Consider the following 144,179-nt stretch of genomic DNA (forward strand, 5'->3'; position numbering starts at 1 on the left):
GAGGTTCAAGCTACCATCAACTCAGGAAAAAGGCAAATATTAAATCAATTGATCTTGGGATTTTATAAATCAATCCTGAATCACCCAAATGAAGGTTGATTTAAACTGAAAAAACAGTTTTTAAAACCCTAATGATGATTATTCCTGTGTGAAAAGAGTCCTTAAAGCATCCTACATTTGTAACCTTTGGTTATTAGTGTCAGACTGAGCCCTAAAGCAAATGTTGATATTTCATTCATCTGGGATCAAGATCATATCTGTCTTTACATGTAAAGGATATTTAGAGGCAACGTCTCGGCAGGTTTTTTCCTTTGTCTAAATTCCCCGTAAAGTGTGAGCTGTAAGAAGCACATCTTTTCTGTGTGTGAAACAGAAAAAAAGAGTGGACTTTTAATTTGTTTGTTATCGCCGAGAGAGACAGTGTCTGACTGAGCAACAGTAGTCAACAGAAAACTGCATGTGTGAGTGTGTAGCCAGTGGAGTGAAGTCTTCATCAGGGAACCAGAGGTGGAGGGAGAAGAGGGCTGAATCCCAAAAACCAAACAAAAAAAAAGAAAGGAAAGAAATCCTTGAAGGGGACAACACTGATCATTTTTTTGTGACTCAACCCGCCCTGTTTTGATTCAATTTCATGACAGCTTTAAATTAATCATCCATCACATTGTTCACTTTGTTAGGAATTTCTATTACTAAAGCCTCTACTTAAATGTCATTATATAGGAACAATACCCAAAAAGCGCCTCGTTTGCTGCGATTCGGCGTGCGACGTCGGATGCGGCTGAGTACCGTTAACATCTCAAGAGGTCGCGTGATCGCAGCAAAGACCGCGGTATCATTAAGCTTTCTTTTATACAATGGTTACAAATACAATGTACTGTCTGAGAGGTTTTCTTGAAAGTATTGTACATACATAAGAATAAAAAAAGAGGAGATAGCGAGAAAAGATGGCTAACCTACGGAGGGCCCGTGAGAAAAACACATTCTAGAGATCCATTAAAAAAAAAAGATAGAGTGATAAAAAAAACTGAATTCTCTTCTTTGTTTATGACTTTAGAACAGGTGACGGGTGAAAAAATGTTATGCCAGGATAATCTTTTTAAGTGCCTTCATTCCCCTCCCCCACCTGCTGGGGCTAATATAAAAAATCAGAAAATTAAAAACTTTTGGCAGTTGACTATCTAAAATATATTTTTGGTCATGATCAGTCTTTCAATTTTTTTTTAAGTGCTTGCACTCTTTAACACAACATACGTATATTATGTTTAAGTGCTGAGAGAAGTTTTCCTGGCAAAATAATAATGATACTAACTCCACCCCCAACTACGACAAATTATCAACACAAAACCTTTTCCTTTTTTTCACCGGTTCACAAGTCAAAACCACAAAAGAGAAAACAATTTATATCAGACTTAGAAAATGGATGACCAGAATTTCTTTTTGTTATTTGGCTCTCGGGGCTTCCGTACTAACTAGCTCCCTGGTTACAAGAGAAAGCAGAGAAATCAAACCCATTTTTTTTTCCATAAAGTGTAGCACTGTGAACGGGATGCCGTAGGGAGCAAAATCTAGCTATACTTTAGAATTTCTTTTCACATTTCAGAAGACGGAATAACTTCCTCCTCTACTGCAACATGTAGCCGTATTACAATATCATGATGCCAAAAATAATCTCAAAAATTAGAATTTAACAAAAAAAAAGAAAGAAAGACACCTGGATCGAATCACATTATACATAGTTTTGCTGTTCTGAGTCATCAATGAGTTACACTTTTTTTTCTTTTAAAGGAAAGCAGTTACAAGAGAAGAGCGAGCTCATCCCCAAGTCCTTCTGTACTGTACAATACTACCCGCCTGCATGGTGCACATGGCAAACAACACTGATAGGCCGAGAGAGATAGCATGAAAGATACAGAGAGAGAGAGAGAGAGAGAGAGACAGAGAGAGAGAGAGAGAGACAGAGAGAGAGAGAGAGAGAGAGAGAGAACCCGACTGGGCTCTGTATTCACAGCTGCTGAGGTGAGGGGTAAAATGTGACGGACAGACAGTTAAATAATCATAACAGTCTTTTTTTTATACTTTGAAAAATAATAAAAATAAAACCTCCTCCCGGGGGAGAAAGACACGTAAGTTCCAAACTGAGCAGCATCCCGTCTGTCTCCCATCCATCCATCAATCCCTCCATCCATCCATCCAGTCTGGCTGTTGTCAAAGCTTGTTCTGATGATCATGAAGATGTTGATGATGATGATGACGGTGAGAGCAGAAGATTTTTTTTAAACAAAACAACTCAAAAAAATAAACCAGAAGACGTAATAGAATATTATGTAGAAGAAGAAGCAGAGCTTGGGAAAAACTCAAACTTCCACCAGGCACTGTAGCTGATAGAGAGAGACAGTCACAGAACCAGCTGATACTGAGCTTCTATCCCACAATGCCACAGAGGTCTGAAACCTTAAACATTCCCACATCGCTGAGAGACAGGTAGAGGAAAACAAAAAACAAACAAAAATAAAAGCCAGAGGTGCTGCCGTGTGGGATACTCCCACACATTAAAACGCAGAGCTACAGCTGTATGCTGCAGCTCACGCTCCCAAGATGCACTGCTGCTGCTGCTGCTGCTGCTGCTGCTGCTGCTGCTGCTGCGACGGCCCGACTGAAACCGCGATCAGAGAAACAAAAAAGGAGGCCGGCCCTGATTTGACAGTGACGACAACTTGGCAAATCTACAATGGTGTCGCAGTTGTTTTCTTGGGTCAGGAAGCAGGAAGTAGGTCACCAAGGAATGAGCAGCAAGACAACACTGCCTTTAATAGGCTGAGGCAGACAGACAGGTTGTCAGACAGATTAGACAGGCAGGTTTAAATACACTGCTGCTCCTTCTGACATGAGTCTTTTCTTAAAGTACTGGGCGGTAAAACAACCAGCCCCAGATCCCCCCCAACCCCGCAGAGAAGTGGTTCGGCTGTGTAACTCCACCTGACAGACAGCCAAACCCCTCCGAGCCTACACACACACTGTGGCCTTCCAAACATCCATCCTTCCATCCATCCATCCAAAAGGTGAGACAGAGACAGCAATGGGTCTGGTGCACCGACCTCCGAGGAGGAGGCGTAGAAGTGAGAAGTAGAGGGAGTAGGAGAGCTGAAGGGGTGGGGTTGTCACTCAGTGAGCAGCTGCTGGAGGAGGCTCTTCTGCTGGGCCTGGTTGTTCTGGGAGCCCTGCGGCCCGGGGCCCTTCTGGGGGGCCGTGGCTCCAATGGTGCCCTGGTTCAGGTAGGAGTCACTGCCGACCAGGTTCACTGTACACTGGACGTCCGCAAACACCTGAACCTGCTGCACCTGCAGGGACAACAGCGATATAAAATCCAAATTGCACTGTTCATATTGGAGCCTCGTCTTTAGCCCGACAGACTCTGGATGTTTGAGACCAATATTTGTTTGAATTAGATTTTTTCATTTAATTGATTTTTTTTTCTCATAAGGGTTCTTCAAACTGAGTTGTGATTTATGTAATGTCTAGGACATCAGTGTTGTTGGGTGAACAGACTAAGTAATATTTCAATCTAGTTTAGGGGTTTTCCCACCAACTAGCAAACTTGTGACGACGCTAGTACACACCTGGCACACCAGGCTTTTTAGAAGAAAAGACACTCACTATCTGTAGAGCGCTGTGTTCATTTACTGCTAATTCAAAACAAACTTTTCCTTCAGAAATTAAAAGCATCAAACCAATCCTCCACCATCATCTTGTTGGTTAACTCTCCTTACTCCTGTCACGTGATAAGTGAAATCCCCATTACTCTGTTGCTGGCGCTGCTGCTGCTGTTCATGGCGGAGTATTGTAACGGTATGCCCGAACACCATGAAACACAGACTACCGTGGCAAGGCCAGTCTGGTCGGGAATTAGTTCAGAACAGTTTGAAATTATGAATCATATATGGATATGAGGATATAATATATTATGCATAATATGTGTGATCCAAGGAGCTCGGATTAATATTTTGTCCAGACAGAGAGAACAAGAAGACATCATCTAGTATGCAGCAAACCCAGTCATTCCAAGCTGTATGGGCGGCTGTAGCTCAGGGGGTGGAGCCAGCGTCTTGTTATCGGAAGGTTGTTGGATCGGTTCCCCTGGTCTGCATGTCAAAGTGTCCTTGGGCAAGATACTCAACAATATACTGAAAAAATATCAAAGACATCTACCTATGCACCTATCACTGATGAAGGAGTAATTTCTGCAATGAACATGAACACTATGATATTAAAAAAGTTTTGAGGAAATTAATTTAAATCGTTTTTGGGTCAAGTTAGTCAAGTTATTTTTTCAGCTCTGAAGCTATATTTAACAAGATCTATGGTGCTAAATCCTTCACGAAGAACCAAAGAACCAAATAACTTCTAGATACAGATTATGAATAAAAATGTGATTGCAAGAGAGTGAAAAGTAATGAAATATTCATTTATGGAATATAGGGGTTTTATGCTCAAGGAGAAAAAAATATTTTCATTAATATTAATTACTGTAAAACCTTCTGCAGCAGCTATTTACATGAATAAATGTTGCAAAACAACACTGAATGTTCAGTGCACATGTCAACACAATCCAGTTTTAACAGGAATTCTTCAAGAAATCCATGACACTAAGGTCCAAGGTGTGTTAATATGTAATGAACCACCGATTTCTGTCAATTTCTTATTAGATATCAGCTGACAGATATGCAGAGACCAATATATCTGTCCTATGGTAATAATATAGGTCAAGCTGGTGTACTGGTTGTACATGAAACAGTGTATCTGGAGGTTTCAGAAACAAACTTATAAAACGTATAAAAAGGCTGCTTGTATTTAAGACAAATTAAACCACCACATTCAATAAGCAATTCTGATAAAAATCAGTAAGTCCATGATAAACACATTGAGTCATGACACTAGGAACAGAAAAAGCCTCAAGACTTGTGACTGAAATCCCGTATAGAACTGACAGAAACTGAGAAATCACTTCGACAATCTCAATTTGTAAAATACAGAACAGTACGTGATGTTCAAGGGTAGAGGGATATAATAATGCAAGGTTAATGGTATTTATACAACATGGCAAAAGAGAGATGAAGGTTAGTGGTCAGAAAACAGAGTCCTGAAGGTTCTCGGTCACTAACCTGCTGGTCGCTGCACACTGAGCCCACACTGCTGAGGTTACTGTTGCTCATACCAACGGGCTGCCCAATGGGAGGTAACGAGCCGACACCACCCGAACCTCCAGCCATGGAGACGGTGATGCTCATGTTGTTGTACACCCCCTGCTGGCCAAAGGGCTGCGTTGCACTCTGTCCTGACTGACTGAACAGGCTGTAGACAACACACAATTACACTGTTACATTGAAGGCTGTTAAAAGGGTCTCTTTAATATATACGAATGTAATTTACTGATACATGATGGGATAAACTGTGTAGACTTCCTCACCTGTTGCTGCTCATGCCTGTCTGTTGCCAGCTCTTCATGTCTGGTGACTGGTAGCCAGGAGGTGGGGCTTGCTGAAGCAGAGGACTCTGGGAGGTTGAGTTCTGAGGTGACAACAACGGGCTGGTCGGGCTCATCTCAGGAGGGAAAGGTGGATCTGGCTGGACCAAAGCTGTGAAAGAGGAGAAGTGCAGAAGTGAGGTCACTGTAGATAAATAACAGAAGTTTTTGACAAAAAGTCCAACACAGGACCGAAATACGACACAACAGGTAATCTGGGTTCATTTTTTGTCAAATTTCTCTAAACCATTGCTCATCCACTATAGCTGGAAAACGTCATTAAATGTGCTGCTTTTGTTCTAAGCAGCTAATGCAGAACTTCGGAAGTGTTCCACTTTCAAAGTTCACGTAAACCAAGAATTGCCATTCACTGGAAGCCTCACTTGATACGATGTGGCCTTTAGCCTTCTTAAAGAAGAACTTGAAATGGTAAATGACAGCTGTCAGGGCACGAAACTAATGATCTGTTTGTCTTTACAAATCAAAACATGATGGCTGAAATAAAAATGTCTACATCGAAAATTGAACTGAATCGTGACCTTTAAATGGAAACTAAAATTGAATTATGCTGTTGGAGAACTGTGGCATTATTTCATTATTGATATTTTTTACTCCAGTAAACAATAAGCAAATATGACAAAGGGATTGTTTCAAATTGTTTTGATTTACATGACTGATACAGAGATAGAGATAAAACACACAATTGTGTTGAAAATTATCTACAAAAAGCAGTAGCAAAACAAACATTTTGATTTAATAGGAAAAGGTAGGATATTATCAGTCTGGTCCAGTAAATAACTGTGGTTGAGGTCGTTTCCTTGAACTTACCAGACCCTGCAAACTGCTGAAACAGGCCCGGCTGCAAAGAGGAGTTCACTGTGCTGCTGAACTGGCCCTGCACGCCGCCCATCAGCGTCTGGCTGTTCAGGGGAACTCTGACGGACTGCTTGCTGTCCAGAGGGCCCCCGGTCATAGGGCTGAAGTGACTCGGTGAGGTAGGGGGTTTTCCCGTCATCGGGTTGTACCCTGGTGGGAAGTTAAACTGCTGCTGCTGTTGTGGTTGCTGCTGTTGTGGCGTCGTTGGGGGACCTTTGGGGACCCTGGCAGTTCCAATGGATGCCACTGCTCCGGTTGGAGCTCCTGCCATGTTCTGTCTCATCAGCAGGACCTTCTGCTGGAAAAGCTGGCGCTGGCGGTGCTGGATGCTGTAGAGTTCCCTCTGACGCTGGGCCAGCATCTGGGCATTCAGTGGAGGCTGCTGAGGGAAAAAAAGAGCTTATTACTGAGAACTTACTGTCTATTTTCAAAGTAAATACACAACAAACCTTATTATTCATTGATTACAGCAGCTTAAAATGAATACTATAGACAGAGTAATTAGATCTATGTAAACAAATCATTTTGTAGTCTCCCAGGCTCTGTGGAAAACAGCAGTGGGTGGTTATAGGTGAGGCGAGCGTCATTTGCTGCCACTGTGACTCACTTGTGAGGGCATCTGAGGCTGTTGAACGCCCGGACGAATCCCGATGTTCACATGCTGGGCTCCTCCTGGAAACGGATTCATGCCCGCCATCCTGTTCTGGAGCTGAGAGGGAAATAATTAGAGGTCAGACAGGTGCAGAAGGGTGAAAGGACGGTAGGAAGGGCAGGATTTAATGAGACACAAAAATAGATACAGATATATATAAAGAGAGGCAGCGAGGAACAGGAGCTAAGTATTAGTGGTAATGGAGGACAAGGAAGTGGAGCGTACTTTTAAGAGCATTTCAATCAAAATCTGCAACAAGTAAAGGGTGTAGTGCACATGAAAGCACTGAAGGCACAGAGAGTGTGAAAATAACTCAGTTCTTTTCTTTCACTTGTATCAGTAACTTTTGAATCCAGTGAATACATTTCACCTTGCAAGGTTTCTGCACATATTTCTCACCACACAGCTGTGGCCGTACACTACAACAGTATACTGGGGCCATTATAGATATATAAAAAAACTAAAATAAAGGAAGAAATTAAAGACAGAGGGGAGGGGTTGAATATAAATCACACATTTATGAATACAACCCTTGAATATTATTTGTGATTATGAAGTCTCATAATAATCATAAAGCCAGATTTGTAAGCACTGTGGTTCCTTGACCAAAAATAACACTTTTTTACCCATATTTTGTTAAAATTCTATAATCTCAGAGAATATCAAACACTTTTTTCCTGTAAATATACGACTTTAACTTTAGAAATTCTGTCTTTTTTCACGCACATTTATGATAATATAATCTCAGATAGTATCACAGATTTCTTTGGTGCAAATTTAGGACTTTAGGACTAAAAAAGGTCTGAGTTAATCCTTCCAAATGTATGACTTCATGATCTCAGAATACCCAAGTTTTGTCCTACAAATCTGTGATTTAAATTTCAGCAATTCTGCCCTTTTCCTCAAATATTCTAGACATTTTAGTCTTTAGAGAATATCCAAGCATTATCCAGGAGTTTTTCCTGGCACATTTATGAGTGAACAATCTCAAAGGATGACCAAGTTTATTCTTACAAATCATAAACTTAAATCTTTCGTAAATGTATGACTTTATAATGTCAAAGAATACCCATCCAATATTAAACACATTTGGGCCTTTGCAGTAATCCTCAAAGTGTGTTGTAATAGCAGAACAAGCAGCAACCTCTTCCACCCCAAATGAAAAACCACCGCCTCTGTGTTCTCACCTGCTGTGGGCCTTGAAGCCTCTGCTGCAGCTGTAGGCGCAGTTGGTTGGGAGGCAGCCTAAGCTGAGTTCCCATCCCCTGTGGTCGCGCCATACCTGGCCTCAGCCCGATGCCTGTTGTCCCGCCTGGGAAGGCACCTCTAGGGGCCCCGAACCCCAGGCCCTGTGACCCCACCGTTGCCAGCTCTGGAGGAAACTGAGCTTGAGAGGCTGGTGTAAATTGGGAAGGGTAGGTGGGGAGTTTAGGGTCCATGGAAACTGGGCTGGCAGTGGGTTGCTGGGCTGGGAAGTTTTGGGCCAAAGGGTCAAAACAGCCACCCTGGAAAGAGACATAACCATATCATTAAAAAAACAAGATATAAAACTGACATTTAGAGGGATTCAATTTTAATTTTATATTTTATTTTGAAATATTTTTCTTCCATAAATTGCAATTTGCATAACATTACATTTCTGATTTCTACAGAACTTTCTGACTCTCACCTCTTCAATGGCATCACTCTATTTATTATAGTGAATAAAATAAGGCTTAAAAGCTGGTGAAAACCCTTTAACAAACTGACTTCTGAAGCTCAAATTATGGAGGACCAAATCTGCCCAAATCAAAAATAAAAACAACTTGATAAATAAATCAATATGCCATTAATGCACAGGAATAAATTAATGTAAACAATTAATTTCCGCCCCTTTTATTTCCGCATTTTTCAAACACATTTATTCCTATACATTCTTTTGATGTTTCTTTATGCATTTCTACTTCATTATGCACAAGAGCCTATGTACTAACTATAAACAACATTGGAAGTATGCAGTTTGGTGGCAGAACTGGAGTAAAGTTGGGGATTACTCGCAGCTCAAACACCTTCTGTTTTACTTGAAAGAAGTCCAGCAGGGTTTTTGCTAAATCCAGCTGGGTGGCACTAATCAGCCAGCTAAGGCTCTTAAAAATTCAATTCTGCAACAGCTTTGTTTGTTGTAATTAATCACAATACCCCAGTACAATTAATGGTCTTAAAATTATATATTTGGGGCACTTTTGCTCACTAGACCCCTTTGTACATCCACTGCTCGGCTCTCGTAGGTACTCCATGCTCACCTGTACAATTTTATCGATACCCAGAGCTTTATCGAGCTCGGCCAGTTCACTCTCATCAGTCCCACTCAGGAAGGAGACGAGCTGCTCTAACAGAGCTTTCTCATCGCTTCGGCCTTCGGGTGTAGTCGGTGGGCCCAGCACTTCATCCAGCGTACAGGGCACGCACTGCCTGCTCGCACAGAGAAACACAACGTCTTATGGCACAGGTACACATTATCAAATTAATGTCACTGGATTAGATCAACTTTTCTTGTTGATGGGTTTTCTCCTACAATTTCTACACAGAATACAGTGTCGTTCAAACTCATGCAAAATTCCTTATTTTTTTGTAAGAAAGATAAATGTTCCTTCATGGGAGACCCTCAAACTCCTCTGTAGAATAGGTACACTTAAGTCATCCACAAACCTCTGGAAAACACAGAAATATTAAAAAGAAATTGACAAAGGAAGTGAGTATTGAGGGTACGGTAATATTTACTCTTGTGGTGATGCCAAGGGAGCTTGTAAAGGTGTTCCAAGACCATCAAATGACAAGGTGTCAGACAGTGCCAGAGGCTGGAACTGGGAGTCTCCAACGTCCATCTTGGTTAGGCCTGAAACAGATTAAAAGGAAGTAAATCCACAAGTAACACCTTATAAAGGAACTATCAACACTGAATGTGTGACTAATCGGATTCATGTACAGAATATGTAGCACCTTGCAGTAAGTTAACAGCGACTGAAAACCTTAAAAACCATGCTCTAATGATGTAGCATTGTGCTGCTCTTGTCTACATTAAAGTAAAGCTATGGCACTTGTGGAGTCATAAAGGGAACAGAATACAGTCTGACCACACCCTATAGTGATTCTGGTCACTTATGTAGGAAAACTGAAACTTTCAACCTATAGAGGTCGGCTCAACAAAGATCAAGTGCAACTGAAGATTTAGCATCAAGTTACAAACAAACAGGGTTCCCACGGCTGTCATGAGATCACTTTCAAGGACAATTTTAGTACATTTAAAAAAAATAAAATAAAAAAAAAAAAAAGATTAACTGCTATACTTTGACTGCATTACAGCATTTTTTTTAGATATATCACCACATGCACAGTTATCCTGAGGATATAACATCAATCCTTTAATACACAGTCTTGTTATATACACTACTTTTTTCAGGACAACCTCAGATATCAGAATATGTATGCTGCAGCGATGTCACACACATGAATGTCATGAAATAGTTATATGAGCATAAAGCCAAAGGAAACAACTAAGCAGAAATTGAATCTCACTGAAACTGATTCAAATCCGTACTGGAGCCCTCGTTGGACCTGCACGGCTGCTAGCATCCAAACATTTGCAAATCATTTACTAAATTCTAAATGATGCAAACTAAAGTCTTATACAACTATGTAGGCACAAGATAACCCATGCCACCCCAGGAGGAGGTAAGAGTCTGTTTTTTGAAACAGAGGTAAACAATTTTTGTTTTGGTGTCCCGTGAGGACATAAGGGACACACATGTTGTTGATCATATTTTTGTGCAATGATCCTCATTGATGTTGATTTCTTTTGGATGGATAATTAAGAAAAACTTAACTTGTGCATCAGGAGTGGAACCATTTTTGTGTGGGAGAGGTGGCTGAACATTTTGTTTAAATAAACTGTAATTTTGTAATGAAATAAAATGTCTGACCACTGTAGCTGTTCTTTTGATGTCTTGTAAACCCACGAGGGGAGGGTACTCTGCGTGCGTGACACAAAAATAAAAGAAATCACATTAAATCATGTGTACCAGTGCTTGAACTGAATGCGTTGATAACTTCTGCCTCTGGGAAAGGGCTGCTGTCTCCCTGTCCCTGCGCCTGTGTCTGGCTTGGAGTGGGGGGATTGCAGAAGTCAAAGGATGACTGACTCTGGAGGCTGCAGCCAGAGGGAGGACCGCCATCACTGAGGCCTGGAAAACAAACACAGGCGCATAGAAAATTAGGAAAAACAAGAAAATATAATGATGCATCCACCATTGGTATATAAAATGGACAATTTGAGGCTTATTAGAGACATTATAAATTCTCTTCTGTTCTGAAATATTGCAAAAAGGTAAATTATTCTGGTTACATATGTTGTCTTGTTACACTGCAATGCCTCCTAATAGCCACAAGGTGGCACACAGACTAACAATTTTTAGGTAAATGAATTAATAAATATAGAGACCTGTCTGAACCTCACTACTATACTGGATACAACTACTACTACTGGATGAAAATAATACAAACAAACAAATATAAATAATACACACACACACACATATATATAAGAAATTACAAAACAAGTAAATAACTATTATTTTTTAAATACATATACATATAATATATATATATATATATATATATATATATATATATATATATATATATATATATATATATATATATATACACACACACACACACACACACACACACATATATATATATATACACATATATATATAATTTCTTGACATGAAATTATAAAATATGCAAATAATAAATATTTCTACTGTACTTTAAAACCCCAGTAAACATCCTTTAAAAGTCCACTGGCAGTATACCATTCTCTACTCCTTACTCGTCTCTGCTAAGTTGAACATGTACCTCTGTTCGGAGTGCCGGGCGGCTCTCTCTTCACATTTACGTTGCGGGGAGTGCTGGCCTCGCCGGGCTGGAGTTGAGTGGGTGACTGCAGTTTGAGCTGCGGGGAAGGCGAATGAAGCTGAGGTGACGGCGACTGCAACTGGGGATGAGACTGGGGCTGGGACAGGGGGGACTGGAGCTGAGGCACAGGAGACTGGAGCTGAGCTGGGGGCTGGGGGGCCGGAGAGTGGAGTTGGGGGCCTCCTCCAGGGGTTGTTATTGAATCCTCGCTGCCCTGCTTGGCCCCACTCGGGCCTCTGAGACCAGGCAGCAGCTGGGTGAGAGGGTCCATGTCAACAGGGCCACCAGACATCTAAGGGCGGGAAACAGAGAGCAGAGCAGAAATAAATGAGAAGGGATGGACATGAGGAAGATGGGGGGAAAGACGGGATGAAGGAATGAATGGTGTAATGGCGTGAAAGTAAAGAATTAAAGAAGAATGGGTGGGCGAGGAGGGGGGGGGGGGGCAGAGGATCAGTGACAGAGAGATGGAGAGAGACAAAAGGTCAAAGGCCAGTGAGCTTCAAAGGCTGCAGCTGGTAGCTGAGCCTACAGCAGAGACAAAGTCCAAGAAAATAAACATTCAACATGATTTACAACGGCTGTCAGGCAACTGCCAATGCAGGAGCGAAGCTCAATGGAGGAAAATTTCAACGCTTAATTGTGAAGTAATCTTTCTCACAGAGTGTAAATTTGGAAGCAATAGTGGCAAACATAAATGAGTGCCACCCCTGAAGGAGGATGTACATTTCAATTATCAGGGCGTTTCTGTGGTGATTTGGCTGTTATGACTGTTGGAATCAGGGGTTCTATTGGAAGAATTTGGTGCCACTCCAGGTGTCCTGGACAATTTCAATGTCCTGGACCTTTCGGAGAAGTTCTGGTCAAATATTACCTGTGTTTATTGAACTTAAAAACAGTTCATGGAGACCATTCACAGCATGCATCACCAACCCAGAGCATCGCTATTTGACTACCAGATATCTTTCTCCAGATTCCATTACTACACCTATGATACAGTAGACATTGTACTTAAGGGAAATTATTTTCTCTAGACAAATATGGACAATATGAACATATCAGACTTCAACTGATTTTCCTGGTTAAAAAAAAATGCTAATTTCCAGATAACAGAAACCCTGGTCTGTCTGGCCCGAGCTGGACAGAGTCTGGAGTAGCTGAGATCAGCTGAATGCATGTTCAACCTGTTATGATTAATAAAAGACTGCTGTCATGGGTTAATTTGCTTGTCGTGTAGCTCTGCATGAGGTACTGGTTAAACTGGCTAAAGGTCTTTCAGCTCTGTCACGCCAATCCGACCGCAGTTCTGAGCAGCTCTGCTGCTGTAGTGCATGTCCCTTAAAATGGAACAGTTCCCAAGTCAGTGTTGTATCACTTGCGTTTAAGTGGTTGTGAAGATAAGAAAGGCCTCTTGAGTACCCTAGGTGAAGCTTTTAAATATTAGATGTGAGATTTTGAACACCCAATAGCAACATACAATTATTTGCTACTCAAAGATTCAATAGAAAAATGGTGTCCTGTTTTTTGCTTTTATAGCAGGGTGGCCATGCATACACATTAGTAGTTTTCAACATGGCAGCCTGGTAGCTCTGATATTACAGCTAAACAGTACACTAAAATAAGTTTCCAAAACATTGGTGATAAACAAAATGTGAGAAACAAGCTATGCAGAAACTTGATGCATACCTGATCATCACTGCCAAACTTTACAGTTTTTCTTGAGCAGTGTGTGTTCAAATATGGGTTTCCTCATATTCCTCCCCCCCAGTTTCATTGAATGAACGGCACATTTGTTTTGGTCTGAGATGCTGGTGCTCTAGTGTGATATCTAGGGGCTGTGAATGACATGTCTATCATCTTCAGATTCAGTCTGAACTTCTGCTCAATAGCCTCACCAAGGCAGTTACTGATACAGAAGCTTAAGACATTCAAATTATTTAAAATTCTGGCGATTACGATTATGATCCATTACCATCATGCTGGGACAGGAGAGGAGAGTCAAATGCTGTTTGTAACCACCCACGCATATTACTGAAAAGAGAACTTTACAGGCATAATAATTAACATGTTAATCAGGTTGATCGGGGACATGCAGGATCTTCAAAAGTATTTTTACTTTTTGAGATTTATAACCAAGTTACGTACCAAGTGAGATGTTAAACAGCTTTAAAAGAAACAATGAGGATGAATTACCTAAAACATCAAGCACATTTTTTAACAGCAAGCTCATGGGACTTCTGTTATCTCTTACTTAACTTTTCCGTAGTAGTAAGAAGATCAAATCTTTGTCATATTACAGATCACCAAGACATTGACAATAACCATACCGAGTCTCGGCTGTCCCTGCGGCTGTCTCGCCGGTTCTCTCCAATGGGACTCGATTTGGGACTGATGCAAGCGGTGCTACTGGAGACTCCTGCAGGTTTTGACCCCCCTCCTACAGCAACAGTCATCCCCGAGCAGGTCCCTCCGTCCACACTGGCTCTCTTCTCCACTTTTACTCGAACCGTCTGCAGGCTTAGAGCTGATGGAGGCGGAAGGTCGCCCAAGTCCTGTGAAAACAAATTACACTTCAGTTAGTTAAAAATATGGATTTTACAGGGTGGATGCCAATGCTGACATATAATTTAGTAGGGATGTACGTAATTGATACATTTGGGGATTTTCTGGAGAATGAAATTAGTCTTAAATACTTGTCAAAAAACAATGAAAACAAAGAAAATCTGAACATTGTCAGTACAGAACGAGATGTAAAGGTTATACTTAATGGTCACCTTCTCATCTGTATCAAGGAGAAAGCGGAGCAGTTGATGGTCCTGCGGCTCTCTGGAGCTGGACTTGGCAGCTGCTGCGGTCAGAGCAGGACTGGCAGGCGGCTCCCTCTTGATCTCGACTTGGTTTTTGTTTATTCCGTCCTCGATGGTTGTGGAGGAGTCATTGGGGCTGCTGTCCTGGAGCAGCCGGTGCAGAATCTTGTGTCGTTCTGTTAGAGTACTGTGGGAGGCGGGGCACTGAGGGGCAGCAGGAGGAGGGTTTGGAGGATGAGGTGATGAGTTGCAGTGGATGCTATTGTTGTTGTTGATGTTAGATTCAGCTCTTGTTCCATTGCTATCCAGGAGCTGATTGGGTCTGGGGTTCCCTAGCTGTGAGGCAGAAGGAAGGGGGGCTTTTACAGAGTCCTCACCCCCTCCTTCTCCTCCCTCTGGTGGTTTTGTTGATGGCGGCCGATTAGAGAATCCAGAGGGTGTACTGGCTTGTCTCTGAGGGACAGGAGAGGATAGGGAGAAGGATCCCGTCGACGCGCCGCTGGCACTGCTACTACCGTCGCCGCCAGACTGCTGCCTGTTGAGGCTGCCTCCGCTGCTTGGTGCCCCGGCTGGGGAATGGAGGCCCGGTGTGGAAGGAGAGAAGGGGTTCCCCGGTACCCGAGGACTTCCCCCTAACCCAGGACTGGCCCGTGGCATCCTGGGTGACACAAAAGAGGTAGGGGTGGCTGTGAGTGGGCTGCTCAAAGGAGAGGGGCTGTTGACCTGGGAGCAGGTTCGATTGGGTGTAAGGTAGCCTGCGGGTGTGGCTGGGTTGTGTCCGTGGGAGGAGGCGTTGCTGTTGTTGGGGTGAAGGCCCGAGGTGGCAGCACCTGAGCCTTGGGTCCAGTTGCTGCCGGTAAGAAGGGAGGGGGAGCGGGAGGGAGTTTGGGCAAGACTGCCAAGGTTGGGTGGAAGGCTGGGGTTAGTGTTTTCCTGAGAGCTAGCAGTGTTGTGTTCCCTGGAAGAAAGAAGAGAAAGAAAAGATGACTGTAACCTGAGGAGACCAAGTGGCAGAACACCGAGATTTTCATTAAGTTTTCTGTGCTACAAAACAACTTTTGGAATTAAAAAGGATCATAATGTACAGCTGAAATACATGGAAGTGTGTTTATTAGTGTGTGTAACGTGTCCTGCACAATACCTGTCAATAGTGTGAATGCCCATGATGAAGGGCTGTACGTCAGGGTTGGGGGGGCAGCAGAACTTGCAGCGTGTCTGAGCGCTGAGCGGAGTGCCATCGCTTAATGTGAAATGGTACAGCGGGCTGATAGCGGTACCGTGGGTCATCACTGAATACCAAAACACACATAAACAGACCCGAAGGCAAGAGAAAGAAACAAAAACAAAGTTAAGTTTTTTGGTCTCACCTCTTGTTGCTTTCATGCTTTAATTCCCCCAAAGGCCCAAATGAAAATAGTGTTTCCAGTGTTGGTATAATCCAAGTTTGGTCTATCTAATCTTTATCCTCTTATTAATGTGTATTCACTTTATATCTATGGATGAAAAGATGGTTTGCACTTGAAACAGCAGCCTGACCTGGATGGGGAAAAGCTCAATTTTCTGTGCTGGAAAAGAAGATGGTCTTGGACGCTTCTCCTGGGCTCAACCACATTACATAACTTTGGTTTGGATTTACTGGATCCACATCTGACCTGATGTCAACATGTAATAAGAGTTTCTACCACATGTGTTCAACAGACATAAGAGCACAGGATTTTAATATTAACTGGTCGTCCCTCTCTGCACTTAAAACGCTATAAATAAAGTTGAAGTTAAGAGAAGAATCTTGATTTATTAGCACACTAACTAGTGTTGACACAATACTGGAATTTCTAACTTCGAGACCTTAAAAAACTAATCGATATTCAATAGCATCTTTGATACCACGAAAAAAGAATCCAGAGGATGTCAACTTGCTGTTGGAGAGGAAAGCGATTGGTAATTATCAGTATTTCGATACTTTGACAGTAATTTGAAAACGCTGTTTGGTTTTGGAGAGAGCATGCAAGCCAATCAGTACGTTAACATGCACAGCTTAGTCAGATTACAGCCATAGTTCGACCATGCTATTCAGTAAGACAACTGCAATTGTCCGAGTATACATGCCGGTGAGAAAATCGGATTATTGGCCAAAGCATGTAATACTAGGGGTGGTGAAAAAAATCGATTATTGATTAATCGCGATTATAATATTGACGATTATGATTCGATTATTACATTTCCAAAAAACGATAAAAAAGCTTCCGCTACATGTTCCACAGTCTGGAGCCAAGATATGTTATTCCATCCCGGAGCTTTTTCACACTTAAATCGATTCCAAATCTTTACAAGGAGACAAACCTTTCCATGCAAGAGTCCCTCAACTCTGCTCACAGTGTAGCAATAACCTGCGATGCCTGGACATCCAGAGCTACAGTCTCATATGTGACGTTACAGCTCATTATGTCAGCAGTTAATGGAAGCTAATGTCCTGCGTACTTCAGACGAAAGCTATGGATGATAGCCACACAAGCGCAAATATGTGTGAGTTTCTCAAAGCAATGGCACGCCCTGGTTCTCGTCACCAACAATGCTTCTAACATGAGTCCGGCTGCTGAGCTTGGCAGCTTTCTTTTAACAGTGAAACACTACATTTAAAACAAATTAAAAAATAATAATTTTGATATTACAGTTACACTATATAATATTGAAGGTGCTGAGAGGTGTTACTCAAAAGAAAAGTAAAATAATTCAGCAGCTGACTGATGTTAAATGGAAGATCAATAATCGTTAATAATTGAAAATCTAATCGATAATCGTTAATAATCGAAAATCGATTTGTAATCGAATCGAGACTTCAATAATCGGAATCGAATCGAATCGGGAAATTGGGCCGATTAACCACCCCTATGTCATACCCCGGTACGATAGGTGGCGCTGTAACCGTTTCAACGAGTGGTTATAGAGCCAACTCCGGCTGACCTCTTTATGTCACCAGCAACAACAAACTCGAGATCGAGAAAGATGGTGTACGAAGAGCAAGGCGAAGCTACATCTTTGTACATTTTGTATATGGTGTACATGATAATTACACAAACTAGATGCACAATGGCACTCTTGGCAATCTTTCTGTTTATTTGCAACCAAAGCGCGCTAAAATATTTTTACTAGTCCGACTACAAATGGAAACCAGAATGCTTCCGATACCAGAATCTTGTCCCTGAAAGATGATTAAACAAATCAGTATTACGGAACTTCTCCCCCCGGCCTGGTTGTCTCAAGGACTCCCATCTGAGAGGCATATATGAGGCTCCAAACACATCAGAGGAGACATAGTGCCAAACAGCAGAATTTTGTTTTCAAAGCAATATTTCAAAACAAAGCCTTTGATGGTTTGCCGGGGATGTTTGTGCTTGTTTTTGTCTGTTGTTAAATAACAACATATCAAGTGTATCTTTGTGTTTTGGTATGTTGGTCTGCCAAAAGTAAAAACTATTTTAAAAATGGTTGTCTCTAACTTTTCTCACTTTTTCCAAGGTTTCATGAATAAAACAATCAGTCAATTCATTAGTATCTGCAGCCCTCGACTGGAGCCATCTAATCCGATCCCTCTTATTCCGATTGCCTTTAAAAACTTTCTTGTGCTTTTTTATAGAAACATCTGCATATACAGTACAGTTACTCCAAAGCTATGCAGAATTTGAATAGATGAACTCTGGTAACCATGATGAAGCCTGCAGAGAGGGTGTCAATGATTTCTGGGAGTAAAGCTGGACGATCAATCGTGGCTACTCACCCTCGTGCAGCAGCTTCTTGGCGTGGGAGGGCTCTTTGCCCTGCGGCTGAAAGAATGCGTAGATGCACTTCCTGACCAGGTCCTCCCAGCCAGGCCGCCCTGTTGCTCGCAAAGCACTCGTTTCTATGGAGATGATCTTCCCTGGAGCGGAGCATCACACACACGCACACACACACACACAGAAAAGATCAGTATACACAGAGCTTAACATCTGCAGTAGCCTCCACACATTCAGGAGTCAAACTGTGAACCACCATGAAGAATTCTACGGTTTGGAGTTGGAACATTTCTTAAAAAGTATCATATTTTTAAAATAAGAAAACAAATGTGGGACATGTTTAGAGTGTCTGTATATTCGGATGCTTTCCTGTAGTGATCACTGTCTCTGACTGTGGTGATGTGGAGCACATCTCCAATCTTCTGACTATAAATATCTGGAGTTTACAGCAGTTGATAAAAAACTGTCATGGGATATAAACACAACTGTCAGGATTACGATTGTACTTCATGCCAAAGATTTGGCAAGTTTGGAGGCAGACAGACAAATACTGGTTCTGTTTTTATCAATCATCTGTATGGAATACTTTAACAAGGGCTCGATCAATACGGCTGTTTCAGGGCTGATACCCATTTATTAGAAATCAAGGAGAGTGAAAATTGATATTTGGGAAGGATGGTCATTTGCAGTAGAAATGAAAATCTCTGTGTCAAAATTTCAAACGACCAGTGATGAAAAAAAAAACCTCAGTTTAATTCACTTAAACACTGTTCTTAAGTGCAATTTTGAGGTACTTAACTTGAGTGTTTCCATTTTGTGCTACTTTAAACTTGCTCTCCAATACATTTATTTGAAAATGTACCTACTGTGTGAGAGGATGCTGCATTGGAGCCGAAAGGTAGCACGTTTTTAAATTAGATTATGTTATGGGCAATCTGACAGTAAAATCCCAGATACTGAGAAAAATGCTGAATATCAGCCTTCTACCCCTAATTTTAACTTTCAGCTTCAAAGCCTGGTAATTTTCACCATCTGCAGTCAACTACAACAAACTCAGTGAGATTGTTTATATGTTCAGCAAGATTGCAGGTCAGTAACTACACAGTCTATCACTGCTTTGAGTAAATATGAGTCATACCATGAGGAAGGAGGTTCAGGGTGCCTCCTTTTACGGGCTTAAACAAACAAATCCTTGTGGTATGAAGCGTGTGTCAATTGCATTTTGGTGTATTTACATTCTTTATTGTTGGTGATGTTGTGAAGCTCCTTGTTGTTAACTGTCTGTCTTTGATTGTAATTGTTATGGCTGTGTTTGTTTGACAGTTTCCACAGATGAATGATCTTCCAAAAGGATAATAAACTAAATGAAGTAACTATGTGACTATGGCATCATATCCATGTGTGCATGTGTGTGTGTGTGTGTTACCTGTGGGGTCCTGCCTCGTGATGAAAGACTCAGTGCTGAAAGCCTGGGAGCGAGGTATCCGACAGGCAATACAGATCAGGCAGCTCTGCAGGTCTGAAGACAGAAAGGACACAAGTGGTGAAGTTTGTGCATTAGTGTGTGTCTCATTCTGTCAGCCAAAGAAAAACAGAAAACCAAAACAAAATAATTGTTTTTATTAAAAGAACAGATAAACTTCTGGGTCAACACGTTTCTAAATTGCCACTGAAAAGATGCAACAGGATCCAGGTTCACATTACCACCTAATTAACAAACTAGAAATACTAGATTTATATTTATTTTTATATTCGTTGTATGACAGCCCATGAAAACTGGTTCTTCTGTATGACTATTAAACAAACAACCAATTAAAGGTAGAAATGTGTGAGGAGTGAGCTGTCAATCATATCTGAGATGCAAACAGACGTTGGAACTCTGACACAAAAGCAGAGCGAAGCAAGATACTGCAAGTACAATTCTATGATCCACAAGGACAGATTTTTTATCAAATTTATAGCACATTTAATAAATCATACAATTTCATGAAGGCCGTGATAACAAAGAATAACAAAAAAAATGAAATGTTGACATTCTGTTCTGAACATTGCTTTAACACCAATTAAAACCCTCACTTGGGGGTTAAAAACGAAAATAGATGTGTTAAAAAAAAAAGAATTGATCAACAACGTGCTAAACCGATCTGTCAAGCTGGATTCATTCCTGACGCAGCCCGCACTCCGTACACAGGCAAAATAGGAGATAATAGCATCATAAAAATACCCAAACTGTGTTTTTCAATGAGTTTTACGTTTGTTGAGTTTTTAGTATAAATATAGAGTACATTGAAAAACTGAAATAAACAGCTAAAACTATTCGATATTGTAATGTTTATCTCCGCTCACCAAAGGAGAGAATTTCAATGAGTCATGTGTGGAACATTTCAATGACTGGGTTTCATGATCCCGTATTGCAATTTTCCACATGAACAAACAATGTTAACTGGGATTTACCAGCATATATTGGAGCCACCACGGCTCAATTTAGAAGCAGGAGATGGTTAAAGCAGTAATATTGATTTCAGCATTTAAAAAAAAATGTTTTAACCAAATGCAGTAAACACAGAGGTTTCAGTTCCCGGATTTCAGGGACTTTTAGCTTTTGTTGAATCGGGAAGGAAAATTAGACCTCACAAAAATGCTTAATACTTAGAAAAATAAAAGAATCTTGTGACAGCTAACTGCCGGTTTTAAAACTGTTTTTTTTTTCTGATGAGGTTCAATCAAATGGTCACATTGGGTGGGGAAAATAAAAGAGTTGTCAATACAATAAATACATTTCATATAACAGTGTACAAGATAATGGGAATACAAGTCTTGAAGGAAATAAAGACAAAATACATGTACAATACATTGGGATATGCTCCCTATTACCCATAACAGGAGGATTTTGTGATAGGAGAAGACTTATTCTCATCACTGACTGCGAGCAGCTTTTTCTTTAACGACACAGAGAAGAAAAATGCATCTGTTTATCTTTTTATTATCAATGACCAAAAGTAGCCACGTTTTAGTATGAGAGCTGATACATAGGTCCATAATGTGTTGAAATTTCAAGTTGAAATGCAAGCTGCATTGATTATTGTACTGAAAGCTTTTTTTATGTTTATAGAGGCTACAGTATACTGTTTTTCTCTCAGGGATATGCTCATTGCCTGTAGCAGGAGGATTCTGTGTTCATAAAAATTAAAATCTATTTGTGACAAAGAAAAGCCTTTTCTTTAATAAAATATTATAGAAGATCATTAAACTGTTGATTTTCTTTAATGATCATCACAAAAGTAGAAGGGGGTTGGTAAACTCTGAGCAGCAAACTCAGATTTGATTTGATATTATTATTTGAAATCATGCATGGAAATGTACACAAAAATATTGTTGCATCAAGATGCATTGATAATCGGTTTAGAATCGAATCGTTGACCTCTGAATCGAATCATGAAGTGCCAAGGGATTCCCACCCCTAATGTGTGTGTGTTTATGTGTTTGTTCTTACCGTCTCCCTCCTCCTGCATGGTCCGTGGTTGTGACACGGTGAAACACTGCATGATCTCGTATTGCTGCCGAGCCTCCGGATTTTCTGAATCCACTTCGTCCGGTGGCCTCTTGAGCATGCGACAGTTAAAGGTGTGGCTGTTCCTTCGGGCAGGTTCCTGTGGCCACGGCACACCATTAACTGGACAAAAGGGGGAAAAAACAGAGTTTACTATGAAGAGTAAACTAAAATTTCAAGGTATCAACACAAAGGAAAGAAATACCTCCCCCGGGAGTATCTTAGAGGTAACCAGTGGAGTTTTTGTTTTGATGAGTGGGTCACAGTTTTGTTTGCTCTTGTGTGATGCCATACAAAATGCTGCCAATGTTTTCACACTATTTCAAGGACTTATCGGTGACTGCGGTTATTGCCACAGTCACCGCTGGATAGAAAATGGATCAACAAACACAGAAATGCGCCAGCAAAAGCAGGAAAGAAGACAACTAATTTCAAATACAATTCTAAAATTGCCTTACAAAAATGGTTTTGTAATATTTTATGAGGAAAGGAACACACTTAACATGCTTTTGAGGGTAACAACATGGTCAACACAACTGATATCTAAATGCTGGATGCAATTAAATTAGATTAAATTATTGTTACCTCTGTTACATTTTCTTGTTCCCTTGATTTAATCACACAGCATTCAGTATTTTCTGCCACTAGGGGACTCTACATCAAAACAATAATAAAAGTCGGAGTTTGATGCCATCATGAAGTTGAGCGGGCACATGCGAGTTGTCTCTATTATGCGACTGCTGAACTGAACTGCTTCTGCAGATGAAAATTATGAATCGTGCTGCATCACAAGTGAGCAAACAAACAACAGTAAACAATAGAGTGACTAGCTAGCTGGCTGAACAACTTTCTTCTGGTGGCTCCCTTGTTTCCACAACATTAGCACAAGTAGACGGGGCAACGATATTTAACACACATTACCTAAAACAAAATTACAGATAACTGAGTTTGAACTTTGTTGAGAATATTTGGGATAATATAACAATGAGTTCATTGTTATGAGTCCAACAGAAAATCCAACTGTTGAACTTTGTCGTCTTCTGCATTATGTTATCTTTTGTCCTTACCCCCCCCCCCCCCCCCCCCCCCCCCTTTATAATCTCTTCTCAAGGTTGTAGCTAAAAAATAAAATAAGGTTTGTGCAGATAGTCATTGATTCACTCCTCCCTCACTCCTTTAACCCGCCCACTCATGCTCTTTACTCTCTTTACCAATTCCCCCCTCTACCAGCACATATGCAGCTTTGTGTGGAGCACTTACAGCTGTGTTCATTTATAATTTGGACAGTTTGTCACCCACCTTTCTTCAAAGCTCTTCAAGTTAGTGTTCTATACAGTGTATTTCATCAATTATCCCAGATAATTGAGGACAGTAAACTTACTTTTCAGTCAAACCTTTACTGCCTTTTCAGTGGGTTTATTGGCATGAAATGTGACGAAATGTGTAAACGAAATTCTCTAGTAGCTTCTAAAACATAATTCCCACTGGCACCTTAAATCTAGGATTTAAAACATTTGACAGATAGACGGTTTTCTGAGCTCACTCACCGAGGCTTTTGGGCAGCAGATTGCGGACAAATTCATTATGGTCTCCCACATGGAGGATACTGTAGACACTCGAGGTCATCAGCTCCTCCTGGGCGTATCCAAGGTAACTCGTCACGTTCTCGGAAACGAAGACTATGCGGCCCTCTCGGTTGACAACGAAGAAAAACCCATCGAGGGCCTGAGGGAGAAGGACAAAGAAGAAAATATTATTTTTTGTTGTGTCATAAGTAAAAATCCCAGCAATGGTAGTATTTGGTAATGGTAGAACGTCATTGTCTAACCACAAGCCGTCTTGTCCCACCGTGTGTGTGTGTGTGTGTGTGTGTGTGTGTGTGTGTGTGTGTGTGTGACTGTTCACCTCTAGCAGCATGGGCCCCAGTGCCTCTTTTTCCACCAGCCCCTGGCTACTGGAGGAGATGTCACTCTTCTGCACCTCATCATCTGGAGACAGAAGAGCTGCTTTCTCTGTCCGGAGGAAACAAAAAAACTGAATTAAAAAAAACTGAATACAGAAGACATAAACAGTGTTTCCACTGCAGGAACTTTCCCCAGGAACTAGGAACTTTTGCAGGAATCAGTGTGTTTCCTCCACAGGGACCAGCATCTAAATTAGGTTCAGTGTACATTATATTACTACCCAAAAAGTCCCTGCTCGTGGGGTCGTACTTTCCAAAAGTACAAGAATGTTGGGAATGGGACTTGCAGTGTTGAACAATTCTGATTGGCTGAATACTTACAGCAGCCATTTTTAAACATCTGCAGCCATGAACCAGTTTGTTTTTCATACATCAAGCTTCGACACATCGACAGGAAGCGACTGACGAAAGCCTGTGACATATCGTCATTATTATTGTTGAAAAGTCACACATAAAAATGTTGAGTAATAACAACATTGTTTTAATCACTTTATCATATATCAGTGGAGAAATTAGCCTCATCTTTGCTTGTCTTCAGACCTCGATGAAAAGGCAGACAACAACTGGCTAAAGAAAGAAGCTTTTTGTTCCTTGAAAAAGAAAGTTTTCTGGTGCTTTTGCATGGAAATGTGGCCACAGAAATGCCCCCTAAGTTAACATGCTGTATTCCAAAGAATTCCTTTCATAACCTGTAATTCATCTAGTCACTTCTTGACCTGAACCTGAAAGCCATTAGTAAGTGATTCTCAATATTCCACACATGCCATATTTTATTCATTATAAATTCACAGAGAATAAATAAAGAACTGTTGTACGCTGTTGTTTGTTAGAACGTGTGAGATTCATTTTAGATTAAAAGAACTTTCAGTTTGAGATGAGAATAGCGATGTCCCAAACGATTATTTTTCAAACGATTAATCTAGTGATTATTTTTTCGATTAGTCGACTAATCTAACGATTAATTTAACGTTACATGACCAAACAAAAGTAACGTAGTAACTGTAACTGTCGTTGGTAACTTATATGAGGAAAAAAATACCACAGTTGTAGGCGGAGCAGCTTCTGTCCTCCCGCCTGTCCTACCAACTCTTCGTCACATTTCTGCCGGAAAAACAGCGTCTGTCACTGGCAAAAACCTTTAACTCACTCTAGTGGTTGTGTTGATAGAAATCACCGCCATGGTCAGCCCTCCCAACCGACTTCAGTGAACTTTCCCCAGAAAACAGCCTCCGTCCCCGCAAGTGAGAATCAGGAAGCGACCTGTTTACTGATGGCGATTATGTAATAATGTAATTTAGCACAAACTCTTTCACTTTCCAGGATGTTTAGGGGGCCGGGTTCTCAATCACTACACATTATAAACGGTCAGCGGGTTTAGAGTGACAGGGGGGACACCTGGGAAACACCCCGAAGTCATCATCATGGCGTGTACCGTCACGTCTCTTTAGGAGCGGCAGCGCAGCTTTCTGTGTTAATTACATGGCGGTTCGTCTTTATTCCAGCGGTGCTTCGCTCTGTGTGAATGACCAACGGCGGAGAATTGACGAACCACCGCTGTGGCGTTAATGCAGCGTCTCTGTGTGAGAGAGGCTATTCTCAGCCCCCGCAGGTACTACCACTTCCTGTTTGGGATGACGATTATTCATGTCAACGAATTTATGTCGTCGATTACGTTGACGCGTCGTCCCATCCCTAGATGACAATTATGCCAATACAAATAAACTCTTGAAGTGTCTGTGTGTGTGTGTGTCTCTCACCCTGCTCACGCCGTTTCATCTGCTGGATTTGGTCCACAGTGCTCTTGAGAATGTGGCACTTGTCGGGCTTGACACTGAGACTTGCGATGTCGCCCATGTTCGACGAGAGCAGCTCAGCCAGCTCCTCGATGTAGCGGCACTCCAGCTCCCGTCTCCGCTTCTCCAGACTGCAGGGGGACAAAAGGACACGTACGTAGACAACCATGAGTTTCAAACATGTAAACCCTGGCCTATGGCTGTTTTGAAAATACAGTCACACAAGATTGAAAATGTTAGAGGTACAACTAATGATTTTTCTCCAATATCAATTGATCTTCTGTTCATTTTCTTAATTAGTCAACTGCACTTTTGGTCTATGCAAAGCAAAGAAAAAAGTTCCTGGGTTGATTTTGGCCTTCATTCTCCATTTTTTGTCCAACCAACAGTCCAAAAACCAAAGATATTCAGTTTACACTATGTAGGACAGAGAGAGGCAGCAAAACTTCACATCAGAGAAGCTGGAAATGATAAAAATGTATTAATTATTAGAACAATTGCATTCATTGATTTCCTGTCAATCAACATAGTCTGCTATTTAAACCTTGACAACACTACCTTGACCATGAGAAATAGAAACTACGTTGCTGTGGCACATTACAAAAGTAACACTGTGGCCTTGAGTATTATCCATATTACATTAGTCATAAAACAAATTTCAGAATCTGTATCAAACAGCGGTAAAAAAAAAAAACGAGTTAATCAAACAAAACAACATCTGAATACAAAAATTAAGATTAACACTTTGTAAATTAGTTTGGACAAAATCATCTTATCTCATATCTAAAATCCATTTCCTCCACAAAACGCATTTACACTGCATGAAAAGTTTTAAAATAATCTTTATTGGAACAAGTCAGTAATTTTATTTGTGTAGCGCTTTTCAACCGACTTAAAGACACTTTTACGAAACACGCTGTTATCATCATTATGTCAAACTGTTGAGTTGCTGTGAGTGACAGGGCAGTGAGGAAGTACGTGGAGAAAAATAGGAAGCTGGTGAGAGAGCGGAGGATGTGCTGAGACAAGAAGAACGTTTATAATTGTCGTTTTACAGGCTCTCCTGCTGAGAGAACGACGAGGGGCCACGGCGGGAAATCCCCAGAAGGAAGACAGAGGCATGGAGGGAAAGTGGAGCTGAGTTTATTGTTGGCATGGCTGAGAGGGGCACTAATGGTATAATACATCTTTAATAAAGATGAAATGATAAGTAATGAATTGATTCGTGGATCCACAAAATTGATCAATAAGTTTTCTATTTGATGAATTTCACAGGTTCCAGCTACTTAAATGTAAATATTTAATTGTCTTCAATGAGAGTAAAGTTAATGTTTATTTTTTGGATTGTTTGTAATAAAGCTTCATTAATACTGGATTTTAGAGGCAGATACCAATAAGGTTGAGGGCTTTAAGTGCATAGAACGAAACATCTGCTAACAGCTGTTATTTACATAACAACAAAAACATAAAATATAAATACATTTATAAATAACATTATCAACAAGGATACCTTTAATTTGTTTGATAAGAATTGTTACAGAATTGTTACAATATATACCTGATACATATTTTCAGGTAACAATCTATGTCATGGAGATTAAATATTTCAATGACCTCTGACAAATATTTTAGTCTCTAGGGTGACATTTTTTTAGTATCGGTCTACGCACTTTGGTTTTGTACACTCTGTTCAACGCACCTTATATTTTATCTCGCACTACAGTTACTCTGCTTATTTATACACTCTTTTTATACATTTTTGTATATTGCTATTTAATATGTCTAGGTTGTTCCTCTTATTTCACTGTGTTGTTATTGTCTCTGTGTGTAATGCTGCTGCTACACCATAATTTCCCAGGAAGTGCAGCGCCCGGACAGTTGACGGCGTGCACACAACAAAAAACATGGGATGTGTCGTGAATGTCTGTACTAACAAACAACTCATGGGTGGAACGTCTGAGGAATTTGTTCACGCCGAGTGGCTCGAGAGCAGCGTGGAGACCGCTGTTAGCTGTTGGCTGATAGCTGTTAGCTGTGGTGTTGAGTGCGCACCGTCCAGGTTAACTTGCGACACCTGTAACTAACTATTGGGTATTTCTGTCATTCCGCCGTGCGTTCAAATGGTTACTTAAAGCCATCGTTCCCAGCCGCATACATCGTTATTAAGCTGAATCCAAGTCGATGTGAAAACTGTACACTGTCAAACAGCCCGCACAGTATGTTGAAATCCAGCCCGAACTCAGCGTGAGGTCAGTCAGCTGTGGCAAAGTGTGAGACGTCCAGATCAACCTGTGACACAAACACCTGTATCGACCGTCGACCAGCTGCAGCTGTATTAATGTACTACATGTATGCTGCTACAGGAACACTTTTCTTTTCCTTTTGGTTCTTTGCAAAGCTGGATGTTTGCTAGCAAATGTAACCTTCCAGTTGACTTGCCACATTTCTTTCATTTGTTTTATTAATTAAATATACTGGAAGTAAATTAAGTATGGATCATTACAAATACTTTGCTTTGAAAGTACCAAGTAGTCACACGGTGAGAAAAAAGTAGGAAGTGATTAGCAAACTCAGATTTAATGTATTGATTTTTTTAAAATCGTGCATGGAAATGTACATAAAAGACTTGCTGCATCGAGATGCATCGAGAATCAATTTAGAATCAAATCGTTGACCTCTGAATCAGAATCGAATTGAATCGTGAGGTGCCAAGAGATTCCCACCCCTACTAGCTATCTATCTATCTATACGGTGATAAATCTTAAGTAAGCTAATTTCAACTGATATACTGGCCAAGCAGATTGATCCGTCAAGCCCTAGCTTTAATTTTTCCTAATTACTGATATTGAGATCAGAAAATAATCAGTGGATTACTTAATTATCATTAGCTGCAGACTTGATCTTTAGTTAAATTCACTACCTCGGATAAAGTGTAGTTCACTGGAGCATTCAACCTTCTGTTCATTAGACTCACAACATCACAAAAGTGAATAACTGGAACTGGTTTCTTGTCAAAAAAGAGAAACAAAACAAAACAAAAGAACAGGTGGTTTAAATAACACCACAGTCTGCTGTTTAAGTTCACAGGTTTCTCATCTAACTGCCTGTTAAGTTTCTGTAACATGTAAACATGAAAGATGCCATGAATGAGTGAGCTCGACATCGACACAAAATATTTAGAAACAGGCTCAAATCTGCCTTTAACTCCGCTCTCTTCTGTCTCTACACTCAGCCTCGAGCTTCACTTTATTCTCCAGTTTCAATAACATACGTCCAACCCGACGAGTTACAGCAAGGTATGTGGTAAACATGAAAAAAGGAATGTGTGTATATGTAAGTGTGAGTGTGAGTGAGTGTGTGTGTGTGTGTGTGTGTGTGTGTGTGTGTGAGACGACAACAGCAAAAGTAGGTCAGTGCATTGGCCAGCCAGAACACACAGGCGTGGTGGCCGAGGGAGGGAGGGGTGAGGAGGGGGCGGACGCTGCTCTGTGAATGCGCAGGTCAGTGGCTGCTGCGTGTAGTTGCTGTAGAAATGCTAGCAGGGCTCTTACATCAGCTTACATCAGCTATCAGGCCTTATAGACTTTCTCTCTCACACAACACACCGAGAACATTCATTCTTCAACTGCTACAGGACCGACTTTAAACCTACAGCTCCATCTAACCCAAACCTTAAAATCAAGGCCCTAAACTGAGACAGGATTTCCTTTTTCTCAACCTGCAGATACTAAACACTTCACCCATAACACAGCACTGAAAAAAGGCCTCTCAGAGTCCCCACTCTGCTCCAAGTACTAGTGACTGATAGGCCTCTGTGAGCCACGGGTCCTCCAACAACACATCGTCACTCATCAAGCCACTCTTGAGCTCTCTAGAGGGAGTAAGTGGGTTTTTATGAGGCCAAATTACTGCGAAGAGCATGAGAAGTGAAGGGAGATGAGATGAGGCTTTATTTAGATCCACAGAAAATGGTTTGATTACAAGGAGTCGTTTGTCATGATCATGTTTCGAAGTTTTCATTCAATAATCTGACATTTGTCATCGCGCAGTGGCCTTGCGTTATCCAGGATTTACACAGCTTTTTAGGAGTAACTTTCAAGCTCTTTTCAAGCACTCATAAGGTATTTAAACAAAAACTTCCAGACTCTTAAAGCCTTTATCATCATCTTAACGTGCCTAGCCTCATAAAAAGTACCCAAAACTCATACTTGAGTAAGAGTAAAGAGATAATGTAACAAAACCTATACAGTACATATATACCTACCTAAACAGTACTTGAGGAAAGGTTCTAAGGTATTTGATTATACCTCTAAAATGTAGTGATCAGAAGCATTAAGTAACAGAAAATGGAAACACTTCAGCACAATTTTGAGGTACTTGTTTACTTCAGAACTGTTCTTCAGCAAATGAACTTAGTTACATTCCAACACTGTTAGAATACATTTTTCTGTATCTTTATATCTGCTCATCTTAATGTTGTTTGTATGTTGGGATTCACCAATGTTTCGGCACCGAATATTTTTGGCCAAAAATAGCAAAAACATAACATATTCAGCCGATGAGTGAGGAGGCTGACGTTTTCGACTGAATGTTTATGAGAACTTAATGTGCCCGTGGTGTATTATAATACGTCCATGAATGCGCCTACTGATCAAAAACAGAGCAGCAACTCAAACTGTGGGCTTTAGAAAATAACGGGTGGATGGATCATTCCAAAAATATCCATACTACCAATACTACATACTCCTTTTGTAGATCAATTCAAGCATCAATTGGATCGGTACAATGGGATCACTTTCAGTCTCACTTTTCTACGATGTATATTTGGTCATCAAATAGTCTAAAACCACTGCCACCGCTCTGCTGTCGTCATGTTGTGTACGCGCTGCTCGCCCCCGTGCGCACCCTGACCACCGGCTTCAACCGACATGCAGTGATGGCTGAATGCAAGAGGAGCGTTGTCTGGAGCTGCTTCACAGCTGTATATGAAAACGTTGCGAACTGTGATGTGTGCAGGAAAAGCTGTTCACTGCTGTGGCAACACCACAAACTTATTTAAACACATAAAACTTAATAAAAGAAACACGAGACAGAGAACACGGAGCCACAGCAAAGAAGAAAGCATTAGGAGGAGAGAAATGCCTCATCAGCACAAAGACTCTGACACCAAGTCTTTTCACAGAGGCAGGAAATATCCAATATATACAGTTAAATAAATGTTTTAGTGTAACTGATAAATCAGGACATACAAATAAGATACTAAGTGCATTGGATTTTTTTTTACCCCCATCCCCATCCGAGTCCTTTAATATTTAGTATCTGCCGATACCGAGTCCCGATCCGATACTTGGCCTTAGCTAATATTTTCCTGGATAATACAGCTACATTAAGAAAAAAAAATGCCTGCATCCGAGCTGTTCCTGTTTTATTTTGTTGAAACAAAGTATATACTTTCATATGGCTCTTTCTTATTCTGCATGAGATTGCAACATTGGACTCCACCTTCCTTGTGTTAGCAGGTGAGTGTGTGACGCTGCACTGTGATAGCAGACCCTCGAATACAGCCAGCTGAAGTGTGTGAGCCCACACTTGGTACCTCCATATCATCCTTTGCTTTTTACATATTCCTTATGTTGTCACATAAATGGATGTGGACACATTGCTTGTCTATTTCACACGTGATCAGCATCTCCTCGATTGCCTGTTTTACATGCTCTGCTGTATGTGACCCACGCAACTAGTGTGCATACCAGCACGCTGTAACTCGAAAGTGGAGTCAATGTAATGTAATGCAGAGATGGTAGGGCATACCGGGGATTCAAAAACTCCAGATGACGAAGAAAGCCCTGATCCTCTGCCACGGAGATGAGCTGGTTATCAAGAGCGATTGATTTAATTACCTTCTCTGTAATATTTCAATATTCCAAATGAGTAGTATAAAATGCAGCTCTTTTGTTAACCCCGCGCTTAACGGTCGTATGGCAGATGTTCCATGTCGCCGTTGGGCTGCTTTTGTTTTCTAGTTTAAGTTATTTCCACACTGCAGATATTTTATCCACAGGATTGCCAGAGTGACGTTACACACGCATCTGAGTCCTGCCACCAATTGCGCTCTGACGGAAAAAAAAAAACGGCCTTGGGTCTGCGTTCATAATTGCAGATCCCTGATCAGTGGCAAAATGCCCATATCGGCCCCGATCCCAATCCTGCAGATCGGATCGGGACATCCCTAAAAAGAAGCATTCTATAAACTTTCACAACATTGTATGAACCCAAGTTATCTAACGCTGTAATGTCTGAAGCTTTCCGACATGATTTCAATCATCAGCTCTCTAAAAGATATCTGCATTTATGATGATATCGAACACAACAGCAGGAAATCCTCACAGTTGAGAAAGCGAAACAAGGGAATGAACAATCTGCAATTAATTTTCTGTCCATCAACTAACTGATTTCCAGACTAATGGTATCAGCTCTAATTTCTTTTAAGAAAATTATAAACTGAGTGCGAGGAGACTCGTTGTTTTGTTACTATGCTACAATACTGAGATAAATATGTTTAAGTGACAATTTCAATTACATGATTATCTCCTTAATCAGGTTAATAAATGTCAATTATTTTATTAATTGTTTTCACATCTCTAACTAATTACTGTAGGATTTTATTTGGCAACCCTGTCTGTTTTTGCCTGCTTGTGTAATAACCTATTGTATGTATTGTAATGCTACTGACAAAAAAAACAAAAACACAAGGTTGGATCGTTACCTCTGCCCTGATGTGTCGCATGGTGAGCCCTTCCTCTTGCGTGACTCCGGCGTGGCAGGGTCCAGGGGGTTTTCCCCTACTGCACTCATTTTCAGCTTCAACTGACCTGTAGAGGATAAAGAAAGGAGAAGGTCACTAGAAAATCCCAAAAGCTGGACAACTAAGTCAGATCTTTTATCCATCAGAGTGGAGGACACTGAGGATTTTCCCTTCTTTTTTTACTGGACTGTCACTAACACATTCTAAATGATACCCAGTAATTTTAATAGCTAAGGAGGCACATCGTCAATAATGTAACTGCTGTTACTGTCATACAGTAAATACAATTGCATTTTATTTCGTGCAGTGGTGGAAAGTAGTTACGTACATTCACTCAAGCAAGTGTCCAAGTAGAATTTTAAGGGAAATGCGACTTCAGACATCCACATCAAAACATTTCAGAGAAAATGTTTGTTCCTTCTCATCCACTACATTAATATGACAGCTTTAGTTACAAGTTACGTTCAAGATGGCTTCAAGGCTTTTAAAAAAACAACACATTAGGCAAGATTTCAGCGATGCTTTCCATCCGTTTTGGTTTCCGACATCTTACAAAAAGCAGAATGCAGTCGGGGTGGAATTACAGATCTGAGTTATCAACAGCGCCACTAAATACTTAATAGTGTTTTCCACTCTAAACAGTGACCATTAATTTTACGTTTTGCGGTGAACACTGGACTCTTACTGTGAATATAGTGTTTACATTGAGTGAAGGTCTTGAAAACTTCCTCCACCACTGATTTTAAAATGCCAGGGGTGAGGTTCACAGAATTCAGAGAGTTCACAGAGTTCAGTGTGTCAAAGTGAAATACACAAATAGTTACATATGGTCCAACAAATAAATGTGGCAGTAAAAGGAAGTAAAAAAAACAAGGTTATGTCAGAAATACTACAAAATATTTAAATTCTTCTTTTACTAAGGTAACTCCGCAACAGAGTAAAACAAAGCTGCAGCAGCCAAAAGACAGTATTTACTGTAAATTCATTATATTTTCTATCCATATATTCTGTATATTCTTTACATCAGGGGAAGAAAACATCATGTTTCAAGTGAGTGCATCACAGCCCCTTAAGAGCATCTACTCAAGGACGATGTGTTGTATAAGTTTACGAGGACAAGTGATATAAACCTTAACGGTGTCCTCTTCAGCTTAACTGTGATGTTAACTAGTTTAATTATCTGAGTTACCTGGCCTTCACAAATAAAACAGTTCCTTCATGAAACAGCTCACAACAAATTCTGTGTATTATCTTGAGTAACTGGGTCATGATTTCTGGAAAGACACAGTAACACTTAACCATCATTAAAAAAGGATAAGTTAAGTTAATAGCTATTTCAATGATAACAAACAATAGAGCCTGATATTGGCCTATCACAGATATATCGGTTTCAACATGTATGTTGTACGTTATTTTCAGATTTGAGAAAGATGTTTGGGTTGGAGTGAATTTTTTCTGTTTCAGTGTGTTGACGTCAAAGTTTTTTGTTTAATGGTAAAATATCCTGCCACCATCGAGTACAAATCTGGTTCACAAGTGTTTGATGACCAAGGGATAGCTCTGGTCTTTTGATGTTTGGTTGTATGAGGAACTAATCCTGGCACCAAACATAGAACATAGCATACACTAAAACTGTATATATAAAATATGTCTTGTTGCTGGTTTGGTTTACACCAGCATAAATCCGGCTTCCTGCTGCTATTATTCACTGCTTCTCCACACAGATGGAGAGCTGACAGTCATCTACTGCAGGTAACACACTGACCAGGGATAAGTACCTCATACATCCCCACATCAAAAGACCTGAACTATTACTTTAAGAGATTACTGAAAAAAAAAACTGTGTGTTTATGGATGTACAATGTGTATATAAGCAGATTTTTTTTTAAACTCCCTTATTTCTCTATCGGCACAAAAAAAATCGAAAATCAGTTGGGCTCTATGTAAAATAATAGACTTTCAAAAGTATTTATTAGGCAGTTATTTATTATAAAGTTGCAATCTGTGTGTATAATACTTAAGTGGTTACCAAATACTGTGTGGATCATCTATAAACATAATGTGGATGTTTTTAAACCTTCACAATTGCTTAATAAATGGTTTATAGACCAGTCATTCTTATTTAAGTGTGAAATAACTATTAACTAACTGAAAATGCACCATTTATTAATGATGGTTATTACAAAGTGTGACCATTATTTAGACAGCTCTATGGCAGATGGCACTACAGTTAAGAGAGAAAATACATATTTTTGATTCTGGAGTGAACTGTCCCTTTAAAATTCATATGACATGTATAACACGTGAAGCTGATTTCTAAAACATAAATATTTATTCAGATGTATTCATACACACAACATGTAACTTTTGATTTGTATATGGATGCCAGCAGATGCTCTTAGTCACATGCAGTAAATTCCAGTACAGTGTGTACCTTTACAGCAGCTCTGCAACAAAGACTACCATAACACTGCTGCTGCTTCAACTCTGCAACATATTTTAAACACTGAAGCTTGTGGTGCTATTCTCACTGACTGCATGATACTAACAAGCCTCCCTAACACTTTGTTTTAAGCGTATCCTCGTTAGCCTCCTTTAATAGACTCGTGCCTTTTTCTTTATCTGCAAAGTCTACAGTCTGCATCTCTCCCGCTGCATCAAGAGGGTGACCATGGCAACAGGAAACGCTGCAACGTTTGATGAAGCACACCGTGCACAGAGGATAGTTAACAGGGCTCCTGCACAACCCATTAAGCCAAATATTAAAGATAAAACCCCCCTTTTTTTTATTGACATCAGAAATTGAATTTAAGACACACACAAAGCAGCAAATTAATGATTTCCTGTCATGTTAAGCAACGTTTAAAGACAGACAGGGTTTATCAAAAATCTAGCTTGCAAAATACTTTAATCAGTAATCAGTAACATATACGGACACGGGAGCCAAAAATGCACACATGACAAAGATGGACTCAAGTATTTAAAGCTTGAAAACCCACATCCATGCCTGCGGTACCTAGATAAAATCTGTAAATCACAGCCATACACACCAAACGCTTTAAATCCATGGGCAAACGGCAAAAAACAAGATGCCATTGTCACAGCGAAGGGTGCCGCCGCAGGGCCGTGCTGCTCACAGGACGCTAATCCTTCCTGACTAGCCTCGTTTACATTTCACCTCAAATCACCCCTCTCCTCCTCGGCCCTCCTTGTGTTGCCGACACTCAGCGCTTAAAAAAGATCCATCCGCCACAGTGAGAAATGAGAACACTGCTGCACATTAGCACTCAACAAAAACACAAATTACCCTAGTTTTCGGAGGAGCGGGCTCAGTACAGTATGTGCTCAAGTAACAGCTGAAACTGTAAGTATGAGTCAGTCAATCATCATTAAAGAAAAAAAAAACAGATTTAAGGAAAGCAAGCTCTGCAGCAAACAACTTGCAGCATGAAGTTCAGGAAACAGGGACGAGGCTTACAGTGTGTGTTTGTGTATGTGCTGTAGTGAATTACAGCCTGGACTGTTGAGTCTGGATTTAAGGAAATAGTTAGCCACATTTTCATCAAATCAATGTTTGTTATGCATGTGTATGTGGCGGGTATAGGACGACAGCTCCACAGTGAAGCAATACTTCAGTCAACCCTTGAACAGAGCTGGTTATTGTTGTGTTACAGCTTTCAAAACCACATCTCTCTTGGAGTAACACATTGCTGATTATAAACATGTTACAGGCTGCAACTAACAATTATATTCAACATCATTAATGTCCCGATCCACACCATTTATTGATTAGTCGCTTAGTCTTTGAAATGTCATTATTTATGAAAAGTGCTCACAGCACCCAAAGTGACATTTTCAAATTAACAGTCCACATCCCAAAGACTCTTTTTTTACTATCATAAATGACAAAGGCAAGCAACAAATTATTACATTTAAGCATTTTTGCTTTAAAAAATGATTCTAAAACGTTTGGCAATTCAATTGCTCTCTATCAGCGATTCAATTAGTTGTTGCAGCTCTACACACGTTCAAGCAAAGTGGTACAGCAGTAAACAATTATTTCTGATTTATTTGATTAATCTCTGATTATGTTCCAGATCAATCAGTTGGCTGGTTCACAAAATTATAAAAAATCATACAAAAAAAAAAATGTCAATCACAGTTTCCCAAAGCAAACATCGGCATACCGGTATTTGAATTGAATATCATTGAGCACAATCATACCAGCAATTGTTATCATCAGAGAGACTGCAACAGATCATATTTGGCATTTTTATTTGAAAGAATTACTGAAAATGAAAACATTATTAAGGCTGTGTGATATGACGATGTATATTTACATCGTTTGATAATAGAAATACTTTGATTGTTTCATATTAAGTAGTATTAGATTTTCACAACATCCTCCTCATTATCATGGCAAAACAAATTCACCACAACGATTCTACCAAATCTACCTTTGACTGGGTGTTTTGTCTCTTTTCTGTCAAATAAATTATCGTCGGAATAAGAGTATAAGGGGGTGGAGAGTGTCTGCAGCCGTAACTGTACAAAAAGTGTCCAAAAAGAACAATTCCACTTAGTTACTAACAGCTTCACAAATAATGTGAGTTTTTACCACAATACATCACTATCACTATCTGGATATGAATTGACAGATAGAATTTACAATGTTAGTTATATCATTCCACCTAACCAATAATCAATCAATTTTCTTGTTGATCCACTTACATGTTCAGCTTTAATGTAACTTTCTAGAATGACTTCATCATAATGTGTTAATTTATGGACCTGACAAGTTGAATGTTGTCTCGGTATAACTGGCAATAGGTCAACAATTCACTGATGGATGAACGCATGATATAAAGTAGCTCTATTTCATGACATACCAGCTAAATGTGTCTGCTGCACACTGACCCTGAATTGGGTGATTGTGTTTTTTTTTTTTTTATCACATCAAACATCTAGCTGTGTGTTCATACTGTGAAAACATGTCTAACAATACATTGTTAGGAGGGAAGCCTGACTGAGATGTATATTGTTGATAAGCTCTTCAGCCGTTCACAACAAGCCATCAACAGCCATCATCATATTTCTGGACTTTCCCGTTTCCCTTCCATTGTGAATGTTTCATGAACTACAGCTTCTCCCACCTGTAGACTTTTTATAATTGCTGGTCTTTAGCTGCCCTTTCACCCCATTTGTATTTCATTCTTCTTGGTGGACTGGACAGCTATCACACCACATATAAATGTGCCCAAGAAGCATTTAAGAAATAAGATTGTTTCACACACGTAGAAGCTGTTGGATTCTAGCCAGATGTTGAAAAGGTGTCAATGCGTCTGTCTTTCAAAGATGCATAGATTATCTTTACTCCTCCTGCAGTGTAACTACGTCAGTAAGCTGCCTGTGGAAATAGCCACCCATTGTCTGATTTTCTAAATTTATCCATGATTTGTCTCCTCTCTCCTTGTGATGACAGCAGCTAAAGTTACGGTAAAATTACGCTGAAATGAGCTGTTTGCACTCAGTCTCATTAAAGTAACAAGGAAATCTTAACTCCCGCACCAGTTATCTGATGAATGATCTGTATGGATGAGACAGCATCGATATCAGTGAATTCATGTGCCTGTTAAGTTACACTGTAGATGGTTGTTAGTTAAGGCAAGCTTCATTGGTATTGTTGTAACTCAACTGCTGAATTGCAAAATTCATCTTCTTGGGTTTTATGCGTGCATTAATACCTCCTTCTGGACTGGAGGACGACCAAACCGGATTTGCATTTGGCCATGTAAAACAAAGACAGACTGTAATCAGATTTGTGATCCGGCCAACACGTGTATGTGGCCAAGTTTAAATGAAAGTATCTTAATGCTCATCTGCATTTTGTTTGTTTGCTAGACAAAAAAATCTTAAATTATATAGCTTTTAACTATATCACTCATACTTATTTATACCTTCAACTGCTCCGATTCAGTTAATCCTTGAAAATCCTCGAAAAGGCAGAAAATATGATTCAAGTGGCTCAGCTACCACTGCATTATTGATCCTTGTCAACACTGTCAACACTCCTGCTGAATCGTGCCTGTTACCTTCAGGTGTTGGAGTTTCAATAAAAGCTAAGGTTAAAGAGACTGAGGCAAAAAAATCATTTCCAAGTTACATTTTCAAGGTAGAAAAAATTCTATTCTGTCTTGTACTGCAAATCTACTGTAAACAGAGGGCTTACTGTATATGATATTATCTGTGCATCTCTCAAACAAAAGCCCTGCTGTTTTCTTGACGCTTCATTCATTTGCTGATGTGAGCTAATCTTGACGCACTATAAACGCAAAACACAAAAGTGTCATGTGAAGGCGTCAGGAGTTATAAGGCAAAGTAGCTATTCTGAGTCATGAGGAAAAAGAAATGAAGTAAGATGAAGAGGTCCAAGGACTTTTTTACAGTTTGAGTAAACAATCGTCTTCCATCATGCAACTTAGACTGGCGATGTCTTTTCCAGTGTGTGCTTGTCTTATCAGCATACGGAGCGCAGCACAACAAAAGCAGCTTGGGCCCTGATGTCTGTAAACAATACCAGTGATCTGACATGAGGGACTAAGACTGCTACCAGTACCAAACAAGTTAGACATAATAGTATGTCCATGATGCTAAACTGAAGTCACCCAAAGTTCTCAAGCGACATAATAATGATAGTTTGGAGCAGGAAAAAGCAGACTGGTCAGTCGATACCACCCTCCAGAAAAGGATTTTATTCTTGGCACTTAAAAGAAAACAAGCGTAAGAGCAGGACACGGCCTGTGCAACATTTTTCTGTTCAAACCCAACCGAGTCAAAGGGTATTATCTGAACCTGACCCAAACTCACAACAACTTCACAGTGAGTTGATAGTTGCAACTGCTTGGTATGTGACGTTCTGCAACGTTCAATTTAAACCAATGCGACTTGATGTTGTCTTGGATATAATTTGAAGGGTATTGTGACAGAGAGGCTAATTTCTGCTCTGTTTATGTAAAAAAAGTGGATCTAGAATAGAACAGGTCTGTTTCAAAACAATTAAACTGTTACTGGTCACATACTTCCATGCATCCTTAATGTAGGTATGGATGTTAAGTAATAAAACCAATAGAGGGCGCTGCTCTGAGGTCCCCCTTTACTTTTCCTTCGCCAACGTCCAACTCACATTTCATTCCTGTCCAATCTCCTCCCAGCTGTTTCTTTAGTAACTGTTTGTCTCCGTGCCTGGGCGAAGTAACATCACACAGATGTTTAAAACTCTCCTACATAACCTCTCCTCAGAGAGTTCAGCCATTTTTCAAACTTCTACCTCTTCTTCCTGTGGCCGTGTCTTGCTTGACCCTCAACTACCAGAAGTACTGCTTTGTTGGTCCATATCTGTAAGCTTCACAAAATGCACAGAAACCTGGACCAAGTGCATGCAGAGTACGGACAGAAGGGTTAATCCGTATTCGTATATGTATTTCATGTAGAGAATAATTAAGCCTTAAATTTGAATGCAGGCAGAGCAGAGGAAACGCAGTGTAGTTAAAAATTATAAGGTCACACAGTTACCAGTGCTATAAATTGTCTGTTTTCACTGATCGCAGACAAGTACAGTATAGAATTCTGTGAAATGGCATTGTTCTACGCACGTAGATATAAAACCAAATCAATATACATATGGCCTCTTCATTTTATATCTATGACGTGACCAAACCCGACATGAATCACTTCAAAAATTTTGTCCAAACACGACCCGCTCTGGCACCAACAGGGTCAGGTTTGGCATCCATGCTCTTTTACAAAAAAGCAAACAACAGATGGACCAACCGAATAAATTGTCTCATACACACATTTACGATTCTACATATATTTTCCTATTTTAGTTTCTACAGAAAAAATCCCATACATTCTCTTTTCTCTCAGGATGAAAAATACTAAATAAAACACAGCTCCCAGCATTCATCTACTGCATGCATGCAGCCAATCAGTACAGTAAAACATTAAGCTTAGTAAACAATCTCTGCTGCTACACTGATGTCCTTTCAAACTGCCATTCAAAACACCCGTATTAACCCACTGCAGTATTTAACAGCTATGACAGCTTTCACAGCTTGCTCTCATTAAAGCATCCAGCCCAAAACAATCATAATTAGATCCGTTAGAGCTGCAGTGTAAGCGCAGTCTCGTCACACTTCCACAAACACCTGCCTCACAGTAAAGTAAAAAGAAAGGAGGTAAAAATAAAAAAAAATGTGAGAAAAACAACTAGGAGTCTTAACCCACACACCTGTAGACCAGGTCAGCCTCCCACACCTTCTGACCTCGACCCCTCCCTCTCTATGGCGTGACGTACGGAGCCTTCAGTCGCCAAAGAGGAAGAAGGAAAAGCAGCAGCGGCAGCAACAGCACAGCAGAGTCAGACCGCTGAGAAATACAGTCCTCCATGGGCTCTCCATTGCAGCACGTTTCGCTGGATTTAGGTTCGTCTTTTCTCTCTCAAAGCTTCCTCCTCTTTTGGTTTCTCATTCCAAGAGCTTTACTGATCACTTCACACACTCGCACATACAGTGTACACACACACTCAACAGTGGCAATGTATGGCTTGCAGAGGGGGAGTGAGGGAGAGACCATGAGTGAAGGATGAGAGGTGTAGGGAGGAAGGAGTGACGAAGGGGCTCGCTCAAAGATACATACATTATCTTTATTGGTTTACTGAATGAGCATTGAAGCAATTTCCAGGTCTTTATTTGGGCTTCTTTTAGAGCCCATTTATCACATGTGATGGGTTTCTGCAGATTTAATCAATTTCCACACTGTTCTCAGTCATAAAAATGTCACTCAGAATCTCATAATATTACCGGAATGTCACGACCAGAGGGAACCCCTAAATGTTCCCTGGATAAGTAAAGACAACAGCAACAAGCCACGACATGATAATGCTAAACTTAAACTGATATTTTTGGTGTGCTTGTAAAAAATAAGGTGAGAAGCTTAAAAACTACCATTATTTTTCGCACCACACTGCTCATTCACACCCCCCCCTCTCTGCTGTGCCGACTTGGTACAGCCCATGAGAAGCTGCTCAGTCACTGTTGCTAAGGCCCTCCCTCCTTGAATATAGGACATGACCAGAGAATGTATACCGCCCCATTCGATCGGGGCCACGCTGCACCCCCTGACTCCTGGGTTATATTTCACACGTGTTGACATACAGACAGGTGGAATCTTGTTCGTCATCATTGTTATTGTCCATGTGCAGCTTCACTACAGTGCAGATAGCAGGTTTCACTGAGCGGCCTGTCTTCGGCTGTCTGCATGTGGCCTCCACGTGAGGTCAGATTGAGGGTCGATTTACTCAAAACTCAATTGATGAACAATCTGATTCTGCTATTTCTCGAATAGTGATACACGACTGCCGGCAGGCGCTAGGTCAGCTGCATCACTGAAGTCACTTAATGTGGTTCGACAAGACCTAAAAGCTTCGATTACGATTCACCTGTCAGCATTTCGGCGGCACAACAATTCTCGATAAACTCATGTATGGCATCCTCAGTTTTCCTTTTCATAAATTAATACAAGCTTTAAAATAAATCTAAATTCCCTTGCAGTTCCTGTATCTTTTCAATAACAGTATCTGTGTGACTCATCTCAGTACAGTGTAAAAACAGTGTATTCGGTGAGAACGAATGTAGGAACACAAGGAAGACAGCTAGATAAAAGGGGAAATTGAACCTTATAATCTAGATAACAAGAGCAAAAAAAAAACCCTGCTACAAAACAAATACAGGAAAGACTGTAAACATCACATCAAGCAAGAGATAAATCCATCTGCAGAGCATTACACTGGTGCAGCAATTATATAAGTAGCATTTTACATAGCAGTTTTCACATAGGTCACTTGCTGAATGTGGCAAACGTCACAAACACGAGAAATCAGGACTGCAGAGGTGAGGTTACATTTCCTACTTCTCTGTTTTCTTTACAGTGTGTCTGAAGCACATCAAAGAAAGATTTCAATTGCATTTTCTTAAACTGAATCCAAATGTGCAGTGTTTCACTCCCACAACACCTTCGAACAAAATCCTGCGCTACTGCCTGTACATTTATACAGTAAGGTGCGCCAAAATTCTTGAAACAACAAAAATGATGATACGTAGAACTTTACATATGCAAACTGGAGCCCTGCAAAAGGTAAGGGCTGCTACCTGTTTTACATTCATATTGTTTGCAAACAGGTTTGTACCCACAGTCTGACTGCCTCATCAGTGGCTCAGTTCCATTAAGAACCAGACAAAGCAATTATACAACAATTAGAACACTTTAAATTATCACAATGGTAATGCAAAATGCTGTCAATCACTTAATCTGCTCTACACCTGCCTCACAACAACATGTCAGTGTTAATGTCTTATGTTAATGCTGTCAGAGCACAATGATTAGAAAGTATGCAATAACAAGGCAATCTTCACAAATTCATTATAAATGAATCTGCCAGTTATTCAAGATTACTCTATTGGTATTTAGTATCAGAGAGAGGTGAGAAGAAGGTTCCCATTATAATTGGGGTTCGAAATATTTCAATTATCAATATCTACTTGATTATTTGTTCTAAATGTCAGATATTTACACAGTTCCCTAACTCCTGAGCTGACATTTAAAAATGTAATTCTCAGTCTGTAAAACAACCTAAAACACCTAGATAATCAAATTCTCTAACCGAAACAATTGTCAATATAGCTGCCGATTCAATTTCTCTATTTGACTAATTGTATCTGAATCCAAGGTGTCATCTTCAAATTTCTTGGTTTGTCTGACCACCTGTCAAATCCTTAAATCTATTCAATTTACTAGAATAGAAAAACAAACAAAAAAAACCTGGAACTCATGATTTTCGGACATTTTTGCTTTAAACATGATAAATCAATTATCAAAATTGCCCCGATTCATTTCTGTCAGCTGACGGACTGACAATTTCAGCCAAGCTTCTCTTACTTTCAACAAGTTTTGATGACAAAGTTTTCATACTGTAAGATTAACAGACACAAACAGTGGTCAGGAAAATGGTAAAAGGGTTCAAACATGCAAAAACAGTGGCGTGGTCCTTTAAGAGTCCCTGCTTCTCCACTGAATACCCTGCTAAGTTCCAGTCCATTGTTTCCCACCATCTGTGTACACTAAGATCCAGGATGTTTACCAAGAGTAAGAAATAACCTTGGCCTACACACTGCTCCACATACACTACTACAGTTAGCCAGACTCCTTGGTGTATAGAATACATAATGTAGAGCAGTGAGCAGTGTTGAGTTACAGCTGGTGGACTGCTACCCAGAGTCACTTTTCTTGTCTGTGGAGCAGTGGGAGCACAAGAGGAAGATCCAGAGTAAGTAACATAGGGAAAATTAAAGGGATGTTCCTAACGACTCATCTCTACAGCTGAACAATTAATCGATCAGTTGTCAACTATTAAATCAATTACTAACATTCTGAACATCGATTAATCAATTAGAGTCATTTTTTCAAGAGAAGGGTCAAAATATCTGACCATAATTTAGCTAAGCTTGTCTGAAAATATATTGACAATAGGATAAGAGCCTTTTGAAATGGTTAATCACCTCCTTCAGCAACCGATTTGTACTTTAAATGCAGCTGAAATACAGGGCAACTTTGCATCGTCCATTATGAACATTGCTCTTATCCGACAAAACATAACAACAAATCACTAAATAAATGTTATTAAACAATTAAAGCACACTGCAATCATGATTTCAATCATGACTAGTAGGAGGGATCATTTTTGCATCAAACCTTTTTTTTTACTCAAATAATGTAAACACGTTTTGTCAAACATTTTAGCTTTATTAAAAAATAATGTGCAACTTTTTGCAATTTTGATTTTGCACCTGTGTAGCCCAGAGGCCAGGTTCAGACTATCACCTCCTGACAACCAGAAGAGAAATCTGGGAAGGGAGCTTGGTTAGTTCTGCTGATCTGCCCAGATTATATGTCAATGTGAGGGGTGAACAGATTCAGTCTTAAACCTCCTCAACTAATCCAGACCCATCAGGGCCTCCCAGATCAATATCAAATGTTGCAAAAGCCTTGAAAACTCCAGTCAGGGTTAGGGTTATTCAAAATATGGGGGACTCATAATTACAGGAGAACTTTCCAAAGAGCTAATGAAAGGAATACCCCGGAAAAGATGAATGTGTTGCCAAGCAACAGTAACCAACCCTTGCCCTTGAGGCTAAAGTTAGCTAGCATACTACTGTTGACAGATAATAAAACCGACAGTTAAAATGTCACCTCCTGTTCTCACTGGAGAATAGACAGGTGAGGTGCTGCATCGGCATGATAATCTTAATATCCTGTAGAGTGTGATGCGATGTGTGCTATTTTCAAGTCTTGTAGTGTGTGCAGGTTTTAGATTAGAGGGAGGAATATCTGTCAAGATTCTCCTTGGATGCGTGACGCAAGCCCATTTCAGTCGGTTGGGATTTTAAAAGTCCAGCCTTATTCAACATAACAAAAGATCCTTGGGAAACATGCCTGATTATAGGTCATTCAAATGTACAGAATGTCTATAGATGTATGTATAGAATGTCTAACCGTGCACATTCCTACCTCCACATCATACAATATGTATAGTAAACATACATACATACATACAAGTGTGTGGAGCCATCTCCTTCTGGGATGACAAATACATCCCATTTTAAATCCTTAAAATAGTCACTATATATATCTTTAAGCCTGTCAGTAACATGATGAATATTATTGAAAACAACATGCCTGTATGATTTCATCCGTTTCGACAGGCAGGCCTGCATATCTGCCTCTCTTGGTGCGTGTTACTGCTCACCTAATTTTTCACAGAGCATTTTCAAATCTCTAACACGTTCACTGCCAGACTGATAATTCCACATGAATATTCATCGTTTACTGAACTCCACTGGTCTTTGTGTAATTTGGAGTGCGGGTGTGGGTGTGTGTGCGAGTGTGTCCTCATTTCAACTCGCGGAGCGCTGAGGGAGGGCTACTCAGACATGCTGCGATGTTCAGAGCCATGCAGCCGGTTTGGGGCCACAAATCTCAACGCGCACGGCTCAGGGGAAAAGTAGAGAAAGGCCAGGGAGAGAGAGAGGGGGGTATTATCTTTCTTCTCTCTCTTAACTATTAATTTAGCCTGAACTAACTGGTGCTCTTCAAAATTAAATTGACAGACTATTAAATCTGTGTTGAGACAGTGAAGACTGGAGTCTTTCAAATTCAGCCAATTATTCAGTCTGTTTCTCATATTAAATGGAAAACCTTTCTCACTTCCAGTTATTTGTACCCAGGGGCTTTTTCTTCATAGCTTTCGTTTCATTACAATTGATAGTGTTCAAAGCGTTATCATCTTTTTTACTGTAGATCTTAAAACAAACTCAGTTTGCTCCATAAAACACATAACGTACCCAAAATAATGGCTTATAGTGAAACACAAAAAGGCGATAAATATCCTTTCTAAAAGCAAAACTCACACTGGATTTACACCCTTTAAATGAATACAACTGAAAAGCCAGGGTGACTCCTTGTGGCAATACTGCATTTATCATTTAGTCTTTAAATGAATTATTGCAAAGGCTGATGGTACAGGTGGCCGACATACGCAAAATATGGCAACCCTTGAGTTAAAAACAAAACAGTAAAACATTCTTTCAAAATAAAATCTTCTCCCTCATCCTGCGTTGGTTGGGATGCCTCCTGATCTGTATTTACAATTTTACTGTCATCTGACATGTTGTGACACCAACCCTGGCTGATGGCAAAAAAATCAGCAAAGCAGATATCATACTATATATTCTAGATTATGCAAGATACTAATGTATAGAGATGGCCAGTGAATAGTAATCTGGCTATTAGCAACTGCTAATGCGGATGTCGTCATCAGCTTTAAATAGCTTTAAATAGCCTTAAAACAGGCTCTGTCACAATACACAATATATAACAAGAAAAATCAAATATCACAATGTTTTTGAGCAACTACTTCAATAGTAATATTGCAATAATCTTGTAAGAATGATTACTGGTACTTTTAACAGTGACATGTTTGATAAATAATCACAAGTAATGTGGATATAGGTGACTAAGTTGGTAAAGGAGAGTATTGGAACAAGTTTTAAAACCAGAGAAAAGCCCACACTTGTGCTATATCAAGATAAAGATATATCCAAAATGTAGGCCTGCACGATATGAGGAAAATCTGCGATGTGCGATAACACTGTTCAATATTGCGATGACGATATCACTTGTGATAAACAAACAAATATATGCAATATGCAATGATGGCAAGGTTTTAGATTTGCTGCTACTAGACGTTTGTGGTTTTGTGGTTTGGCTAATGTTAGTTTTGAATTGTTTATGTAGCTCTTAATGGTTGTATTGCAGGTGGTGATGGAGGTTGGTTATGTTTCCTCTAGAAGTTGCAACAACTGCTCGGCATGTAAAACATGCCGAGCAGTCACAATGCCTGTAACACGTCGTCTCTCCCGAATCCAAAATACGTCCATATAGCAGAAGTGCTGTTTCTTTTTACCACCAGTTCTTCATCGACCACATTTTCATCACTTATCTTACCCTGATCCCCCAGAAATTGTGATTGTCGTTTTTCATTATTCACATCCTTTGTTGACAAAACAAAAAAAAAAGAAAGAATAAGAGATGATGAAAATAATCATTAGTTGCAGCCCTTCTACTTACAGACTGAAACTGGCAGAAACGTGTCAGGCACATGCATTTCCGTGACTCATTTTCAGCTCAATACAGCAAAATAATTTTAAATATTGACCTCTCTTCACCTCTATCACTGCCATCCTACAAACATGGCCTTGAGCCTGAGTTAGAATATAAGTTCACTCTAAAATAACAAATAAAGGGTGCATTTTGAGTCAATAAAATCAATAAACAAACATGATTGTATTCTTGGAATATGGAGTGGGTGTTAAATAATACACACTGTTACATATGTTCTACAAGACCCAAAAAAACAAACAGGCTGCAGCAGTGTAATCCCCTGTGGCTAAGCAGTGAGACAAACTGAATTGCAGCACTCAAACAGAGCATACAACGCTAACCAGCCTAACTTCACTTACTTGATCTAGGGCTCCAGTGGGTGAGTCATGTGGTGGCTGTGGTGGCCCTGTCCAGGGCTCAGAGCAAAGATAAAGGGAGGAAGGGGAGACTGACGGTGAGATCAGCGGTGGGCGAGCAGCTTGGAGTCGAGACGAAGGAGCGGTGGTGGTGGTGTTATGGCTCCACGGCCGCTCTGTCACATGGCACCATCCCAGGTGCAGGGAGAAGCCGGCTGGCCTCTGACTGGGAGAAGAGATGGGAACCACTGTTAGTATGCGATGCATCTGAGATCTTTCAAATTATGACGTGCAGACAAGAGCACATTTGTCATAGAAGCTGTCAACAATCATCGCACGTGATCAGCACACCAGAAAACACCTCTTTTTCATTAAGTGAACATGAGTTCTATGATGCGGCACATTAATCGATGCTGTTCTCTCAGCAGTCAAAATTCCCTGTAAAAGTGACAGCGAAGTATGTTTCTATTCACCAGATGTACTTTTGTGGAAAAATGAAATATCACTGGGTTAAATCAAAGGAGGCGGTATCTGAACCATACTTCACCATTATTTACACCTATATGATGGAGGCTGATGTCACCCAAAGGTTGAAGAAGCACTCAGATCGTCTATTTAAGTTAAAGTAGAAACACCACGGTGCAGAAATACTCTGTTACAAGCAGCGTTTTGAATATCTGATAGTGTTGTACTGGTTTTCTGCAGTGTCGATACACTAGCATCAGCTGCATTTTCACACACTCTCTTCTCTCTAGCGAGCAGACACACCCACCATTTTTAAAGGCCTAATCTGAAGATAGACGTTTATGAAAAAGTTTTGTGTTTAATGCTTTCTGATGTTCTTTGCTACTTTGCTATCTCTTTGTCAAGTTATAGCCTCATCATATTTATCCTCTGTTAAAAAATTTCAGGCCTTCAATGTTGTGTCAGGTTTTCCCCATGAGACCGATTGAAGACATCATAATGTATTCTTTATTTTTTGTTATTCAAGTAAACCTGTAAAAGAAATAGCAATCTCAGTTGTTAAATTAATGTAGTAGAGTACAAATACAATAGTTGCCTTTGAATTGCAGTGGAGTATAAGTATGAAGTGGCAGAAAATGGAAAAACTCAAGGAAAGCACAACTGCATCAAAATGATACTTGCAGTGGAGTAAATACTTTAGAACACCATGAAAAGGACAGTGAAAGAATAACTATCATTATCCAAAAGATGCAATTTATCCTAGAGCGATGAACAATTATTCCTGGATGCTTCCACTTAAAAGAGCAGAAATATCCATTTTAATAATCAGTCTCAGCACACACAGAGCGGAAAAGTGTGCACACTGATTCAACTGCTCCTGATGTTTGTGTTTCTTAACGAGACATCAGCTTGATATCTGCAGACAGCTGGCTAGTTAGCTACGCAGCAGGTAGGAACAGACTGAACACCACACTGTTCTGTCAACTTCACCTCTCATAATCCCAGCACCTCATCAACAAACACAAACCGAAAACACACATCAGCGTGCAGGATCTTTTTATCAGCATGTCCAACTCCACCCAATTCTAAGCGAGATAACCAGAGTGAGGACAATCCTGTTAACTGTGGCATATGTACATATAGTGTTACTATTCATGTCACAGTTTTCATGTCATACTGCAAATGCAGCCAGCTATCATGAAAATAACTTTTTTATCTAGATATAACTTTTTGTGGACATTGTGAATACCTCTTTTTTTTAACCATGCAAATATTACAATCAAATATAAACGCTCCTTTTGATTAAAGTGACACCGTTCTCAGAGCTGTTGACACCTGCTGTTTCCCCGATACCTTCGAGGGGGGGGGGAAATGACTGTCGCTCCAGCATGTTCAATAGCAAATGGTGAAGTTCCAACAACAACAAAAAAATAAAAAATAGGGACAAAGAAAAGTTAATTGATTCATAACTGCAGCTCTACTACTGGGTCATGACATTAGCCTGCAACTGACCTAAAGACAAAGGGGTCTGAAGCTCAACTACAGTCTGCTTCACCATCAGGATCATCACAAAGCACAACAATTTCATTTTATAGTCCTTCGCTGTCCCTATAGAGATGACAGTATATAGCAAGAGATTGAAAAACCTCATCTAAAAATACAAATCCATTAACACATACTTCCCTGGTCTCCTTTCAGTCTCCTCACAGTAATCAACTGCATGTTTACAGAGTGTGTAGTTTCATGATTATTATCTGGTTCTACGACTATCTGGATCTACGTCGTCCATGATCATCCTCTTCTGCTTCTGTTTCCATCTGTTCAGCTGACACATGGTTGACCCTTGTCTGGAGAGTGTGTAGCTATGAGAGCTGAGCACCATGGGGATTTTCCTGTTGGTGAAGCAGACTGTGCTCACCCACAGCAGTGCTGAATCAATCAATCAATCAATCATTGCTGCATCACAGATCTACATAAAGAAGGGAAGTGCACTGGCTGACGGTTGGCCGTTGGCCTATGTTCTGTTGTTATTATGTTGGCCCTAATCTGCAGCAGAGCCTGTCAGTGAGAGAAATCATTCTGATTGGCTCTTCAGCTACGCATAAGAAGAGAAAGAGAAAAAGAAAGCCCCTTTTGCAAACTTTTATCAAGAGTCAAGGTGGCGAGACTGATGTGAAAATGGAAACACTGTTTTATCACAACATCAGTTTGTACATCTGGAGTCCTGAGTCTTCAGGTTTACCATTTCGAATGACAAACAGAGACTGCCACCATATTGTTTAACCCACAGTTATTTTCCCTTGCAGGTGCAGAACATACAAACTAGTTGGTCGTCACCTGTAGTCTTTGGCTGAAACACAGGTGACTTGACACAACCCAACAGCTGGCTTTCATCACCACCAGTTCTACACTGATCAGCCAACAATAAAACCACTGACAGCTGAAGTGATTAACACTGATCATTTAGCTACATTGAAATGTTCTCCTGGGAAACCTTTGGTCCTGCCACTTGACACGCACCACCCACCCAAACGCCTATGTAGACCACGTCAACAACCTCCTGGCAAAGGCACCCCCTAATGGCAGTGGCCTCCCAGTAGGAAAAAACACCATGCCCCACCTTAATGCCTGCTCAGGAACAACCCAAGGAACGTAACTAAGAGCACAAGGCATTGATCCGATCCCAAAATGAAAGCAGGTGCTTTAGATGTTGGCTGATCAGTGTATGTCCTTTTGGTCTTGTAGAATTTGCTTCCTTTATGTGAAGGCAGCTACACATCACCACGCACAGACTGCTATACCAGTTGCTTTTAAAATGTCAGGAGTTCTGTCATCCCACCTGTGTTTTGCTGTTGCCTCTAGTTATGAAAACACCAAAAAGTGAGTCACTAAGTGAAAAGCTTTGTGAGAAATGGCGGATTCGGATCGGATTTTTGAATGACTAGCTGATGTTTCATTGGATTTCATCAGATGTTATACTGTTTTTCTCAAGTATAAATTACACCTGAAAGGTATGTTGAAATGATTAATACAGGCTTGTTTGAAAATCATGCACTTTTTGTTCAGTAATGAGCTATTTCCCTTTTTTTCTTGATTTGAGATTTGACAAAAAAGGTTACTTAATACATTTAAAATAGCAGATACAACCTACCTAACACTCTTGTAGCAACACACTGAAGTTTCGGCTAAGGGGGAATGCTGAAATTTCATTGGCCAGAGTAGCGAAATCAGCAAGCCATCCATTGTAAAACTATCTGATAAGGATGATCAGCATGAGATTCACTCCTGATGTGAATAGGTGCTGAGTGTCGACTCAAAGCAGACTTGTGAAGAGACCATGCCAACTTGTGTATTCTGAGTGTACTGTACAACTGGAAAGGGGCCTTGAAGTGGACGTCTACTCTTTTCTTTCAATTATTCTTCACTTTCAACTCTGCTTTTACAACCAAGTAAATCAGCTTAAAAGTGACAAATCTTTGTGTTTGAAGGTGCAGACATAAATAAATAAGAGGACGTTCTTATGAAATCTGCTCTCAAAGTATAATCCATGGAGACGGTGATACATTTTACCATACATTTTATCTTATTTACATGGACTTCAAATATCTGACATTTTCCTTGACAATGGACCATATTCAAACATACAATTTTATTTAAAAAATGACAATAAAGCCTACATTTCACACAATTTTTTATTTCTTTACATTTCACAGGAGGCTCCATCTGTCCTTCACAAATTTGGTCCAGCTGCAGACTCAGCTTCGGTAGACCAGCCAGCACTTACTTGTTGTGGAACAGCATGACAGTCTATATTCAACGACTATCAGTGCTCGTAAATAGGTACAAGGACTACGTGACAAATGGTGCAGATGTGTAAAGGTCAGTTGCCTTGTACAGGCACATATGACAAGGTAGGAGGCCAGCAAGAGAGCACAAACTCAGAGGTCTGCCTGTGTTTTAATCATAATCCAGTAACACTTAAACACTGAATGAGTCAGTCAGTGCGTTTACACTAGACGCGAATACAATCGCTTCAGACGCTTAATTCGCGCCGCGCCAGACGCTCCATTCGCGCCGCGTGATCATTTTGGACTATTCGCCTCATTCGCGTCATTTGCGTCATTCGCGCTTGCCCACTTGCCCGCTCATTTTTGAACCGGTATTTCTCAACCCGCTGTCTTTCCATGTCTATTATGGCTGATATCACCACCGTTGCTGTACTGTACCTGCTGTACAAGTCCCAGAAACGCCGGAAAACCACCCGCCGTCGTGTCTGGGCTCATGAAGTCCTCCGGAGACACACGGAGCTGGGGGAATTTCACCGTCTCCTCCACGAGCTCCGTCTGGATGACGACCGGTTCCAGCGGTACCTCAGGCTGATCAGAGCCCAGTTCGAGGACCTGTTAGCTCGAGTCGGTGCCAGGATCTCCCGCCTGGACACCAACTACAGTCGCTCCATCTCAGCTGCGGAGCGCCTGTCCATCTGTCTGAGGTGAGTTGCGGTGTCGTACAGCACCGGGTGCCCACACACAGCTACAACTAGCTTCTCCTCCATCGTTGCTCTGAGCAACCATAAACAACGGTACGTGAGTGAAGTGACGTCGTCGCTGATTGGATGTCGTGGCGCGATGCCGCCTGAAAAGTTGGATATTTTCAACTTTATTTGCGTCGCTTCAGACGCTTCATTCGCGCCGCGCTAGACGTTCCATTTCCGCCGCCGTTGCCTGAATCGCGTGTCATCGCGCCATTTACATTGATTTTCAATGTGGAGTTGCCACTCCATTCGCGTCTATCGCGTTTGGTCTGAACCATTCTGACTGAGTTAGTCTGACTAAAATTGGACCGGATCGGATTTCTCATAGTCGAATTAAAGCACCCAGATTATTCGATTGATAGTTGCATTACTCCTGCATGTTTCCTAGAGACGTTCTACTATTGTATGTGTTCCAGCGGATCGGATCGGATTTTGCGTTCTGCGCAGGCGCAAGATTTTTCGCCGGGGCCGTGAGCCGGAAGTAGACGGACGACGGCGGCGTCTTTCCTCCGAAATCACCGCAAGAAAGAGCGCCATTGTGCCCCTAGTTTGTGTGATTATCATGTACACCATATATGAAGTGTACAAAGATGTAGCTTCGTCTCGTTCTTCATACGCCATCTTTCTTGAATGCCGAGGCAGCTGGTGACGTAAAGAGGCCAGCCGGAGGTGGCTCTGTTACCACTAGTTGAAATGGGTACCAACCACATGTTGATTGCTGATTGATGAATCCCATTCTTAAGTTAGCTTAGTTGTTTATAAATGTTAGCTATGCCAGGCAAAAACAGTAAAAATCATATCCACATCAGAAGTAGCAATATTAAGAAATCCGATCCTGTTGTAACATAGAAATTCTGATTTGTTTTTGCAGTAGAAGCATGTAAGACTCGATGAAATGATGACGCATGCACTCAATGCACTTTGTCTCTGCAAGTGTCTTCCCTGTGCTTTGCGTTGTACCTTGTGGGAAGCCAAGAAAAATGTCTTGATGTCTGAAGGCAGCCTCAAGCCAAGACTGACCTATTAACATAAATAAAATTTAAGAGGGAGCTCATCCCTTTATCCCAAACACATTGCCCACGGCATTTGTTAGACTTGCCATTATTTTAGCCCTTTTTTTGTTACTGGCATGCAAGCGAGGCTGTCATTGGCAATTCAATTCTTGTTCTCAGCCTCCCTCCAATAATGCTCTAGCAAAATTTACAAGAATATCTTCCAAGACAGATCTAAGTTATCCAGAAAGCAAGTTTATAAAAGAGAGCTGTAGAAGCAGTTATAGGAGCCTTAATTTGCACTTATTTACCATCTGTATGTGAAAACTTTAACGGTCTAAAGGAGGAACTGTAATAAGTCGCACTGTTTAAAAGGTTTGCATGACACTAAAGAGAGGAATATTTACTTTGCTCTGGTAGTCATAATTCCTTGCAATGGTAAAGACTTTTAGGTGAACCTAAAGGAAAAAAAATTAGGAACAATACTTGTAATCATTATTGATACCAAAATATGGCTGCTCCAAACTGATGAGCATTTGATGTACTCATGATCACATCCTGGGAACAAGAACTCTTCTTTGGATGATCAATCATCCATCATCATGTCCAAAGATGTCTTTGATGGTCCTCAGCATAACTTCACATTAGGAACGAGTCAGAGTCAAATCTTTTGCGACTAATATTGCATTACCTGAAAACTGGTAGCAAATGACATGTTTATCATTCTCTAACTTTATAAAATGCAGCCACACTTCAGGTGAAATTTTCCAATCACGACAATAACAAATCATGTCATGGCTCACCATTCGGCTTATTTTAGTTAAGCTGGTCTGTAATTACAGTTATATAAGGCCCGTAATGATGGTGGTTTGCTTTACACAGCACTTTCAATGCACTACAATTCATTCATAATTGCAGGCAGTATTCAAGTAGGAATACTAAACATTTGCAGTTTCTAGCTTCTCAAATGAGAGCATATTATGCTTCTTTGTCATATAAATAGTACACCGAATATCTTTATTTTGGACTGTTAGTCTGAGAGAACAAGCAATTTGAATATTTTACCTTTGACCTCACCTATGTCACCATTTTTTCAAAATGTTTTCACGTTTTATAGACAAATAACAAATAAATTAGTTAAGATCACGTTTTGTGAAGAGTAATCAGCTACTGTTGACTCCAATTTAGGCCTGAATTATACTCCAGAGCTGTGGACACCAAGGACAGGTTCTGCAGTATCTGGCATTCTTTCAGAGGATGCATTACACACATATAGAGATATATTCCATAGGTTGTTGTGGCACAGTGGTCATGATAAATTGGAGGCACAATGACCTTACAGAGCATCACACAGAACCTTGCAGACGCAGAAGGTATAATCAAATTATAATTCTTCAAAAGTCTGTTTCACCTCCATCGACCAATCTAAAGTATGACAGTATATCAACTGCATGCTTTAATGCGGTTTCTCACAAGTGTTCTTTACATATTTACATTTGTAAATACTTGCTATGAAAAAATATTCAATCCACACAAAGACTGAAATTGTTACAGAAAGTTCAAGTACTAAATAAGTTAATGCCCACAGCTGAAAGTTAGGCTATATAAAAAATCAAACACGTGTGTACAAGTCAGGAAAAATTGTGACTAGAACTGTGAATGTTAATCAGCTCCATCACGTCATTAGGCAGATTCTTCATAACATATTCATTTGTAATTCTCTTCAAATTAAGGTCAACTTTAGGTCCAAAGCATGTTAGGAGGAAATAAATTACTCACCAGCTGCAGGTAAACCAGCAGAACAAGTAAACACTGTATATTATCTTAAGCTGATTTCACAGTAAGTTGTTTTCTTGTGTGCAGCCAGTGACATGACTCCCTTTGTGTGGACACAGCTGATGGCAGTCATCACTAGCTTTGTAACAAAACCTGTTTTTCTTTACACATATTTAGCTGTCAAGTGCAGCCAAAAAGTCATGGTACAGGCAACTGATCCTGAAGTGAAAAACCACACCTCAGTGGCCCGTATTTCAGTTGAATGGGACAAGGAGAGGTGGAACAGAGGAAGTAAGGGAAGTTGAATGGACAGTAAGGGATGCTGAATGGACCATTTCAGATATTATCAGAGGGAAGGTGAGCCGCTTTAGCGTATTGAGCCAGGTAAAATATAGGGCTCTAAGTCAAATAACAAACACATGCCTACCAACTATCACTGACCTGTAATATAGACTTAAAATGAAGTTATCTCCCTGCCATATGTAAATCATCCTTGGGTCTCTTGCAAGGCGCTTTATACAACTAAGATATTTTTATGAAAGTAAATGTACTGCATAATTTATACTAACTGCAAAATGTATCAAACAATGCATGACACAAGGAAACTATGCAACAGTTTTACAACACTTGCATAATGGCATATGAAGTTTAAATACGTTTAGTTAAATACACTCAGTTTACTCCATAAGTAAGATGCTTCATTTCGTATTCAGCAGGTAATACTTAACACTTAATTTACAGTAAATAAATATACATGGCCATATGGAACACAAGAGAGCGACTCACTGAGGAAAAGAGGTGACTGAACATATCAGCAAACATGCTCAGAATCGCAGTGCCAACATTCTGATATTAAGCAGGTAAAAGGTTCACCATTCTCTTTATTTATGATGGTTGTAGGCTAACATTGGAAATTAGTAATGGACACAAATTATAGCTGAAGATGTTTGGAGTATGTTACGGACAGGAGTTTGTTTTATTACCAAAGTACTGGAAAATGAAAGGAGAAGACCTCATGATGGAACTGAACAAACCACTTATTATAATTCATCTTGTAGTAAATATGAATGCCTAGGGATGTTACTCATTAATGATTAAACTGTCATTTAAAAGGTGCAAAGGGACCAAGGATTTTCACTTAAATTGGTGTTCCTCACAGGAAACTCTAGGGGTTGCCAACGCCATTAGGATACATCCTGTTGGCCCTACAAAACCATCTGACAGTGGTTGAGATACTTCAGTACCGACCGAAGAACTCAACTGGCTGGGCAACAGTGCCATCCTACAGACTAGGGGTGTTACCGCTGTCCAAATCCACAATATGATTTGACTTTAAACTTCTATCAATTTGATTTTCAATTTAAAGATATGTTCCCAAGCTCTGACTGCTATGCTGCTATCAGACCACCGAACGTGATTTGTGAAGAAAAACTACTCATACATCCTGATGACTGTCATTTCCCTCTTAAAACTATTTTTCTACTTGAAAAAGATACAGCGGGTTTGTGTAACATTATTACCTGTACACTGTAGTTTGGCGTTGACATGACAAAAAATGCTAAATGTTGCCAGACGAAGTGACTTTGGGAAAGCAGGAGGATTTTCTCGTTCTGTTTCTCCATCATCTCTCACTGCTACAGTGGACATGATAGCCAGTTGAAAAGTGCATCTGCAGGCTACTGGTAAGTTACACTACAGGGATGGTGAGAAAAAAAATCTCAGAGATTCTGCAATCTTGCTTTTGATTGACTGAGATTGAAAATCCATTTCCCTACTACACTGTTAGCAAGCTAAAAGCATTTTTATTGTTCCTAAACCAACAACATGGCCTCAGGCATATTTGCTATTCATTGAAAAATCATGTCAACCAAGCAAGTCTGCTTCTTCACAGTAAAAGTCATCGATAATTATCAATGTCTGATCAACCGCTATATTCAAATAGATGTCACATGCTAGTCTCAAGCATGCACATGCTTTGTAAAAACGGTTGCCTGTTATTACAGTTTTCCTGCAGCTCTTTGTGTCTCTGTTGTGTTTTTGGTTTCAGTTCAGAAAAAAACAGTCTGGAAAACCCAAGCTATTTAGACATTAGACATGATCTGGAATCTTATGCATTTCTAAAAACAAAATCCAGAACTGTGTTGTCCGTTTTGCATTCAAAATATAAAAAATGTTTGTTGAGAACTGAGCACAATTCCTGGTTTTGGGATGCTGTAAGTAGGTGAAAGTTGTCACGGACTGAAACAACTGCTGAAACCACTCTCTAAAAAAACAGATGTAAGCTATGTGAATATCAATGTGAAAACACCTGCGGAATAAGCCTGCAGGGAGCATCTGAATATCTAGACCACAGCCAGTAGTGAGAATCACTTTATTACACTTCACACCGAGACCACATCCTTTCCTCTTAGTGCTCTGTTTCCCTCTGTCAATGGCCAGTCTAGACACCATCGACGCAATAGGTATACTGCTCTGCACCCTTTCTGCTGTGCAATAAATAAATCAGGTTGCTTTCCCTCTGACTCCTGAGCAAAGCAAAACCTTACAAGTTGCTCACGATGATAAATAGAAGATGGTTTCAGTCTTCTTAATCTTGCTCTCACTGTACTGTCTCCCTCTCCCACAGCTTTCTACACTTTCACTTTGCATCACATTAGGGATGGCCGATCTAGCCTAAAATCCATATTGCGATATACATTGCAGCCTGCTGGCGAGATAGCGAGAAGATGAGAGAGATGGAGAGAGAGAGAGAGAGAAGAGAGAGAGAGAGAGAGAGATGAGGAGAGAGAGAGAGAGAGAGAGAGAGAGAGAGAGAGAGAGAGAGAGAGAGAGAGAGAGAGAGAGAGAGAGAGAGAGAGAGAGAGAGAGAGAGAGAGAGAGAAGAGGAGATAGAGAGAGAGAGAGGAGAGAGAGAGAGAGAGGAGACACACATCACACAGAGAGGAGAGATGAGAGACACCTAGAGAGAGGACACAGAGAGAGAGAGAGCCACAAGAGAGAGAGACACGAGAGAGAGAGAGAGACACAGAGAGAGAGAGATACAGAGAGAGAGACCAGACAGAGAGAGTACACAGAGAGAGACACATCACAGAGAGAACCACACAGAGAGAGAGAGAGGAGACACACACAGATAGACACACAGGAGATAGAGAGATGAGGAGAGAGAGATCGAGAGAGAGAAAGAGACAGAGAGAACACAGACAGAGAGAGAGAAACAGAAGAGACCAAAGAGAAAAGAGAGACACAAAGGAGACAACAATGACAGAGATAGAATATAGAGATAGAGAGAGAATACAGAGACCATAGAAAGACAGATAGAATAATATACAGAGACATAACAGATAGAACATAACAATAAGAGATAGACAGAGAGAGATAAAGAAATAGATACAGAGACTATACATATAGACAGAACATTACATATAACATATATATATAGATAGATAATAATATATAACATATACATAATATATACATATATATATAGAATCTAGCTATATCATATATATTATATATATATATATATATATTATATATATATATATATATATATTCGAATATATATTCAAATTTAGAATATTCGTGGACAGCCCTACTTGATCACGTTTGTTCCATTATTAGTAGTGATGCACTCTTGGCGTTTTTCTTTAAAACCCCATGACTCGAGCTCTTCCTTGAGCCCTTGTGCTATCTCCTCGGCTGTATGTGCAGCAGGGAAGTACGACGTCTGCAAACACCGGTTGCCAATAATCCAATTGTCCATGATATAGTGAATGTTCAGGCTGATGAAAGGCTCTATGGTACGGCTTGACCACAGTCCGTTGTAGTGGCAAAGTATTTCAAGTCACACAGCTCCTTTTCAACCTTTTTGTGGAGCTCGGCATACAATTTTGGCATCACTGTTTCTGTTAAGTATTTGGGCTAAGCAACTCGTATTATGGATCAATAGATCTGATCATGGCTTTAAAGCCAAGTCTCGCTACCATTTGAAAAGGGACCATTGTCCTTACACAAGTAAACGATTATGGCCCTGGTAATTTCAATCCATCGTGGGCTCTCCTACTGTAAGTAGTACCTTTTGAAAATGACTGTTGGATGGAGGTCTGGATCAGTTCCTGTTTTTTCTGTCCTGCGTTCTTCAGACTGGATCTTGGGGTTGGCTGCATTGCCTGGCAATGCTGGTATTCAGTGACATGTTTCGTTTTGAGATGGTAGAACAGATTAGTTGTGTTACCTCTCTTAGGAACTGTTGCCCGGAACTGTTGTTACTCAAGATGATGATGATGCGTTGCAGCTCGTAGCTCTAGATTACACGGGCAGATTCCATCATGAACATGCATTATCGCGATAGTGCAATAGAATTGAAATCTCTATTGTAGGCCAATTTTGTATCATTTACATCACCCATTACTACGTCACATGGATCCCTCAGTCCTAAGCCACACAAAAGTGAAAATGTTCTCAAAGAAAATGCAGCAAATTTGTGACTAAAACGCAGCCTGCATTGAGCTTGGTATGTCACAGTGTGAGCAGGACTCAAATCAGAGTAAAAGTTAATATATTGCGTTAAAATTGTACTTTGAAAGTAACCGATACAAAATTACATACGAAAGTAGTTCAGTAATAGACCTAAAGTATCTGATATTAAATGTACTTGAGCATCAAAAGAACAAGTAAATGTAATACGTCTATATGTATTGTATACTATGGGTTGAAATGGTTTCAATACTCAAGCTCCACAGTATGGATACACATGTTCCCGAGTTCAGAAAGAAAGAAATTAACTATATTACTGTTCTGATTAAAACACAGTACACATGTCTTGTTAAATTCTAAAAGTCCTCCAGGTGGTGTAAATTTTCACCCATGAATTCAAAAATGTTAAATACCAATATCTAGATCTAGTAATTGTATCCAAGTTAGAAAATTCCAGTATCATATCACTCATTTGAAATGTTATTATTGCCTGGATCTTAACCCCATCAACTGAAATGGAAGAGACAAACATCCAGTTATAGTGAACATACCAGCTTTTGCAACCAATGTTGTATGCAGCGGTCTTTGAAAAAACACAATTTTAATATTGGAGCCCTACGCCGATTCATGTGCTTTACAGATTCTGACAGTGATATGGCAAAAACACACACAAAAAAAGTGAATGTGATGCCAAGTTGGGGCATTCTCACATGCAGAAATGACAAATATGCAAGACAAGTGTTAAGTGCCGACTGCAACTTGCATGGTAACACATTGAGTCAAACTGCCAAGTGTCTCTCCGTCAGAAAATAAAACCCAGGCACAGTGGCACCTTTACACTCCACTTCACACGAGGTGTTTACACTACAAGTTCAATACGCACTGCTGACATCTGAGGTGAGATACCCACAACTGTTAAACTTCCTCTTATTTACCTCACAGTGTCCTCTGGGCTCAGGCACACATCCAATCGCACTAGAAGAGGATTACATACCTGTGAAAAAGTTCTCTCCTTCTTTTTATCACTTTCTCTATTCCAAGTTTCACCATTCTGGCAAACGCATTTTTCATCACACCTTCCAAATCCAAACAGCAAAATGAAACTGTTGTGTGATGCTATGTGCATGTCCTTGCTCTGTTTCCTCGCTTAGCCGATCAATTTCTTCCTGAATGTGATCTTTCTGTTTCTCTCATTCTTTGCCTTTACCTTTTCTCCTTCCCTCCATTTCCTCCCAACCCTCACAGATTCTCACAGTCTGCTGCACAAGCTTTTTTTTCTCCATGCGAGAATATAGGCCATCGTTCTGACAGCAGGAAGGCAGCGAGAAGTCGAAGCAGCGCTGCTCTTCTCTTCTTCCCTGCATTCTGCTCGCTCGCAGCAGCTGAAGACAGTACGCATGTACTGTATGAGTGTGCGTGTGTGTGTGTGTTGCTGCCTTACAGTGACTCAGAGTGCCACAGTCGAGGGACAAACCACAGCATACAGCAGCCTGTCCTGCACAGGTTTCGCTTAGAGCAGATTTTTTTCAGCTTTGCAGAAACTAAACCTCCTGCACGTCCCATTGCATATTATCAAAGATGATTTGAAACACTCTGGGAAACTGTTTGTTTTTTTATCCACATTCTCTGATTTGTGATAACACTGATCTGCCAGGGCTATGTAAACCAATGCACCATGCACTGTATGCTGAATCTAGGCCAGAATGTAGACATCACACCTTGATTAAAGGGTGCTGCATCAAAAGATAGCTTTCATACATATCCCTTAAGTAAACAAACAAGAAACCACAAGCTCTGTCTAGATTAGTCTTTTCCTTTTTTCACCTGCCAAAAAAAATGATACGATTCATCCACTGCTGCTTTCTAGTGCAGACAGATACAGTCAAGCCCGAAATTATTCACACCCATGGCAAATGTTGCCTACTACTACTACTTTTATTCAACCAGCAAGTTTTGTCTTGATTGGAAATGACACATGCATCACCCAGAAGATAAGACAATGTACAAGAGGCATCATTGTGGAAAGAAATATTTCTCAGCTTTTATTAACATTTGAACAAAAAGTGGCTTGTCCAAAATTATTCATACCTTCTCAATAATCAATAGAAACACCTTTATTGGTTATTACAGCAATCATAATTGCCACCGCTTTTTATAATTGCTAATTTGCAAGTCCACACTGGTATTTTTGCCCATTCATATTTAGCGAAGAGCTCCAACTCTTTCAGGTTGGAGGGTCTCCTTGCCATCACCCTGTTCTTTAGCTTCCTCCACAGATTCTCAATTGGATTCACATCAGGACTCCAGCTGGGCCACTGCAAAACATTAATGTTTTCACTAACCATTTCTTCACCACTTTTGCTGTGTGTTTTGGGTCGCTGTCGTGCTGAAATGTCCACTGGTGCCCAAGGCCAAGTTTCTCTGCAGACTGCCTGATGTTGTTGTTGAGAATCTTGATGTATTGCTCTTTTTTTCATGGTGTTATTTACTATGATTAGGTTCCCTGGTCCACTGGTTGAATAACACCCCAAAAGCATTAGGTTCCCACCACCATGTTTGACAGTGGGGATGGTGTTCTTAGGGTTGAAGGATTCTCCTTTTTTACACCAAATGAAGGATACATCATTGTGGCCAAACAATTCAATTTTTGTTTCATCTGACCATAAAACGGAAGAACAGAAGTCTTCTTCTTTGTCCAGATGAGCATCTGCAAAGGCCAAGTTGGCTTTTGTGTGCCTTATCTGGAGAAGTGGTGTCTTACTTGGTCTGCGTCCATGGAACCCAGCAGTGTGCAGTGTCCATTGGACTGTCTGCCTTGAGAGGCTGCCACCAGTAGATCCCAGACTCAACAGGATGGCCTTGGTGGTGATCCTTTGATTCTTTTTCACCTCTCTTACTATCCTCCTGGCCAGCACAGGTGTCACTTTTGTCTTCCAACCCCTTCTTCTGAGATTTTCCACAGTGCAGAATGTCTTATATTTAATACTATAATAACTATAATAATAATAAATATTCAAATATAATACTTTGCACTGTAGCCACTGGACCTTGAAAACATTTAGGTATGGCACTATAGCCCTTTCCTGACTTGTGAGCAGCTCCAATGTGCAGCCGCAGGTCCTCAGTGATCTCCTTTGTTTTAGCCATGACTGTCCACAAACCAGCTGCAGAGTGCTGCTGTTTTTCACCTGTTGAGTTGATTAAAACAGCTGTTCCCAATGAATCAGGGTAATTAGGATGCTTTAGAACAGTGTGGACTATTTTTGACAGTCTGCAAAAGGTATAAATAATTTTGGACATGCCACTTATTGTTCAAATGAAAATAAAAGCTGAGAAATAACTTTTCTCCACAACGATGCCTCTTGAACACCGTCTTATTATCTTTTGGGAGAAGCCTGTGTCATTTCCGGTCAAAAAAAACAAACAAACTTGCTGGTTGAATAAAAGGTACTTTAAGTCAAAATTTGCCAGGGGTTTGAATAATTTTGGGCTTGACTGTATACAAACATTTCTCAAACATGCATAAGCAAGTGTGTTATGTTTGTTATAGTTTATTATTTAAGATTATTATTTTTCAGTGATGTTTTGTAACCATGCGCAGCTTTAATCATGACCTGCCAACAGACTGCAGATTTAAATTAGCTCTAAGCTAACTCTGATACAATGCATCAAATGGCAACTGTACATGGTCACTCTACAAATAAATGTTATTAAATTACATTAAGTATGAAGCCATAACTGAGTCAATTTAATTCAGAAACAGAATAAAGCTGAGGCAATATGGTGGCCAAATTTAGTTGTCATGTCAACCAAAATAAAAAGCAATGTCCGCACAAAAATGCTGCAAATAGTTTATATTTAAGGTCACTTAAAAACAGAGGAGTCTCCGTCACATTCTTCAACATTCTTTCAACCATTATCATTAAACTTTGTTACTTTTTCTCCCGATCATGGCTCATCCCGAGCTAATAAGCTAGCTAGCAACCACACCCCTAATACTAAATAAATCAAACTAATACAATAAGCTTCTTTGTGTGACACTGTTCCCATCAACCTCAAATGCATTAATACCTACAGCAAAATTACAGTGAATTAAAGACTATTTATGAAGTCAATTTCCTTGATTTTATCTTAAAATGCCACAGGAATTCTTATTTCAAACCACTAGGTATAGTATTTGTCAAATGAATGTTAGATTTAAACTTTGGTGCCCCTGAGTGGTAGTAACAAAAAGTCATCACATCACATGAATTGTTTGAAATAAAGTAACATCAAATCTTATTCTGTACATTTCATCTGTTTTGATTAATGTGACTCACGGTGGTAATTTGAGCTAAATGCTAAACTCAGCACTCTAAAATGATCACAATACATGCTAGCACGATGATGTTTAGCAGTTGACCATATTCACCTTCTCTGTTTGGAGAATTAGCATGCTTGGATTTGCTATTTAGTACAAAACACACATAACACCTGAAGCTAATGGGGATGTCATTTGTTTTTAAGTTATTTGATCATTATTTACTGCCCTTATCAAAATGATTATCAGGCAATGGCGCTAGAAAATAAGCAAGGGTATTAACAAAGTTATTATCTGTGGGGAAAATGAAGTTTGTCCCAAAATTCATGGCAAACCGTCCAATAGTTTTGAGACATTCTAACAACCAATAAAGTCAACCTTTAGTTATTTCACAAAAGAATTGAGAACTTTGACCTGAAGGTGGCGCTCCAGAAAAAGCCAGAAGTTCACCAAAGTCATTGGGTTTCGTCCTCTTTGCACCATCAACATCTGTTCCACATTTCATAGAAATCCACCCCCTACTTGTTGAGATATGTTACATTAAAAAAATACTATTGAGGCTATCATAATTTCTTGGGTGCACCTTAAAGGGATAGTTCGGGTTTTTTGAAGTGGGGTCATATAAAGTACATATCTATAGTCGATCTGTTCCCTACCGTAATCACCGATCAGCGCAGCCTCAGTTTGGAGAAGTAGAGAGCTGCTCCAGCCCAGAGGCTCAGCTTTGTACTGCAGTGAACGGGGTTCAGCAAAAAAGCGAAATTAACCACCTAAAACAAGGCTCACTTAAAAAAATCTATATCAGGTCAAGTGTACGTTGTATAGGTAAAATTCACACCACTTTACATCGCTGTCAGACTGCGCTTTCTTTTGGCACTACATTTTCTCAACCGCAGAACCCCCGTATCCCTACGCATGAGCGCTAATGCGGAAGGATATGGAGAGTTAAGTTTCGTTTTTATCGAAAGTAAACCTCTCGTCCAGCCGCCGCTCGCAGATCAGCTGTTGCCCAGTTACGCTAATGCGTAGGGATACGGAGGTTCTGCGGTTGAGAAAATGTAGTGCCAAAAGAAAGCGCGGTCTGACAGTGATGTAAAGCGGTGTGAATTTTACCTATACAACATACACTTGAACTGGTGTAAAAAAATTTATGTGAGCCTTGTTTTAGGTGGTTAATTTTGCTTTTTTGCTGAACCCCGTTCACTGCAGTACAAAGCTGAGCCTCTGGGCTGGAGCGGCTCTCTACTTCTCCAAACTGAGGCTGCGCTGATCGGTGATTACGGTAGGAAACAGATCGACTATAGATATGTACTTTATATGACCCCACTTCAAAAAACTCGAACTATCCCTTTAATTATGTGATCACCTAGATAAAAAGCTAGGTGCACCAGTGCAGCCAGTGTAAGAAGAGTAAAAATACAAAAAATAGTTAAATTGCCAAATTCCTTTATGATGCGTCCTTTTCCCTGTAGCTCTGGGTTTTAATAACCATCAACACCACAGGTAATGCATTTAGGGGTGAAAGGTCTGATCTTTTGTTCCATGAACAGTAGGGGTGTGCATTGGCACTGCCCTCACAATTCGATTCGATTACGATTCACCAGGTAACGATTCGATTCAATTCGATTCTGCGATGCATTGCGATGCATCAAAATTCTACTGCACACAACAAGGCAAACTTTTCATCAGTCATGAGGCAATACAAGCAGTCAGATATTGAACAACAGATTTTATTGGCTGCTATGTGTGTATTATCACGCTCCTGTTTCCCCTCTGTTAATCCAAACCCGCGGACTGTTTCTAATCATATAGATGCTGTTATAATGTGTAGTGATTGAGATCCTGACCCACCAAACATCCTGGAAAGTGACCAAGTTAAGTTTTTCGAGTTAAATTACATAATTATACATTATCACCATCAGTAAACAGGACACTGTCTGACTCTGTCACTCGCGGGGACGGAGGCTGTTTTCTGGGGGAAAGTTCCCTGAAGTCTCGGTCAGGAGAGCTGACGGTCGTGGTGATCTATTTTCGTCACAAACACTCGGTGAGTTAAAGTTTTTTTGCCGGTGACAGATGCTGTTTTTTGAGCAAAAATGTGAGGAAGAGTCGGGAGGACAGGCGGTGGACGGACAGGAGGACGGACGCTTCTCCACGTACAGCTGTGGTATTTGTTTTCCTCATACAAGTTGCCAAAGACAGTTACAGTTACTACGTTACTGTTGTTCGGTCCTGTAACGTTGCTTTGTGGGACATTTCTCTGTATTTAGTTGAGTGAAGGACCTGTGCAGTTATCAGACTGCACGACCGACACGCCCTCGCTCTGCGCCTCCGGATTATCCGTTCACACTGGGACGGCTCACCAATAATGCGGCCCTGATGTTGTTGTTATGCTAGCTAGTGCTGCCACTTAGCATGTAGCTACAGGCTGCGCATGTCATTGCAACGTTGCTCCGGAAATGCCCCCGGAAGTAATTGAAACTTCACAACTTTATTGTCCACTCAAGGCCAGAAAATAAACAGTGACATTATCAATTATGGCACGTTGCCGCATCGATGCTGAATCGTGCATGCCCCGCATTGCGATGCATCACCTACTCGATTATTGTTGACACCACTAATGAACAGTGTACAATGTTTAATAGTGCAACTGTTCATTCATGTTCTTTTCAAAACCACTTGAGTATGATGTAGCTGGCCCCGTAAACGGTTGTTGATATGTGGGTTGTAATATAAGTTAAACTAATCCTGCTCAGAGCTAACAGGTGTGGGGAATATCACACAGGTGAGTTTCAGTTCATAGGAAAATACTTTGACTATGGCCAGAAGTTGATGATGGAAACCAATCACCTCACTGCATATAGAACTCAATCATCTTAAGAGGGTAACATTATTCACAGAATGAGCAAGAGATGACATCATTTCATTTAGAAATATGACAAAAACAAACTTCAAATGTAGAAAAATCAAAAGAAATGTACAAGTGACTAGAAAATACAGACAAAGATGGAGATAAAGAGGAACTGATTCAGATTATGTAAAGTTTTAGTGCTAAAGTGGTTCCACATAAATATCAAATTTCATGCTGCTATTAAAGATAGATTTACAGTTATATGCCAGCACCAAAAAGGCAAACACTGGCAACTGTTTATTCTGAGACATTCACAAGCCATCATCCCCAAAAAGTTACCAGCCAGTGTGGCAGGTAAGCCTCACTGACTCATCTGCCACCACAGATAACATCCATCAGCATTTGCCTGGTAAAAGCATCTGAGTGACATTATCACAGGTTGGCTGCAGGTGTCCGGGGGGGGGGGGGGGGGGGGGGGGGGGGTCAAAACAAACAGCATGAAAATCTACTCAAGCACCAGCAGAAGAATGCCGTGACAGTCGCAGGCAGGCTGCAGCAGTGCTGAGTGCTAAAATGGCTGCTCATTCTCCATACAGACACAGAGTTTAGCTGGGAGGAGGAGGGCTCCCACTCCCAACAATTTGCCTCAAATGTGGCTCATCCTTAGGTAGGCTTAACAGCTCGTGTGAGAAGCTAATAAAGGAAATGCCACTGCTTGGAATAGAATAAATATTAAACACGTATAAGACTTATTTTAGTCTTCTGGAATCATCAAGCAGCAATAATCTCCTCCCTCATCTACCTCGACATCTCCATCAGTGTGCACAAACACTCTCTTTCATCTAGAGAGGTGATGGTAATTAGCACTATAGTGTGTCATCGTGTTGTGACAAGATCTGGTTAAGGATCATCTCTTCTCCACATTCCACGTCAGGGTTCTTACAGTCAGATTCAAGCACTTTTCAAGCTCTTTCAAAGTGCCTTTTCAAGGTTTTTCCGACCAGAAACATCCGTGGTAAAATACATACTTGTAAAAAAACAAAAAAAAAAAATCTGACGTTTTTGTGCTAGATACCACTAAAATTGTTTTGTAGCGAGCTTTAGCATTCTAGGGAGGGGTGATAAATTTAAGGGAAACATAGAAAAGTTGTGTCACCTGCTTAAAAGTAGACTTGAAACCCTTTGTAGCCTAGCTGTGCTGATATTAAACAGCTTTTTAACAAAATAGTGTAGTTTAACCAGTTTCAAGCATTTTGTCCAAGTGTTCTCAAGGGTTTTCTAGCACTTGAATGATTCCTGCATTCTTGTGGAAGAACATCCACCCTTTATACATTTGTTTTCATTGACTATTTGCTCTTTCTTATATGCCAAGACAAGATTCATGAAGACATGGTATTTTGTTCAAAGTTTGAGGAATATATAAAACACTAATGCCTATTCTAACTTCATTGTTTTGATTCCATCGTTTACCGGTTGTACTCTAGCAGTCACAGCAAACCTTGAACTGAATAACTGAGGTCTACATTGAACTCTATACTGGCTCTTATCTGGTCTACATCTTAGCCTGGGGGGCCCCGCTACAATGCTTTAACTCAGAACATGATAAAGTCTGCTACACCAATACTGGTAAATATACTTCCCTGCTATCAGCAAATGTACTCAAGCAAAACAAAAAGTAGATTTACATCAACGCTTTTTAACAAATAGTGTGAGCTAAATGCCACTGACTAAATAGTAGTCTGATAGCAGTGGTGTCAGGATCACATTCAGCTTCAATGGTCAAACATGTTTACATATACAAGGAAATTGAGTGCTGTTTTTAGATTTGCTCTCAGTTTACTTATACAGGAATAGACATACTAAGAAAGTTAAGAATAAGGACAACTAAGCTGAACAAATAAAGGCAAAGAATAGGCAGGACCGATATGTACACAAATATGTGGGAAAAATAGGCATTAATAAATACATATACACATCTCACATATACATGAGTTGTTGTTGCTTTAGATGTTTGACTTGAGCCAAAAGAAGAACTTAAAAGAAACTAACACATTGAAATAAATTATACTGAAATATACTTCCCGTCCACTGGAGATTAAACAGATTGATGTTCAAGAAAACAGTCGCATTTTAGCCTTATTATCAGAGATTATTGTTGACATTTCAAAGACAGTACTCTTCACCAACATGTCCATCATTCACCAAACTGTTCTCTGTTAGCCTACAGCACTTTAAAGTGCACAAAGGCCAAATTCCAAAGTAACTAACGCTCAAATGGCTTTCATAAACAAACTACTGCAGTACTAATAATACTTTTTTTTTGGAACAACACATAGGTTAAAATTATTTGGTCACTCAAGACGACACACTCCAAACAAGCTCAGTGTTTAGATGACAATAAATTATATAATATATATTAAATTAATAATTGTTTAACTAATCAACTGACAGAAGAAGTCAAAATTCTCTGATTCCATCTTCTTAAATGTGAAAATATCTGGTTTGTGAACAATACAAGATATCTAATGATTTCATCTTGGGCTTCAAGGAAAAAATTATCCAACATTTTTCCTCTTTTTCTGACATTATATGGAAAAAAAAACTATTCAATTAACCAAGGAAACAAAGAACAAATCAACTGAGAATGAGAGTAATTGTGAGCAGCCCTGCTCAATTCAGCAATTTGCAAGTTTTGTTTCACACAGAAAAAAAGTTGCAGCCTGACATGTTTGAGTTAAATTGCCTTGACTTGACACTGCATGTCATGCTACATGACTGCTGCACATGTGCACATTGCGATGACCATGCTGAAACAATTTATTGTGCAGCCCTAATTTAGGCATAAACAATCTTTAAGAACATGTCTATAAAAAGCAGCTATTCTAAACTGTCAGTTTGCAGTAAAGTGTTTTAGAAATCAGTGCAACTCAGTGTTTGACATGCAAGTGTGTTTTTCCTAATACATAATAAGCACTGATTTTATTCCTTATTAATTGACTTGGTTGAAGACAATTTTCCACACTGAGATTCACATTTTACACTCAGAAGTGTTGAAAACAAATGCTCTATTTGAAATGTTACACAACAGGCTGCACACACTTAAAGGTGCACTGCGTAGCTTTAATCACGAGAAGAAAAAATCTTCATTGACTGATTTTCATGCTGAAATTAGTAAATAAACAAACGGTCTTTGTTTTCATGACTGAATAAACAAACTTTATTTACGTGTGGCGGACCCTGCCATCTTTCTAGCTTCAAACGATGTCTTGGGACCTTGTTTTCCTCTGAGAACAGCGTGTTTTTTCAGTTATGGCAAAAATAAATATTTCTGAGTTTGTATCAGAAATTATGAATATGACATTTCTGACTACATAGTGCCCCTTTAAATCAGCAGCAGGACTACAATGAGAACAGAAAATTGATTTTGTCCATTAAATAATCGCTTACCCAAGACTAGCATCTTCTTCATCTACTTTGGAGCATCTTCAACACTACACACGAGTTATGTATGTCTGTTATCTAATGATGACCAGAGGTTTTGTTTTTGCCCTACACCAAGAGGTCAGGATGTCCTTTAAGTTTTCGCGTTCAGGACGCAAGTTGCGGGCAAATGAAGTGAATCGCAGCGACGCCTGGAGGCCGTCAACACTGACTTACATAAGGACAGCCTCGTAGGTTTCTTTGCAGGTGGCGAAGGAGCAAAATGTCCCAGCGACCACTGCACGTTATGTATTCAGTCGGAGAAGATGGTGTCGGTGAATTGTAGCGACGTTATGTGGAAAAATCAACAATGAGTCAGGCATGTTAGGAGGCCCTCAGCATTAGCCCCGCTGCAGCGGACAGTAAAATCATGGATGGTCAGGATGACATGTTGTCAGGCTGTGTGTGTGTGTGTGTGTGTCGGATGTCTTACCTGTTTTGTCGCCCGTTGAACTTGTAAATAACAATCCTGGCAGCGGGGTCCTGCTGTACGTTGTCACGTTGGATAATTAATTCCCATGCAAACGGCAGCTCAGGTTGTGCGCAAAAAAAGACCCCAAAAAACAAGCCAGTTAGCTAACTTAGCTAACCAGCTTAACTTACTGCTTGCGACAAGGATAGTCAGATGTCTTGACTTTTTATCCACTCTTACTTTGGATTAAACAATTTGCGACCCGTTGTGGCGAGCATGTTATAAACCCGAGCGGGTTAGCTGGGGAGCCGGGTAAAACTTGCACGCTAGCTGGCTCGCTAGCAATTCAACGCCAGCTTCTGTTGACAAACAAGCCTGCGTAGTTAAAATCACACACGACTTGAGGCTAGCTAACGCCAGGCTGCCAGCACGGCTAGCTTAGCCAGCTAACCAGCTTGCTAAGTCCAAACCTCGTCCCGTAAATCCGTCCTCGCCGTGTCCGACTTGTATCCCATCGGCAGCAGCGGGTCGTAAGTAACTCCCGGGATCACTTGCGGGCGGTTTCTGTGTTTCAATGACGGCGCACTCGCGTTTTCAAACCCAAGTTATCGCTTTGGTCTCTGCTCTCCGCCATTTCCAATCTCTCAACACAAACAAACAGGGCTGCTCGTCCGCACGGAGCGTCGGGGCGCGTTCACGAGGAGGGCAGCGGGCAGAAGCCTCTGTGCACGGTGGTGATAACAGAGGAGCTGACTTCTGATCAATAACAGAGGAGCTGACTCCTGATCTGGAACAGAGAAGATTGTCCATCAACTCAATCCAGAAGGTATTCAGAAATGCTGTGTGTGAAGGGCCCTATAGAGAGTAAGTGGAGTCGCGTGCGCTGGATACAGGTACAGTGTGTAAGCATTGTGTGGTGAGGAACTTTGTTATCTTTGGCTTCAACCAAACACCACCTAAAAATATTAGACTTTAAATTAAACAGACACCGCTAACCTGTCCATCTAATTGACAGAATCGTGTGTGTCGTGTATTTGCTGATGGGGGTCATTCATATTCATCTCAGGGATCAATACAAAGCCTTAAGAATGGCAGGATCAGCCCCAATTCAAATCCTGACTTTATCTGATCGATCACATGTGGGAGCTAAATAACAAGGTTATAAAACAACATGCATGCAGTCAGTGCTGGCGGCCATGTCCTCCTGATTTTCTGGGAGTTTAGGTTTTTAAAGGATGAGTTAACCCCAAAATGAAACATTCAGTCTCTATCTACACTCACCCACATGGTGATGGAAGGTCAGGTGAAGTCTCTGGAGCTTCACCGTCAAACAGCGTTGCGGCATTCTTCTGCACAACTGGAGCAGATGGGGACGATCATACGTTTTCTCAGTGTTTAGCCGTGTGGCACCACTTGGCGACACCTCAACCTGCTGAGGCGTCCTCCTGGACTCTCACTCTTGGCATGTGTTTTATATAATTTACTTGTATCTGACAGTGCGACTTTGTTGTTCTATTCTGTACATATGTTACATCTTTTGAATGTCTTGTCTGTCCCGGGAGAGGGATCCCTCCTCTGTGGCACCTCCCGACATCTTTTCATCGTCAAATACGTTGAAACGTCATCTTTTGGATGTCTTTTTGCTCAATGGGGCATTATCAGAGTCCCGAGATCAGTTCGGAGGCCGAGCAGAGGGGCTCAGTAACGGGGGCATTTAGCATGGATGCATGCTACAGAGGGAACAAGACAGACATTTCTCTGTGTGGCATCATGTTACACTTGGTTTGGGCTTGTGCCTTATAACACGCTGTAATGATAGGCCTGGCAGGACCAGCAGGCTGATATCATGGCAACAAACATAATCATGCAGGGCTCCCAACTCGTCACACACACGGACCACGGACTGACACTCTCATACCAAATCTGTTCTTTTGCTGCATGGATTTGGTCTGTATGCAGCCTTGAGCACACCTAAGTAATTTCTCCCACTAGGGCTCTCTCAATCAAAACAGAACAAATTAGATATTGTTTGATCATGGGAGTTGTAGTCTTTATCGTTGAGGAACTACCATCACTAATGAAAATCTATGTTGACAGATGAGGTGATGCTTTAAAGCGATGGGTGACAAAATGAAATGCACCTCGACCTTTGAACACAATGACTGATTTCTCTGGTAAGATTGTCAAATATTACATCTTTTAAAGCAAAACTATGAGCTGAAAGAACATTTAACGCTCTGCAGAGATGAGAGGACCATCGTAGGTGCATCGCTGCAAGCAACAACCTTCACATTACACTGTCATCTGAGCCACTGTCTATGTGATTTATTGATGAGTGCAGCTTTAATGTTGGTAGGAAACAATGTTTCGGAGACTTGAATGGACTTTCAGATTATATAGATTGTAAACAGTTTATATCTAGTTGTTTACTCTCCCTCATAGCAGCTCTCTTAGAGAAAACTGTTTTGAAGAAATGTAAGTTGAAACAAATCTTCCTCGCTGTATGAGCTTTTGAAGCAGCGCCACTGCAGACTCTTGATCTGCTCCTCCAGGGCTGCCTCTCATGCTCATTTCACTCTGAATATTACGATGAAATTATATGCGAGAATGAGAATAGCGTGTGCATGGGCGTGTCTTCGGGAGGTATTCTGGGAAATACTCTGAGAAGTAATTACATTGTGTGTAATATGTTAATTGGTCACTCGCATTCCTTTACAGTGTGTTGTCTCACTTCAAAGTTCAAGGTCGTGACTCACGAAAGCTGCTGTTTGGATCCGATGGAGCTCCGACCCCCTTTGTTATGACTGTTTTCATGTTTTACTTTTCAAATTCAATGATGGCTGCCTCATGAGGGCCTCATTAAAAGCGCGCCTGAAAAGGGCGATGGAAGTCAAAGATGAGGAACACATGCCGTGTGGCGTACGAGCTAAAAAACATTCCCTAACTTCACACATTTACTAAACAAGGGGATTTTTTAGATATTTCCACAGGTCACAGCTGAGATACCTGACATACAAGGATTCAATACTCATTCTCAGGTATTAATTTTCTTCTCGGTGAAACATTAATTTAAAACATCAGCCCGGAAGCACTTTGGAGTAAGTGGCACCAGCGATTAAGAATAAATTACTTTTTCTTAAATGCAGTCATCCATCATGCAGCGAGGACTGACAGGGTTAGTGGCAGCATGAATAAATCCTGCAGCCTTTTTTGAAGCCACAGTCCACATTTTGTTATTTAAGTACGGTCTGATATGAAGCTGTGTCGCACAGCTTGTCATTTTGTTGTGTTTTTTTTTTTGAACAGATGCTTCTGAGTAGAGCTCAGACGGTGAGTTAATTGACAGAAAATTATTAAACAACTAGTGTGATGATTGATTAATCACTGAAAGTCATTTTTCAAGCATCTTACTTATTGGGATTTGCTGCATCTTTTTTTTGGTAGTCTTACGTTGACACTTAAATTGAAAATATGCCATTTGAAGTGATTAACTTTGGACTCAGACATTTTTCCCGCTATTTTCTGATATTTTATTGAAAAAATAAACATCTAATATATGTAATCTAAACATATTCTGTGTAAGAACATCAGTTATAGTTCCTTCATTGGCCTTTTGTCCACATGTTTGGTATCATTAATGTATTCAAACAGGATTAATGATGTGTATTAAACGTCTGGCACTGAGGTACACACTCAAATAATATTGAAATTAATACATTATTATTAAAGGCCCACTCCACTCAAAAGTAGCAAATGCAATTCTAAGAATTTTAAAAAGGTGATTGAACATCTTTGTGAGCAAAAAAAAAAACATAAGCCGGGTACAATTTGATGTCTAAAAACAAGTCTGAAGACAAACTTAAGATTTATTTAATATCTGAAAATATGAGCAAAAGTCTGACTCATCTTTCCAATGCTTCACTGGCAGCATGGTGAACAATTCTAAAGAACTCCCTGCAAATAAATAATATTTGACCCTTTTACGCTGAGAAACGGAGCCGACAGTGATACCACAAACTGCTGGATAATATGGAAAGAGCACATGAGCATTTCATGGAAAACATCAGACAGATGAACACTGCTGTATTTAATAAAGGACGCAATTATGTGCTGGGTCTCTGCTGGAGAGCCGCAGCTGCCTTTCTATTTAATCCCTAATATGCAGACGCTGTGTAGAGTTTTTGCACTTTGGACACTGATTTATACTGAACTGGTTTTTCCTCTTGAAATAACCATGACAACGCAGGGAGTCATCGTTCATTGTTTATTACAGGGTCGGAAATCAGCTGATATGTGGAGGTCAGCTGTGAAACATGTTGGATCCATAGGAAATATGGCAACAGTGAGTTTCAACCAGATGCTTATATTAATCATTCACTTAAAAGAAATATGTCTTTTTGACAAAGAAGACAGAGACCGTCCCACCTAGTTTGAGCCTCCTTTAAGAGTCCAAAAAGACCAACAGTCATTTAACCTACTTCTTTATACAAACGTTGGCGTGTTAGCGAGGTCACAGCTGCTGTTTCTGAAAAATCATCTAAGTCATCAACAGGGGCAGAGATAAAGAGGTTTGTCTAGTCTGTCATGAAATGTCTACGTGTCAATTGCGGCCAAGGGAAAAATGGTAAGACCCTCATTATATCAGTCACATGAAGGTAATCTTTTCTGTATTCAAAGCATTGAGATTCAAGTAAATGAAGACTATTGGAGGCATTTCATCTTAACAGTCAATAATGGCTGCTGGGAGTCCGATCTTTTGACTGAGGAAAAAGACGGATGAATCCTGGATGGTTTTGGTGGAATATCACATTTTGATCTCTGTCCTGTTGTTCATCGATGACCAAAAAAAACCTGCCATTTCAGGATCTGCTATTATACATACGAGAGCGTCGTGCTTCTTAACTACGAATCAGTGCAGCTACTGTCAGATGGTAATGTTAAGATTTAACATACAACTGACTATTCCAGAGTTCAAGAGCCCAAACTTCTGCTGACTTCAGTACTCAAGACTGTCACAGATCAAAGTCTGTACTTTAAAACATTACATTAGAGCTGCAACGATTAGTGGATCAAAACAAAATTACTTTACCAACTATTTTGATGATCCATTCTCATTTTTCCAGCAATAAAATTTGCTGGTTCCAGCTTCTTAAATGAAAGAATTTGCTGTCATTATTTGTTATTTATGACGGTGAATGAAGAGTCTTTGGGTTTTGGACTGTCGGTTGGAGAGAAAACCGATTTGAAGATGTCACTTTGGGCATTTGTAACAGTTTGTTGACATTTAAAGACAGTAAAGAAATAATCGTGGAAACAACTGGCAGACAAATCAATACTGACAATAATCTCTAGTTTGAGCCCTTAGAAATGATACTAAATAAGTTTGTATCTATAACTTAAGTACAACCAGGCTTCTTTAAGATTATTCCATCTGAGTCCATTCAAACAATCAAAAGGAACACAACTGATAAAAAAAAAGATTGAAGGTAATACAATGTCAGGTACCACATTGTGTATTAATACTGTGTAAATACATACACATACAAAGTAACCCTCTGTAAGACAGATGTACTTTTTAATTTTGTTTAACAATAACATGGCGCAGCAGCATTTAAAAATTATATATGTGTTTTGCGGTCTTGCCATGATGGTTCATAGTGTTGAAATATGGCCTGAGTTTTGTACAACTGGAAAAGAGACTTGATGTAAAGGTAATGAGTTTATCCTTTTAAGGAGGAAGTGTAAATGTTCTGTTCGCGAACATGAGTCAGACTAAAGCACAACATGACAAAGCAGGAAGCTTTCCGTTGTTAAGTCGGGGACTGACAACGTAATAACATAATATTTCAATTAAAATGTATGACACAATTGTTTTTTCATTCTCTGGACTTTATTGCAGTTTTATGTGTGCAAACAAAATAAAATAAAAGATAAAAGTATGATGTATTTACTTTATTTAAACAACAAATCAATTTTTGTCACTATATTATCCGAGTTTACTTCTGATAATATAGTGACATCCTGAACACGTCGACAGTTTTTTATAAAATCTGAATTTTAAGTTTAGTATTTAAATGTTGTATCTTTCAGTATTAACACAAAAAAATAAACATTTATTTTGAACCACCGCAAGAACTTAATCCAGAAAAGACTTTACATTTACCAACTTTAAACTTGATTACAGGATTCACTGAGAAGAGGAGCACAACTTTCAGATGTCGTCCTTTTACAGATGAAGTTAGATACTGAAGCCTCTGTGGCCTCCTCCTCACTGCTGACATGCACTGTAGTTCACATATGAACAATGTCTTTTAATGCCGTCATTTGAAGAGTTTGAACTTGCGGAGCAGCGGCTGGACAGTCTCTTTTGGACATGGCTTTAGAGCCAGGCAGGTGGGGATGTTCTCTGGCTGTTCGATCCAAAGCTTGTGAGCCACACCGGCCTGTGTTAGGTTCTCTGATAGACTAGAGAGGGCGGCCTCGTCCGGAGCCTACAGAGACAAAACAAAATTACACATAGGAATTTAACGTCCAAGACCAGGACACAGATTATCATTACTTCACATTTAACTGGAGCCTCCATTCCAGAGGATATACATATACATATTTGTAGTTGATTTGGCACCAAAACGTCTAGATGATGACTTACATAGGACATTTTCTGATTCGTAGTGAAATTGAAAAACACAGTTTAAGCAGCTGGACTTGATTATATTCTCAATCATTATTAATTAAATAATTAGATCAACAACTAGTAAGAATGACATCGTTATCATTTGGTTGATTACAGTAAAACTACTGATGTGAATCTTGAATAAATACATAACTCCAAACTCCATCTAAAATTCGCTCTTTTCATTATTTCGTTGCTTATCGGCGACAGCTAGACACCATTTAAGATGTTATCATATTCTTGAGGACGTACTTTTAAATTCGGCATTAAGCTTGCATAGACAGAACTCTTCTAAATATATAAAATCGAGGAGTTTTTACGTCACTTTACTTAAGGTGATCACATGTTCTTGCATGAGTTTTTTAAAGCTTAGTTAGCGGATGATATCTAGTAGAAACCAGTTAAAAAATGATATTTTAAATACATTTGAATAACGCCGAAGAATAAAACTAACCACACTAGACTTTAATTAGTTATCAAATGAATTGTGTTCAGTGAAATTACGTCGTTGACGAGCCAAGCAGCGCTTATTTGACCAATATTTGAATGGAGTCTGGCGTGACGTGTCGCGCTCACCCCTAGCACCACTTTATGCATGGAGTCCAACTCTGCCAGGTACCGCTGTGTTTCCGGGTCCCCGTAATGAAGGTGAATGGCGGCGGTAGCAGCATGACAGGCCTGAGTTATAACAGCACCCAGGGGCCAGGATAGCTTGTGAACCAGATCCGAGCGGACAACCACATACTGGACCAGCCGGCTCGGGGACCCGGCTCCTGTAGCCGCCATGTTTATCCTGAACAGGAACGGATTCAGGGTTTGTTTTCTTTCCGGTTCAGCCGCAGTGGAGTTTCTCATTAAACGATATTAAAACGCCACCGCCCTCTGCCGGCCAATGCTGACACTGCACGGTTGAAACACAGTCGACCTACTTGCGGCACAATCAGAGAACAACGTGTTCTCCAGGAGAAACATCCTTTGAGCACCTCACTGCAGAGGGTGTTACTGCACTCATACCTCCACTACAGTTATATGACACCATCGGTTACTGAACTTGACCTGGATCTGACAACAAAACACATGAAGAACTTTTAAAACAAGATGCACTGTAAAATTCTAAAAAATGACAACAGTATCTACAAATTTAGCATATAATTTGCCAATTAATCGCTAAGTTGATTTGTCAATTTTCCGGAAATAATGGGAGCCTGTTTTGGTAACTGAGTAATTGTTCAGATCATTTATAATGCAAACATGTCTAGTAATGTAAGTCATGTGGACAGGTGGATGGGTGACGCAACCTTCAGAGAACCCTCTGGGAATGTTCCCTAAAGGTTAACTATAGGCTATTTTTTCTGTAACCTTTAAAGACCCTCGAGAGGGAAAGTTCCCTGAAGGTTATTTTTGTTTAACATTCCCCCTCAACGTTCCCCCCAAAAACTCAAAACCAAACTGTATGTAAGGAACTTTTAACTGTCTATGAACACATCTCGTTTTAATACTGATGCCTGTATATGACCAACATAAGCAAAATAACCACCTCACCGTCTTGAAGCTGAACTGAGGAGTATCACATCCTGAGGAAAGAAGCTGATCTGTAGTCTGCTGGTACAGCATCGTCACATTACAGTTATTAATCTTGCCTTACCACAAAGAGATATATACGTCATTGTCATGCATCCTGCAAACAGTTGATTTTAATTTTTTCTCAGATATTTTTTTTCTTTCACATGTTTTCATAACGAATGCACAGCTAGACAGGTTAGTCTTAAGATGTTTATTGCAGGAGGATGTGCTGATCATACCACTTCTGTCCACAGGGGCCATGAGAACCAACAGCAAAACAAGGAAAAAATGTCCTCATAGTGCACAACAAGTATACAGAATAATAGAAACATCAACGGCTAACTGCATAAGCGTATACAACAGAGAATCTGAATATAACTCTGCTTTTTTGTGTGTTGAGACAGTACAAGAAGGGCAAAGAAACATTATGGCATTTCGTATTTTTCTGAGTTTTTTCATGACAATGTTTATGTTTGTTTCACATAGATGAATATAAAAACACATGTGGTGATAAAAAAATAGAAAAAGTACACGTGAGGATGTGGTAGACACCTGTACTGGATTATATGAAAACATTCAAAAGACACAGTCAAATCAATCAATACATTTTAAATACTAGCATTAACACAAATTCACAGTACTAGTATAAAGTTACATTTATATGTAGATTAATTGTCACACTGGCAGTATGAACATCAACAGTGAACATTAGTGTTCCAAATAAAATAATTTTGACAACAAAGCATTTGAAAGTCTTCTTGTATACAGACAATGACACTGAAGAATCCAGTAATAAACATTTTTACATTCCATAATGTTTGATAGAAAACTGACACTGGGGATGTTTCCTACAAAGAAAGATGAAGATAACTAGCCTGTCTAAATTGATAATGATGGAATTTGAGTTATGAACAAAATGATATCAAAGAAAATTATTCTCAAATATAGTCAGCAACTGCAGGTAAAAAAAAAGTGAGGTGCACTTGGTACAATCATTTTAGAAAAGGTGGCTAATGTGCATGTAGCAGCAGCAGCAGTGTTTTGAACGGATAAGTTAGAAATGTACTCACTCATACAATATTGCAATTTGTCAAATACGAATCAAAATATAACGTTTATGAACATGTATTGTGTACCTCACCTCTAATTTCCCTTAGAATGCCTTTAGATTTAGAGCTCTTACTGCAGACGAAGCCAACCTGTTCTCTCCAGGATAGTTTAAAATCATCTACTAATTGTCATGCTCCTTTTTTTCCCTGGCAAATAACATGAAATTAGGCTTTTTGACACTTAAAGACAACTTAATTAGGAGTTTGTGTGTGCGTGTTTATTAGCGGTGTGTGATTGTTTCTCTACACATGAAGCGACTCTCCCTCCTACAGCTCACACAGAGACACAGAGGAACCAGGTGACCATAACCAGAACCCGGGATAAAGAGGTTCAGTGAATGTGGTGTTGAAGGTGTGGAGGTGGATCAGTGTGTGAGAGGAGACTCTGTAGAAGGACAGAGTGCCAGCAGGATAGTCCAAATACACTGCCACCCTGTTGGAGTCAAAGTCAGAGTCGGAGTCAGAGTCAGAGGAGGGATGGAGGGTTGTCCTTCTTTTATTGTGATAGACAGCAAAATCATCGGAGCACTCCAGACTCCAGGACTGATTATTCCCTCCAAACCAGCTCTCAGCTCTGCTTCGTTTTGTTATGATTCTTTTGTAAGACACCGATACATAAACCATTCCTCTCCACTCGACCTCCCAGTAACAGCGACCGGTCAGACCTTCTCTGCACAGCAGCTGCTCCCAGCAGTTAAACCTCTCTGGGTGATCAGGGTACGGCTGCTTCACTTTCACTGCTGTCACTTTCCTGTTGTTGTTGGTCAGTTTGAGGAGTCCGTTTACTGTGTTTGTGTCCACTGTGAGTTCACAGGCCCCTGGTGGAGAGGACAAGACACAAAACAGTTTAACATCCAACACACCTATTATACATTAGATCAAAACTTCAGAATGACTCACGCTGATAAACAGGCTTCTGGCCCTGTTCACATTTGATATCAACATGTAAACACACTGTCTGTTTTAACTCGAATGAATGGCAATATCCCAAACTCCCTTAACAAATCGTGTGATTTTAAGAGCTGTTTGCATGAGGAGAAACTTAACAAACTTTTTGTAACTGATAGAGCAATTTCTAAATCATTGGTGCCTTCTTGTAAATTCAGTATCGAATACAATACAGCAAGATGTTTCTTTCCTTATAAAAATCGTGAGTTTATCATTGCATCGATGTTCCACCCAGCAGCTGTTTGAAAACAGTGTTTTAACTAATTCACCTACACCAAATTTATTAAAGAATATAACATATTGACTGTTAACATGTCAAATTTTACAAACAGTTATCAGCAGTTAATTCTTTGTCATCTGTAGAGAAAGTCAAACAAACTTTCACAAAATGCTTATTTTAAGACATTAGGAGAAATTTTACAAACTTTTTGAAAAATTGTCTACAACTACATTTTTAGCAATTTGTGCCCACTGTTAATTCAGATGTTATTCATAAACAAATGTCTTTCTTTGTGTAAAAAACATTAGATTCATTTGTTTCAGAGATGTAGGTGTACATTTGCATATATAGCCAGTGTGAATTGACAGGCTTGAAGCTGTCCACTAGTGATCGGATCACTCACCAAATGTGACCAGCCGCTTTGATTTAAACTACTTTAACATGCGCTGCCTTGTAAACACATACTCACATTTCCTGATGCTAGGTTGCAGCCTCACCCATCCACAGTGTTCCACCCTGGAGGAAGAAACAAAGTCAGAATGAACCTTCACAAGCTTTATCATTAATAATCTTAATGAACCGTCACTCAGCGACAGCTATAAAAACACAATTCATACATATACTAAATTCAACATAACATCAAATATTCAGAAGATAACAGAAACAAAATAATACAAACATCAGACAAAAGGAAAAGTCTATTAAACTGAAACAATAAAACACAAACATTTAAAATATAACAAAAAAAAAATTTAGATATAAAAACGATTACCTGAGAGTCTCCAGTCTCCAGTGTGGATCCTCCAATACGGCCGACAGCAGCTTCTCTCCTGTGTCTCCTGGGTGATTGTAACTCAGGTCAAGTTCTTTCAGATGGGAGGGGTTTAATCTCAGAGCTGAGGCCAGAGAAATACAGCCTTTCCCTGTGATCAAACAGCCTGACAGTCTGGAGACACACATTATTTTCATAAATTTCATAATTTCACTGATTTGAAATTCATTGTTACTACACAGTGATATGACACTGGAACCCTTGAGTGTTTTGAATAGAATCTTCATTAATTTAATTTTGACCACACTGTTATTAAACAAAAGAACTGACACACTTCCATCTTATAAAGTTGATATTATGTGCTCATCTTAGCAAACAGTTGCCTACTTCTGCTGCGACTTTGTCAAAGCTAACATGTGTTAGCTCTGGAAATGGAGAAGATGAACCAAATGGAGCTGCCGAGTTTGTGAAAATATTCGATTCAAAACTTGGCTTTGCCTTTGGAAAAAATGCCTTTATCGGCGCGTAGGTGGTCGAGTGGTTAGAGCGCATGCCATAAACACAGCCGACCCCGGCTCGATTCCGGCCGGAGGTCCTTTGCTGCATGTCACATCCCCCTCTCTCTCCCATATTTCCTATCTGTCTACTGCTTAATAAAGGTGTCTATGCCAAAAAAAATCTTAAAAAAAAAAAAATGCCTTCATCATTTATGGATGATATTATCTGTGAGATCATAGAGTTCTATGGTTAAAAAAGGGGGAAGTCTCCACCAAATCTTACAAAAAATATCAGGCTCTTTAGCTGAGAGATGTTTTACTTTCTTTACCAGCTATACTCTTATCTGCTGTTTGTTCCTGGGCAGATAGCGTTCAGTCGGTTTATTAGAGCTGGTTTGATAAAAGCAGCTACTTGTAAAGGTGTGGTGATAAAAACAACATTGGACAAAAAAACATTTTGGATAAAATAAGTACACAATTCAACGTAATTAATGACAAAGTGTTCAGATAATTTAAAATAGAATTACGACATATTATATCTTTAATTCTACAGGTTGGGTTTCTTTTGTAAAATACACTTTATCCTGCAAGCAACATTTTAAGAGTTCTTGCTAAAACAGAAGTTCAATCCTGACCTGAGAGTTTCCAGTGTACAGTGCAGACTGTCCAGTCCAGCAGAGAGGAGCTTCACTCCTGAATCCTGCAGATCATTGTTACTCAGGTCCAGCTCTCTCAGACCACAGGACTGAGAGCTGAGAACTGATGCCAAAGCTTCACAGCTTCTCTCTGACAGATTACAGCCAGTCAGCCTGGAAAACATGCAGAGGATAAATGTGAAGACATTTGACTCCTTTTTTGATTTGACTTACTTTTATTTTTGTGAGCAGGTTTATTAATCCCAACCTGAGGGTGTCCAGTGTACAGTTTGGACTCTCCAGCTCAGCCAACAGCAGCTTTACTCCTGAATCCGGCAGGTTGTTGTTGCTCAGGTCCAGCTCCCTCAGGCTGGAGGACTGGGAGCTTAGAATTGAGGACAGAGCTTCACAGCTTCTCTCTGACAGATTACACCCGCTCAGCCTGGAGGAGAGTTGGTGACAAAGATACATACTGATTTCTATTGTATTGTATTGTTCTATTGTACACATCACATTTCTGTAGTTGCCCTAACTGAGTTGAATAATTTAAGATATTAAGGGGGGATTTTTGGTGTTTTTTAATTAAATATATTAGTTTATTATAACAAAGATTTCACAAGTTCTACCTTAGATTTCTGGGGTTGAGCCTTATCTGAAATACAATGTGATGGATTTTTCTATTACTCATTTCATGGCTGCATTAATCTGTGATGGTTCAATTAAACTGAAGAAACAATATGATGAGGCCACCTACAAAACGCTCCCAGTAGACCGGTTATGGAGGGGTGATGTCCCCGGATTGGATCAGGATTTTGATTGGGACAAGGTGTGGGTTAATATCAAACTCGCCTCACGAAATCCCGACCACCAGCAGATCCATTATAATTTCATACACAGGACCTACCTGGCCCCTCGTAAGCTACATTTTATAAAAGTTATCAATGATCCCTCGTGCACACTGTGTACATTAAAAACCACTGGCATTTTCCTCCACATGGTGTGGGAGTGCCCCCCGTTGATCGATTTTGGCAGGGTGTGGCCGCTGAGCAGACAGCACTCATATCGGAGACAGTGCCTGTGACCATACCAGTGTTATTATTAAATGATCTTTCGGCACTTCAAGTCCCTGAATGTCAGAAACATGTAATGTTGGCAGGTTTAACAGCTGCTAAGAAAACGATCGCAGTATGCTGGAAACCCCCTCACACTTTGACCATCAGACAATGGGTTTTAACTTTTCTTGATGTTACGTATATAGAGCTGTCGACAGCCCATATAAATGGGGCCAAAGAGGCGAATGTGAATATGTGGCTCACTATGGCTGAAGCATTGAAGGGCTCACTCTGATCTACTTATGCATCTTGAATCACTCAATTGGTCTATATTAACTTTTCCACAAGTCCCTTTTTTTTGTTTTTGTTTTTCTCCTTTTGTTATTGATGTTTGTTTTAGCCACTGTGTCTTGATTCTATTTTTATTTTATTTTATTTGATCTATTTAAGTATTTATTTATTTTAAATAGTTTATTATTTTTCATTTTATGTGTGTGTTTGTTGGGGGGGGGGGGGGGGGGAATTGATGTAACAGTATTTTCAGTGGCTGTACATCATTATTTGTTTTGTGTTTGAATGAACATTTTTGATAAAAAAAAGAAACAATATGAATGTTTTTTCAGTTGATCAACTTATTAATTAGTTGACTAAATCTTTAGACTCCCATTTAACATTTATATATAGTTAGTATCTGTACTCACAGAGCCTTGTTGGAGCCTCTGACCACTGACAGCAGCCTCAGCAGAGCCTCCTCAGATGCAGAGTATTTCTTCAGGTCAAACACTTCTAGATCTTTCTCCGATGACAGTAAGATGAAGCCCAGAGCCGACCACTGAGCCGGAGACAGTTCATCTGTGGAGAGACTTCCTGAACTCAGGTACTGTTGGATCTCCTCCACTAGAGAATGATCATTCAGTTCATTCAGACAGTGGAACAGATTGATGCTTTTCTCTGGAGACAGGTTCTCGCTGATCTTCTTCTTGATGTACTCGACTGTTTCCTGATTAGTCTGTGAGGTATTTCCTGTGTGTGTAACCAGACCTTGCAAAAGAGTATTATTGGTTTGCAGTGAGAGACCCAGGAGGAAACGGAGGAACAAATCCAGGTGTCCATTTAGACTCTGTAAGGCTGTGGTCACTGCGCTCTGGTAGAGTTGTCTGGGATAGGGTTTGTATCTGAATACTTTCGACCACCAGAGGGCTGATGGTTCTCCTGGCAGCAGATTGACACCAGAATAAAAAAACGTCAGATGGACATGAAGAGCAGCCAGAAACTCCTGAACGCTCAGATGGACGAAGCAGAACACCTTGTCCTGGTACAGTCCTCTCTCCTCTTTAAAGATCTGTGTGAACACTCCTGAGTACACTGAGGCTGCTCTGATGTCGATGCCACACTCTGTGAGGTCGGACTCATAGAAGATCAGGTTGCCTTTCTGCAGCTGCTCAAAAGCCAGTTTTCCCAGAGACATGATCATCTTCTTGTTCTCTGGACTCCAGTGTGGATCCGTCTCAGCTCCTCCATCATATTTGACGTTCTTCACCTTAGACTGAACCACCAGGAAGTGGATGTACATCTCAGTCAGAGTCTTAGGTAGCTCTTCTTCCTCTCTGTACTTCATCACATCCTCCAGAACTGTAGCAGTGACCCAGCAGAAGACTGGGATGTGGCACATGATGTGGAGGCTTCGTGATGTCTTGATGTGGGAGATGATCCTGTTGGCCTGCTCCTCATCTCTGAATCTCTTCCTGAAGTACTCCTCCTTTTGCTCCTCAGTGAACCCTCTGACTTCTGTCACCATGTCAACACACTCAACAGGGATCTGATTGGCTCCTGCAGGTCGTGTGGTTAACCAGAGGCGAGCAGAGGGAAGCAGTTTCCCCCTGATGAGGTTTGTCAGCAGCGCACCCACTGAGGTGGACTCCGTGGCATCTGTGAGGATCTCAGTGTTGCAGAAGTCCAGAGGAAGTCGACACTCGTCCAGTCCATCAAAGATGAACACGACCTTGAAGTCTTCAAACCTGCAGATTCCTGCATCTTTGGTTTCAGTGAAGAAGTGATGAACAAGTTCGACCAGGCTGTACTTTTTCTCTTTCAGCACATTCAGCTCTCTGAAAGTGAAGGGAAATGTGAACTGTATGTCCCGGTTGGATTTGTCTTCAGCCCAGTCCAGAGTGAACTTCTGCGTCAAGACTGTTTTCCCGATGCCAGCCACTCCCTTTGTCATCACTCTTCTGATTGGTTCATCTCTTCCAGGTGAGGGTTTAAAGATATCTTCATGTCTGATTGCTGTTTCTGGTCTGGCTGGTTTCTTGGACGCTGCTTCAATCTGTCTGACCTCATGTTCATCATTGAGGTGTCCCATCCCTCCCTCTGTGATGTAGAGCTCTGTGTAGATCTCATTCAGAAAGGTTTGGTTTCCGGCTTTAGCGATCCCCTCAAACACAGACCGAAACTTCCTCTGCAGGTTAGATTTGAGTTGATGCTGACAAACTGCAACACTGGTTCCTGAATGAAGACACAACAAATCAGTGAGTGGAAGTTTGTGTGATTAAGAAGAAAGTCTAATGAGGAGAATCCTCTTACTGCTCTGCAGACAGTCAGCCAGCTCATCCTGCTTCATCCTCCTCAGGAAGTGCAGTGTGATCTTCAGAAATGCCTCACTGCTGCTCCTCCTCTGCTCTTCCTCCTCACAACCCAATACCTCCTCATCTTCACTCTGCCTCTCTGAGCAGTCTGGGTAATCTGGACTCAGAGCCTTCTGGAACTTCTTTAGCTCATTCTTCACATAGGTGGCGATGTTCTCCTCAAGTTGCTTGAAAAGAATAAAAATGTAAAAGAAGGTTTTTAATTTCATTTGCAGCTGAAGTAAACTTTTTTCTGACTTTTACTCACCTTGAATATGGAGTCCAGGTCTGTTGGATGCTGCTGACCACCGGGAATCTGCTGCACTCTGCAGAGAAAACATGAAGTAGTATGATTACAAAAGTCGACAGGGACATATTTGTGCATAGGCTACCTACTTCTGGGGACATCTGATCGATTCGGTGATTCAGTTTTCTGGTGTTAATGATGATAAATTCAGGTTGATATAAGAAGCTCAGCATCTCATTTTCAAGTGGTAGCCATCAAAAAATGGCTACCACTTGAGGGGGCAGATGATTCGAACATCAGCAGTGCTGTGACTGGAAGGCAATGAAAGGGAGTAGATTAATGCCGCATTTAGTAGCTGAATGTTATCAATAACACCTTCAAATTCTTACTTTTCTTTATCAGAGTGGTCTTCATCCTTGAAGGTAACCGGCTCAATCATGGACTGGCCACTCTTCATAGACACACTGCTGGGTACAGGAGAGTCTGCTCTCAGCTGGTGAATCCTGGGAGAAAAAACAACACACCTCTTAAACTTTCAACCACAAATTTATGATCAAATGTATCACAATCATGAAAAACTTGATTCAAACTGAACCAGCACAGAAAACCATGACGATGAGTTTAGGGTTCATGAGGATGATCGATCAGTGGAGTATGAAAGCTGACGGAGATCTACAGCGTAACAAACAATTCTGGTTCTTACTTGTCTTTGTCAGAATGGTATTCATCCTTGAAGGTAACAGGCTCAATCATAGATGAGTCACTCTTCATGGACACACCGCTGGGTGCAGGAGAGTCAGGTCTCTGCTGGTGAACCCTGATGACAAACACACAGACAAACCAACGCATCTCTTAAAGCAACATTATGTAGAAATGAGCGTTTTTTTGTGTGTGATTTGGCACTCCTCACAGTTTGTGCACACAGCTGTCGTATATACAAATCCCAGATCTGCAACAAGGTGGAGTGGTTGACACATAGACACCATCCACCCTGTTACAAGACACCGTACCATCAAAATGACTTTGAAGCCGTTATTTTAAGGTAAAAAGCGTGCATGGTAAATGTTCTAGATAATGATTTTTGCTTGAAATAATAATTTTCTCATCCAAACCTCAAAGAACCCTCTGTCTGCAGCAGTTACAGCAATTTGAGATAATCTGAAGAAATCTCACTTCATGCTTCCTGAAGCACCTCCCACACGCGTCCTACAGCCAAGCCGCTCTCCCGACAGCCCAATAGGTTTGAGATCTGGCGACCAGTCCATTACAGAAAGAATACCAGCTGACTGCTTCTCTAAGTAGTTCTTGCATGGTTTGGATCTGTGCTTTGGTTCTTTGTCTTGCTGTAGGATGAAGTTGGCTCAAGCAACGTCCACAGGTTAGGACATGGTGCTGCAAATGGAGTGACAGCCTTCCTTATTCAAGGTCCCTTTGACCCTGTACAGATACTTCTTTCCTACTTCGCTCTTGCTCCGACGTCACCCATCTAAAAACTGCATTTTGATCTCAACTACACGCCTGTACAGTTTTGTGACTGCATCTTGACGTTGTGATGTTATCGTGGTGACAATATATGTCCACAGACAGAATCAAAGTCACTTCTCTGGTAGTTCCCGCCAAAAACAGTGTCTCCAGGACCACACTTTACCATGATGACACACACACACAACCAGGGGTGGATTGTCCATCGGGAGTACCGGGACTTTTCCCGGTGGGCCGGTCACTAATGGGCCGATGGACGGCCGTTTTTCATTTTATTTCTGTTTATTTATTGGAAAAATTGAGGGAAAGGAAAAGAAAAGCTGTAGCAGCACAGGCTGCTAAATGTAAAACAATTCCGCAGATATTTGCTGCAGGGTCCGGCCTGGCCGGGGCGTGCAGCACCGATGCTGCAGCTTCAGCAGCGGGTCCTTCACGTGAGTCTGACAGTGAGTCTGAAGAGAGTGAGGCTCCCATTACCACTGAGCTTATGGTGCAGGAGGAGGCTGAAAACACAAGTGTTGAGGAAGACTCTCCACCATGTTGATTCAGTGAGTATTACAATGAACAATGTCAAAGACTGTTCTTCTTTGGGTGGTGTTCCCATTAATTCGAACTGCACCCTTGTGGCCAGAGTGAGCCACATACAGACAAATTTTTTTTTTTTTTTTAAAGATTTTTTTCTGGCATAGACACCTTTATTAATCAGTAGACAGATAGGAAATATGGGAGAGAGAGGGGGATGTGACATGCAGCAAAGGACCTCCGGCCGGAATCGAACCAGGGTCGGCTGCGTATGTGGCATGCGCTCTAACCACTCGACAACCTGCGCGCCCACATACAGACACATTTAATACTAAAATCTAAGATAATGCGATGTCATAATTTGACCCAATCATTAGTCCTCTCTTTCTCTCTCTCCGTCTCTCTCACACAGGTTGGCCATTTGTTTGAGGAGATGTTCCCCTCCTGTTTATGAAAACTATGTTTAAAGCAGGCAGTTCATCAATGGCCTGTCACTCTGTGAGTATTGTTGTGAGTTAGTGTATTAAGTACTGGGTTGTTCATTTATTTAGGATTCAAGAACATGAATGGAATGGATATTGCAAAATAATCACTTAAATAATGTTGTCTGTCTTTCACAGGGCTGAGGAGGGCTTTATATTTGTTCCAGTGTGTGCTTTGAGAGGAACCTACAGTTGTGCTGCCAGTGTCCTGGTGTTCTTTAGCCAGCATCCTCCTTGTAAGAGCAATACACTTACTTTCCTCTTTTCTTGGCTGTCTATTATACATTTATTTTAGTGAAGACGTGAGAACTTGAATGGATAGTGTTCAGTAATCACTTAAATAATGTATACATCTTTTGTTGTCTGTCTTTCACAGGGCTCTCTATTTGTGTGTTTTTGAGTGACCTACAGTACCTGGCTGCCAGCCTGCCAGTGCCATGATTCACTGCTTGTACCTGTGTGAGTGAGTGACAAATAAACACTCTTGAATCTTAAATCCTTTCTCCAGTATCCCTCCTAAGAGCAAGTGAGCAACACACTGTGTAGTTATCATTTATTTTATTCAAGGCTTCAGAATATAAAGGGATATTGTTTAGTATGGTGGTATTATTAAGAGCTTGTGTGTTTGTATGTACATCAACTGGGCGAGTTGGCACAATATCTGCGCGCAGATTGTAGTGGGCCGGTCTGGACCAAAAAGTCCAGGGCCAAATTTTTGTCCCAGTCCACCCCTGCTCACAACATGAAAACGTTATCAGCTGACGCTGCAGAGGAACAAACTCTTCTGCTCTATATTCTTACTTTTCTTCATCCTTGAAGGTTACAGGCTCAATCATGGATGAGTCACTCTTCATGGACACACCGCTGGGTGCGGGAGAGTCCGACCTCTGCTGGTGAACCCTGATGAGAACACACACAGAGCTTTGACTGTGAATAATGATGGTGGCGTGATTCTATCTGAGAGTCTTGGACAGTTAGAGATCCTCATCTCACCTCTGAGCTCCGGTCCGGCCGTCGTGTTCCTCACACAGAGTGGCTGTAGAGAGACGGACCTCCTCCTCTGTCTCCTCACGAGGATTCATCCTCACAAAGAGTCCACACCTTCACACAGACACAGCAACATGCTGTCACATGTCAGGTATTTATAGTCCTCCTCTCTGTCACATGACAAAGGTACAGAGCTCACACAGAAACACACAAATCAGACAGTTTACATGACAGAAATGTTGTCAGCCGTTTTATTTATTAAAGTTGGACTAAGTGCCACTTAGACTACATGTAGAAGTATAAGGAAGTACTTTTACTGTGATGTGAAGAGAAATCCTGATAAAGAACAAGGATCAGTCTCTTTTTTTTTACTTAGATGTTAAATAAAAAGCATTTTTTTCCAGAAGCAGCTCACCTGTACTTTGACTTTAACTGTAGTCAGCCCTGTTTGTGACCTCTTTTCAAGTATTTTCTGAAAAACAAACAGAGCTATGAAAACACCTCGACCCCTTGAGCACCTCTCACTTTCAACCAGCTTGCACACCGACGGTTAGCTGTGTCAAACAGATGCGAGACAAAAACATTCAGATAACATGAGTCATAGCCGGAGACAAGAGAAGAAATCTGACATGAAAAACACAAACATACCTCTTGGTGTGGAGGCAGCAACTAGTTCTGCGTCACCAGAGAGTGAAAGTGAAAGTTAGAGACAGAAAGTAAACTTCACGTCTTCTTTTTTTTTTTTTTTTTTTAAAGTTAACACTCAGGGCTTTTTACAACACGGTGTCTGACAAAACAAAACTGCACAATTACTTATCCTGGGTGTACTAATACTAATCCTCTCAGTGCAAGTTAAAACATTATGTTAGGAGTTATGACAGGTCTGATCTAATAACAGGCCTATGAGCTGCTTTTCATTATTGCATGTTATTTTTTACAGTGTTTTATTGCATTGGAATATTTCTTCCACCACTGCAAAAAGTGTTGTAAGATGTGTCCATAAAGTTCAACAAACCTGGGACAGACAACTATACTTTATAGTTTCTTTGCTGTTCAGACAGCTGCATCCAACACATCTGTCATTGTCTCTGTACCTCCTCTTCTTCTTCTGTCTTCATCATCATCATCATCATCTTCTGTGCGTCATCTCACAGTCACTCCCTGTCTTTCATCTCAGAAGTTGACTAGGTGTTATGTTTATTCTGACAGCGCACTTTCTATCTTTATCTTTATATACTTTCTTATATTTTATACAGAAAACCTGTTTGTTCCTTCAACGTCTCACCTTGCATGTTGTGTAGTTTTCCACGGTGCTGTCTTGACCAAACAGTTCAATCTATGTTTAAAACAATATACTTAAAAAACCCAACACTGCAGACTAAATCTAAAAAAAATCAAAATTGTTTCTGTGGGTCAGCTATACTTCCTGTTATAAAGACTTTTATGTCAAACTAGTGATGAAGACAGTGACAGCCACTGCTGCTGTCATGTAGTGTCTCTGCAATCTGCCCGGAGAGAGATTTACTTTCTCATGAATGTCAAATGAATTCATCAAGCACAATCCAAGTTGGAACAGACTGCAGGTTCAGATTTCAGAGCAACCAGGTGTGTGTGTGTGCACGATCACATTCGAATGCAGCGGTCAAGAGATACTGTGCCACCCCGGCATAACCCTGCTGCTTTATTACAATCATTTCTAAATATCATTTTTCTGTGTTTATTTTCCCGGTCTAATGTTTAGCATTTCTGTATTCTATTTGGATCTTTATTTGTTTATTTAGTTATTATCTTATTTTCACTATTATAATGGAACGGATTTTATTTATATTTTTATTTTATTTATATTTATGTATAACTTTAAGTAACCTTATCTATATTTTGTGATGTGACTGATTTGAATAATATAAAATAAAAATGGCAAATCATGAAAAAATGAAGTAAAGGTAAATCTTACTTTACTATATTCTACTATATATTACTAAAGCCGAATTTACTTAAAATTTGCCGTTCATTAATGATGGTTACTTTAAAGTGTAATCTATCAAAATGGAGCTTATATTACTATTAATGTAGTTGGTGTTATGTGTATAAATCAGCTTTTTAAATTTTTCTAAAATACAAAAACTATCGTGATCAAGCCTGTTGACACAACAGCGATAAAATCATTCAAACCTAACACAACTTCAACATTTGAAACCTTTTCTGCCTTAAAAATGTGCTGTAGCTCAATATTAAAGTCACTGATGACCTTCCATGATCTTCCATCTCTTTAAAAATTCTGCAACATTAAACAGTGTGAACCACTTACTCATTCAAATAAATGACAAACAAACACAAGTAAATGTCACAATAATTATTTATTAAGCATACACATTATAATATAAATATAAAATATGCTATTTTTGTTTTTAAAATTGGTGAGACATCATTATATCTGTGTTGAGACAGACAACCATACAAACAGGTTTTAATATTCTACCAAAATCTGCTGAAACTTCTATGCAGCTGTAACAAACTCGCCATGATGGTGCCGTCCTAAAACCAGAGCCTATGTTCATGGAGCATATCAGAGAAGTGTGACTGATCTAGGATCAGGTCCGTGGAAATGTCACCGTTGATGAGGAGGGCGAACTGGTCGTAGATCAGCGCTCCTAGTCTAAGATGCTGTATGCAGTGGGCCCACGTACAGAGAGAGCACAATAACCTACCGTATATTTCTTTATATATATGTTTCTTACTGGAGTCCAACAATGGCAATTAGCAGCATGATAATGCACCACTCAATTTTTTTTTCTAGTTCCATGAAACTGCAAAAAAAAAAAAAAATTAAAAATAAGTCAGGAAGTAAAGAAATCAAATAAACATCGAAACAGACTGATGATCATTGTCACTGTACTAAGAGAGAAACTCATCCACAGTGAAACAATCAGAGAGAATCAAACAATCAAATCAGATCAGAGTGATGACGTCTGACGGTCAGGATCCGTTCACTTTCCCCTCAGCCACCGACAGGAAGCGGCTCATCTTCACATCATTCACCGGAGCGAGGATGAAGGACATCGAGCTCCGTCGAACTGACCAATGACAAATTTAATCCTCAAACCACGAATTAGACTTCCAGCTGACTGCGTCTGAAGTGAACCGATCCCCACACCGATCAATGACAATAAATAACAAATAGTTTGAACATTTTTTCTCATTTTTTTCAGCGTTTTTTTTTTATTATTATTATTTTTTCTGATCTCAGTTTTTTTTTTCTTTTTTCTTCTCAAGTTTGGTTGACATGCTGAATCCTTGTGTTTTGCAGGTTTTGTGGTCAATCAAAAGGAAAAGTACTGAGCGAACCACTCCTGGCGCTGGGCGTCCGGGGAGTCGATGGCGGAGTCAGTCTTTGTTTCAGGAGGGCTGCGGGCGCAAAAATCCCCACCAGGAAGAAAAAGAAAAAAGGAAAACAAAAGACACAGAGAAAGACAAGTCAGGGGAGAAGCCAGAGGATCGTTCAGCGCTGCGCTACACATGACTGAGCGGTGGGAGCAATGTGCGTAAAGTTGGTCTTTGTTTTGACATTTGAGGCTCAGTCCACTTTCCTGCCCTCCTCTTCTCTGTTTGTGCTCAAACTGTAATTCTTCCACTGAGTCGAACACAGAAGTGAGCCGCAGTTCTGCCGCGCTGCACAAAATCAATTTCTGTTTGGATTTGATTTATCGAGCCTGACACAGCACAGCAGCACCACCATCAGATTATATGAATACCGGTGGATTCTTCTTTTACGTTTAAGACGCTCTTCTTCAGACAGGCGCCTAGTTACTGTTGTACGTCTGTATCTCTTTTTCTCTCTCTCTTTTTTTTATGAACGTATGCAACTTTTTGTATTGTTTTTGTATCGTTTTGTTTCTAGTGTGTCTGCGAGGCACTTTGAGCTTCATTTTACGTATTAATATTAATCTAAACCCTTCTAATATAGCTTTTTGTGGTGTAATTCACTATTCTGTCCACAGGGAGGCATAAGAGCCGCTTGCAAGATCCAGTGAGCCACAGCAGAGCAGAGACTTCCCTCCTACATACCAACTGTCTTCATACACTAATTGTCCCAACAAGCTGTTTTTGCAGATGGTTTACAGGAAAACAGTCAACTTTGTACTTTTTTGGGGGAGTAAAAAATGATGCAACAGGTGCACAGTGCAGGAAATTCATGTACTGTAATATATATTCATTGCATCCCGTGGAGTTGTTTGCATTCTGAATCTATTTTTTTTCGCTGTAGCGTAGCAGATGAATCAGACAGATTATTAAGTATTTTTTGTGCCTCATGTTTATACATTGGAATTGCTGCTACTATTACGTTTGTGTTAATTAGTCCGCTGCTGAAAACAGTGCCAAACCAAATCACTATTTCCTCCTGTTTGAGTATGTTTGTTAAAAACTAAAGGGCAAAGCTGGCTGAGGATATTACTGTCATTTCTTTTAATTAAAATATACTATGTATGTCTCCGTCAGATAACAGTGGGCTTTGGGCCGAGAGCCAGAGATAGGGTTGGAGGGTCAGAAAGTATTAATGGACTAACACAAGGTTGATTTTGGTCTTTTCGAAGGATTTGATCACCAGATATAATCTTAAAAACGTTTAATTTATTTTCGTTTTTTTAAGCTTTGAGTAGCTTGACACTTACGTTTTAGTATGAATGCTGGCATAAGGAATTTAAAATGATTTTTGCTTGGCAGTGCTAGACTTTTTTAGCGTAACCTGAGGAAGACCTAGATGTGATGAAAGCTTGAAGTTTGAAGAGTTTACATTTTATGTTTTGTCAACTCTCCAGCATGGAATCCGGACACAGCCTTTACACTTTACACATGTTTCGTCTGCAGATTTTGCTGGTGTTCATCTTCCATTCTAGGATGTCAATGTTTTAACAGGACAAAGAAACCCTGTGTGACTCTACCAACCCTCATGAACTCCCTGACTCGAGTCCTCAGGGGGAAACATGCAGTCCCCCAAAGTTTGAACTAATGAGGTCGAACAAAACAAACACCTGTTGGGGCCTTGTCCGCTTTCTTAATTGGCTGACCCTTAAATAAACATACTCATGACCCCAGGGTAAGGTTTAAAGTTCGATGGCCGTATTTTTCGTTCTTTCCTATGCCACAAGAAGTCGAATACTTCCCAAAAATCTTTTATTCTGTGCAGCCTTATAAATCGGGTTTATACTTTTCATGGTCACAAGGATTCTGTTTCAAGTTGATAAAATATGAATTGGGATATTTACAGTTATTTGCGTTCAACATTCCCATACTGAACAAACACTGGAGTACAGTACCGCTGTCTAACTGTCGCTTTTCATTCATCATAAAATAACGCCAGTGAAATCTCTTTTTTCCTGTCGCTCGATGACGCCAATTACAGGAGGTGTGCAAAGGCTAAACTGAAACTTTATTGATCCATGAGGAGAAGCTGGGCTGTGACAAAACCAAAAGGAAAAAAAAGTGTGTGTGAAAAAGCTGATATATCTATGGATTTGTCCATGGAGAACATTTAAGGCACAGAAGAAAATCAAGATGTCTAAAAACGATTGAAGAATACGAACAGCTGTTATGTTCTCATCAGAAGGTCAAAGGAGAATTTATATAATCTATGTATGGGCATTAAGTTGTCATAAAAAGCTACATTTACTTTATCAAGGTTAAGATTTTGTTAACGAGCAATGAGAAGCGAGAGGAAAAGAGAATGTGAGCGGAGGTGTCGGATGAACGGAGCAATATGGGATTGCAATGTGACCGAGAGGACGTGAAAAGAGATTGGCAAGAGGATGTGATGAGGAGTCAAGGTCAGAGGAGAAGCGAGACGATAAGAAAGATGAAGACGGAAGCACAGAATCAGAGGAGAGAAGGTAATGATGTGACTAACTCTTTACAGATTGTGATGAGATCTCGGGGGCCGGCAAGAAATCTTATAAGTCGGGTTCTGATTGAAAAGCAAAGCCCAGACACTCAAAAGCTTACCCTGCTGTCATCAGGCAACAAATGTCTGCCGGGCCCAACAGTCCCATCAGGATCAGGAGTGGAGCAACGTGGTTTTGTTCTGTATTTGTATTATCTTCTGTTTAAAAATGAAAACCTGTTGTTTATCATATTATCTACCATAACAACTGAGCATTAATTGATGATGAATAAATGATGCAACATTACTAGTTAACCTTATTCTTGACGACAAAAAAAGAATGACTAATTGTTATTTGAATTGGACTTTAAAGCTGCAACATGTTCTCATTTCCCGACCACATAGTTTACTAATGTTTACATGGAGCACAAACCCTCTTAATGTGCCATTAATCAACAGGATGATCTCCTTTAATGCTGCAATTTCAAATTTTTAGCGGTCTGATTCTCTGAATTATGCAGATGTTGGAAACCTCTTAGCTGCATTTTCAGGTGATCATTTTCATATAGATATAGATATTTTCCCTTTTTGATTACATTTAGCAACGGCCAGTCTGTAGCACGACCTTTACACTTCATATCATCCTATCTAATTTTGAAACGTTTAGCTTTAACCGTGTTCTGATTAGTCGTAAGAGAGCAGTAAGTGCCAGCTTTATAATCAGTGTCAGCATATTTGTGTTATGTCCCAGGCAAAAACCTTGACTCACATTAACTTAGTGTATGTTTAATTCACATTCCCATGTCTTTCATCAGTAATAGAACAGAAAGTACAGTACAAGGAGGTAATATTAAAAAACATTCTTTAAATCTACTGCATTGAGCTTTGCTCAAGCACTAGTCCGTAGTTGGTCTACAGCATCCTTTCTTTTGTTTTTTGTTTTTTTTAATTTAGAGAAAACAGTTCTAAATAATTAAGTAACTCTGCTCGCTGCTGTTTGGCTCTTTGTTTAGTATTCATTATCAATTGTAATATTCCTGTTCTGATTAATGTTGAAAGTCCACTTTGATGAGGTTTGTTTCTGCTTCAAGATAAAACTGCTTTGAGGACCAACTAATTTAAAGGGGTCAGCAGAACAAATTGCTCATCAGTGAGTTGGGGAGCTGGGTTAATGTCAGGGCAGAGAGATCAGCCGAACTACAAATGTTTGTCAAGAACAAAGAGCATGCGGGGAGAGGAGGAGGGACCAATCGTTTAATGGAGTCTAAAAACATTTCAAAGCAGATCTACGATATCTGACCTCATACTGTCATTGCTCGGCTCGGCTCTGTTGCGAGCGTGTTTCTGTGTGTGTGTGCATTTTATAACAGTAAGAGGTAGGTCCCGTCGTAAGGGGTTTGTTCCGAGCTTTAGCAAAGCAGCCACCACATCTCGTTCTTTACATAGATGGCAGCAGAACATGCAGCAGGATATAGAAACATGCTCACTCACACACACGCTCACACATGCTAGAAACTTCAATAACACAGCCGTTAAAAACACATTTCCTGGCATGCGATACACAAACTGCATGTATTCATGTGAAAAGCATGTTACATAATTCATAATCAGGATTAAATTCACACCACTGCCACCAATCACAGCCAGTATCGAGAAACAAGAGAGCGATTATTGGAGCACAGCGTTGAGAGGTAAAGCGGTTTTTCAAAATAAGACACCACCACACACAGAGGGAACAGTCCATTATAGCAAAAGACAATATCTACGTCATTATAAATTCACATAAAAAATCTTTTATTTATTTGTTGTACAAAAAAGTCAATCCCATTTTCGAGTTGAGTAGAAAAGTGCAGCGTGAGCAACATGCTGGGAATTAGATGAATAATGACGAGCCACAAAATGACCCAGTGCACAACAAAGAGCCACAACAGGTATTAACAGCAAGTTGAATAACTTCCTGAACAGAAAATGGAAAACTGACAGCATGCACACTGTTAACAGACGGACGGACACGTGGAAAGGACAAAATGGAAATAAATAAAAACATGCCCCTTTTGCATTCCAAGGCCATTCTTTGAAGCTTCAGTCACATATGGGACTCTTGTGTTGATGTTCTGGTTGTAATGTCAATTTCTAAATACTTAGCGCTTTTATTGAAACACCCGTGATGCTGCTGATGTCTCTCAGTTCAAATGTGCTGCAGGGAAATGCAGCCCTGTGCTTTATCTAATGAGGATCAGCCATACTGTGATATAAACCTCAGCACCTGATGAGTCTGTTTTATCACCAATCATTGCCTCGTTTCCACACAGTTTTGTTATGTATCTGTATTTACAAAAGTGTGCCCCTTGTCTTCAATGCAAGGAAATTGATTTCTTCACAAATGGCACCAAAAGCATGACAGATAGAATCATTTTCCTGGCGATCACTGATGTTACCATTGGAACAAATACATCTGCGGTTGACTCGCATACATACAAAGTGCTATGTGGAAACGAGGTGTAAAGCTTGGCAAGTGTAAATGAAGTAATACTACATATATGCAAATCTTAGCACATCCGGCTGACATGCATGCTACCATAGCATTACTTCCAAAGCCATTTCATACTTTCATGTATGAGGTTACAAGTTACTTTAACATTGTTCCTGTTCAGTACATCCACTGTATGGTATTTTCCCACTTTCCCTGGATGGCGGTCTGGATGCTAACATTACTATCCAGAGTTTAAGCTAATGTTAGCAGCTCTGTCTTGCTATGTATCACAGCACATTGTATGTTTCCTAGAATTTTTATGATAACCAAAGACAATGACCAGACTTGTAATGCTAAAAGTAAAACTGATTGTAAATGTGAACAATAAAGCATAAAAATAACCTCTGTAATGCTTTTATGAGTGTGTAAACTGCAAGTAAATAGGGCCAGGTTTGAATGAAAAACAGTCATCTCCCACAGATGTCTCAATATTTGTGCACTATAAAAAAAGAATCAAGCAACTTTATGTCTTCTACATGGATCATGAGCTGGTGAGGATGCTAACTTTTGCCTCTGATACTCAGCTTTAGCCTCAGTCGTTTAGCACAGTATTAATCAAGTGCATATTTAAGACAATTTTACAGATTTTGTTTTAAAGCTTGTCAGCTGGAAACACAAAAAAATCCCAACTCATGTAGCTAATGCTAGCTTAGTAAGCTAAGATAGCGACAGATGTCTTTTAAGCTTAAACAGAATGTAAGGTGCTACTGTCTAACGCTAGCTGGAATCAATCAAAACTTTTTTGAATTTCAAATTGGTAAATCTGCCACTGTTATCATTGTAAAGTACACATGTAATATGTGAGGAGAGTGAGCCTGACAGGCGCAACAGTAACAGTAACTAAGGTAGGTGGGGAACAGCGTTCGTATACAACACATCAGAGTGTCTGAAAGCTGTTATTTTACCCTCTGCAGCTTGTGATGACAATGATTTCATGCTACTTATGTTTTATGAAAGGGCCACACTTGGCAGGAATGGATGAAAATGTAAAACACCAGTTACCGTCCCACTGAGGAGTTTCTTTTCAAAGCCAGAAACAACAGAGAGTTCTGGTAGGATTTGTTTCTATTTTCAGGCTTTTGTGAGAGAACACTCAGCCTAAAATACAGTTTCTACATTCAAGGTTTGACTCAGGCTACGAGTCAAATCAGTAAAAGTGCTTTAACCCTCATTAACCAGCAGGATTTTTCCAATTAAACCCAAGTCTGTGATTGGATGATTGATGCGTGGATTGACCAGCTGCTGCCCGTCGGGGCTGAAAAGGTCTCACCTCATGAATTTCTTGGGTTCGGTGGGAGGGGTCGGCGGGGGAAGAGGTTTGTTGGAGTTGAGTTCAAGGTGGTGGAGGGGGGAGTTGGGGAGGGGCTCTAGGCGGCTGGGCTGGGCTGGGGGTGGTGGTGGGGGTTGTGGGGGCTGCCCACTTCCCGAACCTGCCACGCCCACGCCCATACCCGATGCCTCCATAGCCCTGACATTAGAAGAGCTGCTGAATCTGCTGGCTGCTGTTTTCTCATTCTTTCTCTTTTGCTACAGACAAAAAAGAAAAGGAGGGGCATGGGGGTCAAAAAAGGAGCAAAAAAGGGAAGTTTCAAACAAAATCATAATAAAAGATAAGAGGAAATGGAGGAAAAAGAGGGAAAATGGAGGACAGGCAGAGCCCTAGAGGTCCATCCAGTGAGAGACAGAAAAAGAGCAGCGTGCTAACTTGATCATTTGGATGTTGATCGAAGCAGAGTGAATGGATCAATCTGAAGACTGGCATCAATCAGTCTCAGTCTTAAAGCATCAGTCGCTCTGGGCAGAATGGAAGTTCAGATGAAGAGAGATGTGTCAGAGCAGAAAACATCTCACACTAACAAATGGCTTGGAAAGCAAAGGAAAGCTGGAGAAAAAGTCAGGGAGAACAATCGAACCGGGAGGAAGAGTCACTCGCAGATTTAGACGCACAAAACACATAAATAAAAAACCAGCACACGGCGAACACACAACACATATACAGATATGTGGAATAAATACATGTAACAGCAGGAAACATAAATACTGGAAGTTATAGAACCTGAGACATGGTGTCAACAGTTATATATTGATCATGCAGAGGGGACCATTCAGCTCAGACATACTGTGGGAGGTGAAATATGTTTTTCAGGAGCACAAGAAACTTTAAAGACCCTGAAAACATATTTTCTCAAACTGCTTCTTTATATCAGTAAAGGGATCCTACATGACCACACAATTTTCTGCTAATGCCAGAACAGCTTTAGTCGTTTAATCAAAGACTTTTTCTACATTTTTGTTTTTGGTGGACTTCTTACTGGTATGAAGTGGGCGGGGCTCAGCTGGAAAAATGTGATGACTATGCACCAATCAGGATTTAGCAACATTTTAATAAAAATGTGGCTGCAGTTGTGGAGCTTTGGTTGTGGCAGTGTTTCAGGGCCAAACCCAATTAGTATGGCAAAGATTGCAACAGTTTACACATGTTAGCTTTGTTTTCATATTTAAAAATGGTGGGAAAGACAAAAAAATCATGGTTTAAGTTAAAATAGCTGTTGTCAGTCAATCCAAAAAAAACAGTCACATAGGTTTAGTTTGAAAGCAGCTTATTACGACCAGTATTCAGATTTATATTAGCTGGCGACCTCTAGTGGCCGCAGTAATCATTACAGCAGCCAGAGAAGAAATCAGGCAGATGCAGAACAAAGTTCGCAAATTGAGTAGGATGGGTTAAAAGATAAAGATGGTTGTGACAAACAAGGACTTTCACCCAGGAGAACCCTGTTTGTATCCAGTGTGAAAGACAAAGTGGAGTTTTTTTTAACTCATGAGCACCCCACATTTCGTAACTGAAGTTACATGAGTGACGTAGCTATTTTGAACCCAACCAAAAGGACTTCCTAAATCTTCCTCATCTACAAAGGTCTGCATCCGTTTTTCTTTCCTTACTGGTATTTTCATACTTCCGATGACTTAATTGAACCAAAACCATGATCTTTTCCGAGACGTAAAACCAAGTGGTTTTGAGGCCTAAATGTTCCCACAACCATTTTACAACAATAAAGGTCCACTTTGTAAAAAAGAAGATTTTTGAGTCTCATTTCCAACTTATTACATATTGAAGCCTTGGGATCATAGGTCGGGTCGGTCACCATACCAAAGCGTTATATTTGATGAGTTGGGAATGAGACTCAAAAATCAAATACCATACAAACTAGACCTTTAACTTTTTAACATACTTGACGTCATGTACGTAAGCTCCTTGTATTGTCACCAACAGACATGCCTCCAACTGTGAGGTTGTTTGGTCATTTTGCCAGCACAATGTCAATCATTAGTTTTTGAGTGTTTATCATTTATCATGAAGTAATCAGTTGCCTATTTAAATATGTTTTCAGGGCCTTTTGAAGATTTTTTACACTTCATTAATGCCACTTTTAACTTGACTGAATTACAAAAAAGCACTTGTATCCCTTTAGTTTTGAGACAAAATGGGACACAGTAACTCTTTCATTAAAATTAAATTAATGGATCTTGTTGTGAACAAAAGCTGCTGATTGATACATTCAGTAGATTTGAGACGCAACAGTATTATGTATCTGTATACTGTGGATCCTTTTCATAAAAGCTGAAGGTTATTTCACTTTAACAAACATTAATAGTTAATGTTATACTGTGGTGACGCTTGACTGTTAGATTACTTGAACTGTGACACTTTGGTTTAATTGTTGCAAAGAAATGAGACCTTGTACAACTGTCAGCTTCCATTTGTTTAACAATGAAATAAATAAAAAAACACCCCATATTTCCCATTAATTGTGCTGTTTCCTGTCCTCTTTCACTGTCCTTGGCAACTTTGTTTGTACTAAAAAGAATAAACTTGTAAAAATTGATTTTTCCGTCGGCCCTCTACCATCCAACACTGCAGTGAAAGTTTAAGTTATTTTTTGCAGGGACATCATAATCCTGTCTTCTGCTGTAAAACAACTTTCCTTTTTTTGTTGTGGCAGCAGATTTCCTGCTCAGCTCGACCTGCAAACGCTCTGGTGGAGGCTGACAGTCTGCTCAGAATGGTCTAATTTTCTTAACAGCAATTAGAGTAATGTTTGAAAATTACATGATGTATGGTTGTTACAATGCAATCGTACCTTTTTTAAAACTTCAGCACTGATTGTTCTTCTGATCGATCAGCACTGACGGACATGAAATAAGATGGAGTGGATATCATCTTTGCTATGTCATAAAATAAAGCGACGGGCTGATCAGAGTGCCCCTGTGTGTGGTGTGTTACAGGATATCAGGGCCTACCTTGATGAGCGGGTTGATAACTCCTACGTTAGGACTGGCGTTGAACACTTTGTTGAAGTTGGTCTCCCTGTTGACGAGTTCCAGCTGGTAGAACTTCTTATCGTCCTGGAGGAGAAAACCATGTTAGCTGACAGCCAGAAAGGCTGCAGGAGACTCAAGGGACTGTGAAATGACTGAAAATCACACATTTAAGAGTTCTGTCTGCAGTGTTCTTTTTTAGAGGTACACACATATTTGACGCTGCATTTTGATGCCTTCTTGAAAACCGCTTTCCTGAAATTCTTCTTCCTACCTGGATTCGGGACTTGAATGTTACCTTTTAAGCACTCAACTCTTCACCTTGAAATGACTGCAGACTGTGGATCTCAGACAAGAGCCCGTGACTCAGGACCCCTCAATGGCAGCAGCACTACACCGTGACAAATTGTAAGCTGATTTATGAAGTCACCTTCATGTGATCAGAGCAGTGGAACTGCATTAGCCTTGTGTTATTGTCAACGGTGTTCCAGACACACCCAGTGAAAACCACAGTGTTAATGAGGTGAAGTACACTGGATCACAAACTGTCTGAAAGACAGAAATTAAGGTCGGTCGTGTTAATGCGAGGAACCTTAAAAAGAACGAAGGCTCATTACGTCACCGAGTCTTGCTTCGGGGCCAGACTGTGGTGCCAGCTGTATTGAAGTCTATGGGAGATGCATGGTGAAACACACTAAAACCCAACATATCAATGTCATATTACTTCTGATGAAGAAATGCCTCCAGAAAATGAAAGAACACACTTCAAAAAGTAGGGTGAACATGGATTATGTTCCCAATCAATTGACAGGGCTGATAAAATTGTGCTTAAACGGGGCCGGTTGCATCAAATATCGCTGAAGAAACTGCGATTACACTCTGAACACAAGCCTTTCCCAAACGAAATTGAGGGATGAACAAAATGTCAATAAAACAATGATCACCAGCTGAGAAAATCTCACTTCCTCTATGTTGGACCTTTAAAAAATGCAAGTGCGAACATGGCTATAAAGCTCACAAATTGACATCGTGTATGTGACATGTTCAGTCTGCACTCATCTTACTCAATAAGCTATTGAGCTATTCCCCAAAAACTTTTTCCATGGGCGGTTGTTCAAAAGACGAACTGAACCTCTAAATCAAGATATCTAAAATAAAACCGTACATGTCTTTTGTGAACCTCAAAAAAAGAAACCACACCCCAGTTTCCCTGAAAACTATTGTAATTCCCTCAATGAAGCATCTTCTGGAAATGTTCAATTGACCAGGTGGATAATATATTTAAAAACTCTACTTACAAAATGCTTTCCTGAAGAACTATTTGGTTTTGTGGGATACGGATACTTCTTCCTGTATATTAGACACATATTACCTCATCAGCAGTTACCTACCACAAGTTTCTTGACTAAAGATTCCCTCTCAGACACCATGTCTTTCAGCTCAGCGATGATCTGCAGATCCTCAGGACGACTCTCCCTGTTCCTGAACTTCTCCTCTGTTCCTTCCAGCCTGTAAGATGAGCGACAAAAACATTAATATTCTGTGTGAGTGATCCACTGAGCAGCATTCAGACTCTTAGGTAAATACAATAATTAAGTAATGAAAAAGGTAGACAGCATTTATAACTTCTTCCTCAGGGGGAAAATGCATTAAAATGCTCAGTTTGAGATGTGATCTCAGCAGGTTGTGTGTAAAATATGCAACATCAAATAGCAATTACACATCAAAAAGGGTGAGGTGTAGCTCTTGCTTGTGTGTGTACTGGGTGGAACCTTTTGTTAGTTAAGAGAATAAAACGCATATATTACAAGGAGTAAAGAGATGAGTGATTCATGGGCTTTCCTTTTTCATTAGCTTTTGATCAATAAAACAGTAATTGTCCCCGGTCCTTTCCCGTTGTCACCCTCCTCTCCTCTCATCACAAAAACCATTAAGCAGTGGGGCGTTCAAATCAAAAACAGAGCTGCGCCGTTCCTCCGGAGGTTGTTTTTGTTCTGTGAGTTATGAGAATTTTTCAAAAAACTCTATAATGGATCTCTGCTGCTTTCCGAGCGGCCCCTCGGAGAAATCACCACTTGTGTAAAAACCTCCGATTCATTTAAAATTCGGTGACATTTTCTCTAATGCAACACATGCTAAAGATCGCTGAGCGGAGTGGGCATTAGCCGGCTGAAATGTTCTTCAAGCGAGAACGACCAATCACAAGTGACACCGTTGCCTGGAAAATGACTCATTTTTCAAAATTGTAACAAAAAAGAAACACAACACATTTGAACCCTTCCATCTGGCAACAGCAGCACATTTTAGAGCAGTGTAGATAACAAATGCACTTTGGAAAGTTTCTTGTAGTTTCAAGTCATCAGTTGCCCAATACCTCATATCACGTCATTGTGTAAGCCTTTTAATGTGATAAAGGGAAGAGCTGAAATTGTTCATCAAAGCATGTTTTGAGTACTAAGAAGCTTCAAGCATTTATCACAATACTGCAATTTTTAGACTTGATAAAAATGTAACATAATTTGGAGCAGGCTACGTGATACTGTTGTATTCACCCCTCGGTTTTGAGAATTTCAAGACGCCCACCAAGATCCAAAATACAAGTTTAAACTGAACAGGAACAAACAAAAATTACATCTGAAGTACAATGAGTTTGGGTGAAACAACAAAACGCTGGAATATTAATTAGGAAACCAAGGCTCGAGATGTCAACGTTGTTTTCCGGAGCAATAGAACACATGAAAACAGAGATTTCCCTCAGGACAGGGTATATGTATAACTATAAATTAACAAAAGACAAACTGAACCGAGTGCGTTAACAACAGAGTGCTGCTCACAGTGCAAGTCTTATGAAAGATATGATGCATTCAAATCCGGAGGGACAATGTTATCTCACTACCATGGAGGATACAACTTATTTTTTTTCCTGATAACTCTGACACTAAAATGAAACTAAGGTGGCTTTCAGATTATCGCCTCTTGTTGGTACAAAGTGCTATTACGGGACAGGACGACCAGGGCTAGCTGGTTAGCATGCTAACTTCAGCAGACAACTCTACAAAAAGGAACATCGACACGTCAACACTGTTGTTTCTTCACATTCTGATAATGTTAGTTTTAAACATGAATTGATCACAGTTTGGAGGAAAAAATACTTTGAATACCAACACTTTTAACTATGAACAACAGATGATAATTAAACATTATAGAAACAACATTTTAGGCTCACATTCACTTAGAAATGGTTAAATGTTGTGTTATTTTTTGACCATAGAGATGAGGTCTTCTGTCAGTGTTTCTTATGATCAAACAAGGCTCCACTGCATGTTCAGCTGTGAGCCCATTTCTTGTTTCACCAGTCCCTTATGTGACAGTGATTTAAGCAGCCTTTCACCTCCCACACTGGCACAGCACAAACCACTGAGGGGTCGCTTTGTGACATTCACGCCACAGTGTGAAATCACAGTTTCTTAAAGGCCGAGCACCAGAACAGCTTGTCTTCCCGATAAACTGTGCTCTCTCCATGGAATGTCCGCCGCCGTGCAGGAGCAGCCACCGGAGCTCTGCTCAGTGACACTGATACATACTGATCTGCAGTTTCATCAGATACACTGCCCGCTGCCGCTGTGCTGGTCCTTCTGCAGACTTCTGATAGCCGATTCATCGTGTTTGTCAAACATTTTCAGCAGCTCAAACGTCCGGATGTCTTTTGCTGCTCCAGCAGCGTCTATGTCTGGCTTTTTCTTACAACGAAGACAAGGGAACATTTTGGCTTAAATGATGCATACTGAGATTCTGAATTTGAATTATTTAACCACTTAAAACTGTGTTAAACAGCCACGGAGAAACAGAAGGTGTGATATTTTAGCAAATCGTAATGGCCTTTTTAAAGCTGCATTAGTCAGTTTATTGACCTCTAAAACAGGAGTTGTCAAAGTTTGGACGAGTGAGTGCAGATTTAAGGAGCCAGCCAGCATGTCATTGAGCGCGGCAGAGGAAGACCTATTAACTTTTCATCAGACTACTGATTTGTCTGATAATGGCATTTTAAAGCTGCAGTAGTCAATTCTAGATTATGGAGGCTCATTCCCAGGTCGTCAAATACTGGTGCTTTGGGTCGAGCCACCGGGTACGCTTGTCTGGTAAAAGCTGAAACGCAACAGGAGGTTTTTCTCCAGACCAGACAAAGGAACTGCCTATAAATGATGTGCTGTTTCAAAGTCTTATCCTAATTGTCCCGAACAGACGCTTTAGCCAAGAATCATACACTGACAGCGGGAAAGACTTCCAGAGAGTCCATTTGTCAGTGAACTCCCCAAATGGAGCTCATTTGTTCCCACTGAGGCTGGTGGGGAGTTCATGATCCGATCCAGACATCCAGGTTTTCACTCCACTTGTTCCAACATGTTGAATCCCCCAAAACAAAATCACAATTCTTCTGTTTCTGTACTTTTTGGTGTTTGAATTTTACACTTTAATGTCTGGTCTCTAGTGCCAATAAAACCAATTGAATTGAATGTATCTCTGCTCTCGCCGGTCGAACTGCGGCCGTTTTTTTCTTCCAGGCAGGAGCACACTGGGGCCAAATGTTTATAGAGTCCAGCTATTTTACGCCCGACTGACGCAGCATCAGCAACCCTTCAGTGAGCAGGAAGATCCTCTGTGACACCCAGCGGGTCTGTCAGTGACACATGAAAGGCAGGGGGAGGCCGGCGTCACCCACGGCTTCCATCTTCTTTTTGGGTTTTGTCTAAGATCACATAAACAGAGTCTCTCAAGCGACTGGACAGACGCACCTGCTGTTGCTCGGCTTATACGCAGCTGTCAGACAGATTTACCTGCAGGGGATAAAAAAAATCCACATCCATCCGCAGCATGTTTAAGCTGATAAGAGATATTGGACAGACACTACCGCTCCAAACGTCCGTAGCAAAGCTGCAGCGAGGTTCTGATGTGGTTCTTCACTTCATTTTTGGTGAATGTGAGTCTGTTTTCAAGGTGCTATAACTCAAACCTGACAATGACTGACGGTCACAGGGAAGTGTTGGGTGTGTGTTAACGTTATCATCACTACCTCCTGCTTGTCTTTTGTAATTTTTCTCCCACTGCTGCTGCTGCTTCAGTGACTGGCAGCTTTAGCAAACTCAACGGACCGAATGTTACAAATTCGAGTGCTTTTTCAATGACTCTCCAGGTCCAATTCTGATTCCTTTGCTCTCGCTTGCTGACCAGAAAGTCTTGTTTGAACTCACAAATGTTTAACTGTTTTTTTTTTTTTTAAGTTTATTTTTTGGCCTTTATACGGCTTTATTGATAGAACAGCTGAAGATACGACAGGAAATAGGATGAGAGAGGGGGAGTGACACACAGCAAACAGCCCCAGGCCGGGACTTGAACCCGGGGCTGCTGCAGTGAGGACAAAGCCTCTGTACGTGGAAAGCCCGCTCTACCAACTGAGCTAAACAGTGCCCAACTGGTCATTTTTTAATGGGTAATCTGGCAGGAAACCAAAGCATTGTTGCTATGGTAACATTTCCAGATGGTGTCCGGATGATTCTACCAGACACTTGCGAGCTGGAGTTCTGCTGACGTGAATACATACTGCTTCTCCAGTTGGCGTGATGACTAAAACCAAAACAAACACACACTTTGAACTCACACACATGCTTGCCAACTCCCATAGGACCATGCAATATGGCACAGACGCAGGAGGAAATATTTAAAAATTGATGAAACTTAAATGTTGGCGTATTCTCAGTGGCTGCTTTTGGAGAGGGAGGGAAGCGGCTGTCGTCACCGCAGAGATTGATGAGGCGGGAAGGGACAGGGCTGCCGGTTAAGATGAATCTGTGTTTCAGTTAATTAGATGGAAGACAGTGGATCTTCTCCGGGGACGGCTCAGGGAATGCTTCTTTACCGAGGGAAAGTGAGCCAGAATATAAAAACTGCTGATCATTAAATTAAATTTGTCCCAGAAAACTGAAGCAGGCAGCATGTTTAGTCCGGAAGATTATTTCACCGTGCAGACTGTCTATCTCCACTTTATTTATCTTTTAAACTATGCAGTTGTTTTGACAGGTTTTCCCGAAGTCTGGCCTCTTTGGTCGAGTCAAGGTTTCAGATTCCTCTCAGAGATTCTTGTCAGAGTTGGTTTCAACTAAATACTGTGTTGGATAGTGTTAGTTATATGTACAAGAATCTTTTTAAGAGGGCAACTTAATCACGTCAGCAGATGGGTTCATTTTGATGTTTGGGTGAATTCTATTCACACAACATGATAGTATTGCTTGTTAGGCATTGACTAATGTGGATTTTTCAGGGCTGAAATCGTCAACGTCAAGCTGCTAATACATTATCATAAACTCCGAATCTTTTCTCCTTTCTCACAAGACTCGCCCTTCTCTGCCTCTGAGTGGTTGCATTTGTCGTTAGGTTGAGGCACGAGGACTGGTGAGTGCTGATGTTTGGCAGTTATGTGCTTGCCATGTTTACCATCTTAGCTTTGTGTGTTAGCGCGCTAGTATTTGCTGATTAGTAACAAATGTCATCCAAAAATGTCATGAGTTTCACAGGTGTTTGGTCGTAAACCAACGTCTTGGATAAATACAAATTTGAACCTGATGAATGCACAACATGGAAAGTTAAGTGATCCTTGGAGTTATTACAATTATGAGAATTCCGTCATAAAGGTCGACCTCATGGTGCTGCAAAATGAAAAGACAGGATTTAAGGGTATTTGATGAGGAGTTGATGAGATATTTCTGGACCGATCAACGGACCGACACTAAATGCTTTGAATTAGAGCAGAACAGCTTCTATGATTAAATGTCATCACTTTCATCTCTGAGATAACCCTGCTGAAAAAACAGCATAGACCAGCACTAAAACCAGCACCAAAACACAACATATGCCAGTGACCAGTCACTAGCAAGACCAGCATATGTTGTGTTTTGGTGCTGGTCTTTTTTCAACAGGGAACTGAACTAACTAAGTCCATCCTCTGATAAGAAATAAGGTTGAAAACACCAGTAAGAGGAGCCAGAAAAAACCTACATCAGTAAGAAGTTAACTCAAAAGAAAACTATGCAGCACTGTATGTTTTCAGTGTTGTTTATGTAAGATAAGCTTCTTGGCCTCTGCAGGCACATTTTATTGATTTTCATTTTTTTGTACTGTTTGTATTTGTGCAAATATAACAGAGGAGAAAAGAGAAAACGCCCAGAACAATGAGCTGATTCCTCTGCCTTATCAAACAACAGAAACAATATTGGAACATTTTTAGGAAGTGTTCCTCTACAAATCTGTCCAGCTGTCCTTGTGTTGTTCTTGAGATCCTATTCAACTATAATGTATATCTTGTGTAAATCAGGATGTACTTCTTCAGTCCTGCAGGTGGTGCTTGTCCCTCAGCTGAGTCAGAGTAAAAGGAGGTCAGCTCTGAGGAGGAAGCTTGCTGGCTGCATATCTCTGACTTTAATGTAGCTTTTCTTTCTTTATCTCGCTCTGTCTTATCTGTGGTCCTCTGTCTGTCCCTCCTGAGATTTGGTTTTGCTCATTTCCCTCATGACTCGGCATCATCCGCTGCCCGCTGGCAAGAAAATGTATCTTTCAACTCAACTACTTTCTGTTTTCCTCCTCCATACATCCATCTTCTTCTCTGAATCTTCCTACCTGGAGTCATTCACGTCACATCTCATCCACACTCTTCTCACTCTCTGCATCGACACACTGCATCCACGAAGCTTTCACTCCCTTTGCTTCACCCGACACCTAACTCCACCTCTCTCTCCCACATTATCCTCCCTGTATGTCATCTGCAGGCCATCAATAATATATATCTGCTTCTTCATCTTGGGTAATAAAGGAAATGTCCTTCGTCTAATTAGATTCTTTCACCCTGGTATCATTACTTCCGAAGCTAAATTTCTTTGATCTGTTCTTCATGCCAGTCTATACGTTACCTTTGATCCCTGCAAGTTCTCCTCAGCTTGATGTTATTCCACGCTTAACATTTGGCAGAACATGTCCTGAGTTTGAGGATATGTAGTTCATCTCATATGGATGTTTTACATTTACAGGAGTCCGGCCATCTCAGGGTGTATAACTTTACTTTTCTATTTTGTACATTCACTGCTGTGATCCTTCAGCTGTGTTTTAGAGTAAAAAAAAACTCAGTGTTTGCAAATATCAGAGTTGAGCTTAATACTGTAAGACTGATTACTGTAAAGGTGAATGATTATGATGATCTTTCAAACTGAATTAACAAATTAATAATACCTGCCTGGCACACTTCATAAGAACTATGCATTTCTAATGGTGTACCGTAGGAAGCTTGAAGATGTTTCACCCAAGAGGCTTCATCAGTTCAGAAACTGAAACACGTCCAGTTGCCTACAGTACAGCACTTAGAATAACCATGACCTGGATGACTGAGAACCTTCATCAACAATAAGTAGTATGGTGTCATGGACTGGTAGTAAAATTGAGCCTGTTCCTGATTGGTCAGGACTGAAATATTGCTAAACTTCTGTACAAACTGTGCTACCCTTATTCATTCCAACATACCTAGCATTTTTAAATTCCTGCGTGTTCATATTCTGTGCTCTGAAGTCAAGGCTGATGGGCCTTAGTGTTCATGTTTGCTCATTAAAGGTTCCATATGTAAAAATGTTGGTTTTAAACACTGATAACTTTTAACCAAAACATGAATAAATAACAGTTCTGATGTCATGTCTATGTATCAACTGAAGCTAGCATGCTAACCAAATAGCCTTGTTTTTCCAGAAGTGGGCACCGACAGATGCCCAACCTCCTGCTCGGTCCTCTCCCGACCAATGCTATTCTCGTCCCTGCCTGATCTCGCCATGTCTTTGTCTTCAGGAGTCAAGAGTCCTGCACAAAGCACCTGTGAATCACCCTCCTCCTGTATTCCTTATCATCAGACTGGCCTTCATCAGTTTAGAGGCTGTGTTTAGCCCTGGTCAAACCATGTTTACTGAGAGGCTGCTGATCCAAGCTCCATTGTCCGCTTGCACAGCTCTGGTTCTGGTGTCTATTCTGGCCCCATTCCCCACCCACTATCAGGATAGGTCTGTCGCAGGCATTAAAAACCTCCTCCTCCTGGCAACAAAAGCTCCTGTGCTAGCAGTGTGAACTGAGCTAACCAGCTTCGACTACATAAGGACCTTCAGTATCAAGAATATTATCCTGGCGGTGTGTTAAAGGTTTTAAAACAACATTTGAGGAGAAAACTGTGGAGAAAATACAAGCGAACAATTAAATGAATGACTAGTTTGGTCTTGGTTTGTCAAAAATGAGTGTTTCTAGAAATCCTGGCAGCAGCACCGACACCAGCCACAGTTCAATTCAGTGCATTTTGGCAGTAAGAGATGTTTTTTTATTTCATGCTCAATGATTTGAGCTGTTTTGTGCTCGTCTGCTTAAAGGATGATGACACCCTAAATCTCCTGCGCTTCCTCTGTGGTTTCATACTTCAGTGAAGACATAGATACGACGGCACTGTTTGGACTCAACAGATGAACACATCACAGCAACGTTCACTGCAAATGAAATCCCAAATTTCCGGCAGACTGGACAGTTGGTTGCAGTTGTTGTGACGCAGCCATGTTGACACACACCAGGAGCTAACGCAGCAGTCGCCAAGGCAGACACGCTTCCAGGGCGTGACACCTCATAAAGCTTTTGATATCAATCTTTCATTAAGTTGGAATCAAAACACCTACTTTAATCAAAGATTCCAATGTAGCTCCAGACAATGCAGTCTTCTGTGTTTCGCTCGCTCTTATCTTTGATTTCACGGTGTCATTTTTATCTTTTTGCTGTTTCTCTTTGTTTTGACAATGTGAATACATTGTCTCCTAAAGAATGCAGCTCCGGTACAGACTGAGGGGCGCACCGGTAAATCTCTCCAGGTGCTGCCTTTCATGGTGAGCCAGTTTCGTCATGCACCGTCGTGCTCGGTGCAGCTGTTTATAACGTATGACAGCGGCAATATGATTAGCTGAGAAGAAGAGAATTCATCACGGCAGCCTGCTATTTATACCCCACTTTACCTGACGCAAATGAAAATAAAAATAGTCTGCGTGGATCCGTCTGCTCCGACATAACTTACGACTGTGAGTGTGTTTAGATATGCTCCATTTGTCTGTTTGACGCAGTCATTTTTTTTTTTTAGGTCACTGCATGGAAAAAAGTACAGTGTACACTTTATTTTCCCATATTTGATCATCTACTCAAGTAGAGGACAGGTTATAAGCAAGTATAGATCATGTGAATAAAATGAGTAAAGGGACAATTCACATATTTTCCTCTTACCTGCCATTTATCAATCTAGACTGACATTGCTGTTGAGTTTTCTGGGCGCCTAAGCACCACAAGCCGAGCACAAATCTAGTTTTATTATATTTGAGAGAAGGCAGAGAACTTTATGGCTGACATCTCGACAACTCACACTGACTAAAACAACTCCACAGGTAGGAGGGAAAAGATGGGTTTCTGATTTTTGGGTGACCTGTCCCTTTAAACCTGATGAGCATTACAGAGAAACCAGGAGTGATCGGGCAGGTGTGAATGCGTCTTCTGTTATTTTCCCCAGAGAAAACTTGTCAGTTGTTTTCAGCCTCCATTCAGCACCTGACAGCTCACAGTTACATTATCTGGGACGAGTAGGTTGACCTGCTCGCATCATCAGTCATGAGTTAAGAGTTAGATAAGTGTTCAATCTCCTATTTCTCCGTTGTTGCATTGCTGTCTGAAGACCACACAAGCACACAATGTGTTTACAGTATGTACGTACAGTATTTGGAGCGCGGAGATCTTGTCTTTGAGCACTTCCTGGGCTTTGTTGAAGTCTGACAGCATGTTCTGCGTCTCCCTGCTGTGGACGGCACTCATCTCGTTAAGTTCCCTCTCGTGCCTCTTCGTCAACTCTTGCTCATGAGCCCTGAGGAGAGAGAAGAATGGTCAGACGAGTTCCAGTGTGTTATGCTGGAGCTGGTCGCGTCGGCTTTGAATTTGAATAGTTAAATATGTCTTAGAATATACACAATTTTTCCAAATAATAATTTCTGTAAAGTATCTAGCGACTATAATAGTTACTAAAATCTAGTGAAGTATGAAATTACATCAAAATGTAATACTCCAACCAATGACATTTTGATACCTGTCTCCCGCCGGTTTTGTATATGAGGACAATTACTAACATACATTATCTTCCACACTACATAAGGATCATTAAAGCAGCTTCAAAGAACTTTCTGTTTTGTTGATTCTGGCGGCCCCTGTGGACAAAAGCAGTATGAGCACAGCTGCCTTGATCTGGCTAGCTCATTCATTTATTTTGCAGCAGATGAAAGAGAGACACAATGTACCGGTTACATGTAATTGCTCAGCCAACAGATTTGGTTGCTGGTACAAGTAAGTTTGTTGAACTTACCATCTGCTAGAAATGTTATGTCTTTATAATAATAAGCCAATAGCATGATACAACTCAGTAGCAAAGCCAACATAATTTGTCAAGTTGGAAGTCAGTTGCTCAGCTGTCGTCTGGCAAGAGATACAGAACAAGATGCTTCTGTAACACCAGACTGCAAGCAACTTCTTTCCTCAGGCGCTGAGACTTGTTATTTAGGTCATATAGAGGCATCAGTTTAAAAATGTACTTATAGTAAGAACAGACGCTCCATCTTATTGAAGTTTGGTGACCATGGCTGTTACCAATGCCCCCCCCCCCCCACGCAAAAAAACAGCCAAAAAGCAAAAGTCCTTCATCTTCACTGGTGGAGGTATTCACCCCCACGGTGCCCCCATGTTCAAAAAAACACAGCAAGAGTTCCTTCTTGGATATGGTAGATAAAACGGACTCTCTAGGTTGCCCTTCTAGCAGACAAAGAAGTAAAGTGCCCTTTTGTCACTATAAATATATGACACCGTCCTGTACGCTGGTGCCGCCCCTCCATACAAGTGGTGCCCTTTTTTTGACATCCACCACTGTTCCTTTTAATGGCATCATTTGAATGAAGCCTTAGGAATAACACCAACTTCATTCATTTACTTTCAAATGGGTGACATTTCCCTTTAAGACTTAATCAGGACCTGCAGACTCTCCTTCTCCGTCCGTCTCTCCCATGAGAAAGCGAACATAATGGATTGTTCCCCAGAGGAAACGGTGGTGAGATTAGGGGAAGGCGACAGATGCACCGAATGAATTCCTCGAACATAATTGCATGAAAACACACTGTGAATGAAATGGTGATAGAAATATGAGTTTTTGGGGTTTTGCGCGGACAACATGAAAATGTACGAAAACATGAATATGCAATGGCTTAGGTGCAAAACACGACACGTATGGAAAAGCAAATCCAGAGGAAGTGGTAATAAATTCGTCTTCTGATCCAATGTGCTCAATTTGCAAATGCAGAAGGTTTTTTTTTTTTACCGGAGGAGATGAGCTAAAGAAAGCGGAGGACGGCAGAAAAGGGGGGGAATAAAAGATGATGATAATTAAATGAGGAGGAGAAGAAGACTGATGAAAGGGCTGTGAGGGAGTGAAGGAGGATGGAGGAGAAACATAGATGTCTGTCTGCCTCTCACTCTGACTGGGCCAACTCTCCCTGAGGGGCGCACATCTTATCTCTCTCTGCTTCCTCTTTATTTATTTATCATCCTATTTTTATCCCTGTGACCAGGATTCAGACAGGGAGTTACGTAAGAGAAAGGGGGAATGTGCTGCGCATGGGCCTGCCAGCCAGCACAGAGAGAGAGAGAGACGACGCACATACATGAAGGCTAGCAGCGCATGAATTAACGAGACAGAATAAAGCATCATGGGAGCAGTCATCGAACATACACACAGGCATGAAAAACCTTCCAACACACACGCGTAACACATAACTCTGCGGCTACAGATTTATTCTAATGAGTTGCCGGACCATATTAACCACGCAGCACTTTAAAAAATTCATAACCCGCCGCGAGAGACAACATGATTATAGATTCCATTCTGCCTCTACCCTAAATAACCTTCACATCTACTAATCAATGGGCTGCTGACACTGGCCGAGAGACAGAGAGAGGGGGGGAGACAAAAACACTGAGGCTGATTTGCCTCGTTTGGTTCTTCTCTCTCTCTTTCATCTCGCTGTGTCTTCCTCGGGACCGGAGCAGAAGCAGGATTGCAGGACCTATCGTCATCCAGATATAACAACAGGAGTTCAATTCGGCAACATGCGCTGATGACAGGGGGCCACCAGCAGAAAAGAGAATGTGTGTGGGCATTTTATGTGTGTGTGAGGATGTCAAGACGTCAGTGATAATGTCCTGTTGATGTTCCTAATGTTGCTACTTTGTGCTCATTTATCTAAGAGGATAGTAATCTGGGAAGTACTTTTCTTCTCAATCTCTCCCGGAAAGAGCTCAGAGGATCAATACCACTGGAGCCTGAAGGTGATTGTCTAATACCCCTTTTCCAGTGGTCAAAAATCCCACCTTAATCTGCTAACATCTGGCTTTTGTGTGCAATGGGAATATGTAAACTCTGCATTTACAGCTGGGTCAATTGACCCTGCAGTAGACCCAGGTTTTTTTGTCACCTCGCTTCAGCTGTGATCTGAACATAAGACCAGGGTGTAGACGCTAAATTCTGCCACATGAATTGATGACGCGTTATCACCATTCGCTGGTGCGTAAATTAGGAAGGATGTTGGGACGCAGTCTATTCAAGGAGGTTTTATAACTGGACACACTGGAGTTGGAGCCTAGTTTATTCCTATGAAAGCTGCTCACTGGTGTTTTAAAGCCAAGATAGCTCCACTTCCTGACTGTGAAAATACCTGGATTGCCGGCCAAGGTGGCTGACCTCCGGTTTACCATCTGGCTATCTTGAATGGGGTTGAAATAACTGAATCGTGTGACTCCTCTAGACTTTTCAAATGTTAATCGGAACGAATTATGAGAGTGAAACGAGTCATTCATTGGTGGTTGTGATACTCAACAGAATCGATCCACCTTTATACAGATGCTTCTTTTACAATGGGTCTATCGTTATTTTCTCTTCTAGTTCAATTTGTGACGTGAATGTGACATCAGTGATGTACAATGTAACACTTCAGAGAAAAAAAATCACAGATGGGCTGCCTTGCCTGCGGGAAGTGGGAAACAGGTCAATACACAATTTTTATCCAACGGGTGAGCCCGTGTTTAAAAAAGACCTTCAACTAAAAGGAACATCGGTAATAGCTTAGGTTAGTATAGTGACTGGAAACTGGGAGGAACTGCTAGCAGGATTGGGTCCTTCATGTTGCACTGGCATGTTTCTACAGTAGCCCTGACAGGACAAACCAAACAACAGTTCTCCAGAGGGTCTTTTGCGTTTTTGGCAGTTACCTTAGGTGCAGTGGCGGTTCTTTTTTGTTAGGGGGCACATACAACCCGGAAAAAAGGACAAATCCCTCATTCAGACAAAGCAGTGTTTACAATTTCAGCAATCTTGATTGGGTAGTAAACTGCTGAGACACTTTATTTCTGCCTTTCCCTTCAGAACAAAATCATTGCAAGAAATCTGTCATTGTATTATTAGTGCAGACTGTCAGGGGGGCCACAGGGGGGTCCAGACTCAGAGTCACGGGGGCACTGGCCCCTGTTGCCCCCCCCCCCTAGAACCGCCCCTGCTTAGGTGTGAATGAGACGAGGGAAGTTCAGTTTGTTGCAATCTCAAACCTCAACGCTAGATTGCTTGCTCAATCAGCTATGATGTATCTGTGGCTGTGTAGGCCCGTTATAAGCCCATCCAATCATTTATTGTGACCCAAATGAGTTCGAGAGGTTTAGGAAGCCTGAAGGAAGAACGTGGGATTGTCTTTGGTTGTATAATTTTCAAAATCTACATTATCAACCCCAGCTTTAACACACTAAACTACAGTGGTATCAATCTTCTCATCAAACTCACCCAAGTATATTTCCCAACATGTTGGAAGTATTTCTTTAATAGAAGTAAAACCTATGTTCCTGATTCTTCCTACTCAAAGTCTTGATCAACAGAAAATTAACAATAAAATACATTTGTCTCGCCATACAATGTGAATGGTAAATTATCAGGCAGAACAAAATAATATATTGAGTGCTTATGCAAAATGGAGGCAGAGAGAGTGAAAAGGACCACCGCTCTGAAATTATCAGGAAGATATTCAGTAGTTTTGTTGCCAGGTTACAGTGTATTAAGATGAACTGCAGTGTGAACACAATGGGGTCTATGCTTCTGAGGCTTTGGTTGTGGAGTTGCATGAGACGAGGATGAAACTCTGTGGCTATAAATATTTCACGCAGAGAGAAACAAAATCTGACAAACAAATGAGAAGAGACGTTGTGCATCGAACATAGATAAAAAGGACGATGTCAGTTTGGCAGCTACTGAAGATAAAAGTCATTTTTCTAATATAAATTACAATTGGGACGGTCTTGACCCACAAATTTGAAAGCAAGAGACAATTTTACTGTAAGAAAGGCTTGGTTAACTGACACAGGAAGTTTTTGAACAAGTTTTGAAGGCCATTAGCAAAAAACGTCTACTCTTGTCTGCTCTTGTCAAGTGTTTTTGGACAAAATCAAATCAGCAGAGCTGCCAGGAAACAGCAAAATCCCTCAGTTTTCACCGAGGCTTTCATATCTAGTATTGTTTCTGCTCCGAGTGCTGAGTCATACCTGATCTGCTGATTGGCTTCGCTGCGGATCTTGAGCACCTCCTTGCCCTTGAGCTCCAGCTCTTTAGTCAGAGTGCTGATGTTCTCGTTGAGCGTATGGATCTGGTGGTCCAGCTGAGCGATGTGGTTCTTCCTCCGGGACACCTCCTCCTGCAGCTCAGTTATCCGACCCAACAGCTCTCGCTCCTGGGATAGAAGGAAAAAAAAGAATCGGTGTTGTTCATTTTCACGGTTTAAAGAGCTGAGGTCCCTCCGTGACGATGTCAGGTTTTTAATTACAGTCTCCCTCTGACTGATTTCAAGTGTAAACCCCCAGGATCAGAATTTCATATAAAAGTCAAGGACTGAGCGGTTTCAGCAGGTTTCTCAAAAAAGCTGAAACCACAGTCTGACAGGTCAATTCAATAAACGGACATGCACTGTTTATTTTATCATTATGTCAATATGATCTTTACACACAGCTTATTTCAGCTAAGTTTATGTATATATAGGTTTACAGTATAAAATATTCATGCTGTAAGGATTTATTTATATCTGATGACTGAAGAAGCAGGAAAGTAATCACGGATCTTGATGGAAAGTAAATGACTTGAGACTCGACTTGGACTTGGAAGACATAGACTTGTGACTTGTTTAAAAGTGATGGGGAGGAGATATTTCTTTGATTGAGAAGAAGTTAAGACATAAATAAGATTAAACATTTCATTGTTTTTGTTTGATTGCATTCAATCATTATAATATAAATTCAACTCATTACCATACCTTTTAAAGAGGTTAGATACATTTAACAGTAATATCAATCATAATATCAACATTAGATGACGTTCAACATAATCGTAAACTGGGTTATTCTTACATCTCGTGGTTTACACAACTCTTTCTCAACTATTATGAGAATAAAACCACACAGATAAGAGAGTGAATATTGAATACAGCTTTGCAACCAGCTTAGATCTCATTTAAATCAGAGCTTAAAACATTACTGTTTAACGTGGCTTTCAATTTTCTTTTTTATACGTCTCTGTAAAGCACTTTGAATTGCCTTGTGTCAGAATGGTAGTGCTATAAAAACAACCTTGCCTCGTCTTCTTTAAGCTTTAAAACAACTTTTCTTTGTGACATTGCACACACTGTGTATTGCATTGTAGTCACCAATAGGGCTTCTTAAAATTATCATTATTTTTTTCTAGTCAACTGAATGTATTACATCTTATGTAAAAATGCTGTATTTATGTAAATGTAGGTGGAAAACATTTGATATAATCCATAGCTGAATCAGTACCTTTCCGAAACACTTCAGACAAAAGCTAAATATGATTAGCCTTCAAAAACAGGATTTAATACACAGCTGTTGTGTTTGATAACATTCGCTGGCTTTAAGCATACAGTGCATAATGAGCTTTAAACTCAGAACATTAGTCTATTTTGACTCTCGTCTCGCTTGTTTCATGAAAAATACCAGATAAACTGACATAAGGCATTTTTCACCTTCTTAAATTCGACTTCAATGTTTGTTTTTTTGCATTTTTTCAGAACTTAAAGCCAAACTTCTCATGGAGAGTTTATGAAACAGTCTTAATACACTGTTTTTTTAGGCTAACACAAACTCTACCCATAATTAATGAGATAATTAATCCACAATGAGTCAAAATCAAGGATCACAGTTCCACAGCGGCTATTAAAAGCTGGTAAACTGACAATGAATGTTAATGAATGAACTGACAATATTCATCATCGCATGCTATCCAACGATGTATTGTAAAAACAAATCCCCATGTGTAGAAGAGGCCGCTACTGTGCTGAATGCTTTCAAGTATGAATTACAATACATATCGCTCTTGACTTTATTACTTAAGGGCCATTTTAGAAACTTAAATAGGTCAAAAATCCACTTGTTATAACAGCTCTCAGACCTTTAATTTGTGGAAGGATGGTGGCAAAGGAGCTATCTGAAGAGGGACTGTTGGTGTGTTGGTGGCTAACGTAGAGTAACTTGCTAAAATTTACCCTATGAAACAAGTTAAACTTATGAAAAAAGACTAAATTCGTCCACAGATATCACAAAAACCATATTTCAGCCAACGTCAGCGCTGTACAAGAATAAGGTGAATCGCTCAGACAGCTCATAAATTATCAAAGTTCTCCAAATCCCTGAGTGAAGTAAAATAATGAATAAAATGACCAACTATCCAAATTACTCATAATGTGCCTGCAGAGCTCCAGCGTCAAACAGAAGATCTGGTTTATATTCGTCCCAATTTCAAAGTGAGAAAATGAACACGTTCTTTCTTCTCTAAAGATGAGTCAGTATAAAGATGCCCTTCAACTTAGTGACTCACTTCTTCCAAAACTTAGAGGATTAGCAAGTTTTTCATTTCTGGCTAAAGAAGATGTATTTAAATTTGACTAAAATTTCATCCAGTTTAAGGATAGGGCTGGCAAAAGTAGTATTGTCTGGTAAAACTGAGGTCTCGCATAAATTGTATTCCTCTGTGCATGAGGTCCATTGATGTTCGAAAACATCTGGGAGACATGTTTCTTAATGATGAAGATGGGCACTGTAGTTTATTTGGACTTAATGCACATTTATCGTCCTGCTGCCATAAAATCCATGAAGTAGAAAAGAACCTTTTCCACCTGTTTGGCAAATGTTTCTGAAAAAGTCCTTTTTAGTAAAATTATTAAGCATAAAAAAAAAAAACTGTATTCAAAGATGTATATCTTCAGTAGGGATCAGTGGACTTGATGCCACAGATTAGTTATGTTTGTCAAACCCAAAATATGCAGAGAAAGACAGATTCACTACAACTGATTAAATGTCTTCCCCTTCACCATAACCAGACAAAACATACAAGACATTATTTCTATTACAAGCCATCAAGGCTGTCAAACAGGTGACCAGAGTGTTAGTCAGACCACTGGAAATTTTTAGGGACACCTGGACCATTTTCAGCAGGTTTAGTATCAACAAACCTCTGTGTGTTTTTTTAAAGGAGTTAGAGGCATTTTCATCAATTTTTTACTGTCAAATCCCGGTGTTTTATTAAGAAGACAATTCTAGGTGGTTATTATTGTGACAAAACTGTGTGTTCTAGAAGAAACCTACACTCATTTCCTGTTGTTTTTGTAGCGGACCACAAGTTGTACCATCACCGTTCCTAACCCTAACAAACTGTGAGGAGTGTAAAGAGCAGGAGCACAGCGTTGTGACAAAAGAGAAACAGACATCTCATTAACCAGCCATCAACAAACAAAACTGCCAAGTCCAGAGTTAAACTCCACATTATGATCAGAGGCAGAGCGGGCCCTGTTTGCCAAATTGCCCATTATGTTTTTAGAGACTTGAATTAGGGAACAAAAAATCAAAAATGTGATCTTCAGTCTCCCGGTCGAGGGCCACTTAACTCCATCAGAGTCAGATTAAATATTGTCGAGTTATTGTCCACTAATGATTCCTCACTCTGCAGAAATCTCATTCTACTTTCCTCTATAACAATTTATGCCAAGGGCTATGTTCATACATCCAAAAGCCATAATACTGTATAATCACCTCCATCTCAGTATCTGTCTCTATCTGACTCTACCTCGACGTTTAATTTAATGTCATTGGCTGAATTTAGCTGTCAATAAACCTAGCGGCGCAATTAAGCACAGCAGGGACAGGGCAGATTAATCTTTAATGACTCATTTACTCATTTTACTCTCAGTCTCATCAAACTCCTGGCTTCATTCTGGGGTGAGATGACGCACAAAAGCAAATAAAACAACAAGCAAACAAGAAGGGACAAAAAAGAGGGCTGGCACAATAAAAGAAAGGAACAAAGACGAAAGAGGATAAACCTGAAATTGGTTCCTTTCAGCGCATTCAGCCGGATTTAAAGGAAAAGTAATGCACTTTTCTAAAACAGTCTGATCTAATCAGACTGAAGTGGAGATCTGTTGGGTGTTTGCATTCACGGCAGACGAGCGGTGATATAAAACTGATGGTGTTGACTGCGAGCTGGTTTTGAGCATCGAGCTTTATTTCTTCCCTCGTCTGTCATCACTCTCTATTCTCTCTTTTTTGTAATTTCATTTCTCTCTCCTCTCCAAAAAACCCTGATAAATAAACAAACAGCACTGTAAAGCAGGATATGTGCACCAGTTTTTTTTTTGCTTTAATGCCGGTGTCCCTCTATTCTCATTTTTAAGTCTTTGAAAAATAAATAAGTTGTTCAAATATTTATCGAGTGACTCGGCTGGATTTGGGTGTGGTATTCTGATATACTGAAAATAAAAAATACATACCTAAAGTATATCAGTGATGTCGAGAGAATACAACTTATTTGATATCCAGTATGACTGAAAGTCTATTATAGAACGAGTTAGTAATGAACTGGCCACTTAGACAATATCATAAATGTGAATGATAAGATTGTGACTTCAACCTCAGATTCAATGGACAGTTCACAGGCATTTACAGACTGTCAACAGAAGACCAGATCTTCTGTGACACATCCAATAATCGTCTGGCTCTCATTTGTTTCAATATTAAGGCCCTGATCTAATTCTGATACCAAACTTTCCCCTTCTGAGGGAAATTTATATTTTCAGAGGCTTTAAAGAGACTACAAGGAGTTTTCAACTGGTTAAAAAACCACCTCAATTAAATACTGATGCCTTTATATGACCTACATGTGCACATGAAACCAGAGAGAAGATAGGCTATTTCTGTGTGGGTATTATATTTCTTCTTAAAGCCTGTCACTGGGTCAGATTCGCTCTCATGTCCAAGTCCTGTATTTAAAACTATTATTATGATCTAGGTTCATTGCTCACTACGCTACCCATGCAAATCTTTGCTGAAGCCATCTTTGGCTGTGGCGTCTGGCTGCTGTGACCAAATATCTAAGTTAGCCATGGAGCTGAGTGACCCTATTAGCGGACAGAATCTTTCAGCGTTGCAACCTTGGATGACGGGGGTGTTGCCGTGGTCAACAGCGCTCAGTCAGCTGATCACCTGGTGAACACAGCTGGACTACCAGACTTGGACTGAGTGCGACAGATGCCAGTTTGACAACAGGGAATACAGTACAGAGGTGATTTACAGCAGCTCTCAAAACTGTGACTCCGGGACATGGCAGGAAGGGACAGGACAGCAGCAGAGGACAGATAGAGAGTGAACTGAGGAGTTATTTTGACCAAACCTGTGGTGGTTATGGGAAGGTAAACCAAGACTGTCTGCGTGAGTTTTTTTGTTTTGTTTTTGGTGAGTTTGAATCAAGTGAGTTTTAAAATAAGTTAGCAAGCAAAATAAGCTTGTCTTAGTTTGTCAAAAACGTTTTTTTTTTTTTTTTTTTAACTCTGAAGGTGTATAGTTGAAATATATCCTTTCTTGACTTGTTATGAGTTTATTATGTTGACCTAGTAGACTTAGTCATGAACTCGCTACTTTTACATCTCCCACCTTAAACTACAGGGGTTATTGGACTCTCGCCTCTTTTGGTACAAACTGGGACTAGCGGGTAGTAGGCACTGTAGGCATCTTTGAAATAACATTAACACTTTTATTCCTTCACACTTTTGATAATGTTCATATTCTGGACACTTTTTACAATTGACCTCTTCAAAGTTAATTGAAATTTGTAAAATGCCATGGCCACTTACAGGTTTCTTCATCAATAAACAAATGTGTCTTTAAAACTGTATCATCTCACAGCTGCATATTTCATGTGCAATAGAGAGCAGCAAGAAAAGAAATGATGAGGTTAAAATATTGGACTGAGACACAAGAGCCGTAATAGAAAATGACAACACTTCTAAAATACTTCACTTTTTAATAAAAATAATAATTTCAAGTTCAGAGTGGAAACAAGAAAGAAAGACTTTGTCACTAATACTCAAAACAGCATCAAAAATATAACAATACCATGGAAATAGAACAAAATAGATATCCGGAGTGAAGAGATGCCAATGATGTGATAATTGATCCGACAGCTCTGTCATATCAAACAAGTTACTGTACGTATCTCCAGGGAGACCGGCGACAATGTGCGAGCAGAGACACACGACCTCGTACTTCATCAGCCTCTTTTTCCCCGTCTGTTAAGTAATTGGAGGTATAAAAACATTATTTAACACAGCGTGACGACCATCTGCAGCTGAGCTCTTCCACTCTGATGACTCAACACAGGAAGTTTCAGTTTATGTGCCATTATGGCTCCCGCAATGTAAACAAGGGATTAATGTAAACACAAAATCTCCATGTCTCCATCTCTGAGTTCAATTGTATGTGCAGCGTTTTAACATTAAGAAGTCATTCAACAAATATAAATGATGGGATTTTTTCCCTTTTATATTTTAACTTTATAACCCCAAATGAAATTCATATGATGGGTTACAGTCTGTGCCCTGCTGGATTATTTTAAAATGCAAAGGGGGATAAAAGCAGATGGTAAAAGGTCAGAGAGGATAAACTCACTGTCAAATTGGTTCTGCTGGATACAGACCTATCCTTTCTGTCCTTACTGTAATGTTTCCAATTCAAATCCCTCTCTCTGGCCCAATCCCAATACAGCCCTTATCCCATACCGCTCACGCAAAGGTGTCGGCTGTTCTAAATGTTGTTGGGATAGAGGGGTTAGAATGAAGTGTTGGACCACATCGGCCTCAAAACAGAGGTTTGCTAGAGGTACACTTGTAGTTTTCCATCTGATTTTATTTCATGTAAAGTGTTGAGTCAATGTGAATAAGTTAAATAATGTAGTCTGAATAAATTGAATTATTGAGGACATATTCATCAACCTTAAGGGTTTATTCAATTCTAAAGTTAAAAGAACTTCTACATATACATAATGTGTCTTTCAAGTGCTTATTACTCAAGTATTCTACATGAAAGTTATTCATTTCAAATAGGATATTCTGTCTCCTCTAATGAAGTTCAAATCTAGTTTAACATTAAACTCATGTAAAAGAATTAGATGGAACATTTACTTAAAGTTTTGACTGCACTGATATTACAGGAGTGGTACAGAGTGCAGCAACTTCGCTGTTAAACTTTGGGCATCACATAAAATCAAATGGCTGGAATGCAACATTGAAATATGTCTGAAACTGTGGGACTGTCATGAACAAATCAGCTTTCGCAACTTTTACAACTTAAGTTGTATTTTATGACTTGTCTCTTAGCATGAAGTTGTCAATGTAGCATGAGTGTCCATGTTTTTCTGTCTTCATCACATTAATGACAAATAGCATTCTGATAATAACAGGATAGCCGCAGTGATGTAAGTGAAATCATCGCAGCTGAACACGAATGCTTATTCTGACATAAACGCATGAACGACTACCAGTGAAGCATGAGGGTCTTGAAGGGTTGTGAACATTACACAGGGGGAGATTTGGGGGGATTTCTGGGGGAGAACTGCCCCTTGCTGTCTTTTAAGGGGCAAGACGGTCACTAAATACAAGAGGTTCTTGAGTGAAAACAAGATGTTTCGACTTTCTTACACTTTATTTTATGAGTTTAACCTTTTTACCATAAATTTAATTGCCTTGCTGTGTAAGAGCTTGTGCCGATAAATCTGGTCGATTATTTTAAAGCACAAGTGAGATAAGCGCAGATCGTAAAACGACAGAGAGGATAAAGTCACTGTCAAATTTTGCATGTCGAAAAGTGAACTATCCTGTCTAATTTAACTGTTCAGTATCTCCATCGGATAAATGGCAAAATGTGGTTTTTGAGCGATGGGCTTAAAACCTGGGACAGGGAATGTCTAAATCTCTGCTGTATGCTATAAAATAAAGTGAAAAACAAGGAGAAATACTTATATTTATTTAGGAGTATTTTACCAAAACTAGCAGAGTTTGAGCTGAACCTTTTAAATTGTTTGATCTGTGATGTGTGTGATGGGATTTGAGATGCATTTGCAATGGAGAAAAAAGTTTTACAGATGCCAGAGCTAGAAATGAAAAGAAGAGAAAAAAAACCCACCAGTCAGCTTATTGCCTCTTTTCTTGAGTTATATGCAGTTTTCCATACACAGGATAATGTATTGACTATATGAACAACTAAAATCTTCTCTTTCGTGTCTCTGGGATAGAATCTGAGTAAAGGAAGGCCTGTGGTTGAACCTGAATCTGCTTTGAAGAAGCTTGTGTGCTGCAGGAGCAACTTAAATTCATACTCGGTTTTCTCTGCCTTTCCTGCAGCCTGGTGACTGACAGGCAGCTCAGACTGTAACACTCTACTATTAGCCTTTATTGACTCCTTATCACCTTGGCAACTACAGATAAAAGGGACTGATGGTGGAGTGTGTGGGGGCTATTAAAGACAGCCAGCTGGGCTTCTCTGCTAGAACATCTGTACAGCAAGGTGACGCGAGAAGAGCCTGTGGTGTTTAGGGTAATTAGTTACAAGAGATGGTAAGCCTGCCGTGTGTGTGTGTGTGTGTGTGTGTGTGTGAGTCTGCAGCAGGTGTTAGATGAAGCTCTCTGGCTACATCTCACACAGACCTCATCCACAACTAAATTTCTGTTGGACTGTCGACACAGGTAGACATTTAAAACATTTAAAAAAAAAATCAGTTTCATCTTTTGATTCATATATTGTTTGTTTTGTCTTTAAAATAGCAAAAAATTAGGTGCTGCAATGACTAGGTTGAATATACACCCTATGTACAGAGGGTGTGTCCTCACTGCAGTGGCCCAGGGTTCGAAGGTATTCCTCTCTCTATCATCCCATGTCTTGTCCCTTTCAATTAAGCTGTCCTGTCCAATAAAGTCCCAAAAAGGCCAAAAAATATTTATAAAAAAGCCAAAAATAATACAAACTTCCTTCCTATAACAATTGTCACAAGCTTGTTTTGTCTAACAGTCCACTAGAGACTAATGAGCCGGCAGACTTCAGTGGGGTTAAAGTAATTTAATTGTGGGGCTCTTCTAGACTTTCCAAATGTTATTGGAGCAAATGGATCAAGCTATTATAGTGAAATTAGTCATTTTGGGGGGTTTGTGACACTAAAAAAAATTTACCCAACGTATTGCAGACCCCTTCTTACACAATGTTAGCTTATGGTTAAAAGTCTTTTTGGGCCACAGTGAGTCATGTGACGGTGTAATTACACGGTTTGGCCACTATGAAAACTGGGCTCAGAGCCTGACGCTCTTCCTGGGGGCTTGGATCTAACCATTGACCGTATATAAAGATGTCCATCATGACGGTTCCCCAAAAGGGAAGCCAAAACATCGAGATCGCCCCCTAGTGGATGGTTACAGTGTTAGTTATAAGCCACCCCCCCCCCCCCCCCCCCTCCATTTAAGAAGATGGGACATGGGCTAAAAACTCAAAGAACACGTGCAGTGCAGTGTTATAACATATAACATTAATTAACTGATGTCACATTAAGAGCATCCAACTAGCGAAACATGAGTTGGCTTTTATTGTGAATCCTGTTGAAATACAACATGTTTCTCAACCTGATTAGTTCAATAATTGATCAATAATGCATTTACAAGACAAGCCAATTGGTTATTTTTGGCAGCTTTTGACATAAAATCAGATCATGTTGACGCTTTCACCAGCAGTAGTAGTTTTGTTGTATTCCTGATAATGTGTCTGCTCAATGGGTGCTGCTCCAGACGAGCCTCTGGTATCAAACCATAATCTTATGAATTACAAACAGCTTTCTAAATTACTTATCAGTCAGTTCCGAGCATGTGTTCAGTCTCTTCTTGTGTTTCTCACGAGAAAAGCTTCCATGGAGAGTGTGGATGAATGTGTTAATAGTGTGAAATTCCTGAAAGTCTTTTCAGAAGTGTCTAAGCATCGTGGATTTATTATTTCATTCATTCTAATCACACAATCTTCACTTTGGCTGCGAAAGAAAGAGAACATGCTGGTTTGTGTTCGAAAGGAGTCATACTTCACTAGAGACTCATTCATCATGGTAGCTTTGTCTTTCCATGCAGAGGTGAGGTGATCATCACAAAAACATAAAGGCGGTGATGCGAGCGCAGATGGTCACATTATAAGGTTCTGGATATTATAATCAACTCTAAAGACGTGTGTTTTTGTGTGGACAGCGCCAAAGAGTTGATTCAGACAGTTCAGACATGTCCTACCTGTGTCCGGTTATTCTCCAGTGTTTTCTCCAGCTCCACCTTGGCAGCTTGTAACTCCTGCTGGTGGGTTTGTCTCAGGTGTTCGATGGCTGATGCGTGGATGTGGTTCAACTCTGATCGCAGAGAGGCTGAAAAGGACACAAGAGGTCACATTTCATTTGAACAGAACATACATACAACAACATACATGAGGAAATAAAAGAGCATTTGCACATTTCAGATTCAGGAATTTTAAGGCTTGATGAAAACCTCCAGCCATTAGTCTGCTCATGAAAAAAGTGCTCATTAGATGCACAGGCTTTTTTAATACAACATAAATAAATGAAGTTTTTTTCTTTATTTTGTACATAAAGCTGAGTGCTTTAGCTACTTTTACCCAAGTGGCCTTTAATCTTCACTCCAATGAACACCTTTCATTGCAAACAGTAATGGTTTGGAGGAGCACTGAGAAGGAACACACTGCTATTAGCTTTGTATTTGTATATAGGTCCAATTTGAAATGGCAGAATAAAGAAATACAGCACTGAAAACTGAAAGTAAATCTCACCTGAGCACACATGTGTATAAAAAGACACATTCACGCACAAGGAGGAGATGGAGGAAGGTAAGAGAGGGAGAGAAAAAAGGGTAATAAAAGGATGTCAGGATGTGGGAAGTGAGAAATAGATGGAGGCAGCTCTCCAGTGTCAGGACCATGACATGTAGGTTAATGGAGGACCATTTTTCACAGCTGAGTACTGGTGTGTTAGCACAAAAACGGGAAAGGGACTGAGATTCTACAGCACTTTCAAGTTGTGTTGATCTATCGTTATTTCTACTGGTGTTCTCATTGTACTTGGACTGTTGTTCCAGCGTCACATTAGATCATACTGTATATAAAAACACAGACTGCACCATTTTAGTCTTTTCTAAAGTTGACTTAGGAAAGGAAGAAAGCAGTCACAGTGTAATCTATGATGAAGGGTTTATTTCTGTCTCTGAAGCCCGGTAAACATGAGAATATCTTTATGTCTATGTATTTGATCCGTCATGACTGAGGGACAGTGTTTTCAGTGTGTCCTTCTCCATGACCTGAAATGCAGGCAATGTCAACAAACTTAAGCATGCATATCGTATACTGACTTTGGAAACTTATCATACGTACAAAATTAGGACGCCCCTAATTTGAACAATATTAAACTGTACTTTCTTGAATTGCAGCTACTTTTGGACAGAAAAATTAGTACTCTTACATCAAAGTGACAGGCTTATATCACTGTTTACTACATGAAGGGACATGGGAGGCATGAGAGGTTTAAGGACTCTGATTGCCCCCGGTTTCCACAGTAGAATTAGTGCACACTGTGACCAAAACCCTCAAATCTGTGCAGCCCAGGACAATTTGGTTGAAAATAAAATGTGCCAAAGGGTAATGGGAGGTTGAGTCTTTATAATTCATGTCCCCCCAACACACAGACAGTCTAAGACCTTACCCAGCATGGCTTTGCCCTCGTCCTCCAGTTCAAAGCGAAGTGTCTGCAGCTCTTGCTCTGACTGCTGTTTGAGCGTCTCGATGCTCTGGCGGTGAGCCTCTCTGAGAGACTGCAGCTCTGCATGGTGATGGTGGCGGAGACGCTCCTCCAACTCCTGATGGAGAGAACAGAGGTGGGGGGAAGGGGGATGGTGATGGTGGTGGGATGCAGGGGGAACAGGGGAGGGCAGGAAAATGGGGAGATAGAGGAAAACGGAGTGGGAGGGCCAGAGGGAAAGGAGGAATCCAGGAAAAGTAGGGTAGAGAAAAAGAGTGAGGAGAGAAAAAGAGTGAGGAGAGAAAATGGGAGGATAATTTGATGATGAAAAGTTTAAGATGTAGGAGGAGATGATGGAGTGGGAGAGAAGAGTACGAGGGGAGGGAGATATAAAAATGAAAATGGAAAAGTGAGGCAGGGAGAGACAGGAAAGTGCTTTAGTAACGTTTTAAATCCTCTATAAAGTCTGAGGGAGAAATTAGACAATCGTCACCCACTGACTTAAACTGCACTGAAACATCAGCAGAAAAAGAGAATAAAAATGTGACTATTTCTACTGTACAGTCACACCTCCAGTTTCAAAATGCATTGTAAAACACAGACAATAGTCCCTGTTCTTTCAAGTCTCATACAAGCCACGCTTCAAATGGTTTCCTGCGCAGAAAGGCCTATGACTGCAACCAAATTAATTAAGTAAAAATTAAAAAGGTCCTCTATGCTGTCAAATGCATTGTAATAGTGATAATTCATTACATTTCTACTGTACAGCTTTTGAGAAGAATCGAGGAAAGGTCACCTCTTATGTCAAACAGCATTCAACACAGATGATGCATTCACAATCATATCTAAAAATATTGGATTCCTGGTTATAAGGGCATTTAACGAAACTTAACTTTTTAGTTAAAGTAACTCAATCAAACTTGAGTCTGATTAAATTACATGTTTTCCTCTATAATACTAGTTTTTAGTTAGGGACACAGGAAGTCAGTCACAGTTGAGGCTGCAGAGTCTATATAATGATATAGTAAATATTTGTAAATATATTGTAAATGGTGCGTGAGATTCATGTTTTTCTATTAATTTCTATTAAGTACAACAATTTCCAACTATTTTTAGAATAGTTGGCACTACAACAGGCAGCCAATTTGAACACCAAAATACTACAGCAGGGAGATGATGAAGGAGTGAAGTTCCCCAGACTCCATAATAAAATCCCTCCATTTTGAGGTGAGTTTGGAGAAACTTTCGCTGTTTATGGTAAATTCTACGGCATATGTTAGGGCTGGGTAATATGGCCTAAAAATTGAATCTCCGATTTTTCCACACCAAACACGATTTACGATTTTAATCGTTTTTTTTTCCTTCTCTAAAGCAAATGACAAATGACAAAGAAATTAAGAGCATTGCATTATTTTAATGCTTTTTTTGTAAACGAAATTGCGCTGTCATTTGAAACAGTGCGCCTTCAGACAGTGTCGATAAGTGTTGATAAAATGCTTTTGCAAACGTAAATTTAACATGTCAGATTGCATGTTTTAAAAAAAAAAACAGATAATCTTTCCCATTGGTGTTGATAAAAACACAACTTTCATCAAATACTATATTTTGAAAAAGGTGCCTTTTGTTTACAAAAAGTATTTTATATCCCTAAAGATATGTAAACTAAATTAAACATCTGCATGCATTGCATAGTACACATCACATGTTGGTAGATGTACGGGACGAGGTGTGTGCTTGCTGTCTATTGTACACATTTTTGGCCAGGAAGACGAGCCTGTCCACTTCCTCTGGCTTGAGACATCATGCCCCATTGTGGCTTTGTAACATAAACCTGGGGTCTAAAGTTTTCAGCATGTGGATGAACCTCCGGCTTTTCCACTGTATATATGGGCACCATATCTTTAGCGATATGCAACGTCTCTGCATCCGTAAAAGCTGTCCACCGCAATTTCTTGTCATATGGAACACAATGATTCCACTAATGTTGGCTGCTTTTTAGCGAGTGTGTGTGGGTTACCGCGCTCCTGTGCATCTCGTAGTGAACAATAAGTTTCCTACTGTGACACATGCGTCTGTTTGAGAGGCGAACAACTGACCAGACAGTGCCTTTCTAGCAATTAACTCTTGGCTTGCTGCATGTAGTTGTGTTTGTTTCTCTGTGGTAAGTCAATACAGGGGGAGGGCAGAGGCCACTATGGGAGCCCATGGGGAGCGGCGGCGGAGAGAATTAAAGAGAAAATCAATTTTAAAATTTTTATTAAACTCGAATTAATTGATTTTACCGATTTATCGCCCAGCCCTAGCATATGTTATGAAGCTTTACATGAGTCCGTTTGTTCCAGTGAAGCACGTGCTTATTCATATAGAGTGGGGAGAAAAAGATTCGATCACAAATGGCCACTCAAGATACATGTGAATACGCCCTAATGCCAGGTGTAAACTGACGAGTTCTCCCCTTGGGATCAGATCACCAATGATGCATGGTGCCCATCAGCTAGGCTCTCTGCCAACTTCCAACCATTATCCACCAAACTTTTTTTTAAAAAACAGAGTTCAGACAGACTTGATTGGAGATAAAACCCCAATGTTTTCTTTTTTATGTGTGTACAAATGGTTATTAACAAATCTATTAGTGGAGGAAACAAGTCTACTTTTACTTTTATCAAAATCTAACAATTTCTCCAAGATTTCTTAACTGTATGCATATTCTCTCAATTAGGTGATTGTTTAATATGGTCCAATTTATTCAGCAGTTGTTGGTTCATTACAAGAATTTAACAATATTTTAGAATATTAGCAAAGAAAACTGACACTGACAAGCACTTTTATACACAGTATTAGCATCAGGTATTAGCACTGCTGACTGGAAGGCTGCCACAACACACACACACAAACACACACACACTGAGTATAGACAACTAACATTAAGCTGCTGGCAGTTGGAATGTTTACTCTGGCAGAAAAAAGCCGTTGCTTATGTGCGAGGATCCACATTTTGAGGGTTTGTGTTTTGTAGCCGTGAGTCTAATGGAAATATGGTTTTAGATTTTTAGAAATTCACAACCGGTGCTGCTTTCGACTCGATCCGCCATTCAATACACATTTGTTTTGTCTGTTAAGATCACCAATCTGCCTTTTTTGCAGCGAATGTGAGAGCAACATTTCATTTGACCCTCAAAGGCTTCTGTTTAAGCTTTTCTTTTACAAGGAATATGATGATAGTTTTTGTAGTTGATCAAAAAAATAATGTCGGATTTTTTATTGATACTGATGGATGCAGCTGCTGTAGTAAATTTCAAGCTATTGTACACTTATTTCTTAGTTAAGAGGATATGCCTGATTATTTCCTTGCCACTTCCTCAAATACATATTTACAAATGTTGAACCACCTTTAGTTACCTTATCTTTCTAATACCATATCCGCATAAATTATTCATATACAATTCAGTTGGATGTAAGTGAACAGGTTATAGGTGCTTGTTTAATATTTAAACATATCTCCTGTTTAAATATTAAAGGAGAAAACAGAATAGAGTTGAGATCGCATTTTCATTATTACATAAAGCCCTAACAACTCACCACTGTAGACAAGAAAACTACTGCTCCCACTGACTTCAAACCATTTTTCCTTTTCAGGGAATTATTAAGATGCCATTTTGAAAATTATAACTAGAACCCATCAACAACGAACACCTAAAATGATATTCATAGGAGGTTGACAGCAACATCTGTGGCATTTTAATTCGGCAATATATAATGCCTCCGGGAAATGATTCATAGCAAGCAGCAAGCTCTGAATATTTAAATGAACCTCGCTCTGAGTCGGCGGACATCAGTCTCCGATTCTTAGCATCTGACAGGGCACCATGCTGTTTTTATGGAAACACTTTAAAACCCCCAAATGCAAAACAACAGCGTTACAGTTCGTTAATGACAAGATCTTTGCGAGCGGTGGGATGATAGTGTTGTTCACGCTGTATTTAGCTTCGTATCTACTAAAAATAAAAGCAGCAAGTATACAACAAGCCTCTCCTCTCTCGTCTCAAGTAGCAGCTCTTATCCATTATCAGTCTGACAGTCACTAGAATCCTGTAATTTTTGCAGTCGTCCCCAGTGTTTCCTGACACTCAGCGCCACCTGATCTTATCATCCAACTGAGCACTTGCTGCAAAACCGCTATAATCAGCTACTAAATACATACAAAAATCATCTTTTGTGTATTCTGCTTTAAACTGTTAACCTTGTCTCACCTGCCTGTCTTTGAGTTGTGCTTTTCAGTTTCAGTTGTTGTTGTCAGTATTGCTGCTCTGTAACATTGAACTCACTTGTTTAGAATAATTATGACACCAAGATATCATGATTAACATGATGATTTTTCTGATGCTGACACATGTTTAAAGACACATTAAAAACTAGCATGGCACTCAGTAGAGTGCATACCTCCACCAAGGCCCAACAGTCCCCTTTAATCAATCAAGCCTAATCCAATATCACACTTTATACCCTAACCCTAACCCTTACCCTATACCTATGAATTTAACCATAATTCAAGCTCACCAGATCTTGGATAAGCATGAAATTGTATTCATTCACAGATATCATCCACCTGAAAACATCCAATATTTTTCATCAAGATTCATGGATTGTCATCTTGATCCGGACCAAAAGGTAACAGCGAACTCAGCAACAAACTCATCAACCAATTCACCAACCTACCAATCCAGCATCCAACCAACTCACCAACCAACCAACCAACCAACCCACTAACCAACTAGCCCACCATCTCACCAACCAATCAACTTATCAACCCACCAACCCAAAAACCAAACAAGCAGCTTACCACCCATCATATGAAATCACACTTGGCCGTTAGCGCGTAGTTCGTAGTAGCCAGCAGAACAACATCACAGCAAGAAGAGTGTGTTTGCAAAAACGTGGTTTAAGTTTCCAAAGAATGTAGCTGAAGTTTAGTCATGTCTCACTCATCCTTCTGATTTATCAACATACACAACAACATAAAGCTCTGTATGGCCCTCTATTTGCTGTTCAAATTCTAAAGATTTTATGGAAAACTCCATCCTTTACCGTTATCCCATTCACATATTTCTTATCACTTAAAACACGCTACATAACAAAAAGCTAAGGACCCTTTTACTGTGACTTCAAGGTTAAAGCATCAACTCTGAATTGTAAGCGTTAGAAGTCTTTACCTTCAGTTCGCTGAACTGGTAAAAACACAAGTAGATGCGTGTTGAAACTCCAATGGGACGTTTAGTCACAGTGTGAAAAAGTGAGTTTTAAAAGCCTCTAATCTCTCTTATTCGTTGGTATTGATCACTGGCCCTTTTTGTGCCATGGGTCAGTAAAAAACACACCTTTTATTTCTTTAATTAAAGGGAGAACATTAATTACTCTTAATGGCAGTGACTCGTATAATTACTAATTGACTGTATTTTTGTGTACAGTCACCTCCTCCTCCTCCTCCTCCTTGTGCTGTTCATGTGTGGAGGCCTGGTTGTTCAATCTCCATTCCATTACTGGAAGGTCAATATTTCTTACTTTGCTGGTGGCTGAATCCATTTAACTAAGTAAAAAAAAGGGGATAGTGATGAACAAGAGCAAGAGAGACAGGAGAGACATAAATACACAAAGACAAGAAGAGAGGCCGTTGCCCTCAGGTTGTCTGGCAAGCTGATCCAGCTGACCTTAATCCTGACCCTGAGGACAACATAAATACCTGCTGGAGGAACTGAGGCATCTACGGTAAAAGGGATGTAGTTTAAAAGAGCGTATGATATGTATTCAGGTGCTTGACTGTTGTGTGATTTAGAACCAAAGAGCGCAGAATCTTAATGTCTAAACTAACCTGAAGCCAACACTTTGAAACAGTTCTAACATGTTCTCTGTTCCTGCAGAATGATGATCTTCAGTTTAATCAAAGCTTTCTTGGGCAGACCGGAACAGAGCGGATCACACTAGTGGAGCCTTTTAGAGATAAACACATTTATAACCTTTACAGTGTTTGACCGAGAGATAACTGCATGCTGGAAAGATTCCAGAGAAGTTATTTTTGTGGCATTTTTTTCATGTGGGCTTCAAAATTCAGATCAGAGGAGGAAACGAGAAGTAAGCTATCCTGGGAACTGACATGTAGCACCCAAGATTCCAATAATATCACCATAGTGGGTGATTTATAGAAGCAGACCATTAATACTTTAGTTTTATTACAGATTTAACTAAACTAAGAGCCTACAGTCATGCTGGGAGCTATTAGGGTCTGCCCTTACGCAGGGGAGCTACATGCTAATATGCTGATTTCGATCAGGTATAACGTTCATCATGTTTAATTTCTTAGTTTAGGATTGCTAAAATTAGCAAATTAGCGATATTCCAGGCATTGGTCATAAAACAAAGTAATTGAGAAAACTCAATTTATATTGACCCAATGATGGCTGTAAAGGAGAATCTGAGGATCACAAATGTCATTAGGATGCATCATTTGCAAACCATGAATGTCAGTTACAGCTTGAGGTCCAATCCATTGAGTAAAGGACAAGACATTTGACAGGATAGTGAAAACTTTGACCTCCTGGTGGTGGCGTTATAGTCTCATAGCATGGTACAGTAACCTGAAAGTCAGATTTAATACTGATAACCAGTAGGGTTATTGGTCTAGAGCACTTAACACCTAAAACTTTAATAAAAGCCTTGCAAAAGCCATTAGGCAGCCACCGAGCAACCATTAATTCCTCTGCTATATATATCAGATCTTAAATAACACTCTGAAATGGTTCCTTTAGGAAGTACAGAATTCCCACGGTCACCTGCTATTGATTCAAACATTTATTTTAATATGTGCAGTCTAATAACTTGACTTGTACTCCAGCAATGTGTTTGCATCTTCTGTAGTTATCAGCAAGACCATCATTCTCTTATTGTTTTCTTTTATAACTTTTTATTGGTTTCCTGTTTAATTTGTATTTAGTTATTTTTTACTTAGAGTTAACATTTGTGTTTGACTTGTAAGAGCTACTCTTTCTAACTGATACCTTTTTTTTTTTTTTACTTTTGAGACTGACAGACTGTTTCAATGTGTTTATTTTTTCCATGTTGCATGCCAAAAGATAATGAATAAACAATGAACTGAAATAAGATGTCCAAGGATAACCAAACGCATTAGGATTCATCCTCCAAAGAACTTAACTTTGTACCAGATCCAACTGCGATCCATCAGATTGTTTTAATGGAGACAAAGTGGTGGATTGACCAACACTGCAACCCCTTAACCCCAGCCTCCGTATCTAAAACACAAAGGTACTAGTTGCTTTACCTTCACATACATTTATATTGTATCATATATTCTATTGTATTTGTATGATTCTACTTGACATTTTATATGTTTTGTACAGTGATTTGTTTTAATATCCACATCTCCTAAGGAAAATTAGACTTTTCCAACCCAATTGCAAGAATAAATGTTTGCATTGTACGTTTCTGCAAACCATGGATATGTTGAAACTTCACTTTTCTACATGTTGCAGTTGTACGTTTACTTAGGTTGAATTTCCAATTTTCTGTTTTAACAAAGTTGTGCTTATAGTTTGGTTGGATTTAGGCACGAAAACACTTGGTCAAAATTAGGAAAAGATCATCTTCTGGTTTAAAATACTTATGCCTTGAACACAAAACCTATGACGTAATTACACAAGGGCAATGGGTAAATGCTAAGATTTGACTGCCTGGACCAATGCTGTAACTTCGTCACTTACTGTTGCAGTCAAGCTAAAATATCCAGTGGTTTCAACACTTACAAATGGTGAAACATCATCTTGAACAGGGGTCTCTGGCTTGTCATCCCACCACCAGCTCATAAACATGTAAAGTGAACTTGATGAAACACGTATTGTAGAAATGCCAGTTTAAAATGCTATTCTGGTAAAACAATATCCTCCCTCTGAAAGCTTACAGGCAAAAAGAAATGAGAGCAAGAGTCAGAAATAAGACAAGTAGAACAAAAGATGATAAAGCAAATCAATAAGCTGCCAATTGCTCCGCGCACACTCATTGCTTCTATTTGTATCTTTTCAGTGGCGGGAAGTTGGACAGCTAAATTAGGTTATGTGAATGTGTTTGTGTAGCGGGGATTTGTAAAAACTTTATTACTCCCTGGATGTCACTGTCTGCGAGGTGTGAACTGATAACACCAGACAATCTGAATGTGCCTCCCATCCACCCAAACACACATAAAGCACACATACACAAATCATCCCTCTAATGCCTCCACTCTGGATAATTGAGTTTTCTCTCCCGGCACTGCTGACAGAAATATAAACACCCCGCTACCATAAAAACCCTCCGTAAAGCTTCTCACACTTTGTTTTCCTGCTTATTAACAAAGACTGTGACAGGAGAGAGAATACTCGGGAGTACCTGACACAAAAGGGTGGTCAATTTTGTGGTTATATTGAGGGATGTTTGCATCAGAGGAGAAACAAGTGGAGGAGGAGAGGGAGATAACAGGGAGGAGCGTGTTTGTTGATGCAGTCAGTTTCGGTTTACAGGAAAATAATGAAGACTGCCGATTTCATAAGTGCGGCGTGACTCAGAGGTGATATTCTTCCTCCACATTTGCACTCAAGGAGCTGCCAGAAACACATCATAAGGACGCCACTTCCTGACCTCCATCACGCCTAAAGCATTAATACAATTACAGCGTCCAAGACGGAAAAAGGATTTGGAATTGTGATGTATGGCTGATCCAAATCGACCTTGACTGTGAAATGGAAGGATTAGCGCTGAAGAACATTTTCTTGGCACCTTGAGGCGCGTGTATGTTGTGTCTGTGCATGCATATTTTGACATTATGAGGAGGGAACAGAGAGCTGTCAGTATAGCTGCTTGGTATAGAAGCTGTCTGCTGTCAGGGAGAGTGAGTAACGATGCTGATGACTCACTGCCAGTCTAACCTTGACTCTGACAAGGCTCTATTGGATTAAAGTGTCATGGATGGCTTCCTCTGTGGAGCTTCTCTAACTGGCAGAGGAGATGACATAAACGCTGCAGCTCAGAGTTCTTGTGTTCTTTTAAAATGGGAACATTGTTTGATTTTAATTACGTGATAATCGTTATTTTGTGGTTTGACAATTCAGTACTCTGATTAAAGCAGGTTGTCACATTTCTACACTCATTATACTATTTTTAAATATGAAACTGTCTGCCTGACGGAACGGTTTATCCGGTCTACTTTACAGTTGGCAGGTGTGTTGCTGAGGACCCAATGAAGTGCAGTGTTGAATGTGGTGGAATTTGCACTTGCTGTAGTAATGCGTTGCAGTGAGAAAACAAAGAACAAACGCAGATGGTTCAACATGTCTGGATGAGTGACATAGTCAACCGAGGTTTTCTATTGGTCGGCAAGAACGTTAGCGTTAACGTTAGCCTCAAGGACTAAAATATGTGTACTGAGATATAGCATAAAAACATAGCAATATTATGTAAAGGTCATATCACCCAGCCCTAAGGGGTATTATATATGTTTTGAATTAATAAATATCATTATCAGCATTGGCCTCAAGTGGAGTCATGTATTTTAAGAGGGGCTTTCTGTTTTGTTTGTATTTCGTGCTCTACTAGACCATGCATTAGGATGCAAAGGTGCATCACATGCTCTCATGCTATTGCACTGATTAACATTTGCTGTAAAGAAGCATAGCACTGTGGCAGCTAAAATCAGGGAAGAACAAAACAACGACAACTTTGCAAATGTTTTATGAAGATGAAATTGCATTCAATACCTAGTAGTGAGTAGCGCTGGATTATGGGAGTGTTGTCTCCTTTGTTTATTAAGCACTGTTGCGGATAAATGCAGGTATGTTCAATGTTTAATGTTATATTTAGTTACGGTTGCCGACTTCCTTCGTCACTCGCTAAAACATTGTCTGATTTACCCTGATATTATAGTGAAAGGTGACCAAATAAAAAGCAATGTTACCTTGAAAAAAATAATTAATTCCCTGTAACTTTTATATGTATGTGACCTTCACAACCCACCTTCAGGTCCCTCTGCCTGGCATGCTCCATGTCCTGCATGGAGCAGCAGTGGACCTCCTGCAGACGCTGCTGCCTCCTCTGGTGCTCCGTCTGCAGCTCGTCCAGCTGCATTCTCAGGTGCTCCCGCTCCTGGTTGAACTGGTGCTGCAGCTGCTGCAGTGATGACTGCGACTGGGACAGCTGCATCTCCAGACTCTGCTTCAGCAGGGAGATCTACAGAAGAACACGAAATGAAAAAAAAAGAAATGATGGACTGCGAGAGAGACCCTAACTGGGGCAGCTGAAGAACCTGCTGCGTTTGCACTTTTGCATATATATACTTATTAAATGAAAAGCAAGTAGAAGGTGCAAGAGGAGTAGGAGGAAGTTCAGGCTGTCTCTGGGGAGCAGCATCTTTATGCAGCAGAATAACAAAGAAAGGGCAAAGAAGGGGGTGGCAATTACGCTTAAACAAATGTTGCCATATCAAGATTTAAAGCCTTGAGCAAATAAAATTTCTTACTGTTTGTAAATAAATAATTTGCAGTAGGCTTCATAATAAAATGTGGCTAATGCTGCAGTGCAGTGTAGCGCTAGAATTCATTATTGGGAGGAAGCAGCATGATTCACCAAATGAGTCTGTCTAGACAACTTAAGACAATGATTATTGGGGAAAGCGGGGAGATAAAAAAGTACAGCCTTGTACAAACTGCTTTGGCAGTGCTGTATAAACTGTGGTCATACAAACACAGGACGTTTTATAGAGAAGCTGAATAGCACTTTTGTGCAGGATGTAAAGTTACTCTCACTGATGATAACCTTGTCGGCTTCACTGACTTCCAAAGTAGCAAAGCAAACTGACAGGAAGAAACCTGAACTTCGAGCGCAGGAGACCAAATGGACCTTGAATGTCTAATTCATTAACACTATGAAACGATGTTGTAATAAATATTGAGAAATTAATCACCTCTTGGACACCTAAAAGAGAAGCAGCTCAGCCTCAATAGCTGCATCCTGAATTTGCATTATATGAACAAGATCCACAACAAGTCCAACATTGTGTCTTGAGCTTGGATAAACATATGGTTATACAAGCTGTATTATGACCCTGTTAGTACCATGTTTACTTGCTGATTCAACTGTGTTGATGCTGAAGACAACTCTGTGTCGTCTGAAAGGGCTAACAACATGAGAGTGGTGTAGTCTGCGAGGATGTATTCAACCTCATTGTTTTGTTTTGTCTACCTGAGGTATTCAAAGTCTCAGCCCAGTGTCTAGGCTCCACCAGGAGGTGGGGGGGGGGTTACCTACACCGCTCATGGCTTCACCCTCCCTCAGCAAAAGACTCATAATTCTCACCTGATGTGCACATGGCAATAAATATTTAATAATTAAAAAAGTCATCTCCCCTGATTCCAGCCGAACATCAGCCTCACACCTATATCTACAAAGCCGATACATACATGTGCAGTTCTGCTTTTTGTTAACAAACAGTGAAGCATTTTGTATGAGAGCAAAAGTCCCTGATATATTATTCTGATAAAATACAGACGTTTACTCAGTCTGTACCGTCATTTGATTTCTGAAAACCATCTTCAATGTCAGTGTGTGTCTGACCGCTGCTCTGATTTGACATTAGAGTAAATAATGTGGGTCAGCTGACTGCAAGGCGTGAAGCATTAATCACTGGACTCGAGCTGATGGAAGCCACAGGCGTGACGACGACTGGCAGCCGATGTGCGCAAAAATGAACATAAATAAAGCCATCGACACAGCTTGTCTGGGGCGTATGATGACCACAGGAGAGCTTAGTCACGCTACATTTAGATTACCGGGCGGCCATTAGCAACAGCAGCCTGCTCTGGTGTAGTCAACGCTGCATCGAGTAATGAATGTGTGAGCGGGTTTGTCCACCAGCGCGAGGCAGAAATCTGTCAGTCTGGCATCGACAGGTGGTCTTATAGGGGCAACATGAGTGTCGAAGGGAGGCAGTTGCTCTTCTTGCCGTCCTCATCCTCTCGCTCCCTGACCATTGATTCTTTTTACTGCAGGTATAATTACAGCCATTCGCCTAGAAGCTGCAGGCGTCTAGTACATTGTGTTCAGAGAGATCCGCAGCCCGAGTTAAAGATTAAAACAACCTTTAACAAGTAAATGGGAGTATCTCTATTAAAGTCCTCTATATCCAGGACTAAAGATCATCTCTCTGTGCCTGGTTTGGACTTTTAATTTGAACATTATTCCTTGTGCTCCTTTAAAAAAACATAAAACACCAAAAGCTCTTCATCATGGTGCCATTTCATTCCTCTCTGTGTAGTTAAAAGGACCACAGAGGAGGCTGGTCAGCATACTGTACTGCACATATATACAGATTTGATGACATTAGTCGTACCTGTTCCAGCAGGTCCTCCACTTTCCTCTGCCAGCTCTCCCTGGCGTTGCTCATTTCCTGTTCCTTGCTTTGTGCCAGCTGAGCCAGGGCCGAGGCCTTGTCCTCCTCGTGCTCCTCTTTCAGCTCCTCGCGCAGCTTCTTACACTCCTGCCTGCAACAGAAAGAGACACACAGACACTTACGGAAGTTTCAGGTGCTGGCTGACAAAATCAGCACCAGTTCTACCCGTGGATTGAAAACTCTCTGAAAAGCAAAACAAAAGCAAGCACTTGAATAACGCTTGAAAAATCACAATAAGGCAATCTATTGTGATAGAATCACTATGTATGAGGGAAGTGTTTGGAAAAGAAAAGAAGACAGTGGCTGAAGAGAGGGGGAGAACTCAAGTTTATCATAAGACCTGTTGACTAAATCAGGGTTTCTTATGTTGAGAGTGAAGATGACCATGTTAGCAAACAGTTTAGTCATGTTTCATTTGACCTGATAAATGCTAGTCCATTATTCCTTCTCCTTCCAGCTCTGATTTGGTCTCCACCAGTTGCTGCGAAACAAAATAGCAGAGTCTGCAGCTCTTATCTCTGTGAGAGTGATAGAAACAGGGGCAGTTGCAAAGCTTAAAACCAAAACAATGAGCTGAAGACCGCAAAACACCCTGAGGGAAACACAGTTGAGTGATCATTCTCTGAGGGTTTTGGTTCGTCAGAGCATCAGGCTGGGACAGGGGTGTGATGTTTTGAAGTTTTCAAAAAAGACAGCTAGCAACAGCGAACACCTAACTC

General features: G+C 40.3%; 4 protein-coding genes across 8 annotated transcripts in view; all 4 read right to left on the minus strand.

Annotated features, from left to right (window-relative positions):
* Positions 1 to 1,721: 1,721 nt before the first annotated feature.
* On the minus strand, positions 1,722 to 71,948 carry ncoa1 (nuclear receptor coactivator 1). 3 transcript variants are annotated; one of them, XM_030405913.1, is made up of 22 exons: positions 71,138 to 71,948; positions 47,834 to 48,056; positions 32,661 to 32,766; positions 25,859 to 26,025; positions 24,044 to 24,150; positions 23,686 to 23,863; positions 22,082 to 22,261; positions 20,015 to 20,107; positions 18,591 to 18,731; positions 15,957 to 16,104; positions 14,783 to 15,773; positions 14,336 to 14,560; positions 11,949 to 12,300; positions 11,108 to 11,269; positions 9,810 to 9,924; positions 9,332 to 9,500; positions 8,237 to 8,554; positions 7,005 to 7,106; positions 6,350 to 6,776; positions 5,465 to 5,633; positions 5,160 to 5,349; positions 1,722 to 3,338 (listed from the first exon to the last, which is right to left on the minus strand). In XM_030405913.1, the coding sequence occupies exons 3-22, from the start codon at positions 32,747 to 32,749 to the stop codon at positions 3,159 to 3,161; spliced, it is 4,503 nt and encodes a 1,500-aa protein (XP_030261773.1). In that variant the 5' UTR covers positions 32,750 to 32,766; positions 47,834 to 48,056; positions 71,138 to 71,948; the 3' UTR covers positions 1,722 to 3,158. The 3 variants fall into 3 exon arrangements, with proteins under 3 accessions (XP_030261773.1, XP_030261771.1, XP_030261772.1); XM_030405911.1 differs by having other exon boundaries at positions 6,350 to 6,779; positions 71,138 to 71,947; XM_030405912.1 differs by lacking the exons at positions 47,834 to 48,056; positions 71,138 to 71,948 and adding an exon at positions 40,990 to 41,327 and having other exon boundaries at positions 6,350 to 6,779.
* Positions 71,949 to 76,984: 5,036 nt separating this feature from the next.
* On the minus strand, positions 76,985 to 78,598 carry ptrhd1 (peptidyl-tRNA hydrolase domain containing 1). The gene is made up of 2 exons (XM_030404530.1): positions 78,366 to 78,598; positions 76,985 to 77,607 (listed from the first exon to the last, which is right to left on the minus strand). The coding sequence occupies exons 1-2, from the start codon at positions 78,573 to 78,575 to the stop codon at positions 77,437 to 77,439; spliced, it is 381 nt and encodes a 126-aa protein (XP_030260390.1). The 5' UTR covers positions 78,576 to 78,598; the 3' UTR covers positions 76,985 to 77,436.
* A 950-nt stretch (positions 78,599 to 79,548) lies between these two features.
* On the minus strand, positions 79,549 to 91,627 carry LOC115573552 (NACHT, LRR and PYD domains-containing protein 3-like). Its single transcript, XM_030404365.1, has 14 exons — positions 91,578 to 91,627; positions 91,345 to 91,401; positions 90,936 to 91,043; positions 90,744 to 90,842; positions 88,160 to 88,273; positions 87,846 to 87,959; positions 87,478 to 87,535; positions 87,169 to 87,397; positions 85,287 to 87,090; positions 83,802 to 83,975; positions 83,534 to 83,707; positions 82,402 to 82,575; positions 82,099 to 82,145; positions 79,549 to 81,279 (listed from the first exon to the last, which is right to left on the minus strand). Exons 3-14 carry the CDS (start codon positions 91,022 to 91,024, stop codon positions 80,729 to 80,731), a joined length of 3,627 nt encoding a protein of 1,208 aa, XP_030260225.1. The 5' UTR covers positions 91,025 to 91,043; positions 91,345 to 91,401; positions 91,578 to 91,627; the 3' UTR covers positions 79,549 to 80,728.
* A 1,640-nt stretch (positions 91,628 to 93,267) lies between these two features.
* The window catches only part of fam184ab (family with sequence similarity 184 member Ab), a 164,220-nt gene continuing 113,308 nt past the window's right edge, over positions 93,268 to 144,179 (minus strand). For 2 of the 3 annotated variants that reach the window (XM_030405412.1, XM_030405413.1), the window contains 10 exons: positions 143,401 to 143,551; positions 141,030 to 141,242; positions 130,944 to 131,097; positions 129,472 to 129,599; positions 119,372 to 119,556; positions 114,471 to 114,617; positions 105,049 to 105,166; positions 103,640 to 103,744; positions 100,608 to 100,864; positions 93,268 to 94,334 (listed from right to left, as the gene is read on the minus strand). In XM_030405412.1, coding sequence (XP_030261272.1) covers positions 94,250 to 94,334; positions 100,608 to 100,864; positions 103,640 to 103,744; positions 105,049 to 105,166; positions 114,471 to 114,617; positions 119,372 to 119,556; positions 129,472 to 129,599; positions 130,944 to 131,097; positions 141,030 to 141,242; positions 143,401 to 143,551 — 1,543 coding nt within the window. In that variant the 3' untranslated portion in view covers positions 93,268 to 94,249. The remainder of the gene's footprint in view (positions 94,335 to 100,607; positions 100,865 to 103,639; positions 103,745 to 105,048; positions 105,167 to 114,470; positions 114,618 to 119,371; positions 119,557 to 129,471; positions 129,600 to 130,943; positions 131,098 to 141,029; positions 141,243 to 143,400; positions 143,552 to 144,179) is intronic. The other variant, XM_030405414.1, reaches the window with a different exon arrangement.

Source organism: Sparus aurata, chromosome 22, assembly GCF_900880675.1.
Source record: "Sparus aurata chromosome 22, fSpaAur1.1, whole genome shotgun sequence".
In the NCBI taxonomy this organism is placed as follows: Eukaryota; Metazoa; Chordata; class Actinopteri; order Spariformes; family Sparidae; genus Sparus; species Sparus aurata.

Excerpts from the sequence above, each read along its gene's own strand:
- ncoa1 (XM_030405911.1), bottom strand. The coding sequence starts at position 32,749 with ATGAGTGCAGTAGGGGAAAACCCCCTGGACCCTGCCACGCCGGAGTCA. Across the intron at positions 14,561-14,782 it reads TCCTTGATACAGATGAGAAG|GACTTGGGCGACCTTCCGCC; the intron begins GTGACCATTAAG and ends TTGTTTTCACAG. Across the intron at positions 11,270-11,948 it reads GCCCGGCACTCCGAACAGAG|GCCTCAGTGATGGCGGTCCT; the intron begins GTACATGTTCAA and ends TTTGTTTTCCAG.
- ptrhd1 (XM_030404530.1), bottom strand. The coding sequence starts at position 78,575 with ATGGCGGCTACAGGAGCCGGGTCCCCGAGCCGGCTGGTCCAGTATGTG. Across the intron at positions 77,608-78,365 it reads TGCATAAAGTGGTGCTAGGG|GCTCCGGACGAGGCCGCCCT; the intron begins GTGAGCGCGACA and ends TTGTCTCTGTAG.
- LOC115573552 (XM_030404365.1), bottom strand. The coding sequence starts at position 91,024 with ATGAATCCTCGTGAGGAGACAGAGGAGGAGGTCCGTCTCTCTACAGCC. Across the intron at positions 87,398-87,477 it reads ACCTGGACTCCATATTCAAG|CAACTTGAGGAGAACATCGC; the intron begins GTGAGTAAAAGT and ends ATTCTTTTCAAG. Across the intron at positions 82,576-83,533 it reads TGTACACTGGAAACTCTCAG|ACTGTCAGGCTGTTTGATCA; the intron begins GTCAGGATTGAA and ends GTGTGTCTCCAG.